General features: G+C 45.2%; 1 protein-coding gene across 1 annotated transcript; it reads left to right on the top strand.

The window, feature by feature from the left end:
• Positions 1-36,456: 36,456 nt before the first annotated feature.
• Positions 36,457-141,493, top strand: CTDP1 (CTD phosphatase subunit 1). Its single transcript, XM_066579458.1, has 13 exons — positions 36,457-37,066; positions 56,306-56,389; positions 57,521-57,614; positions 61,841-61,969; positions 63,486-63,636; positions 68,719-68,809; positions 69,196-69,362; positions 70,636-71,694; positions 75,337-75,478; positions 76,658-76,888; positions 81,958-82,126; positions 104,375-104,544; positions 140,426-141,493. Exons 1-13 carry the CDS (start codon positions 36,780-36,782, stop codon positions 140,562-140,564), a joined length of 2,913 nt encoding a protein of 970 aa, XP_066435555.1. The 5' UTR covers positions 36,457-36,779; the 3' UTR covers positions 140,565-141,493.
• Positions 141,494-144,179: the final 2,686 nt, after the last annotated feature.

Here is a 144,179-nt window from a genome sequence, read left to right as displayed (position 1 = left end):
CTTACCTCCGTTCCTCCCCGCTCTCCCCTGCAGCTCCCCGCTCCGTGCCGGCACCCGAATCTTTAGACCCGAGCACAGCGATACTCGGATAAAGCCAATTACTCGAGCGAGTAGTGCTTATCCGAGTAGGCTCGCTCATCTCTACTAATTAACACTACAGAAATCCACAGTAAAATCCACAGCATTTCTGCACCAAAATCTGCAAGATTTGGTGTGGATTTTCCAGTGTGGATTCTCTATATATTTTGCGTAGTCTGATCAATTTTAACTATTGAGTTTCAGCTGCGTTTCATGTACCATAAGTACACTCAGTTTTATGTAACTCACAGTAGTCCCCTCCACTGCAGCTGTAGCTTCATAGTTAACATTGGAAAGCTGCATTACAAAAACAGTTGCCTGTTTTCTTCAAATTTTATGACGTTATATTTTGTTACTGTAGGCGTAGTATTTGGGGAAATAAGTATCATACATCAAAATATGACAAAGAAGTATCTCCAAGAAGTATCCAGCTGCTTAGAAAAGTCTTCCATTTCAAGCAAGGAACATTGTGATCTACCGCTATTAAAGGGGTCTCACTCCTGGTACAAACTACCGTCCATAAATTACAAGAATTTCCCTGTAATCTTTATAGAATCGGAAGCCTGGACTGGTATGGTCGGTTTCGTTTTCCTAGAATTTTCTCTTCACCTCCAAAATACAATCTGAAATCTGACAGCCCAAGATAAAAAATAAGGCAACAAAACCACCATATACCTAAAATCACTAAAATGTGTTCGGAACCAAACATTCTGGTCCCGAAAGGGGTTGTCTGAGTTAAAAGAAAAAAATTAAACAGCTGACCATGCATCAAAGTAACAAAAGAAACTGTACTCACCTCTCTTCTCCCCAGGGGAAATGTAGACCCTCTACCATGATGATCCTGGTCTCTACCGACAACAAAAATCAGGTGACCACTGCAGCCAATCAGAGGCCACAACATCACTGTTCCAGACCCCTGGTGCCCAAGTTGTAAGGTCTGATGCCAGGAGAATAGGCGGTGACACTGAAGCCTCTGATTGGCTACAGCTGTCAACTGTCTTCCACTGTGACTGGGATCGCCATAAGAGCTGGTACACTCTTTATATTGTAGTTACATTGTATCAGAACATAGTGCTGTTCATAATGACAAGAGTAAGGATGAGAAAAATAACCATAATGAGTGGTTCCTTGGATGAACAAATCTTTTATAACTTGTATGAACATTTCTAAATAGTTATTCGTAAAGTAAGTTAGAATATGGGCCTGGCCAGGGCCAAACATTTAATAAACAGAGGGAGGGGGCAAGGTGAAGGGAAGGGGGGAGGTACCTGAGATAGGGGAGCTTCCACCGCACGGTTGGTGTCAGAAAAGAAAGTCCAGGGTTGTATCACAGGGTTTAGAGAGGCATTAGAGGGAGGGTAGAGGCCCATTATCTTGTGAGGGTAGAACATAATTTAACCATGGTTTCCAGAACCTCAAAAATCTCATGTCTATTCGCTAGTATCAACGTCAATTTTTCATTTATTAGGTACCAATTTAGTTGCCATTTGAACTCAGAGAAGTCTAGTGAGTCTTTGCGCCATGACTTGGCAATAGTCTGTTTTGTAGCTAGACATAGGAAGGGGATTAGTTTCCTGGCATCAGAAGGAATATTATCAAGACATTTATTTAATAGCGCCTCCCAGGGGTTTTTGCGTACATTGCAGTTAGTTACTGAATATATTAAAGGCTATACTTGAGTCCATAGTCGCTTTACCAGGGAGCATGACCACCATATGTGGAACATGTTGCCTGGGATCGAACAACCCTGGAAACAGTTGGGGGAGTAACCTGGTACTGCATGAGCTACTCGAGTAGAGGTTAGGTACCAATGCAATAAGATTTTATTTGATGTTTCGAGCATTAGTATATTACGGGCACTACTGTTGGTAGATTCCCAGATCTGGCACCAGTCCTCCTCCGATAAGGCTTCAGCTATAAATTTCTGCCATCATTTAACATGGGTTAACTCTGTTCGGTAGGGGGAATGGACCAGTCTAGAGTAATTAAATTTTGTTCTAACTTGGACAACCCCTTTAAATGCTCCCCAGTCCAGTGTAGGAGCCCCGATCACTGCCGCTGGAAGAAGCTGGTAGTAGTCACGTGCCATTCACTGTGCATGTCACTACTCACAAGCCTCAATAGTCACGTGAAGTATATACCAACCTGCTGAAACCTGTGGCATTGACTAGAGCTTACATACTGGACCGCTGCATTTAGGGAGGTGATTATGACTCGTTTTGGTATTTTAAAATATTCCATTCCAAAACTGTGTGAAAGAAAGTTAGGGGATTTGAAGATTTCTATCAGAAAAAGGAGGCTCTGGCTCTTATGAAGGTATAATATAGAATTAATCATATAAGAAAAGATTTTGGACGTGTTAAATTGAAATTACCCTTTAAGTCTAGGGCAGATCACAATCTAACTTACAATAACCCTTTCCAATCCAGTCTGACGTCTAAAGACATTCTGATTGAAGGCTGTATAGCTTCGATATTGGAAGACGTATTCTTACTGTATGGTACTGACTGCTCTGTTGTCAGGGGGCCTCTCCAGCATGTCCCATACCGCAGTACTGGCTCTAGCCAGCAGATGGCACCATTGTATAATGGGAGAAAGAGAAAGCCCCCTAGGAAACCCTGAATCCAAAATTGGATTGCAAAGGGTTAATTTAATTTCTTAGAATGATGGGTGAAGGCCCTGACTATCTTACTGTATTATAGACACCCATGTCATTCAGGTCCGTCTCTATGTACCATATTCACTTTATGGACAAGCTACATGTGAACAGCATATTGTATACTGGAATCAGTGTACACGACTCATTCATAGAAACAGGTGTGTTGGGTAAGCATGTTTTGGGGGGAGAATGTGTGCTACCTGTTAGCTGCAGGTCCTTGAAAACACCCATTTTTAAATAAAGACCATGAAGTGTGTGCACCATGACTTTTAATTTTAAGACCTTCCCTACGTGCATGGTGTAAATGAGCTATGCACTTTGTAAAAAGTACTGTAGTATTTCCAGGGTTATGGTAATGTTTCTGTTAAGCAATGCTCTTTAAAAAAATATATAGAATTTTAATAAAAATACATTTAGATCAAGATTATGAATATTAAACACGCTTTTTGTGAAAAATATTTTAGCAGAATGTGAGTCTGGGTTGGTGCATTCGATGCAGATCAGGAGAGATCAAATTGCTAATGTGAAATACTGAATTTCTGGACAGGCGTTTCTGCTATTAATGAAAGTGTGCATATGGTTTGGTTTCATGCCAGTCTTCTTTGGATCACCCTACTGTAATTTAATCAAGTATGATATTCAACTTGTATCCAAATAATGCTGTGAAAGTGAGGAAATCAGCAAGTTTGCTATTTAAACAAAAAAAGAATTGGAGCCATATGAGCCCCTTATTCCACATGAACATTTTTTCTGAAAATAGTGTTTAATGACACCTTACGAATCACCCAATCCAGATTTTGATATTTCGCTATTTTAACCCGACTTCCTGAATAATAATTATGTCGTTTTTGTACAGAAAATATTTAGCTATCACTTACTGCAATACTTAGTAAAGATCATGAAGTTATCAGACCACTAAATCTAACATACTGCTTGATTTATAATCATAAGCTCTTAACCCTTACCAAGCCAATTTTGGATTCAGGGTTTCCTAAAAGGCTTTTCTCTTTTTGCTGTTATACAACAGTGCCATCTGCTGGCTAAAGCCAGTGTGTGTGCGCCAGAGAGGCTCCGACAGCGGAGTGGCTGGCAATAGACGGTAAGAATACCCTGTTGGACGTCTTCTGACATTGCAGCTGTACAGGCATCAGAATGTAGGAAGACATCAGACAGTGGATTAGAAAGGGCTAATACAAACATAAATGACCATTACTCAGCAGCTCTGAATTGAAGCTGTGGGAGTCGAATTTGCCACGTTTTTTGCCACATTTTTTTTATTGCAAAAAACACTGTTATTATTTGGTATGGACTTTGGTGTGGAGCCAATGTGTAAACTTACCATCATAGGGGTTTCTTCTGCGGAATCGTATGTTTGGAATAAAAGTATTTAACCCCTTAAGAACCAGGCTGTTTTGGTGCACAAGGACCAGACACTGTTTTGGGATTTTACCCGTGTTGTGGATTTACTGCTCTATTTTTTTTCTTCAGCTTCATAAATTATTTTTGTAGTGTTTATTTTTTCTATGATACATAGGACTACCTTTTTAAATAGATTTTTTCGCACTTTTTTATTAGCAGTAAATATGGCTGTCGACAGAAAAATTTAAAAGTTATGGCTCCTGGAATGCGACAATGAAAAAATTGATTGGTGTTGCAGCAGTGCTGAGATCGCTGCCGGATTAACGAAGTCCGGTGCGGGTTTTAGATTTGGTTCTGCACCTTCTAGCTCAGTAGGTGTGACGTAATTTAGTCATATCTGTGGGTAATTAGCTGAGTATTTACCTAGGCTGATACTGAGCTAAAGTGCTGTGTATTGTCATTTGCTCCCTGTCTGAGCTGGCAGTCAGTAGCTCCTGTGGTCAGCGTGGTGATCATTGCTCCTTACTCCGGACAGCTCAGTGTGCTGCGGCTTATTCTACTAAAGCTAAGCGCTGTGTTTTATTTTGTTTTGTTCCTTATTAGTTTGGCCAAGTAGGGTTTCTTAGGTCCCAGGAACGAGTGCAGGCCTGCATCTAATCGGCGTGATCAGTCTGCCATGGTAAGCAGGTCCCTCTCCATCGTTTGTTACATATTTAGGGAAAGACTTCCCGTTTATTATTTGTCTGTTTGTTTTGGCCACTACACTGTGAGCAATTATTGTGTTTGTCTGCAAGTGCTTGTCCAGCACGTTCTGTGCAGACGTAACAGTTGGTCATTAAGGTGCAAACAGGCTTCGTCACTAAAGGGTTAAGGGGCCGAAACTACAACAAATTTTGTAGAGAAAAACTGACCAGCCTTGAGGCAAGAATTCATGTATTCAGAAATCCAATGCCAGTGGTTACAACAGTGATTACTGCATTAGATCTGGCCACATGCAGCATAGAAGCACAGTACAGATAAATTCTGGATCTGTGTTGGCACATAAGTAAGCACAATCAATTAATAAAGATGTTCCAAGAAGTTAGACTGCATTACTCCACTCCACAGGATCTTTTAAACTTCTATTGCACACATCAAACACAAGGCCTGAGGATGAAATCTGGCCCACCACCTCATTTTATGTGGCCCACCGGCACTGCAGCAACATCACAGGCATTCCTCTCACCCAGCCTGCAGGTTCGGTCCAGTGGCGGCAATGCAATCTGACCACTGTCCTCTCTCCCTCCGGTGTCTGCATGCACTGTCCTGTACGCAGCACAGACGCTGAGGGGAGAGGTCAGTTGTCACAGATTCAGCAGTGGCTGCTGCCAGACAGAGCTGCTGCTTGGGTGAGTGGAATGCCTGTAGGAATGCTGCCCGGCCAGAGGCCAATGAGAGGTGGGGGGGGGGGGGGGGTAACTATTACTACTAGGATTAGTATGAGGGTCACTTATTTTTGTTGGGTCTAATATAGGGGGCACTTACTACTGGGGCCACTATTACTATTGGAGGTCACTATTACTACTGGAGCCACAATAGGCATCACTCACTACTGAGGTCACTATTATTACTGGTGTCACTACTACTACTGGGGCCATTATGGGAGATCACTAATACTCCTGAGGCCACTGTGGGAGCATTGTTACTACTGTGGACACTATAGGGCTTACTGCTACTACTGGGGCCATTATGGGATCCTATTACTACTGCACCCACTGTTACTACCGGGGTCATTATGGGGGACCCTATTACTATATGATCTTACAATTACAATCGGCCCTTTGAAGGCAACCACAAGGCTCAAGTGGCCCTCAGTACAATGAGTTTGACACCCCTGTTTTACTGCATGAGAAAATTACTTTTGTGTTTGAATGATAAGACAGTGTGATTGTTCTCAGTAGGAGAAACCAAGTAGTCTTGTAGATATGATACCTTTTAATGGCTAACAAAACTACATGATCTTACAGCAAGTTTTTGGGTTCTATCGACCCTTCGTCAGGCTAATGAATGAAACTAGTTTGGATGGCACACAACTATAACATACAGATGCAGAGGAGAGGGGGGACAACCCTCTTGATCTAAATAAGGGTGGCTTCACATGAGCATGTTTTTGTGCATACATAGGTGCGCACCCATGTATGTGTAAAAACTCGCGTGAATGCAGGTCTGTGCATTGTTCTCAATAGAGCCGCGGCTGCCGCCGCCGGCTCCATTAAAAACAATGGTCTGCCGACACCACTGCATTCTTTTTCAGGGAAGGGCTTTACATATAAGCCCTTCCCTGAAAAAGAAAAATTTTAGTGTAAAAAAAAATTTACTTACCTGTCTGCCGCTGCCGTGACCGCATGCGGCAGATGTTTCCTTTATCCCCACTAGTTAAAAGAATTCCCTGCTGCTCCATCTGCCACATCTGTGACAGATGCAGCAGAAGAATTCTTCTATCCTCTACCACAGCTGTCACACATGTCAGCTGCGGTAGAGGATTCTGCTGCTGGCAATTGATTTCAGGGAAGGGCTTTAAATATAAGATCTCTCTCACTTTCTCCCCCCGCCACTCACCCCCACGGCTTACCACCGCCCCTGCCGCCCCCTCCCCCCGAGCACGCTCGGACCAGTAAGCAGTTACTTGAGAAGAGCGATGCTCGCTTGAGTAACTGCTGTATTCAAGCGTGCATGCTCATCTCTAGTAAGTATATATATATTTTTTTTTTTTACACTAAAATTTTTCTTTTTCAGGGAAGGGCTTATATGTAAAGCCCTTATATGCAGCTGTCATGTCCACAGCCTACGTGGCTTTAATCTTTAGGGGATGCATGTTTTTATGTCCCTGAGGATTAAAGCCCACTTAGGCGGGATGTAAAAAGGCAATAGGGCCGTCAATAAGGGTTTAAACTCTTTAATTGAATTTGCCATCACCACATCCTTAGGCAGAGAGTTCCATTGTCTCACTTCTCTTACAGTAAAGAACCCCCTTCTATGTTGGTGTAGAAACCTTCTTTCCTCTAGACGTAGAGGACGTCCCCTTGTTACAATCACAGTCCTGGGTTTAAATAGATCGTGGGAAAGATCTCTGTATTGTCCCCTGATATACACTATATGGACAAAACTATTTGGACACTGCAGAAAATCAGCAAATATGCAAATACTGAGTTTGCTGACCGGCATGCTGGGAAGGTTGTGGGTAAAATAAAAGACTGCTCATTTTGTAGTAACTGCAGCAATACACAAGGCACAGGAATTATAAACTGAGAAAAGTGCAGGCAATAGATAAACTAGAGTACCTCCACATTTCAGGCCCAGACTTATGGACACCGGTGTGTGATTAATTAAAGATGCGTACCTCTACTCAGCCGGACCCAGACTTCAGGACAGTGGAGTGAGAACTTTGAGATTAGAGTACCTCTACCCAGCAGTCCCAGACTTCAGGATGCTCGGGTGTGAAAGACAATGAGAATAGAGGAGTACCTCTGCACTAGGCCTTGGAATGAAAACGCTCACTTGTTGCTCACTCACTCTCTTTTGGGGCTCACTCTGTCTTCATAAATGCAGCAACAAAGGAAATCTCTCCTCCTCTTCCATCTTCAACACATAAGGGCTGAAGGTGGCCTCATATGTCTCTGTGCTTTATCCTCTGTGATGAAACTCAACTCCACTCGTTTCCCACTCTCAAGCACTCACATTTATAGCCTCACTCATACCACGTGACAGGACATATATTGATACATTTACCAGACAGTCAGCTCTCACTTTGCAGACATTAACCTCTCATTTTCTGCAGTTGTGTAATACACATACCAGAATGACAAGACAGTTTTGCACAGAGCATCTACATAAGACATACATGTATGAGATTATGGAGGGGGCCAGGAAAGCATGTACTGGGCCACCACAGAGTGCAGACACATCACTAAATAGAACAATAAAGTACGTTTTCTGAAAAACATGCAGTGTCCAAATACTTTTGTCCATATAGTGCATTTACACATAGTTGTTAGATCCCCCGCAGCAGTCTTTTTTTCAAACTAGATAATCCCAATTTTATAACCTCTCTGGGTATTGTAGTCTGCCCATTCCATTTATTACTTCAGTTGCCCACCTTTGTACCCACTCAAGCTCTGGTATGTCATTCTTGAGTACCAGCGCCCAAAGCTGTCCACAATATTCCATGTGTGATCTGACCAGTGATCTGTAGCGAGGAAGAATAATGTTCTCATCATCTGCCTCTAGACCTCTTTTGATGCACCCCATGATCCTGTTTGCCTTAGCAGCAGCTGCCTGACACTGGTTGCTCCAGTTAAGTTTACAGTTAATTAAAACCCCAAGTTTTTTTTTCACGTCAGTGTTTCCCAGTAGTTTCCCATTGAGGCCTTAGGGCGCCCACCCACTGGCGTTTTTTTTCCCTGCGAAATTCGCAGCATTTTTTTCTCTGCAGGGGTCTATGGGACTTGTAATGTTAAAATCGCGATCGCGCAAAATTGGAATTTACCGCGAAATCGCGATTTTGCGCGATCGCGATTTTAACATTACAAGTCCCATAGACCCCTGCAGAGAAAAAAATGCTGCGAATTTCGCAGGGAAAAAAAACGCCAGTGGGTGGGCGCCCTTAGTCAGACGGGCGTTTTTTTGCGCGATTTGCGCATGCGTCCGGCGATTTTTTAAAACCATTGCTTTGCAATGGTATCGGACACATGAGCGCTTTTTATGCGCTCGTCTGATAAATTATAGAACAGAAATCACAGATCGCACCTATCTGCGATCTGCGATTCCTGTTCTCTTCTCTATATGCGCTCAATGGGGCCGGCGGCAGCAGCGCCGACCCAATTGAGAACATATAGAAGACAAATCATTCTTCTCTGCAACAGCTGTAACAGCTGTGGCAGAGAAGAACGATGTTTGCCCATTGAATTCAATGGAGCCGGCAATACAGCCGGCTCCATTGAAAGTAATGGGCTGCCGGACAGCGCTGGATGAATTGTCGGGAAGGGCTTAAATATATAAGCCCTTCCCTGCAATTCATCCAGAAAAGTGTTGAACTCCGGCTGCCGGGAGCAGGTAAGTATATATATATATTTTTATTTTAACACTTTTCTGGATGAATTGTAGGGAAGGGCTTATATATTTAAGCCCTTCCCGACAATTCATCCCACACTCGCCCGCAGCGCATTGCTTTCAATGGAGCCACTGTATTGCCGGCTCCATTGAATGCAATGCGCTGGACAGCTCCGGCCTGTTTCTAATTAAACGCGGCTAGGAGCAGTTTTTTCGGGCGATTTTCGGGCACCAGTCACGCGATTTGCGGATGCGCATCAGTCATGCGATCCGCAAATCGAGCGAAAAAACACCCGTCTGACTAAGGCCTTAGTGTGTAATGGTGACATGTATTTTCTCTACCCATGTACAGAACCTTACATTTATTAGTGTTACTGTTAACCTCTTAATGCTACAGTACGTACAGTTACATCCTGCAGCTGCAGGGCAAGTATGAAGAGAGATCGCAGGGCGATTTTATAAATGTAAAAATAAGTTTTAAAAAGTTTTACTAATTATTATTAAAAATAAAAAGTAATTAAAGTTTAAAAAAAAAACCTTTTGCCATGTTTATAATAAAATAATCTATATAATAAAACAAAAATACATATTTCGTACAGCTGCCTCCATAAAAGTCTGATCTATAAAAGCAATGCATTATTTACCCTGCACGGGGAATGTCATCAGAAAAAAAAAAAGAACGACAGAATTATGCTTTTCTTCTTCATCCTGTTTCCAAGAAAAAATGTAATAAAAATCAATCAAAAACTTGTATATATTAAAAAACAGAAAATAGAGGATTTCCTGCATAAAACGAGCCCTTACACAACTATGTCAACGGAAAAAAAGTTATTGCGGTCAGAAGATGTCAACAGAAAATAATTTTTAAAATTAAATATCTTTGAAAACTAGAATAAAAGTACTACAGCAAAAAAAAAAACTATTTATGTTTGGTATCATAGGAATCTTACTGACCCATATAATAAAGTTATTAGGTCATTTTTGTTGCAATATGTATGCTGGAGAAACAAGATGAAATCAAAGGCCGGCTTCACACGGCCATGACGGGCTCCGCCGCGGAATTCCCGCGGCGGAGCCCGTCATGGCGCCCCCCCCAGAGACCCCATACTTATGTGCGGATCCGGCGTCCTCGCTCCCGCATGACGCTTCCCCGCCCACCTCTGCCGCATCATGTGACACGCCCACCGCGTCACATGACGCGGCAGGCCGTGTCATATGACACGGCCGGCCGTGTCATATGACGCGGCGATGGTGGGCAGGGAAGCGTTTTCACGCTATCTTCCGCTGTGCTACAGCAGGAGATAGCGTGAACGGAAGGCTTTCATTGACTGCACGTACACCCGCGGCAAATAGAGCATGCTGCGGGTAAGGATGGGAGATTTAACGGTGCGGAATTCCGCGGTGGAATTCCGCACCGTGAGCCCTGAGCTATTTGGTTCAATAGAACCTAATAGCTGCGGGCAACGCAGTGGATTTCCGCCGCGAATTACGCAGCGGAAATCCGTTCGTGGGAAGGAGGCCAAAGATGGTGTTATTTAGCTTTTTTCCACTTAGAATTTATTCAAGGTTTTTCAGTACATAATACGGTACATTAAATAATAGCATTAAAAATACAATTTGTCCTGCAAAAAACAAGCCCTCAGCCAGCAACAGATAAATAAGAGTTATGATTTTTTTAAAGTAGGAAGAAAAACCGAAAATGTGGAAAAAAAGGGGGCAATGTCCTTAAAGGATTAAATCTCATTTGCCCCTTTATGCCCTAGCCCCCAACTTATCCAGACCCTCTTGCAATCTCCTTGTGTCCTCTCTTGTGTTTACTTCCTTACATAGTTTTGTATCATATGCAAATATTGATATATTTACTGTGAAATTCTTCTACCAGGTCATTAAAAAATATATTTAAAAGAATAGGGACCAATACCGCCTCTGTGGTACCCCTGATTGTTTAGTGTTAGGCGTGTGCATTTTCTACAATTTTTTTTGCCAGAAACCGCCATAAATTATATATGAATCCTGCATTAGCAAGTAGGTTTTAGTCTAGTGTACAGAGGTGCCACAAAATGTGACAAATGTATTAAAAGGCTACCTCCTCGGGGGTGGAACCAATGATGTGTCATGTGTATGGAACAGCAGACTTAAACTATGGGCAGATCTCAATTATTTAGATATAACAAACAGCTGGTGGGCTGGAGTTGAAGTCCGTTGCTATTATAACATAATACTATTTGGGAATAATGCACTAAAGAACCTTTTATATGTGCAATCAGGCTAACAGCAATGCCCTCAGAGGGAAGGGGAGCCGACCCTAATCAATCGTATAAACACCCATAAAGCTTTAATGTTTTAACTTGTTCTCTTGAGGTTTCATTACTCATAGAAAGCTACAGATATTACAAAGAAGGAGTATTCATGTGTTTGCTATGCTTGTTTTTACCTTACGCCTGCTTGATAAAAGCCCTGCATGGCTTTGTATTTTTAACCCCCGAGTGAGCAAGCTTTTTTTTATTTTTCCATTTTCACTTTTTCCTACCCCCTTTTAAAAAATTGGAACTCCTTTATTCATCCATTGACGTCGCTGTATGAGGGCTTGTTTTTTTGCGGGATTAGTTGCTATTTTCAATGGTACTATTTAATGTACCATATAATGTACTGAAAAACTTTTAAAAAATTCTAAGTAGAAAGAAATAGAAAAAAATGCAATTCAGCCATCTTTTGGTGCATCTTGTTTCTACGGCACAAAAACTGCAACAAAAATGACCCGATAACTTTATTCTATGGGTCAATACGATTACTACGATACCAAACGTATGTAGTTTTTTTGCTGTATTACTTGTATTTTTTTTTTCAAAGATATTTATTTTTTTAAATTATTTTTTGTTGCTATCTTCTGCGCACAATTGCTTTTTTCTTTTCCTTCGACATTGTTGTGCGTGGGCTCATTTTTTGCACATATCTGGTGTGCTTTATTTTTTTTTCCTGATGACATTCATCGTGCGGGGTAAATAATGCCTTATTTTGATAGGTCAGACTTTTACAGATGCAGGGATACCAAATATGTATTTTTGTTTTATGTGGATTTTATTATAAACATAACAAAAGTTTAAACTTTTATTACTGTTTTTCAATGATTAGTAAAACTTTATTGATCTTATTTTTATTTATTTTTTTTTTGAGATGCTTTGATAACTCCTGCAGTATGATGTAATGTCATAGCATTACATCATACTGCTATATGGGCAGTCGGTCTATCAAGCCACCCCACGGGCATGGCTTGATAGGCATTCTGCAATGACACCTGTAAGGCTCCCTGAGATCTCATCGCGGGGGCCTACGGGACCCCTGAACGATGTTCGAGGGATTTAAATTCTGCTGTTAGAATTGACAGCGGCATTTAAAGGGTTAACAGGTCTGATGAGCCACGTAGAACAGTCGCCCCGTGATCCCAATCCATACATACCCCGACGCTGCAGGCCGTCAAAAGGCGTATCGGCGGTCGTTAAGGAGTTAAAGGATGAGATAAATAAAGATTGGAGACCTCAAGTTTTCTCCATATATAATTACAGGTGATGGCTTTGCAAAAAGAGCATGCCAAGTAGCACGGAGGATCAGGTGGTGCGTGGGGAACAACTCTGCTTTTTATTAGATACACTCATCTAGTAGCATTGTGTACCTTCTTTAGCTTAGATTCTGCTTAGTGTTGAAATTGTTCTGCAGGAATTTTGGCCCAAGCGGACAGAAGAGCTTCTTGCAGTTGCTGCAAATTATTTGGAGGTGCTGACATGCTCCAAACAGCTGAGTGGAATGGTTCATCAATTCATGTGCCAAATTCCGACCCTCCCACCCATCCGTGTGACCCATCAGAAATCTAGATTCATCTGTCCAGGTGATGCTTTTCCACTGCTTAGTGATCCAGTTTTTGTGCTCTTTTGCCTACTGCAGTCTTGCCTTTCTGTCTTATTTAGATAGCAATGGCATTCTTATAGGCCATCCATGGTCAGGAAAGTCAGGTTCTGTATTCGGCTGCAATTTGTTTGAATGCACCTATTTGTCAGAACATTCTTGACGCAGCCTACTTTGACCCTTTCCATTAACAGTTGTTCACATTCACAGGATCACCTTTCACTGGATGTTTTTCCTCGATCACACCATTCTCAGTATATTGATGACAACACTGCCCAAGAAAACCACGTGCAACAAAAAAAGATCTTGTTTGAAACACGAATAAATATGTATGGCCATTCTCCAAAGAATATATCTCTTAGTAATAAAAAATCAAAAGGTGGACTCACCTGGTTTGGGGGGGGGGCACCGGCGACCAGAACTGTATGCAGTATTCCATGTGGGGCCTAACAAGTGCCTTATATAGTGGAAGAATAATGTTCTCATCCCTCACCCCTATACCTCTTTTAATGCACCCCAAGACTTTATTTGCTTTTGCAGCAGCTGACTGGCATTGGTTACTCCAGTTTAATCTACAAACCACTAGTACCCCCATTTCTTTTTCCATATCACTTTTTCCTAGCAGTGCTTCAGTGTTGTTGTGAGTTTGTTCTCCGACACCCTGCTTAGCTCCTGCTTCGGCATTTATTCTATTAGCCAGTGTCCTTAGGCTTGTTGTTCTTCCACCTTTGCACTCTTCCTGTCAGTAGTCTCATCACCTGTTCCCCTGTCATGTCCTTGTATGCCTGTCTATCCCTCTGTTTCTTTACCACTCCCAATCCTGCTCTGTCTTTTGGTTCATAGATGTTTTTGTCCTGTAAGGGTCAGTTACCACCTAGAGGAAGACTGTGGATTTGTCCTTAGCGGGACGCCAGCCCTGCTTCTAGGCAGGGCTATCTCTTCTCCCCTGTACTATCTTAGGGCAAGGTATCTTCCCTAGTCCTCCTCCTCGGACTGGATTACTGTCATCTGGTATCTTTACATCCGTTCGCCAGAGGGTCAGCTGTGATCCTTGCTGGATTGGGCCTTCGCCTATGCGGTAGGTTGATCCAGTGGTTTCACATCCACAGTCCTAACAAGTAGTCAGGGTTTTCCTCATGGCGCAATTGGGGGAAAAGGCCTCAGGAAGCCCAGCTGCTGATGCACCTTGTGATGAAAAGGAAAGGACTGCGCTCACAACATGAAAGGAATTTGCCTTTAGGGTCACTGAGGGTCGTGAACAATTAAACGACTAACAACAACAAACCTCTGAAACACGTTGTACAATATATACATTTTTTAAATTGATGTTGTATAAACTGTAGAAATAAAACTTTGAAAATGCATTGTCCAGCAATCCAGATGGTTTATTTTCATATGTGAGGAGACCCATGGGGCCACACATTACTTTACACTTTCTTATTTCATGCCTTGTTTGAAGCCACCAAATAAGGAAGATGGAACAATAGCTCTGCGGTGCAACCTATTGGGTGGCAGCATTCCTGTAAATCAATGTCAGACCTTTTATACAGGTCTTTATAACAATGATTTGTAATTGTTTGAAGTCAATGATGGCTTGATTTTCCCTTTCTTAGGGCTCCTTCACATTGGCGATCATAGCTTTGTTCATGTGATTTTTTTAGCAGCAGTGATGCTTTTTCTTGTGAAAAATTGTGCATCGCATTGCTGCTGCCTGCGATTTTTGAGCAAAAGTCAATAGGAGTTTCAAATGTTAAACCGCATTGCACGAAAATCACAAGTTCGTGCGTTGCAATAAAAAGGAGGCTCCATAGGGAAACGTGGGCTAGAAAAAAAATTGCAAATTGCTGCAATTTTTTAAATGTAACAACAATGCATGAGTGAAAACATTGCGAATGGGAATTAAACCATTGGTTTTATAATTCTGTGTTTTCGCTCACTCTTGCCTCATGCGATTTTATTGCCAGTGTGAGGGAGCCCTTATGTGGATTCACACTGAAAGTGATCCATGGAAACATACTCAATTTAATGCTGCACTTCAGGGTGACATGTCATTTCCATACAGGGAGGCTCCAAATGAGAATAAGCAGGTGTCTCTAATATTTAGTGTATATCATTAAAGAATGCATGTAAATGCATACACTATGCTAGCACATTGAATTAAAGTTCAGGTGTGCTTTAGATGGTCTTCCAAGAAGTAATTCACAGAAAAAGAAGCCAAACATGCATCACCTTATACACTGCAGGGTGAGCTCAATCACCATATCCCAATCTGGGTTGTGGCGAGTGGCTACATATTAGTCGGCACTGAAAATTTAGCTCACTCATATCGCAATGGTGATTGAGCCTGCCCTGCAGTGTATCAGCTGATGCGTGTTTGGCTTCTTTGTCTGTTAGTTATGTCTTTGTATATGTCAGGACTTGACCTGGGAATCTATTGTACTACAAGCACTGACCCTTATTGTTCAGCTATCCAGCTTCTGAACACTTTCCTTGCATAGATCTCAGCCTTGTTCTCTGATTCCACTCATCTAGCCCCGGCCTCCTGTTCCTGATTCTGCCTCTTTTTCTGTGAGTTATGTCTTTGTACATTTTTTTTCTCTCGCCTCTGTGATTTTGTCTTACAAGAAGTAAGAGCCTAGAGAAGGCCATTTTAAAAAACGAAAATTGAAAAAGAAAAGGAAGTGGTGGGCACAAAGGTCAATTGAGGGCGGTAATAATCCACCCTTTTTAGAAAAAGTAAATTCCTACTGTGCTAAGGAGGAAGTATGTAGTTATATATGGGGTCCAGATATTCACGAATTATAAGGATTTTTCCCGTTTTAAATTATTGATGGGCTATCCTCAGGAGAGGACATCAACAGCAGATTAGTGGAGTCTGTCCCCAGGGAATCCTGCCGATCAGCTGTTATCTTTGTAGTTGCACTTATATACACCAAGCTGATTTCTAGAGGAAACAAACAGCTTTGTTCCCACTGCAGTAGCTAGACTTGGTAGGTACTATTGTACCTTGTCACCACCGGAAGTTAGGGGTGGTGACAAGGTACCAGCTGTCAAAAAAATTGAGTAATACCCCCAGCTTCTGATTGGCTGGGGGCATGTGTAATTCCCCAAGTGCAATTCTGACATGGTAGAAGGACAGTGGTGAGGCTGGGAGCGGCAGCACAGGCAGAGGCGCCGGAGGACACCAGCCAGTCCCGTTCTGAGACGGCAGGAAAACAGCGGTGAGCCTGGGAGTGGCGGCAGAGGCGCCGAAGGACACAGGCGAGGCTGGGAGCGCCGGCCTGTTGAATGCCCAAAGTGACATTCTGACATGGCAGGAGGACCGCGCAGCAAGAGTGAGAGCGGTGGCGGCTGAGGCAGAGGGACCCCAATAGTAAGTGACCAGGGCAATTGGCGGCCAGGACGGAGCTGACAAGGTGCCTGGAATGGAGCTGACTGCCGGCACAGCGGCTGCAAAAAGTGGCTACACGGCCAACTGAGGGAGCGCAGGGACAGCTGTAGCGTGTGTATTGATTTTTTGCCCATGCTAGAGGGTTAGTTTTCCTATTAGGCTTACATTTATAGCTGTAAAGGCTTCAGCATTTACAGCTAATAATGTAAGCCTAACAGGAAAACTAACCCTCTAGCATGAGCACAAAATCAATACACACGCTGCAGCCGTCCCTAACCCTAACCCTCCAGCACAGGCACAAAATCTATACTGATGCTGCTGCTAGGACCTTACTGAATTCAGCCAATCGTGAGCTAGGTGTGCGACAGGGGCGTTCCTCCATGCAGCCCTGTCAAACCCCTAGCTTTTGGTGGTGACAAGATACAATAATACCAACTTGGTATTGTAGGCCAAGTCCTTATTGAATTGAAAGGAAACTTTACAAGTCGAACCATTACAGTGGGAACAGAGCTCTCTGCTTCTGCAGAAATTAGTTCAGTGCATATGAGCATCAGCCCAGAAAATAGTGAATTGGCAGGGGTCCCAGGAGACAGTACCTCACCAATCTAGTATTGATGACCGATCTTGAGGATAGCCCATCAGTAGTTTACAACTGAAAAAAAACCTTTAACATTCAAAGTTTTTCACTTATAGTAAGCAATTATATTTAACCCTTTTCTTGCTAAGGATGTATATGATACATGCTGGCTCCTATCACAGAAAAGAGACATTACAGCAAATAAGGTACAAAATGTAAAAGTCTTTATTCCTCCAAGGATATTATAGCAATGTTTCGACCCCAAGGTCTTTGTCAAGCATACATATACATAAAAGGGTCTCTAACATATAGTTACCTAAAAGAGGGTTAGTCATGAAAGTCCCTCCCAATAACAAATTAAATAAACTTACAGCATCTTTGATCAGCCTTCACTGCAGCATGCATACCCAACATGGCGCCATCCATACCATTTGGCATCAGGGCACTTTAACTGCGCAGCTGTGGGAATACAGTCCAGTCAAGTCAATGAGACCTGGGATTCCCAGCTGATCACCCATACTGATACTTGCCAGGCCTCACGCTGGTGACCACGATCTGACGAGAGCAGGCGCGTTCAGCTTAGAATCCTGATGACATTCATGCTTTTTATGTCTCTAGCATAGAATTCCCTTGGCCACTTGCTTTTTACCGCTAGCCACCAATGCATGCTTTAGGCACTGGACCATGAGGAGATGATGTGCTATCACATGTTCTATCTAGCCATCTCATGAAGAGGTCTACATGCCTCGAGAAGATGATACCTGCTGGTTCCAAATAAAGCGTTCCTCCTTTGATCCACATCATTGGCTTCACTCATTTTTAAAACATCCACCTGGCAACAGGTAGCACCAGAGCCTTTCTTATTACAACCTTTCACCTCAATGTTTCATGCTAACGTGACCTCTGGTTTACCAGCGGCACCTATTTGCTCTGTCTTCATAAGGTCTACTTCAGACCCTTGCATGGCCGTGCTTTACTTCTGGTCCACACTTTTCCCTAATTGGTGCTAGGACCTGGCTTTCCGTACTATTCAAGCAATCACAAGTATCACAGATCCGGACTGTCTGACGTATTATGTGTTGAGTGTGGTTTCAAGTTAACAATGGCCCAGGAAAGTTCAATTTATATTGAAAATACTGTATCTTGAGGGATCACTTGCATCACCACTTCTATCGTGCTGTAATTTAAAGTGCCTGGATAAAAATCAGAAAGATGCAAGTGTTACTTTCAGCCACTAGATGGAGACAGAGTGTCACGGTGTGTTCTATTGAATTGCTCTAAGCATTTCCGTTTTTACATCTCGCTGTTAGTTTCACTTTCGTTTAAATGTCGTTGGCAAAAATCAACCTCATGGAATACAAACACATTTACAGACTAGATATAACTTCAATGTTGTACAGGAATAACCTAACTCTACAGTTTAATACCTGCCAAAATGAAACAACCGTAGCAAAGCCCCAGCAACCAAAACACAGCACCAACATCGTATATTAGGCTTAACCCCTTGAGTGGCGGGTTTCCTACCACCCTGTCGTGCCCACCAGGGCAGGTTTTTTAAAATGGTCTAATCATTGAATTTCAACTAGTTTTCCAGTTGCGTCTTAAGAGCCATAACTTTTTCATTTTTCCATTGACATGGCCATATGAGGGCTTGTTTTTTGCGGGACAAGTTGTGATTTTTTAAACAGGGGGGAGGAAAAAAAGAAATGGGGAAAAAAGAAAAAAAGGGGCCATGTCATTAAGGGGTTAAATAATGTATTAACTTCCTTCTCTGGGTCATTACGACGCACACGGATACCACATGTGTGATTGTATTTTTTATTTTTTACAAAGTAAAGGGAGACAAGTGTTTTTTTTATTTTTTTAATAATTTTTTTACTTTTTTTTTTTTAATTTTTTTCTTTTTTGTCCCTTTAGGGGACTTCCACAGGGACCCATCAGGACCCCTGATCACATTCCGGGGGTCCGATGGTGACAGCCCTTTACATGCTGCAGTGGCAACCCTTTACATGCTGCAGTCACATAGACTGCAGCATGTAAAGGGTTAACACAGCAGAGATCGGAGGTTTTCTCTGATCTCTGCTGTAAGAGCAGGTACCTAGCTGTCCTCTGACAGCTAACAACCAGCTCTCCCTGCCACAGAGACCATCGGCTTGCTTCTGACAAGCCGATGGTCTCTATGGCAACTTGTAAACAAAGCAGGACATTGCCGACATGTCGGCAATATCTTCTGCTGGTTTTTCAAAGCCCTTGCACTGCTCTGTGTGGGTCTGTGCAGGCAGAGCACACTGTCACAGCTTGTGGCATTGTGCTCTGCAGCTCCCATTGTGATACATAGCCCGGAAATCTTCCGGGCTATGTTGCTATGAGCAGTGGAGCTCGTCCCGGAAATTTTCCGGGCGTGCCACTCAAGGGGTTAAAGGGGTTGTCCCGCGAAACAAAGTTGGGGTATACACTTCTGTATGGCCATATTAATGCACTTTGTAATGTACATTGTGCATTAATTATGAGCCATACAGAAGTTATTCACTTACCTGTTCCGTTGCTAGCGTCCTCGTCTCCATGGAGCCGTCTAATTTTCAGTGTCTAATCGCCCGATTAGACGCGCTTGCGCAGTCCGGTCTTCTCCCTTCTGAATGGGGCCGCTCGTGCCAGAGAGCTGCTCCTCGTAGCTCCGCCCCGTCACGTGTGCCGATTCCAACCAATCAGGAGGCTGGAATCGGCAATGGACCGCACAGAAGACCTGCGGTCCACCGAGGGTGAAGATCCCGGCGGCCATCTTCGCAAGGTAAGTAAGAAGTCACCGGAGCGCGGGGATTCGGGTAAGTACTATCCGTTTTTTTCTTTAAACCCCTGCATCGGGTTTGTCTCGTGCCGAACGGGGGGGCTATTGAAAAAAAAAAAACCGTTTCGGCGCGGGACAACCCCTTTAAGAGAGACAATGTCCATCTAGTTCCACCTGCTTCCTCTTTGCAAGCGGGGGAATATAAGTTTGGAATTTCATACACAGATTTTTTACATAACCCCACTGAAGTGAGAAGCACCTAATGTAGTAAGAGGCACCTCTTAGGTACATCTTACTTAGGGCTCCTGCACACTGGCAATCGCGATATTGCTGCGTTTTGTCAATGAAAATGTCAATAGGACTTTCTAATGTTAAAAGCGCATCACACAAAAATCGCAAGTTTGTGATTTCAGATTTTTGTGTGATGCGTTGGCATTAGAAAGTCCTATTGACATTTCCGTTAAAAAAAAAAAACGCATCGCCAGTGTGCAGGAGCCATTAGTCTGTGCCCACGTCATAGGCCTCTCACAAGCAAAGCCAGAAACCTACTGCACACTGATGAGGGGGCAAACACTCCGAAACAGCTGTGTATGGATTATGGCTTGGTTCCCCATTCCCAAGCATTAAGATTTGTTGGATAGTCACATTGATTTGAAGGAATGCTGCCATCCAATAGGTGGCGCTGCAGAGGTATTTTTCCAGCTTCCTTATTTGCATTGATTATCCAGAGGAGCCAGCATGGCCGTAAAGGTCTCCTCACTCACTTTCTAGGTGTCCCCACACCCCTTTTGGGTGCTCTACTTGGGGAGAGTCTATACCATCCCTCGACCCACTCATCCCCTAGGTGGCTCCACACACTTTTTGGGTGCTCTCCTTAAGGAGACACGACACCCATCCTGATCAAAAAGTGTTTTCTAATATCTAATCTGTGTCTCCTCCCTTTCAGTTTTATCCCATTGCTTCTAGCCTTTCCTTGTACAAATGAGAATAGGGCTGATCCCTCTGGACTGTGACAGCCTTTCAGATATTTGTAGACAGCTATTAAAGGGGTTGTCTTGCGAAATCAAGTGGGGTTATACACTTCTGTATGGCCATATTAATGCACTTTGTAATATACATCGTGCATTAAATATGAGCCATACAGAAGTTATTCACTTACCTGCTCCGTTGCTAGCGTCCTCGTCTCCATGGCTCCGTCTAAATTCGCTGGCGGCTTGCTTTTTTAGACGCGCTTGCGCAGTCCGGTCTTCTGCTCTGAGCACGAGCCGCTTCAGTGTGCTCGCCGCTACAGCTCTTCTGCGCATGCGCAGACGAGCTGTATCTTCTCGGGAGCGCGCTGGAGCGGCCATTCTGCTACCATCCTCTCTTAGAGGAAGGTGCAGAGCCGCCCAGCCGTGCTGAGAAGCCGCCAGCCGCCCAGCCCAGCCACCCAGTTAAAGTGATGGGTGACGGACTGACGGGGGTGACGCGCGACTGACTGCCGCTGTGGCCCCGGAGCCTACCGCTGGGGCCCCGGGGCCTACCGCTGGGGAGTCGGGGCCTAGCGCTGGGGAGCCGGGGCCTACCGCTGGGGAGCCGGGGCCTACCGCTGGGGAGCCGGGGCCTACCGCTGGGGAGCCGGGGCCTAGCGCCGGTTACCTGCTGCCTGGCGGTGGGTGACTGGTCGGCCGTGTTCAATCCCGGGGTCCGGTCGGCGGCTGCGGGGCGTCTGGTTGTTAGGGAGACACAGCTGGTAGCGTCTCGGGAGCGTGCACGTCGGGCTACAGCAAGCGACGGGAAAAGAACTGGCGGCCATCTTGGGGAAACTTTTTATAAGTTGCTGAAACGCTGGAACTGTAAGTACAAACCAGCTAGAAAAGTCATTTACAGGGGGGCTTAGTAATGTATGCTTAATTAGGGGGATTGGGCAAAAAAAACAATTTCACTGCTTCCTCGAGACAACCCCTTTAAGTCTCCTTTCAGCCTTATTTTTTGCAAGCTAAATATTCCCAGATCCTTCAACCATTCCTTACAGGACATTACTTGCCAATTGCTCACCATCTTGGTAACGCTTCTCTGAACTTTCTCCAGTTTGTATGTCTTTTTTAAAGTGGGGTGCCCAGAACTGGACACAGTATTCTAGATGAGGTCTGACTAAGGAAGAGTAGAGGGGGATAATGACCTCATGTGATCTCGACTCTATGCTTCTCTTAATACATCCCAGAAGTGTGTTTGCCTTTTTGGCTGCTGCATCACATTGTTGACTCATGTTCAGTCTGTGATCTATTAGTAAACCCAAGTCTTTTTTACATGTGCAGCTGCTTAGCCCAATCATTCACATTCTGTATGTGCTTTTTCATTTTTCTTGCCCAGATGTAGGACTTTGCATTTCTCCTTGTTAAATACCATTCTGTTAGTCGCTGCCCACTGTGCAAACTTTTCTAGATCATTTTGAATACTCTTTCTCTCTTCCCTAGTGTTAGCTATCCCTACTAGCTTTGTGTCATTAGCAAATTTGGTCAGTTTCCCATCAATTCCCTCCTCCAGATCATTTATAAAAATGACCTAGGACAGAGCCTTGTGGTACCCCACTTGATACATTCTTCCACTTGGATGTGCAGCCATTTATGACCAATCTTTGAGTGCGATCACTCAGCCAGTTTTAAATCCACCTAACAGTTGCCTTGTCAATCCCATATTTGGTCATTTTTTTCAATAAGTATGGTGTGAGATACTTTGTCAAATGCTTTAGGCTGCCTGTCCACGGGCGAGTTTTCATTGCGTTCCCCGCGGCGATAATTCGGCCGCGGGAAATGCAGTGAAAGCTCTTCATAGCGTTGCTTTGGTAAGCGCTTCTCCCCCTGTCCACGAGCGGAGAATCATTGCAATTCTCCGCTCGCGGCTGGCAAATCGCAGCATGCTGCGATTTGCCGTGATTCTCCGCAGTCAGCCTGTCAGATAGGCTGACCTGCAGAGATCCGTCTGTCGGCTCCTGCTCCTGGGTGGTGGAGATCCGCCACAGGATACTGCAACGCCTGTGGACAGGCAGCCTTAGGCTAGGGTCATACAGGGCGGATTTGTTGCGGTTTTGCTGCGTTTTTTGCATTGCGGTTTTGACGCAGAAGAACTGCTTCTGCGGCAAAACCGCTTCAAAGGTTAATTTGGGCTTGCGGATTTTCGTGCGGAAAAATCCGCAAGCGTTTTTTTCCGCAGCGCCTTTTTACTTTTGTCGCGTATTTGGTGCGGTTTTGGCTGCGTCCATAGAGGTCTATGGACAAAAAAGCGCTGCGGAAACGACCAAAGAATGAACATGCTGCATCTTTTAAAACCGCAACGCAGTTACATTTCCGCACTGCGGCTGTGCGGAAAAAATCCGTCCTCTGAGAACAGCTTTTTGGCAAATCTCATTTGTGCTGCATTGCACTGCAAACGCAGCGGTTTTGCCGCAGTGTGGATATGCAACGGCAATCCGCGGCAAATCCGCCCTGTGTGACCCCAGCCTTACTGGGGTGATAAGGAAAATCTACTGCATCTTTCTTATCACCAGAGTCAGTGATTCTGACAAAGAAGGAAATTAGTTTCATCTGACATGACTTTTTTGTTACAAACCCATTCTGGCTCTGGTTAATTACTCCATTTTTATCCAAGTACTTGCATACATGCTGTTTAATAATTTGTTCAAAGATCTTACCTGATATAGAGGCTAATGAGCCTGTAGTTGTCTGGATCCACCTTCTTCCCTTTTTTGAAGATAGGGACAACACTTTCCCTTCTCTAATCTTCTTCAGCTTCTCCTGTTCTCCAGGAATTTTCAAAGATTATGGCGAGTGGTTCAGCAATTTCCTCCACTGCTTCCTTTAGTACCTAGGATGTAATTCATCTGGACCCGGAGACTTGAATTCATTTAAGTTAGCTAAGTGTTCCCTCGTTATCTCTCTGCTTATAGATAACCTGCATTCTTTTATTCCCCCCAATATCACAGGGAAGATCAGTTGATGTTACATCTACTTTTTTGAGAGAAAACCGATACAAAACAGGAAAGTAAGAGTTTGGTGTTCTCAATGTCATTTTAACCAAGTCACCATTTTCATCCTGTAAACATCCTATAGCATATTTGACTTTTTTTTTGCTTTTGACATACCCTGGAAAGCCTTTTTAAATGGTTTTAGCCTCTGTTGCAGCTTCAATTCATTATTTTAACTTTTCTGACACTGGCTTCTTGTCAAGCTCCTACACCAATCCCTCCACTCTGTGCTAATCACTGCACTGATGCCTCCATCCTATGCCAGTCACTGCACTGGCTGCTCATCAAATATAGAATACAATATAAACACCTCAATCACATTCATAAAGCTCTCCAAAGTGCTGCGCCACCTTATATATCCACCCTCATCTGTCTACTGCCCTACCCGTGCTCTCCACCCTGCTAGTGACTTTAGACTAAATTCCTCTCTAATCCGAAACCTCCACTCCCGACTCCAAGATTTTTCCCGAGCCACACCAGTTCTCTGGAACATGCTACCCCAGACAATTAGGTTAATTCCCCCGGCCCACGGCTTTAAGTGAGCCCTGAAAATACATCTTTTGGGAGAGGCCTACCATATTCCCTATTCTACACACCTGGGAAACCTGAACAAACACACACACCATCAAATCTCTTAGCTGTTTAACCCCTTAGTGACGAAGCCTGTTTGCGCCTTAGTGACGGAGCCAAATTTTGGAAATCTGACATGCGTCGTTCAACGTGGCATAACTCCGTAAAGGCTTTACATATCCCAGTGATTCTGACATTGTTTTTTCGCCACATGTTGTACTTCATTTAGATTGTAAAAAGAGACCAATATAATTTGTGTATATTTATTAAAAGTACCAATATTGGAAAAATTTTGAAAAAATTGTCATTTTTTCACATTTTCAACCGTAATATCTCAAATATGTCCAAACATACTGTACAAATTTTTGATAAAATATGTATTTCCATCTGTTTACTTTATTCTGAATGCACACTTGAAAAACTTTTGTGTTTTTTTTTTAACCATTTAGAGGACGTACAAATTTAACATTACTTTTCAGCATTTTGAGGAGCACTTTGTTTTCCTGCACCAAGGCAAGTTTGCAAAGGCTCATAAGTGTCAGAATAATAGATACACCCACAAATGGCCCCATTTTAAAAACTACACTCCTTAGTGTATTCACTGAGGAGGGTCATGAGTATTTTGACCCCACCAGTTTTTTTCAGGAATTAGTTCAATTTAGGGGAGAAAAAATAAAATTTCATATTTTTGCAAATATGTCATTTTAAAGACATATTTATTTTTTCCTATAGAGCCCATGAAAATGAGGATTTACACACCAAAATGGATACCCCCGTTTCTCCAGTGTTCAGAGACATACCCATTGTGGCCCTAATCTCATGTCTGGATGCATAACGGGAGCCAAAATGAAAGGAGTAGTCGGTGTCTTTCAGAACATAAATTTTGCTTGAAGGCGTTTTAGGCCCCATAGCACTTTTGTAGAGCTCTTGAGCGGCCAAAACCAAAGAGAACCCCCACAAGTGACCCCATTTTGAAAACTAGACCCCTTAGCGAATTTATCTAGGGGTGTACTGACCATTTTGTTCCCACAGTTTTTGAATGAATTGAAGCAAAGCAAAAGGAAAAAATTGTGATTTTCGTTTTTTTGTCAATTCTGTCATTTTAAAAACAGCTTTTTTTGTACAGCACACGCATGAATGAAGCTTTTCACCCCAAAATGGATACCCCTGTTTCTCCCGTGTTCAGAGACATACCCATTGTGGCCCTAATCTCATGTCTGGATGCACAATGGGGCCCAAAACGAAAGGAGTAGTCGGTGGCTTTCAGAACATAGATTTTCCTTGAAGGCGTTTTAGGCCCCATAGCACATTTGTAGAGCTCTTGAGCGGCCAAAATCAAAGAGAACCCCCACAAGTGACCCCATTTTGAAAACTAGACCCCTTAACGAATTTATCTAGGGGTGTACTGACCATTTTGTTCCCACAGTTTTTGAATGAATTGAAGCAAAGCAAAAGGAAAAAATTGTGATTTTCGTTTTTTGGCAATTCTGTCGTTTTAAAAACTGCTTTTTTGGTACAGCGCACACATGAATGAAGACTTGCACCCCAAAGTGGATACCCCTGTTTCTCCCGTGTTCAGAGACATACCTATTGTGGCCCTAATCTTTTGTCTGGATGCACAACGGGGCCCAAAATGAAAGGAGTAGTCGGTGGCTTTCAGAACAGAAATTTAGCATGAAGGTGATTTAGGCCCCATTGCCCACTTGTAGAGCCCTTGAGCGGCCAAAACGACAGAGAACCCCCACAAATGATCCCATTTTGAAAACTAGATCCCCTAACGAATTTATCTAGGGGTGTACTGTGTATTTTTACCCTACAATTTTTGAATAAATCTAAGCAAAGCAGTAGGAAAAAAATTACAATTTTCATTTTTTTGGCAGTTGCATCAATTTAAAAACTGTTTTTTTTGTACAGCACACATAGGAATGAAGACTTTCACCCCAAAATTGATACCCCTGTTTGTCCCGTGTTCAGAACCATACCCCTTGTGGCCCTAATCTACTTAAAGGACGCATGGCTAGGCCTATAATGGAAGGAGCACCCGTTGGATTTTAGGGTACAACGGAATAAATTCCAGGCCCCATTGCCCACTTATAGAGCCATTGAGCGTCCAAAACGATAAAGAACCCCCACAAATGACCCCATTTTAAAAACTAGACCCCTTAACGAATTCATCTAGGAGTGTACTGCGTATTTTGACCCCACAGTATTTGAATAAATTTCAGCAAAGCAGAAGGAAAAAATTACGATTTTCATTTTTTTGGCAATTTTGTCAATTTAAAAACAGGTTTTTTTGTACAGTGTACATAGGAATGAAGACGTTCACCCCCAAATGGATCCCCCCGTATGCCCCGTGTTCAGATACATACCCATTGTGGCCCTAATCTACTTACAGGAAACATGGCAAGGCCTGTAATGGAGGGAACACCCGTTGGATTGCAGGGCACAACTGAATACATTCCAGGCCCCATTGCTCATTTGTACGGAATAAAAATTGACTCCCTAAAAATCCCCCCCCCTCCACGCCCTTTTCGGCGTTCCCAAATCTTAGATAAAAGTAATAATGTGAACTGTGTGGTATTTCCAAAGACGGGTAATTATGGAGGCTGGTTGGGATGGGCACATAGGGCAATAAAATCGGGTATCCCCCCTCCTCTCATGCTTTTTGGGGGTCATTTTTTGACCTCAGTGGTGGGTATGGGGTGTAAAAAGTGGCGTTCCGTGAGTCTCCGTAAGCTTGACGAGGTGCGGCGGTCTCACACAGAAGGCGCTCAACAAGGTGCTCCTGGAACTGCAGGAAGGCGAGCGTTCCCGGGGCTTCTTGTAAATTGCGTATTACAGGTAGCGGTCTGAATAACGCCGGGCTCACGCAGACGTAGGTGGATCCCGGCTATGACCCTGCGTACAGCTGCATAATGTACTGCGCATAACTGCGTACTTACACGGGCGGTCATGCGCAGTACTTTTTTTTTGTTTTTGTTGTTTGTATTTCCCGCACCGTCGCTTAGCGATGACGCGGGTACCCGCAGCCCGTATACAACGTAGTTGCGTATGGGCTGCGGGTATATCCGCGACCATGGAGCACAATGGGCTCTATGTTGCTGATATCCGCGGTAAAATAGAACCTGCTGCGTTCTCTTTTCTGCGAATGGATTACACAATTCCAACCCGCTAATGTGAGCGGAATTGTGTAATCCAATGCGATTGATCTGCGTATTACCGCTAATCAAACGCATGCGGAATCTGTAATTCCTATCCGGTCATGTGAGACCGGCCTAAGGTAGATCGCTACCTTTTTATCACGTGACCGGGGACCGCTCAACGAGGCCACCCGCCACTGCTCCAGGCTCTCGGCGACCGTTGGTCGCCGAGAGCAAGGAGATATTGAGTTTCCTGGGCTACCCGACTCCTGCGCATGTGTGCGGTGTTTTGCCGGCGGTCGCATGTGCAGAATACGGGAAAGTTCATGGAAGAAGATTGCGTTGGGGTGCAAATATGGAGGCCTCCGGTAAAAAGTTTTATCTCCTCTCACCGATCGCATCGGTGAGGGGAGATGAACCTTCCCCTTTTTTTAACTTTTACGTGATCGCCATTATTCTTTGGATAACGGCGAACACGTGACCAGGAACCGCTCACCGCGGCTCTCCGTGAAATCTCCAGGCTCTCGGCTAAGTTTTGTAGCCAGGAGCAGGGAGATTTTAAAAAACCACGGCTTTTGCGCATGCGCCTGCCACATTGGCGAAGGGCGCGTGCGCAGAAGCTGGGGTGAGGTCCGCGGATAAATCCGCAGGCCTTAGGTATGTCATTTCATCCTTCCTCACGGATATGATCCGTGGGGGGAGATGAAACGCAAGGTTTTTTTAACTTTTTAAAACTTTTTAAAACTTTTTGCACTTTTTTTTTTTTTTAACTTTTTGCACTTTTTTTTTACTTTACATGATCACTGTCATCCATTGGATGACAGTGATCATGTCCCTGGTGACATCCCTCTGCTCTTGGCTACACATGGCAGCCAGGAGCAGAACAATTTTGAATTTCCCGGGGCTCGAGCCCCTCTGTGCACGCGCCCGATGTCAATCATCGGGCGCGCATGCGCAGACGGGGATTTCGGGTCCCGGGACATCGCAGAGGACCGGGGGTGAGTATCTTCACCTCCCCTCATGGATCCGATCCATGAGGGGAGGTGAAACTTTACTTTTGTTTTACTTTTTCAACTTTTTCGCGATCACTGCTATCGCAATGGATAGCGGTGATCGCGGGCCCGGGGACCGCTCACAGCGGTCCCCGGTAACACCTCCTGGTTCCCGGCTACCTTCAGGAGCCGGGAGCCAGGAGATTTTAAATTTGCCGGGGACACCCGGGCTTCTGCGCGTGCGCGTGACGTCATCGTCTGGCGCGCATGCGCAGAAGGCCGCCGGCGGGTCCGGGAGGACCATATCTCCGGGGAACACCGCCGACAAGCCGTGTGAGTATTTTCAGCTGCCGTGATGGATCCGATCCATCATAGCAGCTGAATTACTACTTTTTTACACTGTTTTATTTACTTTTTTGCGATCGGCGCTATTCATTTTATAGCGCTGATCGCAATACCGGGGGGGACTGCCCGCATCCTGGGATGACAGCTCCATGCTGTCGGCTACCTGCGGGCACCGACAGCATGGAGCTGTCACGTCCTCAGGCCAGTGGGCATCAATCCAAAGAGGATGCATAAAACTACGTCCTCTAGGATTAAGGCCCACTTTCTGAGGACGTAGTTTCCCGATGGGGCGGTCGTTAAGGGGTTAAACCCCTAGTGTTTAAGCTTCTCATTCATTTAATATTGCATATTACAACTTATCTTGTGTATTTTTCCCCTCTACAGGTGTATCTGTGATTCTCCGTTCTCCCTAAACTAGTGGGAGGAGCCTGACTGCTGTGTTCTATACACTGGGGCACACAGAACTACAGATCCTGCTCTCTAATACCCAGAGGCATATTACCATCACGTAGAGTGCACAGCATTATTGAGCAATGTACATGCAAATAAGAAGCAGAAAAGTCACCAATAGCTCCTGCATCAGCTATGTGCAAGTCTCTCTCCCTCCCCATATAGCTCAATAAGCACCACAAGGACTCCTCAGCCTCTTCTAACTATGTCCATCTGATGTTAATCATTTGACAGCAGGCAGTGGACAGCAAGTTAGGAAGGACACCCTCAGGGGGCAGCACTTTAGAGGGATTTTTCAGCACAAAAACATAATTTTAGGTAAATAAATAGCAGTTTTGCGAGTTATCCCATTGGCTATCATATACGTTTTTTATTGTATTCATTTAAGGGGTTAAATACACAATTCTAGAAGAAGAAAGCTGAGGCAATGTAGTTCTAAAACGCTGCACTGACTGCCATGTAACTCTTATTGCCTCATTTACACAAAAAAAATCCAATGCAGATTTCAATGAAAATATTTCTGACGAGGATTTTCATATGACGCCGAGGATCTACATACATCGGGGCTAATCCATGTACGGACTTTCCAACACATTTGTGTCAAGAACTAGTATGCCAATATGTTTTTGGTTTTCTGGTGGGAATTCTCATAGAACGCAATGGGATAGTAAAAAGACGTTGATTTGGGTATGGAATTTGCATTAAAAAACCCTTTGGCTGTACGAGGTCTTAAAGGGATATTCTGGTGAGATTTTTTATTCCAGTTTTCATCCATCCACGGAGTGAAAAAAAAAAAAAAATATATAACACACACACAACGTTGCCAGATTAGCCCTTCAAGGCCCAGAAAGACGGATATCAGATGCAAATGTTCATCTGGGGTTTCTAACTTGAATTCTTCTTTTTTCTGGACAACTTATCCAAAAATTACAGCCAGCCAACATCTCTATGGGCGCCCCATAAAACCATAATGAGTTATAAAGATTACAAGCAATTCACCTCTATAAACCAGATACAGTAATTGCTGGTAATGAGAGCATATCAGTGACATGACGATAATTACAGTCATAGTAACCTCCTCAAGTACCAACAGCCTCAAAAGGAAAAAAAATAAATCAGACGTACATTGTTTCCTTTCACGGACACGAGAAAAAAAATGCTCTGTTTTTACAGACTGTCCAGGAATTTCTGAACAACTGGCAACCCTGCGTTCGCCCAATCAGCGGGTCATGTAAATATGCCCCAATCAGCTAATGAATGACTGCTTGGTTCATTTATGGAACCAAAAAAAATTGCTGTTGGCAGCACATCGCTTGGGTAAGGACAATCGTTCGTCAGCTGACCAGCCGACACTGGACTTTGTAAAGGCCATTTACAAGTGCATCGATGATCTAAGTGGCTGCTGTTCAAAGGGTTCTTATTTCTCTGGTGACATACCATGTTAGGCCAAAAAAAATACATATATCCATCCAATTCCGCCTACTACCCCACTCCACAAGATGGGGAAGGTGAAGATCTGGTAAGTAGACTGACAGGGAGGAATAAAGTAGAGAATACTTGGTTACATAGTTATTAGGTCGCCCCTCAGATGTCTTTTTTTTAACTAAATAACCCCAATTTTGATAACCTCTCTGGGTATTGTAGTCCAACCATTCCATTTATTACTTTAGTCCCCCACCTTTGTACCCGCTCAAGCTCTGATACGTCCTTCTTGAGTACTGATGCCCAAAACTGTGCATAATATTCCATGTGTGATCAGCCAAGTGACTTGTATAGAGGAAGAACAATGTTCTCGTCATGTGTCCCCAGACCTCTTCTGATGCACCCCATGATTTACCTTGGCAGCAGATGCCTGACACTGGTTGCTCCAGTTAAAGGAGATGTCTCGAGGAAGCAGTGAATTTTTTTTTTTGCCCAGTCCCCCTAATTAAGCATACATTATTAAGCCCCCCTGTAAATGACTTTTCTAGCTGGTTCGTACTTACCGTTCCAGCGTTTCAGCAACTTATAAAAGTTTCCCCAAGATGGCCGCCGGCTCTTTTCCCGTCGCTTGCTGCAGCCCGACGTGCGCGCTCCCGAGACGCTACCAGCTGTGTCTCCATGGCAACCAGACGCCCCGCAGCCGCCGACCAGTCACCCACCGCCAGGCAGCAGGTAACCGGCGCTAGCCCACGGCTCCCCAGCGCTACGCTCCCGGCTCCCCAGCGCTACGCTCCCGGCTCCCCAGCGCTACGCTCCCGGCTCCCCAGCGCTAGACCCTGACAACAGACGAAGGCCCCGGAGCCCAGCGCTAGGTTCCGGAGCCCAGGTGAAGGCCCCGGAGCCCAGCGCTAGGTTCCGGAGCCCAGCGCTAGGTTCCGGAGCCCAGGTGAAGGCCCCGGAGCCCAGCGCTAGGTTCCGGGGCCTTCACCTGGGCTCCGGGGCCTTCACCTGGGCTCCGGAACCTAGCGCTGTGGCCCGGGACCTTCACCTGTTAGAGAAGATCACCCCCCGACCCATCACTTACCTGAGCGGCTTCTCGGGGCTGCTGGGCTGGGCTGGGCTTCTCCACTGGGCAGCTCCAGTTTCTGCACCTTCCTCTAACGGAGGATGGTACAGAATGGCCGCTCCAGCGCGCTCCCGAGCAGTGACAGCTCGTCTGCGCATGCGCAGAAGAGCTGTAGCGGGGAGCACACTGAAGCGGCTCGTGCTGAAAGGAGAAGACCGGACTGCGCAAGCGCGTCTAAAAAAGCAAGCTGCCAGCGAATTTAGACGGAACCATGGAGACGAGGACGCTAGCAACGGAGCAGGTAAGTGGAATAACTTCTGTATGGCTCATATTTAATGCACGATGTATATTACAAAGTGCATTAATATGGCCATACGGAAGTGTATAACCCCACTTGGTTTCGCGAGACCACCCCTTTAAGCTTACAGTTAACTAAAATCCCCAGGTCCTTTTCCATGTCAGAGTTTCCCATTTAGTGTGTAATGGTGACATGTATTTCCTCTGCCCACGTGCAGAACCTTACATTTATCAGTGTTAAACCTCATTGTATCTTGTCACCACCGGAAGTGTGGGTGGTCACGAAGATACTTGGTGCTTGACAGGGGGTGACACCCCCTGTTCCTGATAGGCTGCTCTTTGTCAGCCTCACAGTAGGTCCAGGCACTCAGCACAGCGGTCTCCTCATGTGAGTATACCGCGTGTGCTGCACGTCGCCAGCAGCGCAGTACTTACAGTGGACTGTCGTTCCCCAAGGCACTGTCACTCTCCCCCACGGTGGACTCCTGTTGCCCAAGCCGCTATTACCTTGCCACCGCACGACTCCTCTTATCCAAGGCACTGTCAGAGTCCCCGGTGGCAGCGTTCCATGGCCCCGCTGTGAGTGTATGCCGCGCCCCCCCCCCCCCCCCAGCAGCGCTGCAATGACTAGCCTATCCTTACCGAGGCCACTCTCAGTCCCCGATGTCACTGTCCCCGGAAGCTGTAGTGTGACAGCTGCGCTGGCCGTGGATGAAGATCACCTCCGCTCCCTTGGAGGTGGCCCGCTGTGACTGACTGTGGGGCTGGTGTTCTCCCAGCTCCCCTCCCATGAGCTTGTGCAGCAAGGACGAAGCGGAGAGCCATTGATCCACACATGAGCGCCGGGTGGGGCCGAGAGTGATCAGCGGAGTAGTTTGCCGCCAACACGGCAAGTCCCCCACACATAAAGAAGCAGGCTGCTCCCCGGCAAAACAGTGCAGTCATTTCTCCCTTGCCACGAGGGTTAGGGTTAGGGATGTTTTGGTGTTAGGCTTAAATAACCTGTTGGGTTACATGCAAGGCTAACATGAAAACGAATCCCTCACCGCCCTGCCAAGGCTACACTCACTACACTCTGTACTGCTAAGACCTTTAAGTAGTCACCAATCAGGAGCTAGGGGTGTGACAGGGACGTTCCTGCATCTAAGGCCTGTCAAACCTCTAGCTACCTGGTGGTAAGAAGATACAATAATACCAATCTCATTCGTCACTTTTCTGCCCCCAACTTATCCAGATCCATTTGCAACCGTCTAGACATGTATATGTAACCGCATTCTGTCCTCTCGTGGTAATTACTGTACATAGCTTTATGTCATCGGCAAATATTGATATTTTACTGCACAATCCTACCAGGTCATTATTAAATATATTAAAAAGAAGAGGGCCCAGTACTGCCCGCTGTTGTACCACACTAGTAACCCCTCCAATACTGCCCCCTGTGGTAGCGCACTAGTAACCCCTCCGATACTGCCCCCTGTGGTACCGCACTAGTAACCCCTCCAATACTGCCCCTGTGGTACCGCACTAGTAACCCCTCCGATACTGCCCCCTGTGGTACCGCACTAGTAACCCCTCCGATACTGCCCCCTGTGGTACCGCACTAGTAACCCCTCCAATACTGCCCCCTGTGGTACCGCACTAGTAACCCCTCCGATACTGCCCCCTGTGGTACCGCACTAGTAACCCCTCCGATACTGCCCCGTGGTTCCGCACTAGTAACCCCTCCAATACTGCCCCCTGTGGTTCCGCACTAGTAACCGCTCCATTACTGCCCCCTGTGGTACCGCACTAGTAACCCCTAAAAATGCTGCCCCTTGTTGTACCGCACTAGTAACCCCTCCAATACTGCCCCTTGTTGTACCGCCCTAGTAACCCCTCCAATACTGCCCCGTGTTGTACCGCCTAAGTAACCCCTCCAATACTGCCCCGTGTTGTACCGCCTAAGTAACCCCTCCAATACTGCCCCTTGTTGTACCGCACTAGTAACCCCTCCAATACTGCCCCCTGTGGTATCGCACTAGTAACCCCTCCAATACTGCCCCCTGTTGTACCACACTAGTAACCCCTCCAATACTGCCCCCTGTGGTACCGCACTAGTATCCCCTCCAATACTGCCCCGTGGTTCCGCACTAGTAACCCCTCCAATACTGCCCCCTGTTGTACCGCACTAGTAACCCTTCCAATACTGCCCCCTGTTGTACCGCACTAGTAACCCCTCCAATACTGCCCCGTGGTTCCGCACTAGTAACCCCTCCAATACTGCCCCCTGTGGTTCCGCACTAGTAACCCTTCCAATACTGCCCCCTGTGGTACCGCACTAGTAACCCCTAAAAATACTGCCCCTTGTTGTACCGCACTAGTAACCCCTCCAATACTGCCCCTTGTTGTACCGCCCTAGTCACCCCTCCAATACTGCCCCTTGTTGTACTGCACTAGTAACCCCTCCAATACTGCCCCCTGTTGTACCGCACTAGTAACCCTTCCAATACTGCCCCGTGGTTCCACACTAGTAACCCCTCCAATACTGCCCCCTGTGGTTCCACACTAGTAACCCCTCCAATACTGCCCCGTGGTTCCGCATTAGTAACCTCTCCAATACTGCCCCCCTGTTGTACCGCACTAGTAACCCCTCTAATACTGTCCCCTGTTGTACCACACTAGTAACCCTTCCAATACTGCCCCGTGGTTCCGCACTAGTAACCCCTCCAATACTGCCCCCTGTGTTTCCACACTAGTAACCCCTCCAATACTGCCCCCTGTGGTACCGCACTAGTAACCCCTTCAATACTGCCCCCTGTGGTTCCGCGCTAGTAACCCCTCCAATACTGCCCCCTGTGGTTCCGCGCTAGTAACCCCTCCAATACTGCCCCCTGTGGTTCCGCGCTAGTAACCCCTCCAATACGGCCCCCTGTGGTTCCGCGCTAGTAACCCCTCCAATACGGCCCCCTGTGGTTCCACGCTAGTAACCCCTCCAATACTGCCCCCTGTGGTTCCACGCTGGTAACCCCTCCAATACTGCCCCCTGTGGTTCCACGCTAGTAACCCCTCCAATACTGCCCCCTGTGGTTCCGCACTAGTAACCCCTCCAATACTGCCCCCTGTGGTTCCACACTACTAACCCCTCCAATACTGCCCCCTGTGGTACCGCACTAGTAACCCCTCCAATACTGCCCCCTGTGGTTCCGCACTAGTAACCGCTCCATTACTGCCCCCTGTGGTACCGCACTAGTAACCGATCCAATACTGCCCCTTGTTGTACCGCACTAGTAACCCCTCCAATACTGCCCCTTGTTGTACCGCACTAGTAACCCTTCCAATACTGCCCCCTGTGGTTCCACACTAGTAACCCTTCCAATACTGCCCCCTGTGGTACCGCACTAGTAACCCCTCCAATACTGCCCCCTGTGGTACCGCACTAGTAACCCCTCCAATACCGCCCCTTGTTGTACCGCACTAGTAACCCTTCCAATACTGCCCCGTGGTTCCGCACTAGTAACCCCTCCAATACTGCCCCCTCCAATACTGCCCCCTCCAATACTGCCCCCTCCAATACTGCCCCGTGGTTCCGCACTAGTAACCCCTCCAATACTGCCCCCTGTTGTACCGCACTAGTAACCCCTCCAATACTGCCCCCTGTGGTTCCACACTAGTAACCCCTCCAATACCGCCCCCTGTGGTAGCCCAGTAGTATTGGTGACCAAGTCAGAGTATGTACCATTAATAACCCCCCTCTGCTTTCTCTCGCTGACCACTTACCCACATTCTCACAGAGAACAGTCATTCTCATTTTTTATCAATGCACATTATACGGTAAAGGAAGTGTTAACAGACTTGTTCGGTCCTACAGAACTACCACACAACTCTACACAATTACATTATTATTCCCAATGAGTCCCTTTACCAATATGGAATTATCAGTACTAATACAAGTAAGAGGCGCAGCAGCCAATCAGACACAAGATCTCATTTGTCAAATGCATCTTACTAAATGAAAGGAGTGATGTGATTGGTCTCTCTCTCGGACACCACTCCGCCATCACCTGTGCATTAAATAAGCCTCTCAGCTAACAGCAGAGTGACTACAAGCGCTCAGTGAGCTCCGCCCATTCCATATACTAGCCGGCAGCTCTACCAGCGACTCCTGCTCATTGGCACCTAATGTACTTCTGCCACCACTTCCGCATCTAGAACGGCCATAGACACCTCCACCAACATGGCGCCCTGAGGCGGTCACGCGCCATCTTTACGTTCTACGCGTTGGTGACGTCACGACGTCTTCTTTCCCTCTAAACGCAATGCTAATTTCACCAAAGCGGGAAGACGGCGGAGTGCGTACTGACGAGAGCGGCCCCCGCCCCCATCACTAGAGAGTGCCTGCGACGACCGCGAGCTAGAGGGCGGGGCCTGAGCGCTGCCGCCGCACGACTCCTCCCCCTCCTCCCTGACACGGCCTGGCTGTTTACATGGGAGCCGCTCCCCCTCCGCTCTAGAGTCCGCTGCGCTTGTCCTGTCACATCCCGAATATTGGCCGCGCGGGGCGCCTTAGCGGCTCCTCCTCGCCCGACGTCACTGCCGCTCCGCGCCTGGCCGCTTCTGTTGCCATAGAGACCGTGGCCTGCGAGCGAGCGGCCCAGCCTGGCTACGTTCGGGCCGGGACATGCTGAGCATGCAGCGGAGAGCGCCGGAGGACGGGGAAGTCAGACCGACGCAGTCCACCGATGTCCGCCTCCCGGGGCCCCGACCCATGCGGCTGCTGGAGTGGAAGGTGTCCGCGGGGACGGCCGTGCAGATCGGCTCCGTCCTAGCGCTGGGAGTTACCATTCCGGAGCCCCGCGGGCCACAGGACGAGAGGCCGCACCGGGCGCCCGAGAGGAAAGTCAAGTCGGACCGGGCCGGAGTGGTGCTGGAGCTGTGTGCCAGGCCGGGGCAGGTGCTCTCCGCAGGGTAAGCGGCTCCCTCCTCGTGGCCGAGTGTTTACATGCCGGACCGCCGCGTGGAACTGCTTCCTGGCCGCCGCGGTGCCTGCAAGACTGGGGATGGGGGCTGCCTGCTGGTGGTGCCCGTACTTGTGCTAGCTGGCGAATGCGTGCAATTTGCTGGGGATTGGGGCTGCCCTGCCAGTGGTGCCAGTGGGGGATGTGGGCAATCTGCTGGGGATGGGGGCTGCCCTGCCAGTGGTGCCCGAGAGGGGATGCAGGCAATCTGCTGGAGATGGGGGCTGCCCTGCCAGTGGTGCCTGTGCCAGCGGGGGGATGCTGGCAAACCTTTGGGGATGGGGGCTACGATGCTGGTGGTGCCCGTACTTGTGCCAGTGGGGAGATGTGGGCAATCCTTTGGGGTGGGGGCTACCCTGCTGGTAGTGCCTGTACTTGTGCCAGCGGGGGGATGCGGGCAATCTTCTGGGGATGGAGGCTGCCCTACCGGTGTTGCCTATACTTGTGCCAGCGGGGGGATGCGGGCAATCTGCTGGGGATAGAGGCTGCCCTACTGGTGTTGTTTGTACTTGTGCCAGCGGGGGGATGCGAGCAATCTGCTGGGGATAGAGGCTGCCCTACTGGTGTTGCCTGTACTTGTGCCAGCGGGGGGATGCGGGCAATCTTCTGGGGATGGAGGCTGCCCTACCGGTGTTGCCTGTACTTGTGCCAGCGGGGGGGATGCGGGCAATCTGCTGGGGATGGAGGCTGCCCTACCGGTGTTGCCTGTACTTGTGCCAGCGGGGGGATGCGGGCAATCTTCTGGGGATGGAGGCTGCCCTACCGGTGTTGCCTATACTTGTGCCAGCGGGGGGGATGCGGGCAATCTGCTGGGGATGGAGGCTGCCCTACCGGTGTTGCCTGTACTTGTGCCAGCGGGGGGATGCGGGCAATCTGCTGGGGATAGAGGCTGCCCTACTGGTGTTGTTTGTACTTGTGCCAGCGTGGGGGATGCGGGCAATCTGCTGGGGATAGAGGCTGCCCTACTGGTGTTGTTTGTACTTGTGCCAGCGGGAGGATGCGAGCAATCTGCTGGGGATAGAGGCTGCCCTACTGGTGTTGCCTGTACTTGTGCCAGCGGGGGGATGCGGGCAATCTGCTGGGGATGGAGGCTGCCCTACTTGGTGTTGCCTGTACCTGTGGCAGCGGGGGGATGCGGGCAATCTGCTGGGGATGGAGGCTGCCCTGCTGGTGTTGCCTGTACTTGTGCCAGCGGGGGGATGCGGGCAATCTGCTGGGGATGGAGGCTGCCCTGCTGGTGTTGCCTGTACTTGTGCCAGCGGGGGGATGCGGGCAATCTGCTGGGGATGGAGGCTGCCCTACTTGGTGTTGCCTGTACCTGTGGGGGGATGCGGGCAATCTGCTGGGGATAGAGGCTGCCCTACTGGTGTTGTTTGTACTTGTGCCAGCGGGGGGATGCGAGCAATCTGCTGGGGATAGAGGCTGCCCTACTGGTGTTGCCTGTACTTGTGCCAGCGGGGGGATGCGGGCAATCTTCTGGGGATGGAGGCTGCCCTACCGGTGTTGCCTGTACTTGTGCCAGCGGGGGGGATGCGGGCAATCTGCTGGGGATGGAGGCTGCCCTACCGGTGTTGCCTGTACTTGTGCCAGCGGGGGGATGCGGGCAATCTTCTGGGGATGGAGGCTGCCCTACCGGTGTTGCCTATACTTGTGCCAGCGGGGGGGATGCGGGCAATCTGCTGGGGATGGAGGCTGCCCTACCGGTGTTGCCTGTACTTGTGCCAGCGGGGGGATGCGGGCAATCTGCTGGGGATAGAGGCTGCCCTACTGGTGTTGCCTGTACTTGTGCCAGCGGGGGGATGCGGGCAATCTGCTGGGGATGGAGGCTGCCCTACTTGGTGTTGCCTGTACCTGTGGCAGCGGGGGGATGCGGGCAATCTGCTGGGGATGGAGGCTGCCCTGCTGGTGTTACCTGTACTTGTGGCAGCGGGGGGATGCGGGCAATCTGCTGGGGATGGAGGCTGCCCTGCTGGTGTTACCTGTACTTGTGCCAGCGGGGGGATGCGGGCAATCTGCTGGGGATGGAGGCTGCCCTGCTGGTGTTGCCTGTACTTGTGCCAGCGGGGGGATGCGGGCAATCTGCTGGGGATAGAGGCTGCCCTACTGGTGTTGTTTGTACTTGTGCCAGCGGGGGGATGCGAGCAATCTGCTGGGGATGGAGGCTGCCCTACTTGGTGTTGCCTGTACCTGTGGCAGCGGGGGGATGCGGGCAATCTGCTGGGGATGGAGGCTGCCCTGCTGGTGTTGCCTGTACTTGTGCCAGCGGGGGGATGCGGGCAATCTGCTGGGGATGGAGGCTGCCCTACTTGGTGTTGCCTGTACCTGTGGCAGCGGGGGGATGCGGGCAATCTGCTGGGGATGGAGGCTGCCCTGCTGGTGTTGCCTGTACTTGTGCCAGCGGGGGGATGCGGGCAATCTGCTGGGGATGGAGGCTGCCCTGCTGGTGTTGCCTGTACTTGTGCCAGCGGGGGGATGCGGGCAATCTGCTGGGGATGGAGGCTGCCCTGCTGGTGTTGCCTGTACTTGTGCCAGCGGGGGGATGCGGGCAATCTGCTGGGGATGGAGGCTGCCCTGCTGGTGTTGCCTGTACCTGTGCCAGCGGTGGGATGCGAGCAATCTGCTGGGGATAGAGGCTGCCCTACTGGTGTTGCCTGTACTTGTGCCAGCGGGAGGATGCGGGCAATCTTCTGGGGATGGAGGCTGCCCTACTTGGTGTTGCCTGTACCTGTGCCAGCGGGGGGGATGCGGGCAATCTGCTGGGGATGGAGGCTGCCCTGCTGGTGTTGCCTGTACCTGTGCCAGCAGGGGGACGCGGGCAATCTGCTGGGGATGGGGGCTGCCCTACTGGTGTTGCCTGTACTTGTGCCAGCGGGGGGGATGCGGGGAATCTGCTGCTGTTTGTTTTGCAGTGGCACATTCAGAAATTGGTGCAGATTTTTTATATCTGTTGAATGTGAACGAGGTATAAGATGGATGAAGGCCGCGCTGGATATGGATTGTGAGCGGCATTCGTAAGGATGAAGGCCACGCTCACACAGCCTTACGCCTCCATTCATTTCAAAGGACCTTTGCAGACTGTGCCGAATGTGGCGTTACTAATGCTGCCGCTTCTGAGCGCCATCTGCTCTATTTTTGCATGTTTTGGCGCACCTCATCACAACGAGCGGGTGCGTTTAGAAAAACTGTAACATGCGGTCAAAAACTCTTCGCAAAATAGCGGTAAACCGTTTGAGTGAGAGCGGCCGACGGGCGGCCGACATACTTATTATTTTTTCTTATAAACTTGTTTTCCCCGTGTCGTAAAACAATCTAATAGGCGGCTCCACAGGAGCGCCATCCGCATGCAGCGAGTACAGAAAGATATTGCATAGATGCCGCGCACCACCGCCCATCGCCAGGCACTAGCTTGGCGTGTGTGCATTTCAATACGTGCCAAGATATAGCATGCTGCAATATGTGTGAGCTTGGGAGTCTGGCGGACTGGTACAGCGTGTTACGCAGGTAAAACCCGTGAGCGGAATACGCCCTCGACGCACGGTTGTGTGAGAGAGCCCATGTACTCGCTTCTCCCGGCTCCCCGCATCTCCTACAGCGCAACTCCATCCTCCGGTCTTTGTGTGCCGCCTGCAGGCAGCTTGTGCTTGGTCTGTGATTGGCTGCAGGAGCACTGAGGTCTGTGATTGGCTGCAGGAGCACTGAGGTCTGTGATTGGCTGCAGGAGCACTGAGGTCTGTGATTGGCTGCAGGAGCACTGAGGTCTGTGATTGGCTGCAGGAGCACTGAGGTCTGTGATTGGCTGCAGCAGCGCTGAGGCCTGTGATTGGCTGCAGCAGCCTCTGACCTCCCGAACACAGGCTGGCCTGTAAACAGGGACCGGACACGGAGGACGGCACTGCACCGCAGGAGATGCAGGGCGCCGGGGGAGTATAGGACTGCGTATTGTTTTATGACATGGGCAGAATCCTCAGAGTCCTTTTAGGCCGTATTTTACTGGGTCTGTGCACTTTTGCGCCATGTATTTGCACATCACGCAAACCATGCACGAAAAACACACCACCACAGCCCTAACGCTGAAATGGCCAATTTGTATATTTGCTTTCATATCTTCTATTTCCCTGCGCAAAACACTGCGTATTTTTTGTGCAGTGCCATTGCACACGCAGAGTACCCGCTTGTGAGCGCCCCCAATGAAGGCAGCTGGTTCTATTCACTGAAGATTGCAAGTACGGTCGTGTGGAGTCTGCGCGGCACTGGATGTGTGAGCGGGGCCTACGGGAATGCGTTGCGGCGTGGTGAAGTTGTTGCTCATTCGGCCAGTTTCTTATGCGCCAAAAATGTTTGGTTTCTATTGTGGCTTGTAAATGGGCACTTCAAGGGGGTCTTCCATCAAACTTGTGTGGTACATCCACCAGAAGTCACAGATCTGGTCGCCAGCGCCCGGCCCCACAGTAATGGCCAGCTGTAGGAGGCGAACGGGATTCGAGAAGTAGTCCTGCGGGCCGCGCTGCACCGTCTGTAACTCCCACAGAAGTCAGCTGGAGTTGTGCTGTACGGCTCCCATAACCTGATCATTGTGCAGATACCGTAACTCACCGCACCATTTGTGTGACTCCCATTGACGTCCGTGGGAGTTACTGACACATCATATCTCAGCAGCGCTCGGCTATTTCCTGGCCTCCTTGTACAGAGCGGTGGTTCCTATTGCCACCATGTCTGGCTGAGGACGCCTAGCGGCTGTGTATTATGTCTCCCCGCAGTGTCTTACCGATGTTTGTAAAGCCCAGCACTGCTGGCAGAGACCGCGTATGGCGGCAAGCACATTGTATGTTCAGGGTAATATCTTACTAAGATCAGCTGTCAGTAATGGAACAATAGGGGAAAACCTGCCGAATGAGGGGCCAACTTCAGCGTTTATCTGTTACGGTACCAGAATGTGACATGTCCGTCTGACACCGGTGCATGGCGCGTTACAGGGGTGGTTCAACCTCTCAGAAAACTGCCTTGCAGGGCTAGTTCACCCTAGCGCTATGGGCTCCATTATGAGAACAGGAATAGAGAACCAATTGGCAGAATGGCATCAGTTTGCCAGCCCCTCTTTTGGTGCTCCTTACTAGAGATGTGTGAGTATACTCGCTAAGGCACATTACTCGAGCGAGTAGTCCCTTAGCCGAGTATCTCCCCGCTCGTCTTTAAAGATTCGGGGGCCGGCGGGGGAGAGCGAGGAGGAACGGAGGGGAGATCTTGCTCTCCCCGCTCCCCGCCGCAACTCGCCGGCGCCGGCCCTCGAATCTTTAGAGACGAGCGGGGAGATACTCGGCTAAGGCACTACTCGCTCGAGTACTGTGCCTTAGCGAGTATACTCGCTCATCTCTACGGTCCTTACATTTTGCAGTGGCCTTCGTTGTGTTATAAGCACAGCTCTCATTGAAGTGCATGGGAGTTGTGCCTGCAATACCATGCTGGGCCACTGCCTAGTGAACGGAGCTTTATGTTATATACACTGAGGTAGCAGCCCAGTAAATAGCTGGCACCCCGGGTGGCAGACCCCTGCTGATTGGCTGTTGATGATTCAGTTAGAGCTGCACAACCCCGTTTTCTGAATTCCCACAATGCCGTGCTGGTTCTTGTGTGCTCTGGCAGCTGGATGCTGTGTGGTAGGTATCGTACGTGGGGCTATCAGCATGGCCTGGAGCTTCTGCAGACGTCTGACTGTAATACTGTTGGTTTTTACATATATTGAGGTATGTGGACATTTTTTTTAGAAGACCCCTTTAAAACGTCCCTCCGATCCCAGGATCAATTTTCTGTAGGCCAGTTTTGCATGTGTGTAATAAGAGTGTTCTTACAGCCTTCCATCCTTGCCTGATGGTGGGTTTAATCCCCTGGACTGATGACATCATATGTATGACGTAACTCAGGCGATGAGATCTGTGATGGGCTGAGATTTACGGTCATTTTGCTTGCTAGCTTTAATATTTTCAGTTTATTTTTTAAACCTTCTCTCCCTTCAGGCCTCCTTCCCACAAACGGATTTACGCCGCGTAATTCGCGGTGGAAATCCGCTGCGTTGCCCGCTGCTATTAGGTTCTATTGAAGCTAATAGCACAATGCTCACGATGCGGAATTCCGCACCGTGAAATCTCCCGTCCTCACCCGCAGCATGCTCTATTTGCCGCGGGTGTGCACGTGGACGGCTTCCATTGCAGTCAATGGAAGCCGGCCGTTCACGCTATCTTCCGCTGTAGCACAGCAGAAGATAGCGTGAAAACGCTTCCTCGTCCACCGCCGCCGCATCATGTGACGCGCCGGCGGTGGGCGGGGAAGAGTCATGCGGGAGCGAGGACGCCGGATCCGTAAGTATGGGGTCTCTGGGGGGCGCCGTGACGGGCTTCGCTGTGGAATATTCCGCAGCGGAGCCCGTCACGGCCGTGTGCAGCCGGCCTAAGGGCCCCCACAGACTTGCGTCTTTTTAGCACTGCTGGGTTGATCAGGGTAATGCGGCGGATATAGTTTATCTTCACTTTAGTATCTCATATTATACTTATTGAAAAAATGACCAAATATGGGATTGACAAGACAACTGTTAGGTGGATTCACAACTGGCTGAGGGATCGTACTCAGAGTGGTCATAAATGGCTGCACATCCAAGTGGAAGAATGTATCAAGGCTCTGGAGGAGGAAATGGAGGGGAAACTGATCAAATTTGCAAATGACACAAAGCTAGGAGGGATGGCTAACAGGGAAGGGAGGGAGAGTTCAAAGATGTAGAAAAGCTTGCACAGTGGGGGGGGGGCAACTAACAGAATGGTATTTAACAAGGAGCAATGCAAAGTCCTACATCTGGGCAAGAAAAATGAAGAAGGCACATACAGAATCGGAGAAATTGGGCTAAGCAGCAGCTTGTCTTAAAAAGACTTGGGTATACTAATAGATCATAGACTGAACATGAGTCAACAATGTGTTGCAGCAGCAAAAAAGGCAAACCCAATTCTGGGATGTATTAAAGGGGTTCTGACATGAATAATTTTTTTATACTTTAGCAGCCATTGTTCCCTGGTCTGCCTAATGGACCCTGGGAACCCATGGGTTAATGGCTGCTAAAGCATAAAAATCTTATACTTACCTTGTCTCCTGTTGTTGTTGACATCGGGGGGTCATCTCCCGGCAGCATATTAGCACTTTCTGCTTAGGTTAAGCAGCCTGACTAGAGCCACCTGATTGGTGCACGCTGTGCAGTCACGTGGTGCTGAAGAGCCAATCAGGTGGCTCTAATCAGCAGCGCTGCTTAACCTAAGCAGAAAGTGCTAGTATGCCTCCCGGCAGGCAGTCTTCTTCCTCCAGCAGCCGCGCCGCTCCAGGATCGCGCGCATGCGCAGTGGAGAGGTGCCCTCTGACAGGAGTCAGGACGGGCTGCGTCTCCACTGCGCATGCGCAGCACTCCGGAGTTCAGCCGGACAGACGGGCCGCCCACAGCTTGTGACGTGCTTGCTGTGGCGGTCCGTCCGTTGACCTCGGAAGTGCCTGACGGACGGACCAGAGCAGGAAGCGGTCTTTTTGACCGATCCTGCTCTGCTTTAAAGGCACAGAAGAAGATGCCGGCTGGAGGGGACATGCCTGGCGATCGGGCCAGGCAAGGTGAGTACAATTTTTTTTTTTTCATGTCAGAACCCCTTTAAGAGAAGCTTAGTCTAGATCACGTGAGGTCATTATCCCCTTCTACTCTTCCTTAGTCAGACAGACTGGAATACTGTGTTCAGTTCTGGGCACCCCACTTTACGGTCTCCTGCACATGGTGGATTTGCATTGCAAAATCCGGAGCGGCATTCCGCCTCCGGACTCCGCAGCAAATCCATGCTATAGGACTACGCAATTTCTTGCCCACGAGTAGAAATCAGTACTGCGAATATGTGCCGGCGGCACATTTGCAGCTGAGGAGGAAGACTGCGAAGCGGTAAGCTGGGGTCACCAGCCAGGCACCAGGGCGAACTCCGCTGCGGGGTCTGACCCGCCCGTGTGCAGGAGGCCTGAAAAAGGCATAGACAAACTAAAGCAAGTTCAGAGAAGAGTTACCAAGATGGGGAGCGGTCTGCAAATCATGTCCTATGAGGAAAGGTTAATGGATTTGTGAATATTTAACTTGCAAAAAAGAAGACTAAGAGGAGACTTAAAGGGGTTGTCCCGCGGCGAAATCCCAATTTTTTTTTTTAACTTGCCCCCCGCATTCTGCCCCGTTAAAATCAATTCCGTTAGTTATTTAAGAAAAAAAAAAATCACTTACCTGCATCCCCGTTCGCGCAGCATATTTTCTTCTTTTAAAGATGGCCGCCGGTCCTTTCCCAATGATGCACCGCGGTTTTCTCCCATGGTGCACCATGGATTGTCTTCTCCTTTTTTGCGTTCCACTGCCGATACAGCCACCTAATTGGCTGATCGGCACCACGTGACGGGGCGGAGCTACGATGACGACACGCAGACCAGCTCTCCGGCGCGAGCACACAGAAGAAGATTGGACTGCGCAAGCGCGTCTAAAGAAGCAAGAAGACACCGAAATTAGATGGATCCATGGAGACGGGGACGCCAGCAACGGAGCAGGTACGTGAATAACTTCTGTATGGCTCATATTTAATGCACGATGTATATTACAAAGTGCATTAATATGGCCATACAGAAGTGTATAACCCCATTTGCTTTCGCGGGACAACCCCTTTAATAGCTGTCTACAAATATCTGTAGGGCTGTCACAGTGCCGGGGGATCAGCCATATTCACATTTGTACAAGGAAAGACTAGAAGTAATTGGGATGAAACTGAAAGGGAAGAGACACAAAATAGATAAAGCTTTCTGGCAGTGGGGGTGATCAATGAGTGGAACAGGTTACCACTGGAGGTGGTGAGTTCTCCTTCAATGGAAGTCTTCAAACAAAGGCTGGACAGACATCTGTCCAGTGAATCCTACACTGAGCAGGGGGTTGGACCCAATGACCCTGGAGGTTCCTTCCAGTGCTGGTGCATCTTGTCTCCACCGGAACTATGCGTGGAGACAAGGGTTTGTGTTGGGTTGGGAAATGGGTTTGTTCTGGTGGACTTAGAGAATGCCCCAAGCTCCTGACTGAATGACGCTGGTCCCTTAACTTTCCATACCGCTCTTTCATTATGTCCCCTCCAGGCTGATGTCCGTGTGCGTGATGCTTCCTGCTCCACTGGCTGCTCCGCCGCTCTGTGTCCCTGGTGGGACAAGCATTTTCTCTCACATATAGTGTCATGGGCAGCTGCTCCCATGCGAGGGTGTCAGTGCCGACTCTGCTGCCAACAACGATGCTCAGAGCTGCGGTCTCTTTCCCCAACGCTGCTGGCACCGTGCCCTCCAATGCTGCCGGTCTGATCCGCATCCGCAGCATCCGGCTGTAGGTGCTGCTACTGCAGCATCCAGGTCACTCTGTCCTGCTGTGCCCGCTGATGCTACTGCTCGGCAAGCTAGTGAAGCCGCCCTCATAAGGAGCGCAACAGGTACTCCTTTAACCCTAACCCTCCGGCCAGAGCAAATCTCAGCCACAGCTATTCCTGTAACAGTAACCCTCCTGGTACGGCAAACCTCGCGCCCCCCACCCCCTGCTAATGCTGTCACCATAACCCTAACCCCCCAGCCAGCCAATCAGGAGCTTGGGGGCGTAGACAGGGCGGATACAGTCCATCACTATGTCTCCACCCATACTTCTGGTGGAGACAAGAAACACCAGTACCGTCCCTTCCAGCTCTACCATTGGCCGCCTGCAGACGAGTGGGTCGGATCTGGCAGCGAGAATTCTCGCTGCGGGACTTGACCCGAGAGCCTGCAGGGACGAGCGCGTACTCACCCGCGCCTGGCGGCCCCGGCTCTTTCATGTGCCGGCAGCCGGCGCATGCGCAGACCGGAGCCGGCGGCCGGGTGAGTGTGTGCCCCGCACAAAAATAGGACATGCCGCGGTTTGTTTGCCGCGCGAGATTTCGCGCGGCCAAACCGCGGCCGTCTGCATAGGAGTGCGTATTGTAATGCACTCCTATGCAAACTTTCAGTGGCGGGAAACCCCACGGCGGGATTTCCGCCCGTGTGCAGGCGGCCATTCTGGGATTAAACACTGAGGATAGGTCATCAATTTCAGAATTTTATTTACACAGAAAAATGAAGTATACAATGTGTAACAAATGTTGTTTGCGCCCATCTCAAGTTTTGGAAGAAAATGTATCTCGGTGCGGTCATCACTTTGATAAATTTGGCCCAGTTTGCGTTGATCAGTAAATTCACGCTTCCTGTAACATTATCGATAAATCTCGTGTTGTAGATTAAAAGGGGGTTTCATTGACTACTGAAAGTGAATGCAGAAGTGTATCTTCAGTGTATCTCTTTAATGTGTAATGAGCGCTGCGTATGAAGCTGCGGATGTGGCGGAGGCTCTTCCTGTCTTTCACATGATCCCTGTATTGTGCCAGAATTGCTGGTTTTAGACTCGATCAGCTCTGATGGTGACGGATATCACAAACCCTGCAGACCTAGCTTGTGTTTTGGGTTGCTTTAATGTGTAGAAAAAGTAGAAAAAACTTAAAGGGGTGTTCCTGTTAAATAAATGTTAATCAAAGTTTGCAACTTGGTTCTGCTTTGGACTTTGTGTCTGAAGCTCTATAAACCATCACCTTCTCCCGGCTCTTCAGAAGTGTTTACTCACCGGTTGCCCTGGATACGACCTGTAGGCATTCCAGCGCTGTGCTATGGTCAGGCCTGCTCAGTAGAAACTACCGGGGACATATTATTTTTTTCTATTTAGCGCTCAGGACTGGATTGCTAACCAATGGCACGGCAGCGCTTAGTGGGCTTATACATAGGAAGGAGGTACCGAGCGGGGAATGGTGATAAATGTAGTTCCATGCTGCATGTCGGCAACGCGGATACCCATTTCACCCTTAAAGGCCTATTTTGGGGTTATGTATTGTAAAAACTTTTTTTCTTTTTGGAGGGAAGAGAAATCACACCAATTCTGCCTTCTTTTTTCTGTTTACAGTGTCAATCATGCAGCATAAATGACATATTTTTTTTTTCTGCATATTAGTACGATGATACTAAAATTATTTTTTAGGTTTTTCCACTTTTGCAAAATCTTCATTATTTATTTTTTTAATTTTACGTAATTGCAAAGTTCCATCATTTTTTTTTATTTTTGCATGGGCGGGCTTGTTTTTTGCGCGACAACTGTAGTTTTTATTGATACAATTTCGGAACACACAACTTTTTTGCTCCCCTCTATTGTGTTTTTTTTGGGAGGCAAAAGAAGCAAAGCTAGCATTTTGCCTCCGTTTTTTTCTAAACCATCTTTGTCATGCAGGATAAATAGTGTTCAATTTGCTGTACAGATGGTTATGGATACAATGAGACTATTGAACAAATTGAACACACTTTTTTTTTTCTTTCATTTTGCCTCTCAAAAAAAAAGCAATAAAAGTGATCAAAAAAGTCCTATATACGCCAAAATGGTAAATATTGTAAAAACTACTGCTCGTTATGCAAAAAGCAAACCCTTAGGCCTCATGTCCACGGGGAAAATCAGGCCCGCTACGGATTCTCCATGGAGAATCCATAGCGGGTCCCTCCTGCCCCGCAGACATGAGGGCTGAAAATAAGATTAAACTTATCCACAGCGGACCGGGCAGGTCTTCTCTTCTTCACGGCCGGATCTTCTTTCCTCGGCCGGCGGATATACTCGGCACGCCTGCAGCGTGCCCCGCGCATGGTCCGGGCACATTCGCCGGGCCGAAGAAAGAAGATCCGGCCGTGAAGAAAAGACCTGCCCAGTCCACTGTGATTGTTATTCTTATTCTAGGTCTCCCGCGGATCCAGACGGCTTCCATAGAAGCCTGCGGGAGCTGTCCCCACGGGAGACCCGCACCTAAATGGAGCATGTCACGTTTTTTTTTTGTTTTTTTTTTTCATGCTCTATTTTTTTTTTAAATTCAATTTTATTGACCATCTGCCGGTATTTATCTACCCGCGGGTGGTCAATGCATCCCTATGGGATGCGGATCCGCATGCGGGTGGTCCACTGCGGATTTAAAATCCTATTTTGCCTGTGGACATGAGGCCTTAGGGCTTCTTCCCACGTTCCGCCGTGTAAATTTAACCTAATAGCTCAATGCTCACGGTGCGGAATTCCATTGCGGAATTCCACACCATGAAATCACCCGACCTCACCCGCCGCATGCTCTATTTGCCGCGGGTGTACGCGCGGACGGCTTCCATTGCAGTCAATGCAGAAGATAGCGTGAAACCGCTTCCCCGCCCATCGCCAGCCGCGTCATGTGAAGTAAGTATTGGGGTCTCTGGGGGGCGCAGTGATGGGCTCAGCCGCGGAATTCTGCGGCGGAGCCCGTCACGGCCGTGTGCAGCCGGCCTTAAAGAGCTCTGCCAATGGAAAAATAAAAAACGTATTGGACTTTGAATGTAGCAATTTACAAAAACAAATAACTTCCAAAAAAATGTTTTTTTATTGCAAAAAAGTGGAAAAACAAAAAAAAAAATGGCATCATAATCGTACTGACTCACGGAAATAATGTATTGTGTGATTTGTGCTGCATGATTAACGCTGTTTTTGTTTTTTTTAAACCCATTTAAATCAGTGGGGAAAATGGAAATGTTTGTTTTCCGCTTTGATTTAGTTTCTCTGCTCCAGAGCCGAACGGACGTGGAATTATAACTGAAAGCCCTCATGCAGGCGGGACTGTAGCCTTCCTTCATGTCTCTGTTGGTGGAGCAGTGCGAGGCCTTGATTTTACAGGGTGCGATGTGAGGGGAAAATAATGTTATGTGGCGGTGAGGTGATCAAAACCAGCGATCTTCGATTTTGCTGTTCGCACGGTGCGAGAGAACTGTTCCTCTATTTAGAATGGGGTGTTTTGAATTATCAACATATTGGGGCTTATTTACTATTCAAAATACAACAGTTTTTTGGTGCACATTATCTCTTACCTGCTTGCACCACGTTGATTGTGTGTGTGGTGTTGTGTTTTTTGGGGGTTATTTTGTTCTTTTTTTTTTTTTTAGATCTTTTTGAACAGTTTTTCTGACTTGTCTGTAAAAGGGACGGATTTGTGCTAAATTACCCAGAACTTTAGAACCGTTTTTTGGGGGGTAAATTAAGCCAACTAATAAATGCTCTAAACTTAAACTAGACAGTCTTAATATTGAATTGATCAGTGATCAATCTAACACTTTCTAAGACTTATCTATTCTAATGCCGCTCTACGCAGGCGGTTTTTACAGAGTTTGAAACGCCTCCATTGCTTTCAATTGGGCTTCTCAGACAAGCGCCTGAGCGTTAGACACGCCGCAATTGTCAAGCACTGCCTGCTCTATTTTAGTGTTTGAGTTGTTTTTAACACAATGATGGGGTGAATTTAAGGCTGGGTTCACACGGGGCGGATTTGCAGCGGAAATTCCGTGTGTAATTTCACTGCGGCAAGTCCGCCTGCGGCCTCTAATCCCGGGGGTTAGCCAGCCATGTGGTGGCGAATCCATTGCAGCAAAGCTGGCGCTGCGGTGTGGATTCCTGGACGCAGCATGTCAGTTCTTTTATTTATTTTTTTCTTCAGCTTCGACCGCACTTTCCTCTATCGGAGAGCTGGTCACAACAGAAAAGTATGCGGCGAATCCGCTGTAAAACTGCGCTTTTCAGGCGGAAATCCCGCCATGCGAGCACTGGCACAATAGCTTGTGTGGAGTGTCTGTGCACGTGGCCAGGGGGTTAATGAGCAGGATGATGGTGTCTGCCACACCGTTACATGTGCAGTGCAGCATCTTTACCATCTGTGATGCACAAGTAATAATCATCTTTATTTATATAGCGCCAGCATATTCCGCAGTGTATTGGCGCACCTGGCCACACAGGATACAGTTAGGCTTACTCCTCCACAGCGAGCTGGTTCAGCACCCGTCCCATCAGAGTTGGGTATAAAGTTGTTCTGCCTTCACATTGGGGGTGCAGTGATCTCTCTGGTGGAGTGCAGCATGTGTGCCGCCTCACATGCTGGAAGCCCTGAACAAAGCATCCATAATAACATTGGCCTGCAGAGCATTCGTGTGGCTACAGAATAGGGGAGGACAACTGTTTGCTAGCAGCTCGCTATACTCATCTGCTTGTGTTCCCATCTGTGTGGCTGCGGTCTCTGGAGAGATGCAGAAAGGGCCATTTTTGTTTTCCATGACTGCCTTTGAGAATAGGTAGTAAACAATTGCTTCTGCTGGCAGCTGAGCGCTGCCATGTGCCACTCCAGGGAGGAGGTTGTCTGGCACACGCCGCCTTGTACCGACCCAGGGTGCCAGACACAAGCCACATCCACTTAGGATTTGGGATTTGCTGAGTGATAAGTTTATTTAGTAGTATTTCAACATATTGGCTCACAGTGATTCTGAAATTGTAAGATTACTTATAGGAGCAAGAGTCTCTGAATCTTTAGAGGGGAAAAAAAAGACTGAGGCAGGGCTTCGGACTAAAAAAATAGTGTGCCTAGGAGCCGTCGGAGGTTAATCTGAAAAACTTGGTCACCAAATTTAAAAACGCATATAATTTAAGGGGTTGTAAAAGTAATAAATGATCCTGTACTCGCCTCTCCTGGCTCCCCACATGCCCAGTGCTCGCACCTCTGTACACCGCTCTGGGGCTGCTTACAGGCAAGACCTCACAGACTGCTCGCAGCCAATCGGATATCTGTGCTTGAAGAGTAAAGCCCCTTGTATACGGCCCGATTATCATGCTCATTGGATCGAGCAGTTTCCACTAGGATGGTTATAATACATGGAAGCAGTGAAAGTACGATCAGGGATAAAAAAAAAAATCCTCATTTGTCTGCGGCTGCATCGTTCTGTGTGAACAGGAAGCTTTTCATCTATGAACGACTGCCTGTTTATTGTGGAGGAGGGTGGCCGGAGTGATGTCCGCTCCGTTCACTGACCGATGATCCCCTCTGTAAGCACCGAGTGATTTTCGCTGTCGGGATGCTTTAGCGCCTGACAGTTGTCTCTTGTAGAAGGATCTTGAAGGGGGCTGTGTGGTTTTTACAAATGTATTTCAAGGCTGGCCAGGTGAGAAAATAAGAAAGACCGTATATTTACCCGTCTTCGGTCCCCAAGGAAACAGCAAAGCCGTCCGTGGACAGCTAATAGCAGTCGGGTGACAGCTGCAGCGCCACCATCCAAACTTTTGGCATCATCACTTACATCCTGCGCACCATAATGCCAGGGGTTCGCTGCAGCCCTCTGATTGGCCACAGCAGTCACTTGACTTCGTCCATCCATAGATTGGGACGAGACAGTAGAAGTAGCTGAGCTGAAGGCAGGTGAATATACTGTCTTTTTTTTTTTTTTCTTACCTGCCTAATCTTTAATTTTTTTTTTGTTTGCTTTGTTAAAATCAAACAACTCCTTTTGAGGTCTGTAATTGGCTGGAGCAGCCTGTAAACATGACCCCATAGGGGAGACCGGAGTACAGTGCTAGATATGTGGGGACCTGGCAGAGGCGAGTGTGGGGTCATTTATAACAATCCCATCCCCCAGTGTCCCCACCCCCAAAGAGATAATCAATTACCTGCAAGAGGTTCCCTTTCCTCCCATTGACTGGAGCCGGGCACCCATCCCCTGCTCACCTCACCGCTAGAAATAAAGCAAACGAGCCTAACTGCAGCTTACACCGCACTACAATCTTGTATCCTGGCAGGGGCGAGCTGACAGCGCTGCTGCACACTGGAGGAGCCGGCACAAGTGTCAGGTGCTCTGTCTCACGTGGAGGCTGCATGTGCGTTTTGCGAGGGGCAATAAGCAGGGCTGCTAGTGGATTCTTCCTCTATGGCACCCTACAGAGAGCTGCGGCGGTAGGGCCGGTTGTAGATGGTGATGGGATTGAAAAATTCTGCTGCTGTCTGTAAATTCTCGGTTGCATTGGTGACCATTTTGGTCCCATTAGAAGCTCTTTAAGGGAACATAATATGTGCATTGGTGAAATGGTTAAAGGGCCACTCCACTCCAGCAGAGACACTTTTTTTTAGTCCCTCCCTCACCTGATTGCCTTTCGCAGTCTGGAGGTTTTCTTTCTGTATTCCAGACACTTTAATGCAGTGTAGCGCCTGTCTGATGCTCATCGGGCACCACCTCGATGGTTAGATTTTAAGATTTTACTTTCACATTAATCCCAATGATGCATCAGCATAGCATTGGCTAGACGCTTTACCATTTCTGCCTGCTGAGGGCACAGTTTAATTATTGGTACTTTTTATATTCACCTAAATAAGCTAAAGACCATAATTATCCAGTCAGGATGATAAGCTGTGATCTCCTCCATTATAATTGTGTGACTGGAGCTGCTGTGAGATCATCATCAGTGTTTGTGATACGAGTGCTTGTATCACCCTCCAGGCCGTTTCTGTAGAAAGACTGAGAAATTGACTAGTATCATACAGCATAACCCCAAGTAAGGCCTCATGCTGACGGCTGGGTCGGATTCTGCAGAGGAATCAGACCCGGCGCCCCCCCAAAGACCCTGTACTCAACTGTCTAGATCTGCCGCGAATGTCCTGTCCGGCGTGCATGCGCAGTGCCACGCTGGGCTGTGACACAGATTTCTGCGATACTTCCGCAGTGCTCACTGCTTCCATTGACTGCATTGTAAGGACGACTTCCATTGACTGCATTGTAAGGACGACTTCCATTGACTGCATTGGAAGCCGTCCGTGAGTTTTTACGCACAGGATAGAACATGCTGTAATCCCCCCCCCCCCCCCCCCCCCCCGCGAGCGGAAAAATCACAGTTGATTTCCGCTCGTGGGCAGGGGAGAATCATTTAACACAGCATGTCTATGGACAGACATTGCTGCGGAATTCGTGGCGGGCATCTGACCGTGAATTTTGGTGTGTGATATTGCTGTTACTTCTAGGCAGCAAGCCTGCTGTCTTAAGGTAATATTTGATTCATATCTTTCCTTTACTCCCCATCAGTTGCTTGCAAATTGTGTCCCATCTGCACCCTAACCTCTCCAGAATCCGCTCTTCTCTTATTGTGGAAACTGCAAAAACTCTTATTGTTTCCCTGATCCGTTCTGGTCTTGACTACTGTAGCACACAGCTCATCAATCTTCCCTTCACTGAACTCTCCAGTCCTGAAAGCAGTAGCCAGGCTTGTCTTTCTGTCCATCTGATGCTTCCACCCAGTTACTGCACTGGTTCTCCATCCACTAGAGAATATGGTTTAGCCTTATCCCTCTCCTCCATAAAGCTCTCCCCAGTGCTGCATTGCCTCTTCTTTCCTCCTCCATGTCTGTCTACCACTTTACCTGTGCGAGAGCACTCTACTGATCTCTGACTCACATTCTCACATCCAAACCTCTAACTCCCGCCTTTTATTGTCTGTTTTCTCAAACTGCACTGGTTCTCTGGATTGCGCTAACCCAGACAGATTAGTTGCTAATAGTGTCCTAAAAAGCCAACATTCTGGAGGTTTATCATATTCTCTAATCTACATTCTTTTCCTTTTCTACATGCTTCCTTCAGTAAACTCACACCCAATATACTCAGAGGCACTTTTTTAAAGCGCTTCATAACTGTGCAAATGAAGTAAAAATTGCTGGACCATTGTACCTCTTGTTTCTTTTGGCCTCCTTCACACGAGCGAGAAAGTCGCGCGATTTTTGTTGCATTGCTACAAATCGCATGTATGAGAAGCCCTTGCTTTCTTATGGGTTAATTCACATTGACAATGTTTTGTAGCACTGGACAACCCGACACAAAAACCTCGTGGGTCTGGCAAAATGCCCGCGACTCGTGAGGTTTTGTAGCCCATGTTTCCCTATAGAACCTTTCTCTCTGTTGCATCGCATTGCACGAAAAAGCGGTTTTTGTGCAATGCAACTTTGACAGTAGCAAATGCTACTGTCAAAGCTATAATCTAAACCCTAACTGCTGGGGGGAAAAAAGTACACATACATCACCTTAGACGGGCTGTCAGCATGGCCGCATCTTCTCCCTGGTCCCTGGCATTGATCATCATTTTCTCTTCTGGCGAGGGGATTCTAAAAACCCCGCCTCCCTAAAGCCCTGGCTGTGATTGGCTGATGCTTAGCCAATCACAGCCAGTGCTCAAAGAATGGCTGTGATTGAACCAATCACAGCTATTCATCGAGCGCTGGCTGTGATTTGGCTAAGCGTCAGACAGTCACAGCCAGCGCTTCCAGGAGGCGGGGATTTTTCAATCCCCAGCCAGAAGATGGGGAAAAGAAAAGGTGCCGGGACCCGGGGAGAAGCTGTGGCGGCGTCCCCCCCCCCCCCCGAAAATTTTCGCATGTAATGCTACAAAGTTGTGGTATTGCTGCGAGAAGACGTGGCGATTTCACACGGACCAGAGATGCGATATCGCTGAGATTTCCTCGCGGTGATGCTGTGTTGCCCGTGTCAAGGAGGCCTTATAGAGTGTAAGCTCGCTCACCCCTTTTCAATGTGTGTATTAGTTAGCTGCTGTGTTTGTCCACTAACCTCCGCTTTGTGAAGTGCTGCAGAGTACGTTGGTGCTATGCATAGATTACTACTATTTAAATGGAGCCAAAAAGTGGTTCCTTGCAATGTTTCTAGGGAGTATATCTGCATAATATGGTGGCGCATGGGGGTGCCTAAGATTGTTGCCTGTAGCCACAGGGACACCGTGCCTCCGTACAGGCGGCGTACACATGGCTCTGGTGTATGTAGGAGGCGTTAGTCTCAGTGGTTTCTCATATCTACAATGTACGTCACCGGCACAACCACCTGCAACTACAAGAAGAAGTCATCTCCTAGGGACGGGGCCTTTTTGAAGAAGAGGAGAAAAAGTGCTTTGGAATACATAAAACAGACGCCATTTATGTGAACAGCCTAAAGGGGAATCCCCGCGGCCAAATGTGTATTTGCTGCGTATGTTGTCCCCATAGCCTATATTGGCGTGTACGCGCCAAAATAGGATGCGCTGCATTTACTTTTTAATGCGCAGAATAAAATGAAAGTTAGCGTCCCATCAGAAACCAATGGGCTATTCGCATCGAGTAATACGTGGGACACGTACGCCTGTGTGAGTGAGCCTGAAGTCTACATTGTGGTGTTTACATTTTCAGTGTGACTTGCTACAAATGTCATTTTTTTCTGCTCTTACACACAGGGGTGTTCTGGTGAGGCTATCCAGTTGTAACCATCCAGTGGTTATGAAGGGCTTGTGCGCAGAATGCGGCCAAGACTTGACACAGTAAGTCAAACTTTATGCAGCAGAACTAAACGAAAATGTACAAATACAGCCGAATGCTGATTATTAAAAGGATCCTGCGGGCAGCGTGTCGCAGAGCGAGACCAATGGTTTCATACATAGTTTTATGGCAAAAAGATTCAGTATATGGCAGGCTGCACACAAGCGGAATTTGCTGCGTGCCGCCCGCGTGTGACAGTCGCACGGCACGCAGCAAACGCTATGAAGTGCTTGCTGTGGGCCACCGATTGACATGCAGTATCTTGGCGTGTATGTGTGTGTAATTCGCGCAGAGATAGAACATGATGCGGTCTTTATTGCATGCATATCTTGCCCCATAAGCGTGATCGGCAGCATGGGAGCCTATGGCGGATCGGTACAGCGTATTCCGCACATGGAATAGTAACAATACGGTTGTTTGAAGGAGCCCTAACTGGTCATTTATTTTTATTTGTGGCGTTATGGGAGGTTTTCCTTAGTGATAGCTGACACTTGTACAGGGAAAGCTGTCAGCCATTCTGTAGCCTAAGCCCAGAGTAAGCTGAAGGGCTGGGGAACTAGTAGGGCAGCCTCGCCTGGCAGCTCTGTGGTGCGCACTGTCCAGGGTGCTTACCATAGGCTCCTGTAGAAGCCCGCACCACGGATGTATGACTGGGTTGCTCCACTTGACTAGCTAGAGACAGCCGGGTTACGTGATCTTTTTCAGGATGACAGCAGCGTGGTTTACACGTTGCTTGTCTGACCTCGGCCTTAGGTGGCATGCCCTTTTTAATAAGGTATGAACTAGAAATGCCATTATTAATATGGGCTGTTATGTTTACCAATAATGATCGTTAAAAATGTAAAACCGAGAAGGTGTTCCCAACTGGTATGATAGGTCAGAAGCCATTGTTAATCTATGGAACTAAAAACCTAAAATTGTAAGTTGACAGTATTTGTCTTTGGTCAGGGTTCATATTTCTCGTGTCTCCTACCAGGTTCTTAGCTTCTTTTAGGAGTTCTCTTCCCGAGACTTCTGAATGCAGAACCTGCCCAGCGCACCGATGTAGTTGATAAGTCTCTGATGAATAATGGGATGTGCAGAATGTCATTGTGATGTTTCTTTAATTGAATCGGTATCCTGCCTTTCTTCAGGCTACAAAGCAAGAATGGAAAGCAACAGGTGCCATTATCAACAGCCACTGTTTCTATGGTTCACAGTGTTCCAGAACTTATGGTCAGCTCAGAGGTAAGTAGTTCTGTCAATTCCGTATTCTGTTAACCCCTTCCAAACATCTGCCATATGTATACACTCGGGGAATTGCTCTCCAAGCTCCACTGAGCATTTACAGCACAAGCTCAGGTGCTGAGCTAGTATTCCAGCTGCATAATTCAGTTGACACCGCTGAAACAGCCAGATCGGAGATGGCTCCAATCTCAACCGTTTAACCCCTTAGATGCTGCAGTCATTAGTGACCACCACATCTAAGTGCCTGGATAGATAGAGGGGGTTCCTTTTATCATCCTAACAACCCCATCTTTCTCACAATGCGGGTTGCTAATGGGTTGTTCACTCACTGGAAAAAGTTCTGAATTCTGACTAACAGCTCATTGATAAGTCAGATTACATACTGCCCATAGAAATCATTGGAGAGTAGGGGGTAGGAGCTGAGCCAGAGAGAAGCAGAGATGCACACGCACAGACAAGCTGCTGCAGCTAATAGTGAGTGTTTTAGTGTGGGTCTCACACTACTGGATTCACTTCTACACTGCTCAGTACTTCTCTAGAATGTCTTCCATGCTGCTGCTTTTCTTTATATGACCGATGCAGATAGTGGAGCAGGATCTCCCTATCTTTTATGTGTGTTCAGTGTCCTATAATGGGCAGAACTCGTTTTTATGATTATGCTTTATTATGTCGAAAAATCTAAAAAGAATAGTCATGTAATTGATATCGAAGCGTCCATAATAAGCTGAACTATAAAACTCTAACTTTTATTTATTCTGCACAGGCGGGATATTCATGTAACTAAGCATGTGGATCTTTCTCCACTTTGTGGGGTTAGTGAAATGCTGTAAGGAAACTGATGCTGAAACTGATCCCATAGTTTTCTGTATTCATGGATCCAGCACAGCAGTTATGATGCCCAATGTGTTCCTGCGCCGGATAGAAGTAGTGTTGCATGCAGAGTTTTTCTTTCCAGCTAGGAACATGGGACTGCAGCAGAAAGTACACCACATCCAATGTATATGAACCCAGCTTAAAGGTTAATTTATACATGTCGGGCAAACGATGCCCAACATTCGTCTGTGTTTCCGCGCTCCCGTGCTCCTGCATCGGAGCTAGCAGAGCAGGCTGGTTCACAGAGTGGCCAGCAGGGCGGTGGGGCAGTGCAGGAGATTTCTCTCCTCTCTCTCCCCCGTCCCCCTCCATTGAGATAGCATAGCGGTTGTTCGCTACTGAATTGCGGCTGTTTTAACTACACGATGAGCGATCAGCTTCATCGCTGATCTTTTATGCTGCATAAACAATTAGCTTCATCGCTCATCGTTCAGTTTAAACAGCGGCCGATCAGTAGTGAACGGCCACTGTGTTATCTCAATGCAGAGGGGCGGGGGAGTGAGAGGAGAGAAATCTGCCTCGATTGTCCACTCTCGTATAAAAATCAGGGCATGCTGCGATTTTCCACTATGAACCTATCCATAATGATGGGTTATTCACCGAAAATCGCGGTGACTTTAGTATTCTCTCATGTTGGAAAAACGTAACGCCCATGGACAGGTAGCCTAAGAAATGAAAGCTGTGCTGTCATTGGCAGCTGTGTGCAACAAAGACAGTTGTTTTTTTTTTTTTTTTTTTTTCTTAATGTAGTATCCTAAATCTACCCCATATAGTCTTAGGATGGGTGAAGGTCCCAATAGTCAGACCCTCACTGAGGCGCATCACATTCATGTGTCATGCACTTGGCAGAATATAATGCATCCAAGCATCTGCACATACTATGTACACAGTGTACGTTGCAGGTATACGCTGGGGGGGGGGGGGGGGGTCCTAACGAATGCTACTACATACCGGTACGTTAATGTTTATAGTTTATTTATTTTTGATTTTCTTCCTACATTCTAAGCGCAATAAAGGCTCATGCCCACAAGCGTTGTGGGATACGCCCACAGATTTAGGCCGCGGAAGTACTGCGTTTAAAAACTCGATAGTGCCTGCAGATGATCGTGGATTTCCGGGGTCTCCATTAACATTGTTTTTTGGCAGCACGATTTGTATATTGTAATGGCACCATTTAATGTATCCAAAAACTAGGTGGAGTGAAATGTGGGGGGAAAAAAGTAATTGCGCCATTTGTAGAAAAGTTTTTGTTTTTACAGTGTTTACGCTGCAGTTAAAATGACATGATTAGGACCAATTTTTAGTTTGTATAAAAAAACAAACATATTAAATAAATTATATATATTTCATAATTTGTTTTTGTTGCCAAAATAATTTTCACACCCATAACGAATGCGGTTTCCTCTGAAATCGGTGGCAGATATGCAGCTGATTTTGACTGTTTTGGATGCAGAAATGCTGCTACAGGAGTTTATTCAGGGTTACAAAAAAAGGGTGAGGCTAGAAACTGCCTCACTGTCTGTACTGTGGGCTTGGTCCTGTGCTTCAGCTCTATTCATTTGAATGGGGATGAGATGCAACACCTGCCACAGCTCACGGATGGGCACGGTTTTTGGAAGCGCAACTTTTTTTTTTTTTCAAATAATCCTGAACAAAGTTTTTCGGCTAATCTATTTTTGAAATGTGCAGGGATCATGTATGTTGGGCACTACTAGCATGCAAATGTGTGTATGTTGCTCATTTGCCAATGGTCTAAAGCCATATACGACAATATAGGTCAATGTTGGCTTCTGTTGTATAAAATGAGTTATCCAGTTTTTGAACTATAAAAAAAATATGAAAAAAAATAAAAATGGATATAAAGGTTGTAAAACATTGAGAAGCACTACTTATCTGTTCCTTCCTCCAGTGCTTCAGCTCCTGTTCTTTTTTTAGAAATGGCTACCACCTGACCGCTGCAGCTAATCAGTGGGCGCAGCAGTCACATACTGTGCTTCTGGCGGCATGGTCCCCAACATCTGAGCAGTGATGCTGGCAGTACAGTATGTGATTGCTGTGGCCACTGACTGCAGCAGTCAGATAGGAGCACTATGGGAGCTGCAGCAGCGGTCGCCGAAGAGCAGGTGAGTAGTGCTGCCTATTTAAAAAAATGGCCGTAGATGTTGTAAGAGTTGGCTGATGCCTTTAAATGTGGAAACAAGGCTGGTTTCACACAAATGACAAAATCGCACGTTTTTAACACAGTGCAACAGTGCTACAAATCGCATGCATGCTTTCCAATGGGTGGTTTCACATTAACAATGTTTTTTGTACGCTGCTACATTGCGAGAAAAAACAATCGCAGCATGCTCTATTACAGCCGCGATTTGCAATGTTTTTTTTACCCATGTTTCCCTATGGAGCCTTTTTTTTGTGTTGCATCACACAAAAATACGTTTTCCATGTGGTGCAATGTAACTTTTACAGTAGGAAGTCCTTCTGTTTGAGCCCTAAAATAAGCCTTATCTTCATAAAAAACAAACCAAAAAACCACAATATATCATCTAGCAGGCGCTTTCTACTCCACTACACTACTCCTCTGCAGCTCCAGCACACTTTCTTGTAGTTTTCAGACAGCGCTTCCTAGTTTGGAGTTTCAAAAACTCTACCTCCAGGAAGCGCTGGGTCTGACTGGCTGAGCCGCAGCTCTCGAGAACCAATAACCGCAGCGCCCAATGAACCAATCACTGCGATTCAATGCGATGGCTGTGATTGGTTCGAGCATCATGGATGAGCCAATTACGCAGCGCTCGATGATTCAATCAGAGCCAGCGCTTCTAGGAGGCGGGGTTTTTGAAACTCCAAACCAGGAAGTGCTGTCTGAAAACTACAAGCAGTGTGCTGGAGCTGCAGAGGAGTGTATTGTTTTTGGTTTTTTTTCATGCAGATGGGGCTTACATTTCAAACCACCCCCCACCCCGAAAATCCCAGCAAGAGAGTGCTACAAAGTTGCGATATCGTTGCGAGAAAAAGCAGAGAAATCGAACAGAACACAGATGTGATATCGCTGCGATTTTTCTCGCGGTGATATCCCTGTCGCCTGCGTGAAAGAAGCCCTGTGGCCCTGTAAAATAGGAAACTTGTAGCCAGGCAATTTAGTTTCGCTCATCTGTTTGTAAGCAGTTTGAGTACTTGCATGAACTCTGTAAAGTTACACACTTGTCTCCTACTTGTCACCAATATTCTAGTTTTGCACACTACAGTTTGTCTCTTGAGGTCTGTGTATTGTAGTTTTGGCGCTTTGTTTTTTTGTTTTTTTTTTATTCTGTGACATAAATGGTGTTTTATAAAACGTGTTCTCCATTTTCTTCTAGCATGCCGAACAGCTGGGACGTGAGGACCAACATAGATTGCATCGAAACAAGAAGCTTGTGCTCATGGTTGACTTAGATCAGACGTTAATCCATACTACAGAACAGCACTGCCAGCATATGTCTAGAAAGGTATGCTTGTTGTTTGCAGCTCATACTTGGGGGCCGGGGGGGGGGGAGGAGAGGGAATCTCCTTGAAAGGTTTCTGGTTTTCTTACTTAAATTGCCATTCACTTAAGTTTTGAGATTGCTGGCCTTCCCATGGGGATGAGATTTTTCACAAATCTCATCCACACGGCTGGCTAATCCCGTGATTAACGGCCGCATGCGGATTTGCCGCAGCGAAATTCCGGACGGAGTTTCTGCGGCAAATTCATCCTGCGTGAACCCACCCTTAGAGGGGGCAACTTATATACAGGTGTACAGGATGGGATGTAAAGTCAGATCAGCCAGTCTCCCAGGTCCCACACACGTGATGCCTAAAGGAGTGCAGCGGATCCAAGAAAAGATTTCACACCCAGAAAACCGATATCCCCTTAAGGGTGTGCATCTCCAGGAGTATTGGGTGCGCTAGAAATGAGACAGAAAGGTCCACTAAGAAGCATGCACAGCCAGATGTCTAGAGTTCTCCATTAGTAAGGTTAAGTACATTTATAGAGGGAGCTCCGTTATGGATTTAGAGCGCAATCAGAAGTACGATTTATCAACGAAAACGTCAGGTTGGGTACAAAGATCGACTGAAAAGTCAGTTTGATAATAAATATGATCAGGTTCAGTTTGGTTCGGTTCAAAGCACGACTGAAAAGTCAGAGCTTAAAAAGCAAATGCGCAATAAAAAATAGGTTTTGGTTAAGTTCAACGTGTTTCATCAGGAGGGCCCCGATTTATCAGGAACCCAATGGATATAGAAGGAAATCGTACAACCTGTATACAAAAAAATTAAAAAATTTGTATACAGTGTTTGTGGCAAATGCATGGAACGATGTAGGCAATATGCTGTTTGGCTAAATAGTTTGCATATAAACCCTGAATTTATCCTACCGCGTTTACCTGAAAAGAAAGACTGTCTTTGTATTATTTTTTGCCCCAAAAGAGGCACAGTGTCTTATTTTTGAGGGGTGTCTTAATACTAACCTCGCAGGCGGCGTCCCAGTCCCTCTCTGTGCTCCCCAGGTGTCTGCATTCTTCCTTGTCATTCTCAGCGCTGAAAGAGCATTCTCTTCCTGATAACGTGGGTTGAATACCTCCAGCTGATGCTTGATGAGCCAATCACAGCCATTCAATGTCATTCATTGAATGGCTGTGATTGGCTCATCAAGTGTTGGCTGCAATTGGCCGCCGTCCTGAGCCAAATCGTAACATTCTCTTGCTGGAGGCGGGGTATTCAACCCACATTACCAGGAAGAGAATGCTCTTTCAGTGCTAAGGGCGACAAGGAAGAATGCCGACATGCCTGGAGAGCACAGAGAGGGACTGGGATGCCGCCGTAGCTGGGGCTTATTTTCAGGGAAGGGGAGGCTTCTATTTCAAGCCCCCTCTCCCTAAAATCAGTGTAGATCTAATTATCAGGGAAACATGGTAGCAGTCTAGATAAGTTGCTTCATATTTATTGGATTGTGGGTATCTTCATTTTTTTTTTTTTTTGCAGGGCATTTTCCACTTCCAGTTAGGCAGAGGGGAGCCGATGTTGCACACTCGTTTGCGCCCACATTGTAAAGAATTCTTAGAAAAAATTGCCAAACTTTATGAACTGCATGTTTTCACCTTTGGAAGCAGACTTTACGCACATACTATTGCCGGTCAGTATAATTTTGATGAAAGTTTGATTGTTGGATGTGCAGTTTTGCATTCAATCATCCCTTGTGTCTAATAAACTGCAAGAAATGAAATACATGGCACATTATAGGGCAGTGTGTAATGAGGAAGATGAAAGTCTATGATGAAAAGCCAAATGAATGCTTACCCTTTATAACTTTTGCAAATACAGGTTTGCTCCAGTAACGCAGTTGCGGAATCCATGCGTGAGATCTGCAAATCAAGCCGCCCATGGGGAAGCATTGGGCGTCTGCACTTAATTTAACACCTGTGGATTTGTTTTTATTTGATTCGCGTATGCCATGGCCGGATAATAATTCTCAGTATGCTCCATTTTACCACGGATCACGCACAGATGTCCTCTATTCATCTCTATGGGAGCTTATGATCCGCAGTGCATCTGCAAATACATTTGCAAATTCACTGTGGATTTGAAGGTTAAAATCTATTAGGATTGTGGCGAAAAGGCTGGAAGATGGGGGTTGCGGATTTTTTCCGCATGGATGATCCGCAGTGCCTCCATATGGGAAAAATCGCCATCTCACGCAAGCAATAAAAAGATCAATTTAATGATGGCTCACAGTGCATCATGTCCGCATGAAAAATCCGAGTGTGCCATGAACATTGAGGCCTTAAGTATATTCTGCCGTACTACAAATTCCATTTGTGATTGCCCAAGTGTCCTTCATCCAGACAGCGTGATCAATACCCTTTAATCTTCACTTTCTTATGTGCTTTACCTATTCAGACCATTAGTCGACTCTGTGTTCACTTGCATCTGGATCAGAGAGTTTTTTGACTCTTCAATTTCAATGATTTCTAGAAATGAACTTTTAGTAAAAGAAACCAAATAATCTTGTAGATATACCTTTTATTTGCTAACAAAAAATATTACAGCAAGCTTTCAAGACTACTTGGGCCTTTTCAACAGGGATGATATAACAAAGTAGTTGATTGCATGGGTGATTAATTGACATTCCAAAACAACTAACTCTGAGCTTGGAGAGTAAATTCTTAAAGTGGTTTTATCATTCAAAAAAAAAAATTCTATTCTCGCCTATTCCTTCACAGGCGGACTCCTTACCGCATCTTCTCACTGATCTTAACCAGTCCTTTATGTCAGCTCACCATAAGCCATTTAGATTCTCTTCTCCTTGTTATGAAGCCGGCATTCCTTGCATTCTTCTTTTGACAGGTCAGTGAAGGTCACGTCCTTGTGACGTAGCGTTCACTGCCTAGGAAGAATTGCTGATCTGTTGCAGACACAGCGGGCATGAGCAGTCTCTGCAATGACTCAGTACTCCCTGCCAGATTGATTTAGTGACTGGGCGTACATTGCTGGGCCGGAAGAAGAATGCCTGTGAATGTACAGAACCTCGCAAGAAGCAGAGGAATCGGCCGGCTGGAGGTGAGGTGACCCCTGGGCTGCAAGAGACAGGAGAAGATGGGTGAGGTGAAGATCTGGTAAGTAGACTGACAGGGGAGAAATAGGTGAGTTTAGATTTTTTTTTTTTTAATGACAAAACCCTTTTAATTATTCCACAGATAAGAGTGAGATGTTATTTCTGAGACCTGGTTGCTCACACGACCTGCAGACCAGATTGTTTAGACGTAGCAAGCCGTAAATCTTTGAGGTAGATTAAGTCCTGTGGTCTGAGCATCAGAGCTTGTCGTGAATTTATATTCCCACATTTCACTTTCTCTTGACAACTCTCATATGCTCTACAATGTGTCTTTGGCTACGAAAATGTTTGTTTTGCAGCAATATACAGGGCACCTACTCATCTGCTTAGACATAGATAACATGCTCACACTGTCTATGCAGAGGATCCCTATAGAAAAGCAGAGCTCAATCTAAAAGAAAGCTAACCAGTGTTAGAAATAAAATGTAACTTTTAGGTCAAAATTTTTTTCTTAAGGATACTCCAGTGAAAACCCATTTTTTTCACTTGTCTGATGCTTATCAGACACCATTTTGCTTATTTGATTTCTTCCTGCATTTTTTCTGCTATGCTAGAAATCGCATGATGCATCAGCCTAGCATCACATGGGCAACTAGAGCTAGTACCATCTCTGTCTGCTGGGAGGACATTGCTATTACCTTTTTGTTTTCACCTAAATAAGCTAAAGAAGGTATTCTAATATAATCTATATCATCAGAAAGTATGAACAGCCATCATCTACATTATAACTCTGTGACAGGAGCCGCCTCTAATCTTCATAGGTAACTGTGACTGGAGTTTCTGATTTCCCTGTGAAGAGCCTGTCTGGTACAATCCATGCAATTTCTTCATTCAGGAAGTTCTGGCGACTGAAAAAGTGGCTTCTTGAGAGTGCACAAAGCCAAGTAAATCCCAGGTGGTCACAATGAGATCACATGATCCGCCTGAGGAGGACGCCAGGATTTTTTTTTTCTTAGATAGAAATGAGTAACTAAACAAGGTAATACTAGCTGACTTTTATAATGAGAGATTGGTTATATAATGGAAAAAAAATCTCTCTAGAGTGGCCCTTTAAACTTTGGGTTTAGCGTTAAGGAGGTTGACTCACCAGAGACGACCCATAGTGAAATGCAACAGGCAGGGCAATCTGCTGATTGCACCAGCTATAACTGCTGACTGCCAGTCAAACAGCTGATCTTGTCAGTGAAAGCTGCTAGCGAAATATATTATATAGCAGCCATTCAGATGAATGACTGTCCATATAATAACAGAACGGCTCATGTCTACCAGAGGGGGAGCCGCTCCTATAGAACAGCTTTACATTTTGTCCCATATAGCGGCCTCTCTATTATGTCTTCGTAAGACAACTTGTTTATTACATTTCCAAAGATCTGCTTCTAGCATATTATACTTATAAAACAATTTGAGTACATGCCTTAAGGGGGTTTTGTCATTACAACAAAACCCCATCCATCTGCTGGGCCTGGCCTAAAATAAAAAAAAATAAAAAAAGGCATACATACCTGGCCTTGAGCCCCAGCGGAAATCAGATGCCCACTGCAGCCAGTCACACTCCTGTTACTCCAGCGGTGGCTCGCAGCTGCATCCTAAGGCTCCAGGACAGGTGAGTATGCCCTCCCTCTTTTATTTCTTGTATTTTAGATTAGGCCTATCGGGAGGTTGGGGTTTTGTTGTAATGACAAAACCACTTTTAACTCTCATGTGGTACCAGTTTCAAAGTGCAGAACTGCAATGAACAAGGCTGGCATCAAATGGACTCCGTGGTTCCTCACGAGGGTCAAATCGAATATTCAATAAACTGTCCAGATCCAAAAAGTTGGTGAAAGTATTGTCACTTGTTTAATAGCCCTATTCAAAAATCACCAGACTCGTTCTTTTAAGGCCCCCTGTCCACGGGCAAGGTGGAATATCGCTAGCGATATTCCGGAGCAGGGGAGAGAGCTAACGGTTCTGACAGCCAATCTGACAGTTAAGCTCGTGGCAGAGACTCACGGCATGCTGCGATTTGAGTCCTGCGAGTGGAGAATCACTATGATTCTCCGCTCGTGGACAGGGAGCTGCGTTAGCTAAGGCCTCTTGTCCACGGGCAATTGTTCATCGAGTTACGCGCGGCAATTATCCGGCCGCGGCTAACGCAGCCGCAGCGTCCACAAGTGGAGAATCCGAGCGATTCTCCGCTTAAAGTATCTAAATTGTAGCATGCTGCAATTCCCTGCGGTGAGCCTATCTGTACTGACAGCGGCCTTTCCTCCTCCCCCGTGGCGGAATAATGCTGGCGATATTCCGCAACGGCCGTGGGCAGGGGGCCTAACGTTCGGTGATAGAGAAAAACCTAGGATTATCATGTATACCGTCAAAAAAAGGCAGATAATTAATGGTAACTGATTGCTAAGACCGATTTCCATCAGCTGGTCAGGTTAGGCACAACAGACTGATCGTTAACGACAGTAGAGTTGTTAAAAAGGTTAATGGTCTTTGCTGTAGAATATCAGCTAACAAATTGTGTAACAATGATTATATAATCCTATGATAATCGCTTTTTAGTGTGTCTGTAGTATACAGACATTGCTCTGCTTCTCACACAAGAGGGCAGTATAGAGCCGCAGAAATGTATAAACTTGTATTAGTGATAAAGTTGTTCCATATGCTGATTCTTCAGAAAAATGTATAAAAGTAAGGCCTAATGTCCACGGGCATCTTCTCACCGCATATTATGCTTTTGCTGCATGCACACGTGATACGCAGTGAATAAAGACAATGAAAGTCAATAGACATCGGCGTGCGGACGCAGCGTTTACACTCGCAAGAGAAAGAGATCGCAGCATGCATTAATTCTCTGCGGATGATACGGAGCCCTACTAGATGCTCTGTATGAAACGCTGTCCCTGCGCAGGCAATGCGAGATGGCAGCGTTTCGATACGCATCCCCGCTCTCAAATGAGCGATCTCTAGTTTGTTTTTTTTTGTTTTTTTTACTCCGCACTTGTCTGATGATCTAGCACTCGTTTTATCCCATTGCGGGGGTCCTCTCGGTGGGTGGTGTCCTTTGTGATTCCCACAGATCACCACAGTGAAGGGGTCTCCCCGCTCCCACGGTTTGGTCAGGCACATGGCTTGTCCGTACAACGGCTTGTCCCATTGCCCTTTTTCAGACCCAAATAACTACCTGCACACATAACTTGGCTCCTCGTACAAATGAAGGACCTAAACAATAGAAGCTAGTGTCTAACAAAGGTGGCCGTGTAAAGGGCCTCTTACATGTAGCGATGATTGCCCAAACATTCATTCTCCTCGTTGGCCAGTGTAAAGATGTCCGCTTGTAAACCGGAGGAATGAGCGATTGTTTCTGCGACAAGCTCATGGCTGTCGAATCATATAAACTAGCGCTAGTCGCAGCTCATTAAGTTCTGCTGCCCGTGTAAAAGGACCCAAAGTCACGAGTGCATCCTAATGTAGGGGGAATATACAGCGTTTATTCTTTCTAAGCGCTGCTTGATTTCACCTTGGAATAACAAATTACACCGTGCAACAGTCCTAAGAGGTCTATACAGAGGCTGATATGAATGTTAATGTCTTCTGTTTTTTCCCCTTTCTTCTTTTTAGGATTTTTAGATCCAGAGAAGAAGCTTTTTTCACATCGAATATTATCCAGAGATGAATGCATAGACCCATTTTCCAAAACTGGAAACCTTAGGTTTGTCTCTTATACATCTTTACTTCAGTTGAATAATGTTTAACGTGTTTTTTAATCATTTTTATACTAGTTTAATCGTGCAGTGCATCATCTGCCATTTATAGTTGTAGCTCTGTTTGGGGGGGGGCTTATGGTGGGTGTACAGAGGGACATGGCTGCCATGGTAGATGAAGGATAGGGTGGCGATTTGAGGATATGTGAGCGGTGGGAGTAGTTACATATGAAAGTCATAAAGGTTACTATCGCTTGTTTGGGTATATAGTTTAGTTTGTGATATATAATCCTTTCTTTGTCTTTTGCGTTATGTATTTTGTGTAATTACTTGTATGTGTGATTCTCTTCTGGTAATTCTCCATTGATTTAAATGTCTGTTTTGTAATTTGAAGGAATCTTTTTCCATGTGGGGACTCTATGGTCTGCATCATTGATGATCGAGAAGATGTTTGGAAGTTTGCGCCTAATTTGATTACAGTTAAAAAGTATGTCTATTTTCAAGGTACGGGTGACATCCATGCACCTCCTGGTTCAAGGGAAGCACTGATGAGAAACAGAGGTTAGTTTTAAGGACTTTTTTTTTTTTTTCTTCAATTATTCTGTTTTGGTCTTGGGAGAAAGGAATTAACACCTTAAAGATGCAGCCATATTTTGCACCTAAAGGGTTGGTCAAGATTTTTACTATTCATGACTATATTCTCAAGATAAGTCATCAACAGTTGATCGGTGGGGGTCTGCCAGTTGGGATCCCCACCGATTAGCTCAGCGTTGGGCCCACGGTCAGTGTGGACAGTGCAGGAAACTGATATCGCTGCCCGTATTGCAGCGGCCCAGTTTGGTACTTCAGGCCCAATTCTCATTGACTTTAATAGGTGGACTCATGTCGATCAACTATTGATGATCTATTCTCAGGATAGGCCATCAATAGTAAAAGCCCTAAAGGTAATCTCATTAAGAAGTTTTTGTTTTTCTTTTCTTGTGGGTAGGTGTCATCTGTACTTTTCAAGAGTTATCTTTACTTTTCTGTTGACATGGCCACTTGAGGGCGGATTCATCGCGTTGCAAGCTGTAGTTTGTGTTGCTATTTTGGAGGACATGCGTTGTACCTTTTTTTTTTTTTCTTTTTTTGCGGAGGAGAGGGGAGACCATGTTAAAAACAAAAAGCATCAATTCTGGCATTGTTTTTAGGGGGTTCACCGTGCTACATAAATGACCAGATAACTTTTTTTTTTTTCTACTCCTGCTTGTCACTGATTTATATGGATACCAAAATGTAAAAATATAAAGCTTTTTTTTCTCCACTTCTGTGCAATTAAAATGCATTTTTTTGAGAATTTACTAGATGTGTGAGGGCTTCTTTCTTAAACAGAAATAGCACAATATGGGCTACACAGTGCTTTTTATTGTATTTGTCGCTGTGGATGCGGCAATACGAAATATCTATTTTTTTATTTATTTAATTTTTTTTAACTAAAAAAGAGAATGTGAAAAAACAGCACCCCACTTTTCTATTTTTAAAGGGAGTTTTCCACAAGAAAACTACTAGTGACCCATTCACAGGATAGGTCACCAATAGCAGATCCCTAGGGTCTACCGGTTGGGATCCCGTCAACTGATTTAAAAGCTGCCGATGTACAGAACTGCCAAAACCGCTGCTGTGGCTCCACAATCACCATGACCTACAGTTGCATAAGAACTTGGTTCCCGTGACATAATAGTACATCATATGGTATTAGAAAGGATTAACTGCATTTGCTAGGTTTAGTGGAGTCTTTACAAACGTGCCTTTATGCACTTTTACAGCCTTCATTGTTTTTTCTTTCCTTTTTCAGTAAGCAGCTCTAAAGTGTCTGCGGCCGCCCAACAGTCTGAGACACTGACGTCACAGGATCCTGAGCAGCCAAAGAGCCTTCCGGTAGAGGAGCAGAGTAATGGACTTGGGAAAAGTACGAAGGAGGTTAATGGCAGCCCTTCAGGCAGTGAACCATCCAAGAAGGATTCTGATGCTAGCGATGGACTAGTGGAGCAGGGCCCTGCCACAAGTCAGCATTCGTGTAGCGACGATGGTAAAAACGTAACGCTATCCGAAGCTGAGCAGTCTATGGAACAAGATGATGGGACAGCGGTTGCCAAATTGCAAGTAAAGACTGGTGCTGCAAAAGACCTAGACTTTGACCTCTCTAGTGATAGTGACAGCGATGCAGATGTTAGGAAATCTTCTTCCCCTTCCTCTTCCGGGAGTGAAAGTGAATGTAAAAGAAGTTGGAGGAAGTCAAAAAAACCAGAGCAGGTATGTCAGGAGTCTTCTGCAGAGGCTGTCTCTGACAAACAGTGGACTGAGAACCACAGTAGTGATAAAAGACTACTAACTGAAACAGAAGATAAGCTATTATTGCAGGATGAGGCCATGGAGGTACAAGAAGTGGAACGGGATACTCTTATTGACTTGGGAAATGGGTGCACGGATAAGAAGGAAGTAGAAACGGAATCGCAGAATAGTGAGCAGTCTGGGATAACGGTAGGAGAATCCTTAGATCAGAGCGTGGAAGAAGACGATGATGACGGCGAGGACCTAGACGAAGATGATCACTTAATATACCTAGAGGAGATCCTTGTCAGGGTACACACAGATTACTATGCAAAGTATGAGCGATACCTCAAGAAGGAGTTAGACGAAGTTCCAGATATTCGTAAAATTGTGCCGGAGCTAAAGAGTAAAGTCTTGGAAAATACAGTTCTTGCTTTCAGTGGCCTTCATCCCACAAACTTTCCTATTGAGAGGACACGGGAATATTACCATGCAAGATCTTTGGGTGCAAATATCGGTAAAAATCTGGTTTTAAATGATGATGACCCCAACAAGGTGACTCATCTCATTGCGGCACGAGCAGGTAAGCAGATGTGTATCCCACGGGATTCATCTACATTGTGTAACACCATAGTAGTTCAAACCCCACAGTAACACATAACCTTGAAGGACCTTACAGACTGCAGCATTCGTGCTTCCACATCTGTTCATACTTTATCAACTCTTGCGTGCAGAAAGTTTCTAGTTTCACACTATTTTTAGGTAGTCTTGTGTACTTGGCATCTTTGAGATCTGTTCTCAGGATGTAAGTAATATTCAAGGTTGTATTTTGTGAAATTGAAGGTGTTTGTCAAGTTTAGAAAACTCCTTTTTGTTCAAGAGCCTCATCTGTTGGGCAGGCGGAGAGCGGTTATAAACCGTACCTCTTGTTCTGGGGGACCCGTCCCGTACGGCATTGCACAGATCAGTTATTGGTAGTGACGCTGTAGGGAAAATGAACATTTATTGCCAGGTTTCCCCACAGATTCTAGCTGCTTGCTGGGGTTCCTAGCAGAGTGACACTTGGTGATCAGTGTATTGACCAAGGACTCTTCTAACGGGCTGGGATAGGACAGTTTTCACGCTTTTGAAACGCAACAATAAAACTTAACTTCTAAAATAAAAATCCCCATATTCATTTACCCATATAGCTTCTGAAAGTAGATAACCAAAAATGGCCTCCAGCACATTTCTGAGTGTTTTTAAAAAATGCATAAAAATTTATGATTTACAGGGGTTTTTTTTTCTCCCCCTCTCTCCTAGGACAGGTGGTCATTAGAAAAAAAAAAAAAGCCCTGGATAACCCTTTTAACCCCTTCCAGCTGCAGCCATTTTTTGTTTTTTCAACCCCACTTAAGGAAGAAAAAAAATAAATAAAAATATTTATATTCATATTCATTCCAAGTATGGGGGCTTTGTGGTCGGTGTACAGAGACCTATTCTTGATCCGCAGGTTCCTTCGCAGTGGGGACATCAGTGTCCGAGTGGGAGACGGTCCTGACAAGGATTGGCTTGACTTGCTTTTTCTCTTGATATGTTTCTGCCTTTCACCCTCCTATTTGTGCCTCTTTGAGATTCACAGCACTATTGGTAACGGCGGACCCCCAAATTGAGTGTTCGGAGGCCAAATAATGGCCTCTGGGTCTGCCATCTATAGTGACCTTATAGGGCTCTGCCAATGTATATTAGGCTTGTAGAATACTACAGCATTGCCGTGTGCACTATGATGAATCCATCCAGGCAAGTGGGATAAAATAAGTGAAAAAAGTTTATTAAAAATGTGACCGAAAAATGAAAAACTCATCCCCACCTTTCATTCTCACCATGTAAAAGTGGGAAAACAAAACACAAAATTGATATTGCCGTGTTCTTAGTGGTCCAAATAAAGCTGGCTCATTTCACCCACACTGAGCATTATGTCAAAAATGTAAAAATACAAAAATAAAACTCACTAAAATTGCTAATTTTGCGTAGCTAACGTCACAATGAAAAATTTCACCTTGTCCTGCAAACGAAAGTCCTCAAAAAAACTTTTGTTGAAAAATAAAAATGTTATTGGTCTTTTTAAATGTGGCAATACGAAAAGTATTTCACTTGAAAAAAGTTTTTATTGTGCAGAAGTAATAAAACTACATAAATTTGGTATCGCAGTAAGCATGATGACCCACAGAATTAAATTGTGCAACGCACAGGGCGCCGGAAAAAAAAATCTGGATGAGAAAAAGTTATGCCTGAATTGCAGGTTTCTGTTACTGTTGCCTCCAAAGAAGTGGAATAAAAAGTGGTAAAAAAATCATTGGTTCCCATAATATTATCAATCAAAACTACAGCTCATCCTGTATATACTAAAAACAAACAGGTGCTCATACTGCTGTCTATAGAAAAATAAAGCTGTGAGTTTTGGGATGCAGTAATGGAGAAAGAAATAGAAAAATTGGTTGTCCAATAAGGCCTAATGGCTAGTTACTGCCCATACGGATCCCGTGGAATCAAAAAGCAGTGATGTGCTTTTGTATGGGGAGGGGACAGGTCACATTTTAGCTATAGATTACTCACCCAAGGGAAAGAGAGGGGAGGGGCTGGATTGTCAGATTTACTCCTCTTTTATAGATCTGCAATCTGTAAGATGGTTTTGGATCTGGTGCAAAAGGGGCCCTCCAAATTAGGATGTCACTACGGAATGGATTCAGGGTCTCTCTTGGTTGAAGGGTGGGTTGGGTAGTCGGGGCATCAGAGTCTCCCCCCTTCATAGGCTTTTTCCTGAGGATTTGGTGCGGTTTTGTGCATCGACACAACCTAATAACTGTCCCGGGGCCTTGGGCGCCATTGGTGGGGAATCCTGATTTCCCATGGGACACATAGGTTGGCCCTTACTGGGCAGGCTGGGGGCTCGGCTTCCTAGGGTCCTGGATGTGGTAGACATGGATGGTCTTCTACCATTAAACACACTCTTGAGAGACTGGGGCCCCCTGACAGGTGCATGGTTCCAGTACCTCCAGATGGACCACTATTTACGAGCTCAGGGCTCAATTTCAGATCTAACATCCCTATGCACAATGCTCTGAATGGGGGCTCCCTGGTACTCGCACTGGAAATTGCTCTGCTATGAATCTTGCCGGGCCCTATTGGGGCTGGTAAGAGGAGCATCTTTACATTTTTTTCTTCCTAACTATGAGAACGATCATCTGTCGACTTTGGAGTCTTGGGTTTCCCCGACCAGATTGAACTGGGTGACTGTCGTGAATGAGATGGACCATATGGAAGAGTTAAGGGCCAGAGATGATGCTAAATATTCGGCATATCATGCTATATGGGAGACTTGGCTGACGTTCCGCAAATCTGCTGAGTTTGAACAGTGACTGGTGAATGGGGTTATGCCTAATTAAAAATAAATCTAGGGGTTAATAGGCTGACATGGGACTGAGGCACTCTTTCTTCTCCATTATTCTTTAATTCCTCCTTTTTCTTCATGTCGCTTGGTTTTGTCTCCTTTCTGCTTATTATCACATTGGGAAATGCCTGCTTTTAGAGTAACCCCCTTTTTGGGCTGCCCAACTAAAATATCCATTTCCAAGTGCTTGTCAGCAAGCAGTTTAGAATGGCAACAGCAGTAAGATTTCTAGACAAGAGGGAAGCAGGGAACGGCTTGAACCCTAGATGAAAAACCTCCAACCAAGAAATTCCTGCAAACTTGCACTGTGGCATTGCCGCTTGTTGTCCAGTGCCTGGTTCACCTTCATTGGGCTTACCTTGGGGGAACTGCAGGTGCATATTCTGTTTTAGAGGCTTTATCAGTCTGTCTGTGTCCTATAAGGATCACCTATAGAACTAATGATTCAGGCTTTGTAGTTTGGTGGGTTATTCTTTTGGGTTCTTTCACAGTTCCCAGCTTGGCCGTTCGTCTCTAGCAGAAAGCTGAACTCCACTGTTCTGCTGAGTAAAGTTTGGGCATAAATTAAATTGATTCCAATATAGCATAAAATAAACACTAATTATTTTTGGGGGGGGGGGGGGATTTATGAAACTATAAAATTGTCTTTGTTGCCCATAGTGACCAATCAAAGCTCGGCTGTCATTTCTTATAGTACCTGCGCTGTGTGTTGTTGCTATGGGCAACAGCTACTTTTTCTTCTAGTTTCCTATAGCTGCCCTTGTACATTTTACATTCTGTTGCGTTACTTTAAAGGTACCGAGAAAGTCAAGCAAGCTCTGGACTGCAAAACCCTTTATGTTGTCAACCCCGATTGGCTTTGGAGTTGTCTGGAAAGGTGGGAAAAGGTAGAAGAACAACTCTTTCCACTAAAGGAAGATTATTTGAAATCTCAGAGGTTTGTGCCTTTACACTTCTTATGACTTTAAATGTGATCTGTTAAACAACATAAGTAACAGGGATAGAAACCATTGGCTCGTTCACTCATCGTTCAGTCGTTCTCGGTCACTTATACAGCAAATGTGAAAGACTGAACGATTTTTAGTTTGAACGAGGCAACAAAGTATCTGCCTGTCTAAACGGGCTGCACGAGCGAATGACCTAGCGGTGACTAGATCAGAGGTAGCAAAATATAGTGAAGTAACCCAATAGGGTAAGGCAGGCTAAATGCTTCGCCACAAAAGGATCTGAGCCTTGATCCAAATAGAATCAGTAAACGGCATATCATTAATGGCAGCATATATGCGGTGTGGATAAAACGATTTCTCTATTCCTCCGTAGTCGATAAAAGGCGACGTTTCAACTTGGTGCGGTTTTATCAAGCTCGAACTTGACCGCACCAAGTTAAAACATCGCCTTTTATTGAATACCAAGGAATGAAGAAATCCTTTTATCCACACCATACGTATGCGGCCATGAATCATATGCCATTTACTGACCTAGCGGTGACGTCACTCGCTCATTCAAACGATTAATTGGCTCATCTAAAAGGTCTCTTAATTAGAGTGCAAATCATCGAAGCAAGAAAGGTTCAGCACTGCATCCTGCAGAATTGTGAATGTAGCTCTGGCCTAGAATGTGGGAAGTCTACAACAAATTGAATACCAATAGAGAAATTTTTAAGGGAAAATTTTATATATCCTATGCCCAGCCATTAAATGTATTTTTTGTAATGACTCAACCCCTTTAACCCTTTGCAATCCAATTTTGGATTCAGAGTTTCCTAGGGGGCTTTCTCTTTCTGCCATTATACAATGGCACCATCTGCTGGCTAGAGCCAGTACTGCGGTATGAGACATGCTGGAGCAGCCCCCAACAACAGAGCGGCCAGTAATATACAGTAAGAATACCCTGCCGGACGTCTTCCGACATTGGAGCTGTACAGCCTTCAATCAGAATGTCTTTAGACGTCAGACAGTGGATTGGAAAGGGTTAATTACCCAGTTCACACATTTTGCCCCTGTATCAGTATTTTTATTTTTTATACCAACTATTGATGCAGCACAAGGTCAACTGCTTTGGAAAACTCCAGGTATGACGCGTATCCCTAATGTATGCCTTTTATTAACTCCAACAGAACCATCAGTCCAACTACCTTTCCAGATATTCATGGTGCTTTTCAAACACCGCTCTTTCATCCAACCCCAATCCATCCGAAGACGCAACCAGGTCCAGAAGTGCGGCAGTATGACCCGGTTACCGGGAAACTCATCCGGAAAGCTTCGCAAAGTTCCAATCAGTCCCCATATATACAGGCACCTTGTCCTTCACTAAATGTAGCTGTGCATGGAGAGCATTCATCTTTCAGGTATATGAAACCGTAAGGCGGGGGTCACAGTTACTCCGTAACGGTGTCCTGTATTTTTTTTTTGTCCTCTTTCGTTCACATTTTTGTAAATTGCAGAAAGTGGAATTTAATAAACATTGTAAAGTAAAAGCTGATATATTCGTTGTGTGCTGTTTTTGTTGAATGTGTGCCATGCGGTTGGGTATTTTGACATACATTATGTTGAGAATAATGCATCAACTAAGCAAGAAAAACCTTTATTTACACATGGCGGAAATAGCTTAGGCCGCGCTCTCACAAGCACTTTTTACAGCGTTTAGCATGCCGTTTGAAGCGCCCACTAAAAATGCTGTGAAACGCCTCCATTGGTTTCAATGTGGCTTCTCAGATGACACGATTTTTCAAACGCTGTAATTTAAGCGATTTTTCTTAACGCACCTCATCACCCATTTGCAATGAAGTGCATTAAAAACTCATTAAAACGCCCCATTTTCACTAACGCCTGTGCAAGTGCAGCCTTAATGGCAGATTTGATTAAATCTCTTTACTATAAATTTACTAGAAGTTTTTTAATTAATTTTTTTTTTGGTATGTGTTTTTCTATTTAAGGCTGCACAGTGAATTAGTGTCACTATTGCTAGTCAGCTATTCCTTATTGTTGGGGAGCCACAGACGACCGCGGCAGAAAAGTCTAACCGTGTCACAGAATGTGCGCTGTGGTAGCAGGTCGCTTGCAAATGGGTTTATCTGAATCCAAGGTTGCGTTAGGATTTCTATTACCATTTTCAGTAACTGTAACCCTAACTTAATAATTTTGTTTCAATTTTGACAGTTCAGAAAAAAACCTGAGATTAATGAGACTTTTAAAAGCCTCCATCTGTCTTGGTTCTGACACGAGGGAAAGGTTTTAGAGTCCTGCTTTTTGTGCTGCACCGCTGCAAAGTAACAGTCATCAGTTCCTATGACAAAGCTGCCACTTGTGTTTATTGTTTCTTTAAAGGGAATATAGGTTTTTACTCATTTAAAACCAGATAGTGAAACATTTTCTAACTGTAGATTTTTTTAGTATTCTCTTGTCTGTACATTATGATGGCGGCTGCCAAGTTGCCCAAGCTGCACTTAGAGATCTGTTTTACAGCAGATTTCATGGGCCATTCACACAATGGGCAGGGTGGGATTGACTTCTATGGGAGATTGTTCTAGGCATGTTTTGTGACGTGCAGAATGGGGGGCTAGATAAGCTGTGATCATCACCTATTCTAAATAGTGGATCCTATTTTGTCTATATAGGGGACCTCTTACATTGTAATCTTGCCTATGATGAGGATTTGACTGCTGAAAAGTTTTCTCTATAGACCAGGAAGTACCAGTGTATTAAAGTCTCGGGTCAGTGTGAAAGAAGCAGCATTTAAGGATTTTATTTTTTTTTTTAAACATCTACATAGTGACCAGAAAAAGATCTTAAATATATTTAACATACAAACTTTATAAAACAGGTTATTTTCTGCCAACACTTTCCCTTTAACAGAAGTACAGAGAAATACCCTGCCTTATTAATTATCTGCTGGAGTCCATTTAGCATGCGGACTGCAGCCTTTTAAAGGGGTTTTATCATAAAAAATACCCCCTTTTTCATTTGAAGAACTGGAGGGGAGGCCACTGCTGGGGACGCATAGATGAATGACCGTCTTTGTAATGCCTCTACTAGTGCTGGGGCCGTTCTTGCCTTCAACTAGGGCGTATGGACAGAGCATTGTCTTCTTGAGAACAAGCGCTTTAACCAGGGTTGATCATCTAATCCTGCCGCCTGACATGCATGGATATGGCACTTATGCAAGTTTGCAAGTGTGGTTATGAGTTTAGTCAGTGATGGTTCACCTTCTGCACCCACTGCAGGTCCTATAAAACCCACTGCAGGTCCTATAAAGTATTGAGTTCTATGTTGGACACATTAATCAGTGTCATAACTTTTTGATTCTGCCAACTCTGCTGCAGGAGTTCTGAAGGTATAATGAATTTGTTAGGTTTGCTGATTAGAACAGTTTTTTTTTTTTTTTTTTTTTTTAGAAATCCTAGAACCATGTCGTATAAGATCAAGAGAGGACTGTCAAGTATTGCAGTGCTGGGGCTGTTAAAAGGGTTGTCACACAAAATATATTGTTAAGATGTAAAGCCAGCCCATAATACCCAACATTTATTTTTGTATTTATGCTTATTAAGAATTAATAATTTTCATTCTCAGATATTTCAGGATTAATGCTGGAATAGCGCCACCTGCTGTTTCTAATGAAGAGCCTTTCAACATCCATTTAAGTTAGGGCTCAATCACATGAGCGCATGCATATTTGGCCCCAAAATATGCAGCGTTACTACTATGTGGGGATCTGCGTATTTAAAGGTATGTGGGGTTTTTGCGCATGTATTGCCTGCAGATGTTCTGCGTATTTTACGTGAGTACAAAAAAAAAAATGCAAGCAGACCCAAATGATGCCAGAGCTGCCCCTCTCGGGTCTCCCAGAAACCTGTGTAAAGTACACAGTGCATGTAACATGAGCATTCACTGCATATTTTATGCGCCCTTAGGGATCACTCATTGAAGCGTATGTGTGTTTGTTGTGCAAAATATGCAACATTTTTACAGCATATTTAACGCGTTTTTCTTTTTTTTGCGCATGTATTGCCTGCGTATTTTTCTCACGCAAAAAAAATATGCAAGCAGGCCCAAAAGATATCAGAACTGTCCCACCAGAGGCAATACGCATGCAAACAAAAAGCCTACATATGTGCTAATAATGCTGCAAATCCGAATGTCCATACGCAGTAAACAACGCAGCTGATGTTGTGCAACAAATACGCATATGAGAGTGAGCCCTACATTTTCCACGGTAGCTCCACATGCTCTGTTTGCTTCTTTCTCCGCTCCTCTGGGCATGCGGAGAGATCTCTGATAGGGTGAGGCGGCTGCTTCTGAAGCTGCAGTGTCCTCTGCTTGTCAGACGAGATCCTGAGCAGTTGTAGTAATGCTCTCTCACTCCTATCACTTGCACAGTATCTCTTCTGACAAGCGGAGAAGACATTGAGACTTCAGAAGCGGCCGCTCAGCACACTCGGAATCCCTCCGCATACCCAGCGGAGCAGAGAAAGAAGCAAGACTGGGCATGTGTGGCTACTTAAGAGAAATGACCACGGAGGACACAGATTAGGAACAGCAGGTGGGGTTTTCCTAATATTGCTTTTGGAATATAATATATGAATATTTTTAATGCGAAAATACGAAAATGTTTAACTTATATGGGCTGAATTTAACCCTTTCCAATCCACTGTCTGACGTCTAAAGACATGATTTAAGGCTGTACAGCTCTGATGTTGGAAGACATCCGTTGGGGTTCTCTTACTGTATACTGCCAGCCTCTCTGCTGCCGGAGCCTATCCAACGTGTCCCCTACCCTCGTGCAGTACTGGCTTTATCCAGCAGATTGCGCCGTTGTATAATGGCAGAAAGAGTAAGTCCCCCTAGGAAAACCAGGATACAAATTGGATTGGAAAGGGTTAACTATTAAAGAAAACTTTTGTGGGACAACCAATTTAAGATCCATATACAAAGTTAAATATTACCTGCATTCGCTTGGTTACTGGCAGATATTAAAGCTGTTCAAATTCCAATCACAGGTGCCTTTTTATTGTGGACTCGCTGAAGTAGTATAAAAGGTTTGTCTTGGGACTTTTTTGTTTGTCAGAATGGTGTAAAGAATTATTTCAAGGTTTGTATATTTTTTCTATGTTTTTTTGTTTTTTTTTGAAAAAAAAAATGTAGAAAAAAACGGTACAAGTGGGAATGTAGAGAAAAAAATTTTAGCAATGAAAAGCAAGAACTCAAAAAGTACAAAATTAAAGCCGGCCGTAAACCTGATGCAAAGGTGGACGCTCTCATGTTGGATCTTTTCAGCAGCTCGTTAACTGAAACGGTGCACCCGGCCTGATTTGACCACTTTTTAACCACATTTTTTTTACTGTGTTTTTGTTTACGAATGTGTCTGCCATGTTGCTGTTGAAATGCAATGATTGGTCATCTGGTTTTTGATAATGTTATGTGTGTAGTCACTTTAAAGAGGTTGTTCAGTTTTAAACTGTTGATGGCCTATACTTAAGATAGTCCATCAATAGTAGATCCACAATGGTCTGCCGCCTGGGACTCCTGCTGAACAGCAGTTCGCTGGTCTGGTGCCTCATTCACTGAGCTGATTTCTGCAAGAAACAAATGCTCTGTACTGACTGCAGTGGCCAGGCTTGGTATTGCAGGCAACGTTCTCATTGCCTTGGTGTTACAGGTGTTATTCCCATTGAAGTGAACAAGAACTTTGTCTGCAATACCAAGCCTGGCCACTGCAGTCAGTACAGAGGGGTTTGTTTCCTGCTGAAATCGACTCGGTGCACAAGGACCATGGCCCAGCAAGCAGCTGATCAGTTGGAACACCACTGTCTATTTACTATGGATGGCCTATTCTAAGGATCATACCATTAAAAGTTTACAACTATTTAACCCCTTTAAAGAAAGTTTGTCACCATGTCAATGCTGCCTGAATGGGCATCATGAACCTGGCATAGATATGCCCATGTATGATTTATTCTGAAACTCTACGATGTTTCAGAATAAACATTTTGAGAAGAGGCAGTCGGAACGGCACTCCCGTATCCCAGGAGCGGCGCAGCGCCGGCATCTCCTTGCCCATATTATTTGGAATGACAGCACACTCCCCTTTTGTTTTTGGCAGAGAGCTGTCACTCTACATGATGTGGGCAGGGGGAGACAGGCGTGCCACCCCCCCATTACTCAGAGCGCTGGTCAGACTGCATCATCTTAGTATGTTCTGAAATGCCACAGAGTTTCTTAAAACCAACATACATGTGCACGATGGGCATACCTGTCTTGGGTTCATGCTCGCCCATGGTCCAAGCTGCATAAACCTGGTGACAGGTTCCCTTTAAGTGATGTCGCCACTCTTTAATGCAAAGTATAAAATGTGATTCCTAAATGAAGTCTCTGGCATGCAGCATCTTATCTAAGTATGGGAATATGTTTCTGTTGACAGAGTAGTTCAGCCTCATGAAGAGCAAATATTTGATGACGAAGAGCTGCCGACAGAAAATACAGAGGAGATGCAGTCGGGCCCAGCTCGGAGAAAACGCCAACCAAGCATGTCTGAAACGATGCCTTTATATACACTTTGTAAGGAGGACCTGGAGAGCATGGACAAAGAAGTAAGCTTCACACCTTACATAATGCCCATCTAAGAGAATTCTAGACGTGGTCTTGGTGGCTCGGCGCTAAGAATCCATTTGTACTCTGTCCGATCCGCATCTCGGCAAGCATGTGTAGTTTGCACCCATTTCTCATGCCAGTCTATTGCCAGTACAGCGCGTAGATATACCTTTTCCATTCATTTTTACACTTAAAATGTGTTTTACCAAATCATAAGGTTTCCAGCGTAAAAAAAGGCTTTAGTCAGAGTACTTGATAGATTTAGCATATAATGCTAGTCACCCATTTAATTTACCCGCTCAAGCTCTGGTATGTCTTCTTGAGTGCCGCTGCCCAAAACTGTCCACAATATTCCATGTGTGGTCTGACTAGTGACTTGTAAAGAGGAAGAACAATGTCCTCGTCATGTGCCCCCTGACCTCGTTTAACCCCTTAACGCCACAGGGCATAACTGTACGTCCTGGCTGCGGGGTACTTAATGTAACAGGATGTACACTTCCACCCTGTGGATAGCGCGAGATGAGAAGAGATCCCGCGCCAGATACGGGCGTCCTGCTCTGCCATTGCCTACGATCACTAATACAAGCAATAAGGCATTGCAGGACAGCAATGCTTTATCATAGCTTTTATGGTACAAGTACCCTACAGGGACATAAATAGTGTAAAAAAAAAAAAGAAGAGTTAACAAAAACCCTTTTTATGCTTTTTCCTGTATTAGTATAAAAAAATTTTTTCATTAAAAATACCACTTATTTTTGCTATTGTCGGATCTGTAACAACTCGTACAACAAATTGAACACACTTTTTATCCTGCACGGCAAAAAGCGTAAAAAAAACCCTTAAAGGGGTTGTCCCGCGGCGAAAGTGAACATTTTTTTTTTTCACTTACCCCCGCATTCTGCCCTGTTAAAAAGAAAGCATGGGTTAGTTTTTAAAAAGCACATTGCGCTTACCTGCATCAGCGTTCTGCAGCTTCTTCTTTTCTTCTTGTGAAGATGGCGCCGCTGGTCTTCTCCCACGGTGGAACGCAGGTCTTCTCCCATGGTGCACCATGGATTTTCTTCTCCTTCCTTGCGTTCCATTGCCGATTCCAACCTCCTGATTGGCTGGAATCGGCACATGTGACGGGGCGGAGCTACGATGACGCGGTGACCAGCTCTCCGGCACGAGCGGCCCCATTCACCAGCCAGAAGACCGGACTGCGCAAGCGCGTCTAAAAAAGCAAGAAGCCAGCGAAATTAGACGGAGCCATGGAGACGGGTACACCAGCACCGGAGCAGGTAAGTGAATAACTTCTGTATGGCTCATAATTAATGCACGATGTACATTACAAAGTGCATTAATATGGCCATACAGAAGTGTATACCCCCACTTGCTTTCGCGGGACAACCCCTTTAAGGCCTCGTGTCCACGTGCCCGAACGGTTTCCCCACGCAGAATCCTGCAGCGATTTCCACCCGGCCTGCAGACATGAGACCAGAAAATAAATTATACTCACCTGTTCGGACGCTGCGGGGCTCTCCTCCGTGGCGACCAGATCTTCTTACTTCTGCACGGCGGATGTGCTCAGGGGGCCGGCGCCATGACGTCTTTTGGTTTTGTTTTGTTTTTTTTGTGTGTGTGTTTTTTTTTAACTCCTGCTTTCCTACGGCACAGAAACAGTGATGGCTGCATCTGTACCGTGGATTCCATTGGCTTCAATGGGAGCCATCCGTGCGGGAAAGCCGCACAAAAATAAAGCATGCTGTGGTTGTTTTCCCGCACTTGCGATCCGTGTCCCGGAAAAAACGGCATCCGCAGGTATTTAATTACATGCAGGTGCCCAATGATTCCCTATGGGCGTGGATCACACATGCGCGAAACGCACGCATTTTTTAAAATTACATTTTTGCTGTGGACATGAGGCCTTGAAGGCAAAATGCCTTTTTTTCCCACTTTGCCTCCCGGAAAAACACAATAAAAGTGATCCAAATAGCCATATGTACCCCAAAACTACAGCTCGTCACGCAAAAAACAAACCCTCACAGAGCCCCATCGATGGAAAAATAAAATTATAGGACTTTGAATGCAGCGATTTTAGAAAAAAAAGTAATTTCCAAAAAAAGGTTTTTGTGGAAAAAACAATTTTGGTATTGTTGCAATCGTCCCGACCCACGAAAAAAAATTGTGTCATTTATGCTGCATGATTAACGCTATAAAAAAAAAATCACAAAAAACAATGGCAGAATTGATGTGGTTTCTCTCCCTGTTATCTTTAAAAAAGAAAAATAATAATAAAAGTTTTGCAATATAGTCTTATGTACCCAAAAATGGCCCCAATGAAAACTACAGTTCGCCACACAAAATGCAAGCCCTCACACAGCCGCGTGGATGGAAAAATAGGTTATGGCTTTTGAAAAGTGGAGATGAAAATCCCCCCCAAAAAATCGTCGTCTGCTTATGCCCAAAATAGGCCATGTCCTTAAGGGGTTAATGCACCCCATGATCCTATTTGCCTTCACAGCAGCTGCCTGACATTGGTTACTCCAGCTAAGTTTACAGTTAACTAAAGTCCCCAGGGGTTATGAGCTCTTTTACGTCCTGAAGCATGCAGGCATACCGCCGCTGGCTGCTCACAAGGGCCGGACGGCGCCTCGCTCTTCTGACCAATTTACTGCTGTGCCATTACTTTATTTGGGCCCTGATGAATTGGTCATTTACCAGACTAGGGGAATGCTTTAAGCTTTAGTTAGCGACTTAGCCGGTTTTGAATCTGGCAAGTGACTTTATGAATTTAAAGCGGCTTTAATGCTCGGTGCATTAGGGTCAGTTCATTTATCATCTCCCCAGGGCTCTTAGGTATGGTACATTTATCTATTCAGGAAATACAGCATTTTTGATGCATCGAATTCGGCTGATTTCATAATACCATCCCTGTGGGTTTCATAGGGGATTTGTATAAAGTTGGATATGCTGTATAGTAAGCCATCACTGGCATTTATTTGATATTATGCAGTATATCCTACTTTTGATTGGGGATATTCACCCTTGCCTGCCCTTCACAGTGAGGAGGATTTTATGTATTTCCTCAGTTCTTCTAATTTTGATGCTACTTTGGTGTTTTCCCATGTAGGACTCAACACATTGTCTGTGACCGCAATGTCCCAATCACTGGCAGTCTATTTTTCTGTGTAACTTTGATCTACGTTTTTAGATTCTACTTGGTAAGTAGGCTATTAAAAAGAATAGAGCCCAATACCGACCCATTAAGCATCCCACTAGTATTGGTGACCCAATCAGAGTATGTACAATTAATAACCCCCCTCTGCTTTCTATCACTGAGCCAGTTACTTACCCACTTACACACATTCTCAACCAGATCGAGCATTCTCATTTTACACTCCTTGTCAAAAAAAAATCAAGCGCCTAGGAGTTGTCAGAATCGAAGGAAACTTATGTGTCTGTAATGTTGATGTAAGTGATTACAATATCAGAGCAAAAGAAGAATTCATTGCAGAAAAGCTTTTAGTACCCTGTTGAGCCACCTCTAGTTTGGATACAAGATGCAATATGGGTGGGCACGGAGGCATACAGGTTCTGTATGGTATCCTACGACATATCTGTCTACATTTGCTGTAACTGAGCCTCGAGACCATTAAGATTTCAGTTTTCCAGTTTATATCCGGATATTTGAAGTTCCCCATAATTATCTCATTGTGATGTGCTGCTGCATCTATTTGCCTCAGTAATAGATTTTCATTGGCTTCTGTTATATTTGGTGCCTATAGCAAACCCCTATGAGGATTTTATTATTGTTTTTCCTTCTCTAAATTTCTACCCATAAAGACTCCACTTGTTCATCTCATATCCTCACATATATCGTCCTGTAGTTTGGGCTTTAAACAGGACTTTACATAAAGACAAACCCCCTTCCATTTTTTACCATCCCTTCTGAACAAACTGTAACCTTGTAATTTAACCAGCCAGTCACAGCTTTCATCCAACCAGGTCTCAGTTATTCCTGCTATGTTGACGTTTTCCTGAGACATTATTACTTCCAGTTTGTCAACCTTATTAGTCAGACTTCTAGCATTAGTCACCATACAGTTTGTTTTTTTTTAGAATTTTTTGGTTTATATATATTTTTTTAAGTGTATCCTTATTAACTGTTCTGCCAGGTCTAACTATACTAACTTTGTGTAAATCAAACTTATTTTCTTCAAAAGTGGAATATTTTCTCTAACAAAGTAATATGTGAGAAAGAGGTAATCCATAAGATAATTAGCAATTCACAGGAATGAGTCTTATTTGATCACACAACACTTGGATGAAAACGTGCATGTTTCCTGTTTGATTGCTTCCCTTTGAAAATGCAGCTAATAGCAGCTTGTCCATTTCAAGGCAAGTCTTGTATATCTAGATTTTCCTCCGGCAGAGGTGCGTACACGCGAGTACTAACTAGGATAGCTGACATTTTCATGTGTTGAATGCTTACTTTTTGGGAAGTTAAGTATTGATGCGTGTCTCCTGAGACTTTGGGAACCTTTCTGATTAATTTGTATGAGTAATTCTGCCTGTCTTGTATTGATTCACATCGGTGCACTCAATCTTTACTTAACTGCCAGCAATGGAATGGAACATGACCTGAGCAATCTGTGGTAGGTGAAACAGCCCAGACTAATTAGAAGTCTCTGCTACTCCAAAGTGTGGGGTTATTTTAGATGAAGTGTTAATTCAACTGTACTGTCCAGTGCACCGAACACTAATTCCCATCTTAAATCTCGTGTGCCATGGTTTCTCCTCAGTGGTACTGAAGAAAAACAACTTTTGTTGGTGGTGGGGTTTTTTTTATTTCTTCCTTTATAATATATAAATAATTTTTTTATTTTTCCTTCTATGGGGTGTGGGTGTGTGGTACAGTACCATGGAAGACATTTAAAGTGTTTATCCCACAAGACATTTTTGTCAAAAGCCCAATACCTTCCTAACATTATTTAAATAGAATGCCTCTTGCCATGCCCAAATGAGCTTACTACTATGTGCCCCCTTCGGTGTACTTAGACTGCTACTTCTGTTGCTGAAGGTTTCTTCACTGAGCAAACAGGGTGGTCCTTCTGCTCAGCCACATGACCAGTGTTTCAGTGTTCCAAGAAGCGCCTACATCACCCCATCTGCTAACACCTCTCCCTCTATGCATTTACCAGTATTACTACTCTGCCTATGTACTGAAAGGGTTAATTGGAGTAAATTAACTCTTTGTTATTCCCCTGAGTTTTATTTATATGGTGTAAAGAGGGGAGAGGGGTTGGAGCTCTGCAAAACGTCTCTCACAGCCCTGTTAAGACCAACTGGACTGTACCTGTGCATATGAGATTGTTACTCTGGTCAGAGGAGGGTAGCTGAGCTTACTGAACACAGAGGGGAGAGAGCAGAGACAGCCCACTCTGCACATGCTTACCTATGTAAAGCAGTTACAATTATGATATATATTTAGGTACTTTTATTTTTCAAGAATCTTAAAGGGGTGGTCTCGCGAAACCAAGTGGGGTTATACACTTCCGTATGGCCATATTAATGCACTTTGTAATATACATCGTGCATTAAATATGAGCCATACAGAAGTTATTCCACTTACCTGCTCCGTTGCTAGCGTCCTCGTCTCCATGGTTCCGTCTAAATTCGCTGGCAGCTTGCTTTTTTAGACGCGCTTGCGCAGTCCGGTCTTCTCCTTTCAGCACGAGCCGCTTCAGTGTGCTCCCCGCTACAGCTCTTCTGCGCATGCGCAGACGAGCTGTCACTGCTCGGGAGCGCGCTGGAGCGGCCATTCTGTACCTTCCTCTGTTAGAGGAAGGTGCAGAGCTGCCGAGCTGTCCGGAGAAGCCGCCCAGCTGTCCCGCCGTCCAGCTGTCCTGGTAAGTGATGGGCCGGGGGGGCTGCCGCTGCGCCGGGCTGCGCCGGGGGGGGGGGCTGTCGCTGGGCCGGGGGGGGCTGTCGCTAGGCCGGGGGAACTAGCGCTGGGCCGGGGGGGGGGGGGGGGGCTGTCGCTGCGCCGGGGGAACTAGCGCTGCGCCGGGGAGGGGGGGGGGGGCTGTCGCTGCGCCGGGGGAACTAGCGCTGGGGGGGGGGCTGTCGCTGCGCCGGGGGAACTAGCGCTGGGGGGGGGGGGGCTGTCGCTGCGCCGGGGGAACTAGCGCTGGGCCGGGGGGGGGGGGGGGGCTGTCGCTGGGCCGGGGGAACTAGCGCTGGGCCGGGGGGGGGGGCTGTCGCTGCGCCGGGGGAACTAGCGCTGGGCGGGGGGGGGGGGGCTGTCGCTGCGCCGGGGGAACTAGCGCTGGGGGGGGGGGGGCTGTCGCTGCGCCGGGGGAACTAGCGCTGGGCCGGGGGGGGGGGGGCTGTCGCTGCGCCGGGGGAACTAGCGCTGGGCCGGGGGGGGGGCTGTCGCTGCGCCGGGGGAACTAGCGCTGGGCCGGGGGGGGGGGGGGGGCTGTCGCTGCGCCGGGGGAACTAGCGCTGGGCCGGGGGGGGGGCTGTCGCTGGGCCGGGGGAACTAGCGCTGGGCCGGGGGGGGGGGCTGTCGCTGGGCCGGGGGAACTAGCGCTGGGCCGGGGGGGGGGGGCTGTCGCTGGGCCGGGGGAACTAGCGCTGGGTCGGGGGGGGCTGTCGCTGGGCCGGGGGGGCTGCGCCGGTTACCTGCTGCCTGGCGGTGGGTGACTGGTCGGCCGTGTTCACTCCAGGGGTCCGGTCGGCGGCTGCGGGGTGTCTGGTTGCCATGGAGACACAGCTGGTAGCGTCTCGGGAGCGCGCACATCGGGCTACAGCAAGCGATGCGAAAAGAGCTGGCGGCCATCTTGGGAAAAAGTTTTATAAGTTGCTGAAACGCTGGAACGGTAAGTAGAAACCAGCTAGGAAAGTCATTTACAGGGGTAATTAGTAATGTATGTTTAATTAGGGGGACTGGGCAAAAAAAAAAATTCACTGCTTCCTCGAGACATCTCCTTTAAGGCTCTTTTACATAGTAACATAGTATGTAAGGCCGAATGCAGACAATGTCCATCTAGTCCAGCCTGTTTATCCTTCTGTGTTGTTGATCCAGAGGAAGGCAAAAAACCCCATGAGGCAGAAGCCAATTAGCCCATTTGGAGGAAAAATTCCTTCCCGACTTCCTAATGGCAATCAGACTAATCCCTGGATCAACCTCTAATAGTTCCTACCTGCCTGTATACCCGGATTAACAATTGACCTAAGATTTATAACCTATAATATCCTTCCTATCCAGAAAGACATCTAGTCCCCTTTTAAACTCCCCTATGGATTTTGCCATCACAACATCCTCAGGCAGAGGGTTCCACAGCCTCACTGCTCTTACAGTAAAGAACCCCTTTCTATGTTGGTGATGAAACCTGCTTTCTTTTAGACGTAGAAGATGACCCCTTGTTACCGTCGCAGTCCTGGGTATAAACAGATCATTGAAGAGATCCTTGTATTGTCCCCTCATGTACTTATACATGGTTATTTGATCACCCATTAGCCATTTTTTTTCTTGGGTAAATAGTCCTAATTTGGATAGCCTCTCTGGGTATTCCAGTCCCTTCATTCCATGTATTAGTTTAGTTGTCCTTCTTTGAACCCCCTCCAGTACTGTAACATCTTTCCTGAACACCGGTGACCAGAATTGTACGCAGTATTCCATGTGAGGCCTGACAAGTGCCTTATATAGTGGGAGGATAATGTTCTCATCCCTCGCCCGTATACCTCTTTTAATGCACCCCAAGACTTTATTAGCTTTTGCAGCAGCTGACTGGCATTGGTTACTCCAGTTTAGTCTACAATCCACTAGTACCCCCAGGTCTTTTTCCAGATCACTTTTCCCTAGCAGTACCCCATTTGGTGTATATTGGGGACATCCGTTTCTCCTGCCCACGTGCATAACCTTACATGGTCCGATCACTGTTCAGATTCTCCCGTAGTGATTGATTGCTGAACGATAATTTGTCATTCAGTTTCTGCAGGCCTAAAAATCAAATGACGATTAGCCAGTGTAAACAGGCCTTCATTCATCTGTGAGCGATCTCCTGTTTACTGTGAGTGGAGGTGGTTTGGCCGAAGATTGTTCCATCCCTCTCGCCTCCATTGAGGTGAATAATCGTTGCTCCTGTGTGAAAGCACAGTGATTGTCACTGAAGCGGCTGGCAGGAGCTGAAGCACCCAATATTCATCCCGTGTAAAAGGGCCCATAGCCAATTCATTGGTGTGTGTTAAGTGTTAAACCTTTAACCTGTATGCCATGCTCCCAAGTTGATACTATTTAGGATCTCTTGATTCTTGGGGCCCCTTCACACAAGTCTACGCACAAAAGGAAAAAAAGGAGCTTTTGCAAATGTATTTGCGCATATTACTGTACGTCCTTTTTTTGTGCTCGCATGGTCAATTCACATGGGCCCGGGACTCTGGCTCTAAAGACTGAGCCCAACAACAGAAATCCTACTGAGACCTAGAGCCTCTTGGTAGTCTTGCGTATGGGCAATAAAAAGTGATTTCAAGGGTATACATAATCTGGAACAACTATGAACACACAATGCCCTTTTTCTTGCATTTATTTTTCATACAAGCTCTCGTAAAGTTTACAAATAATTACAAGTGTTTGACTATAAATGTAGCATTTTGAAATAGTTTTGTCTGACAGGCTGGCAGTTTTTAATTTGGTTTGATTCAAATTATTAAAGGGGTTGTCCCGCGAAACAAAGTGGGGGTATACACTTCTGTATGGCCATATTAATGCACTTTGTAATGTACATTGTGCATTAATTATGAGCCATACAGAAGTTATTCACTTACCTGTTCCGTTGCTAGCGTCCTCGTCTCCATGGTGCCGTCTAATTTTCAGCGTCTAATCGCCGGATTAAACGCGCTTGCGCAGTCCGGTCTTCTTCTTTTCTGAATGGGGCCGCTTGTGCCGGAGAGCGGCTCCTCGTAGCTCCGTCACGTGCCGATTCCAGCCAATCAGGAGGCTGGAATCGGCAATGGACCGCACAGAAGACCTGCAGTCCACCGAGGGTGTACATCCCGGCGGCCATCTTCACAAGGTAAGTAAGAAGTCACCGGAGCGCGGGGATTCAGGTAAGCACTATCCGGTTTTCTTTTTTAACCCCTGCATCGGGTTTGTCTCGCGCCGAACGGGGGGGCTATTGGGAAAAAAAAAAACCCGTTTCGGCGCGGGACAACCCCTTTAAATATGAATTTTGGCTGTTTATGCACAGCCAAACAACTGGTCCAATTTGCACTAAATTTGCCACATAGGTAAAACGTACTTCTCTAGGACCTATTGTTCTTGACTTATCCGCAAACAATTGGGTGCTGAAACTTCCCAGCAGACTGAGGTATCACTACAGTCACACACAGACAGGTACATGGGTTCATTACTTCTCTCTGATTGGCTGGGACTCCTGTTGTATGTCAGGAGTTGCATACAGCCTCTGATGGGTTATGTACTGTAGTAATAAACCAGTTTGGTAAGAACAGTTATGGTTGCTCTGTAACTGCTCAGACCATGCTGACCTTCTAACCATGATGTATACTGCAGAAGTAGATGCCCATCATAGAAACAATCCCTCACTAAGCCACACATTGTCCACATGTTGTGAAACATGTTACAATGGCACAATGTATACATACAACTGTTCAAGGCTGCCATTGAGAGAATGCAGTCGGCCTTGTGGAGCTATGTCGGCTTGAATGACCAATTTGTACGCAGGTAACATCCTGGAACATTCAATGCACCAACCATCGATGAAGTTACTATAATCATGGTCAGAGATAATTCTGTTTGCCACAACCTTGTCCTGCACAAGAGACAATATGGTGCAAGGGATAAGCAAATTTCACAGGTTCTAGAATACTCTTCAGTATCCATTGTTTTCTGGGATGGTTGTCACTTTTACAAATATTCCTCACATAGTAAATGGGGTGCCATCACATGACAAAACTGTATAGTGCATTGACTTCTATGCTCCATAATGATGGTTTAGAGCTGTGAGCCTGGCACAACAGCTTGACTTTCCAAGTGTTAGTTGACGTTTATGCCAAGGAGCAATCTGAATGTCTAACTTATATCCCGAGACCTCAACCTGCTGAATGCAGTTTGTAGAACAGGACACCCAATATTCTTGGTTAACGGGTCATTCTGCCTTTCTCCTTTACCTGGTAACCAGAGTCATGTACATGAATATGTCCAAGATTGCATGACCTATGTATGCAAATATGCAATCCAGATTAGCCAGAAATTAAGATCATGCAATTCTCCAGCCAGGGCAACATTGTGTGATATGAGTTAGTTGCATGAGTCTTTCAGCTTAAACTGATCAAGTTATTGGACTTCCTCACCAAGGGTTATGTTTTTGGGGAATCCCAGAGGATTGCCACACTTGCACATTTTATTGCTGTTCAAGTAAAATATTTAGCTACACAAGATTGTTTCAATCATTAGTGCTGAAATACCCAACAAAGTGGTGGATCCTGCACACTTTCAGGCGATTACCAATCACATTATGGACCAGGTTACCCAAATCCAGGCTAAATGGACCAGGGAAAATGCCCAAAGAGATGCCTAAGACCGCCAATAGCACCAAACCCAGACCGATGGTGATGGCTACCCATTGTACTAGCATAGAAAGCCAGCCATAAGTGGTTTATCATTGATCAAAAGGGTCCAAGTGTTCACCATCAAAAATGATCAGCAGGTTGTGCATAGCCAATGTTGAAACTGACAACAGATTTGTCCCATATTTGACGCTTCATATTCAGCGTTTCTAAACAATGTATTTGATGCCCACATCAATGTGGAGTCCTGCAGCTCAGTCCTGGCAATGAAGTACATCTGCAAATATGTTTGTTTACAAAGGTTCCAATCAGTCAATTTTGCTATCAGAAATTATGAAACTGTTGCAGATGAAGTTCAATAGTATCAACATGGCTGCTACATAAGCAGCAACGAAGCTGTCTAGCAAATTCTTCGATTTTCCCATTCACAAGCAACATCCAGTGGTTCAGCATTTCTGTGTTCACTTGGAAAATGGCCAGAGAGTGTATTTTACTACTGACAATGCAGCACAAAGAGCTCATAATCCGCCTAGAACAACTCTGATGGCAGTTGTGGAAATGCAAGAATGATGCTCTGTCGAGGTTCCAACTTACTGTACTTTGACTACTACAAAGAAATCGCAAACTTAACGCACTCATTCAAGGTCAAGATGCTATTGCTACTAATCCACTCCGCAGAGTCTACACTATTCACCCCTCCCTTTGAAGAGTGCTTTTATCTTCGAATGCTGATTTGTTGTTCGAGGTCCAACATCTTTGAACCACTCATGACGGTTAATGGTTTGTTGCTCATAGAAAGAAGCATGCTTGAGACTTGGCTTGCTCAAAAATGACCCAATAGCATGATTGCCTTCAGGAAGCAGATTGCCTGTCAAAATCAGAGAGCTGTTTGCAATCGCTCTCACATGCTGCCACTCTTCCGAACCTTAAGAGATCAAGGAACAATATTAGCAACAAATGAGTGAAGATGTTCCGCACCTTGCCCAGTAGTAGGCAAATGATAACTCGCTGCCGTTGACTCCTTAAGTTTGAAAGACAAAGTCCTGCAAATAACCGGTTTATGTTTGTCAAACTTTGATTTGCAATCACCACAACAACATGGTCATCAACTAGTGAGCCTTGAATTTATCAGAGAGACAACTTACAAACTGAACCAATTGAGACAACATGTTGCTGCAAGTAAGCCAGAGCTTGACAATGTGCCAGAACAGAAGAGTTTATGAAACACTTCTTCAGGATATTGAGAGCAACTCCGGAGGCATCTGCTTCTTGGATGCTCCTGGAGGAACGAGAAAACTGGTTCTGCTCAATCTGCTCTTGCCAAGGTGGGAAGTGCTGGTGAACTTACTCTTGCAACTGCTTCATCTGGCATAGCTGTGACTCTACTGAATGGTGGCAGAACTGCTCACTTGACTTTCAAGTTGCCGTTTTATCTAACCAGGGGGGAAGCACATGGTGGTGATCTCAGATGGTGTAAATTTGTCTGGGATGAATTGGGAGGAGTGTTGCTCTTACTGACTGGGGACTTTAGGCAGACTTTGCTGATCGTGCAAAGAGGCAGGGTGGCTGATGAGCTCAATGCTTGTCTGAAAGCTTCATCACTTTGGCGTTAAGAGGCTTACACTCACTACAAACATCCATGCAGTGACACTGCGAGGGAATTTTTGCAGATGTTGCTACAGCTTGGAAGCAGCCAAGTCAATTATGCCAGTGGAAATGTCTTTCTGCCAAATTCTCCAATGTTATTCCATCAAGTACTGACTTAAACAATGTATTTCTTGGCCTTTCTAAAATATTTGTACGAAGGAGGACCATTTTACTATCCTTGGCTCTGTGAATGACCAATTTTGGCTCTCGGGAATGTGATCAATGCAAAATTTTTGAGAAGGATAACGGGACAAATTTTCACATATACTTACGTTGACGCCACTATTAATGCTGAAGATAGTGTAGAATGCCTTGTTGAGTTTTGGAATTCCACCACATCACTTAGAACTGAAAGTTAGAGCTACGATAATACTGTTTGAGAAATTTAGATGCACCACAACTTTGCAGTGGAACCCAACTCTGTGTCAAACCATGCATGCCTCATGTGATTGAGACCACTAAACTGACTGGTTGTTTTCAGAATGAGGAAGTCTTTATTCCTCGGGTCCTGCTAATCCACAGTGACGAGCATTCACCATTGCACTTTAATAGACTACAGTTTCCTGTCCAAGCTTGTTTTGCGTTGACTATAAGGCACAAAGCCAGTCCCTGAAAATTGCTGGTGTCAACTTGGAACAACCAAGCTTTTCTCATGGAAAACTATGTTGCTTGCTCTACAGTTGCCTCAGGTAGAAACCTTTACATACTTGCATTGGCGAACAAGACAGCTAATGTAGTCTAATCTAGAATATGGTCTTTCTAAAAAAAAAAAAAAAAACAAAGTTAAAAAAAATTAACGTTTTGTGCCTTTTTTTTTTTATAAATACCAATGTTACATAATTTTCAAAATTGCTGAACTGTTTAATAATTGTGTTTTTCTGTATAATTAAATAAAAAATGACTTTTAAAAATTGTATTTTGTAGTATTTAATGGGACATGTTGGCTTCATATCAGTAGCAAGCAAAATTTATTTACCACACACAGACAAACAACGAACAGTTACACGAAATAGACCTTTGCGAAGCCAGGTAGTTCTAGTTATCCATATATCACAATTAAACAGATCAGATAGCTGTTACGTTCGTGTGGGCAGTGAGCATCGGACCCACACGAATGTTACAATGGATGCTACAACACCGGGTTAAATATTCCCAATTAATACCTCTCCTTATCTTTTACAAAGGAAGATGGCCAAGACCTACCTGAGCGGGGACATCGCCTCAATAGGGGGTGGTCTTTAGATCTGTGGCCTTACTGCCCCTAGCACTCAGGCTAGGAAGCATACACATGCCACCACTGACAGGAAGAACTAGACCGAGTAAGAAAATGCACGGAGCCATAATCACACCATACAGCAGCCAATACGCAAACACTAGTAACAGATGTTAATGCTATAAATGCCAGGTATTTGTTGACATTTTGGCCAAAATATGGAAGCTAGCGGGCCATGTCACTGCCCCTGGCTATACCGCTAGTCCCTACACTAACCAGGATTCCAGACAACCAAACAAAACCACATGACACAAACCTTTCTTACAGCCACGATACATAGAACCTGCTTACACCACACAGAGCGAGAATGAGAACAGAGAAAGCTGAGCACACCCACACCTGGGAAGACACCTTTAGGCCTCCTCCACACGGGCGACAAAGTCGCATTGCTATGATGCTACAAATCGCATGTATGAGAAGCCCATGGTTTCCTATGGGCTTCTTCACACGAGATGTTTTGGAGCATGCTACAAAACGACACACAAACCTCACAGGTCCGGCGATATGCCCACGACACACGAGGTTTTGTAGCCCATGTTTCTCTATGGAGCCTTCCTCTCTGTAGCCTTCCTCACTGTTGCATCACATCGCAAAAAAACGCGGTTTGCATGCGATGCGATGCAACTTTGACAGGAGCAGATGCTACAAAGTCGCGGAATTTTGTAGCGTCGAATGCGACTTTGTAGCGCTACAAAATCGCGGTAGTGCTGCGAGAAAATCGCAATGATATCATACGGTGCAGCGATGCGATATCGCTGCGATTTCCTCACAGCGATGCGGTGTCGCCCGTGTGAAGGAGGCCTTATGTATACTGACCTAGAGTGATTGGCTGACTGGAGACACACACACATGCTCAGCCAGCTCAATCCCCCACACCCAAGCAGGAGAACTCCAGAGCACCTGTAGAACCACAGGTCTCAGGAGACAGACATGACAATAGCAATATATTTTGGGTTCTTTGCCTAAGGTCCTAAGAAAGCAACATTTTATTATAAATAATTCATGTCGTTCCCCGCGGGAAGTGGCAGAAGTCCGCCGCATTCTCCATTTCTTTTCAATGGGACTAGCGCTGCTGCCGCTGGCCCCATTGAAAAGACTGGCGATATCCCGACGTGATGCTGGTTTTTTTTCTCGCACTGCGAGACTTTTCCTTTACTCTCGCAGCGCAGTGGAGAAAAAAAGTGGGTGTTCACCCTTAAGGATACTTTTCATACACTTTTTGGTTTGTTTTGTTTTTTTAAAGTGCTTCTACAATTTTTTGAGCCAAAGCCGGATTTGGATACAGCAGGAGGATAAGTACAAGTTCTTCTTTTGTATTTCCCATTCTTACGTCCACTTTGCTTTAAAAAAAAATAAAAAATTAAAAATGCTTGAAAAACTTTATATTAAAAAAAAAAAAGCAGTTCTCAGTCTAGAAGACCCAGTGCTTCCATTATTTCTTTAAATTTAGCTTTTCCAGGATTGTTTTATTAAATATTTTGAAATTGACCATATTGGGTACCATAGCCCAAGTACTCCTAGACCGTTGTACATCTGCTATTGGATTTGCTATATTAGAATAGAATCGGATCGAGGGAAAAAAACGTCTCCTCGGATTGGCTCTTCTACCAAGTGAGAGAGAATCATAAAATATTCCTTAATGGGGAACCTTTTTTAAAGCATTTTGTTTCCTGGTGACATTAGTAATGGCTAGATCTGTTGTAATTCTGGAGATTTTTAGAACTATTGATTTATAATTTATAGTTAAATGCCCTAAACATTTCTATTTTGAGGTTGAAGAGCCAGCACACCATCAAATTTTAATTACTCTTCTAATTAGGACTATTGAAGTATTTGCATGTAAATTTGGGGGAGATTCTGGGAACATGAAAGACCTTTTTGTTTTAATCTTCATTATAAGTTGTACATGTGAAGCGTTTCAAAAAGTTTTCTTGCCGTCGTTATTCCATCTGTTCTGTCAAAATCAGCAGAGGCAAAGTGTGGAGTGACAGAATTTGCCAGCCTCTGTAATTCTGTAGCGTTCTGTAATGTAAGAGCTACTATACATGCCGGCTACATTCTTAAGAAAGTGATTGTTCATGGGATAAAAGGGAAAAATAATGTGTATATGCCTATGATTGTGAGCAATTAGCCTTCACAATTCCACAGCTCCCTTACCTGTGGCATTTAGAGAGCTGAGCCCTTTGGGCTTAATGTTGTGTATTGTTTTTTCTTCTTCTTGTCATTTCCGGGCACTTTTTATCTGCCTGTCTTGACAGTTTACCTATATGTTCTGCACAAAGAGTACACAGCAGGGGCGCGTTCTGCTCCGGGTGTGCAGTACAGAACAGTTGACCACGCATCGAGTGGGTAATAATGAGAACTACTTCTGTATCCTGTGGCGGCACTTTTGAGCGCCTACATTTGTACTGAGCCTAAAAATAGCTGAATAAGCGAGGAACAGCATGTTTCATTTTAAAATATAACCTTGTTATTGAAATTAGTTTTAATGCTTTCACAAAATAATTATTGGCTTTATGCTACTTTCTCCTCGATGCTGTTCTACACCCACCATCTCATTTGGTAACTTTTATTTATACGTATATATGTATTTCACCCTTCAAGAAAATGTAGAGATCTTTATTTTTTTTGATATATGTTTAAAATAGGCCTGTATTGTACGCTTTGAAAATAAAAATGTGAGAAATAGTCACGTTTTCAATGGATACAAACGATTAAACTTGGATCATCAGAGTTAAATATTTTTATCTTAAAAAACATTTATTTCCTTTGGAAACTTGCCAGTTTTTCAATGCTTTTGGGGGTTCATTTTTGTAAAAATAAGGACTCCTTTAATCTGGTCAGTTAGGACAATAGTTTCTTTTATCTCCAAGCAGTCTTAACTGAGGAGCAGCGTGAATAGCGAGAAGATGAATGATAAAAGTATTGTTTGTCTTTGACCTTTTGACTCTGCCACTGTAAATACTATCACTATTAAAGCCACATCAGCCAATGTAAATGATATTGACATATACGTTTATAATGGGCATTACGGCCTGATGCATCACTGGCGTGAGCGGTCACAGGACAGCAATGATGCGCCTTGAAGGCTAAGAAAGCATGACAGAAATGCCAGTGAGATCCCCACCCACATTTTCTTTCTGTCAAACCACGGATTTGTTTTATGTATAAAGGCACTTCATCTGATGACAACCGGTGACTTGGCATATACGGTGAATAACAAGTTGGCAGTTTGAGAGAACTGTAATTTGACCTACATTGTAGCGGCATATCCAATTATCGCTGCTGCAAAAGGGTCAGCTGTAACTGGACAGAAAAAATGCTGTATAGCTTTTAGGCCTCCTGCACACGGGCGGGTCAGACCCCGCATGCGGGATTCCCACAGCAGAGTTTGACTCTGTGACCCCTGCGTGACCGCCTGCACACAGGTAGGTTGGACACCGCATGTGTGGTTCCTGCAGCAGAGTTCGACCCAGTGCCAGGCCTACTTACCTTCCGGCGTCCTCTCCTATGCTGCCAATGTGCCGAGCGGCATAGTACAGGGGGCGCTGCACCATCGCTATGGCGATGACGTGGCCTCCTGTTCTGTGCCAGCTGACACGTGTGCAGTTGAGAGGTTGCAGTCACCATAGCGATGACAGGGCTCCTGCAGCCATTCCGCAATGATTGCAGAATGGCCGCAGCACGGATGGCTTCCATTGACAGCCAGGCGTGCATATCCTGGGGAAAATCACAGCATGCTGCGATTTCTTTCCCGTGAGCGGAAAATCTCAATCTGTTTCTCCTTGTCGGCAGAAATCGCGTTTTTCCATAGCATGCTATGGGCTGGATTCTTGCTCCGGATCTCGCAATGCAAATCCGCCTGTGGACAGGAGGCCTTAAGTGTAAATCCTCTTTAACCGTTCAAAAAGTATAAGTTGTGCAGACATTTCCAAAATAGCATTTGCATATGAAGCAAGCTACTGCGTTAAATCAAGTAAAAGCATGCTTCTGTAAATAACACTCTGCTGAGTGACTTTCTACAAAGCATTTTAAAACGGCACTTTGAAAAATGTGACATTAGCATTGACGTAAACTTTTCTTTACACCAAATTAATTTTGGTCATGAAATGCCATGGCACCTCGCCGTGCAACTGTTATACATCTTTTTTTTTCTTCATTATTAAATCTGTCAAACACGCAGTTTATATCAAAAAGGGGGTAGAATGAAAAAATACAAAGATGATGGTGAGAAAAAAAACCCCTATACCCAAAAGCTAAAGTGCAGCGCGGTGACTCTGACAGTACGTATCACATAGCTGTTGTCCAAAAGCTCATTTAGCCAACCGGTATCTTTCTCACTCCCACCATGTACATGCGTGCTTGGCCAAGCACACGTGTGATGAGAGGTGCCTGGAAGCCGTTTATCTCCCGAGCACAAAGGGATTGGGCCTCATGTCCACGGGCAAGGTTGAATTGTGGAATCCGCACGGATAATCCGCAGATCAATCTGGCCGTAGACATTCATTGGCTATCCGCAGGTATTTAAATACCTGCGGATGTCATTTTATCCCGGCGTGCGGGATAAAAATTGCAGCATGCTCCATTTTCTGTGGTTTCACGCACTGTGGGCTTCTATTGAACTCAGTGGAAGCCGTCCGATCTGCGGATAACGCTGTGGCTGTGCTGTGGATCCGTGGGAAAGCAGGAGATTAAAAAAAAAAAAGCACGACGCATCCGCGGTGCAGAGGAAAGAAGATCCGGCTGCGACGGAAAAGACGCTGCATTTGGACACGTGAGAAAATGTCTTTTTGGGCTTAATGGCTGCGGGACAGCTGGAAACTGCTGCAGGATCCTGCACTGGGGATCCATGTGTGCCCATGGCCACTGAGGCCTCAGGCGGTTAAAATGAGACTACCCAGTCTTTTTCTCCCTCAACATCTGCCGTTTAGGGCGTGTCCGAAGGCCGCCATACCCATTAGCTGGTACTACTGGAATTGGTGGCTTCGGACAATCTCTATGCCCAGGGTTCATTTAAGAATAGGAGTACTAGTGTGGTATAGACAAGTTTAGGAATGACGACGTCTCACTTTATAGTACTTCCATAGAGATAATGATGTCTCCTGTAGTTTGTGTACTAAGGACAGTAGAATCCAGTGCACCACCTACAGGAAAGAAAAGAATGGGTTGGGGTGACTTACAGCTATAGAATGGCAAAGAAGAACTGCCTAGTGGGATTTCACAGATGGGCAGCTCTACCAAATCTGAGATATGGTAGTGCCCAGTGCTGAACAATGTTGGCTTTCATTGGGGGTGGTGAGCTTCAGTAGCGGTGCCTTACAAGAACCATAAAAAAATCTTGGCTTATTGAGCTTGCAAAAAAATGTACTTTAAGCTCAGAAATCTACACTATGGTGCAATTTCTAACGATTTTGAGAAGTTTCTAAATGGAAAAGACTGTGTGAGGGACATTCACACCACTGCTGGACTTCCATCAGCATTCCCGACTTCCTGATCTGTTATGGGAAGAGGAAAACTGAATCCCTGTCCTAGCAGATCCGTCATATGACTGCATCACATGGTGCTGAACTAATGGGGTCCATCCGGCTTCTATCATGCCTTCTGGCATTTTCCTGGACAAAATAGGGCAGATCGAATATGGCCTTGGCACACGCAAGGGAAGTGGGACAGAAATGTGAGTTGTGTGTATTCCCAGCTGGATGCACCAGTGCTAATCTGGAATGATAGGAGGAAGACGCCATCGTTTTTCTTCCATACGTTTCTCTATTTTTCTGGCACATTTTTCTTTGCTATCCGTTATTTTGATGTCCTGTATCAGGAGCGCATATATTGGGAAGAGTTATGATGCGTGCATATAAATGATTAGGTTATACATACATTTTCATTGTGCTGCCGGGGCTTCAGCTATTATCTGCTATTTTTTATTACATGATTTACATTTTAAGAGAGATATTTTGCAGTGTGAGCTGAAATCTTTAGTGTTGTGATCTACATATTTCACAATACCCTGTTCAGTACCTGTCTGCTTATTATGTAGGGGCGTAGTTTATGATAACTGATATTATGCTGGTTTGATGGGTTCAATTATATATTCATTGCACTTCTTACATCTGAATTGTAGCTCTAATTTGTTTAACGTAAGAATATAGCACATTGTTGCAAAGGTCACCGGCATGTTGAAGAAAATGTAAATACGGTTCTGCATCATAATGCCACGGCCTCCCTCACACAGGCGCTATTGTACAAAGTTTAGCGCTGCTTTTTCAGCACAGCACTAAAAGCTGTACAACGATCCCATTCATTTTAATGGGGCTGCTCACGCAAGCGTCAAAATACAGCGTCTTCAACGCTACATTTTGACAGCATTGCATGTTCTATTTTTGGCCGTTTTCAGCACGGCGTTGCCCATTGAAATGAATGGGCAGCGGTTTCGGCGCTGCCAAAACGTGGCACAACTTGGTACCGCGCTTTTGGCAGCGCTAAACACCCTAGCTACATTGCCGGAGTAAAAAATAAAATAAAAAATCAATACTCACCTTACAGGGGATGTCGCTGTCCCCCGCAACGCTCTCGGGACTTGTCAGCTGGCCAGGGAACTTTCGCTGGTAATGGAGATTCTAAATCCCCGCCTCCAGCGAGAGATTGGCTCAGCCGGGTGTCACTCAGCCTACTCCAGCCAATCAGAGCAATCGCAGCCAGCACTGGATGCGTCCAATCACAGCCATTCATTCAAGTTCCCGCCTCCAGCAAGAGATTGCTGTGACTGGCTGAATGACAGCCAGCTGAGCCAATCACAGCAATCTGCCAGCTTCACAAGGTCCCGACAGCGGCTTCCATCTGCTTGGTAAGTATTGTTTTTTTTTATCGTCAGCCTTGGCTGCGTTTTCAACTGTGCTCAAAACACTGGCATAATGCATGCCAGCGCTGCTGAAACTGGGCGGAATCTGCAGTAAACGCAGCGTTGAAAAACGCTGCGTTTCTGCAAACGCCTGTGTGAGAGAGGCCTTACATCTTGGCCATGCCATAAGTATTACACACCAGAGGTTTGCAATAAAAAAACAAATAAAAAGCTCCTTCTGCGCTCTTTCTTCGGGGTCTTGCGATCCAAAAAAGGGAAACTGGCAAGTCTCCACAGCATGCTTGAAAAAGGCACTGATATTAGTGCCGAAACGCGTTGCAAAAGCCCTATATGTTTTTTATGTACTAAATGTACAATTAAATATACTTTATTACGTACTGTGGAGACTTGCCAGCTTCCCTTTTTTGGATCGCAAGACCCCAAAGAAAGAGCGCAAAAGGAGCTTTTTATTTGTATTTTATTGCTTTCTCCCCCATTGTTTGGTGCAACACCCACTGGGGCTTTCTTCTTCTGCTGCATCTCCTAGTTTAAGGATTTTCGGGGATCCTGCACAAAGGAACATCTTTAGTTCTATAGGCGACCGGGGATCATCGGTGCAAGTGGGTTATTTCCCCAAACCTGGGGATCCCGCTTTGCACCAGGTGAGTAAAAAAAACCCCATCTGTGTTTTTTTCGGATTTCTATGTGGTAGCGTGGATCTACATTTTGTGACACCAGAGTTTTGTTGATTTACAGAACTACCTGGTAACACATTTTGTATGTAGATAGTATCTTGGTTAATTGACACGTGAAAGCAGCCAGCATAACCGAAATGCGAAGCAACTTGAGGCTGTTGAGGAAATAAGTTGTGCCAGTGCCTTATGTCAGCAGTGCATAACCTGCAGCCCGCTATGCCATTCTCTACGGTCCCCGACCATCTGCTTACAGACAGGACTAACTGGTAGCTGCTCGGCTGTATTTCCCATGTCCGAGAAGAGAAGAATGAGAGCAAGGATGAGTAAATAGTAGTGTAAAATAGATTTGTATATAGAACTCCTAAAGATGGTCCGGAAAAGACTCATTTTCATCAACGACCTCACAAACGCCTCCTTCCGTCGTAGGTCTAATGGCGGTACGCTCTCACGTTTTAGAGATCCATTAGTGTGATTGACATGTATGGGTGCTTTTCATGCAGTGATAAGTGGCTGCATCACATCAGGCCATTTAAGTTATTAATCTCTTTACTGTAATCCAGTTCGTGTCCATGGGTAAATGCACAGCTGAGTGATAGTAATAGAACATCATTGTATGAAGCCATTGATGCAAGAATAAAGGGTAATTAAATATGACATTTCTCTGTTAGATAGAGTGAAACATGATGATTTTCCAATTGAAATCATTTATATCCAATACTCCTGTGTTTAGATATTGCTGTTACATAGTTATGGTGCCCTCTGCTGTGCTTTTAAGTCCCCCTCCGAATGCCCACCTAATATTTTCAGTCCTGGTGGACACATACTTACTAGCTTGGTCAGAGGTTAGTTTCTACAGAACTACAGACCGTTTCTACAGAGCTCCCATGCTCTGAGGCTTGAATCTCTGTGGAGATGATGCTTTCCTAACATACAACGCAATACCTCCTCCCCTTTTATTAGGTCTGTTTGTTATAAATAAGTTGTATCCTTTAGGGCTTGTATTCCAATCATGTGTGTCTAACGGAAATCATGTATTTAACGGAAATCTGCAAAGAAGGCTCCGGACAGTACTGATGTGAATAAGCCCCTTACTGACCCTCCCTGGTGACCAGCTATCTAGCCATATATCCAGACTTGGCCCTCTTTTTTTTTTTTTTTACTTCTGTTCTTTGAAATATAAGATTAGTAATCCTCTTTTAAAAAACCTTGTGTCTTTCAGGTTGATGACATTTTGGGGGAAGGCAGTGATGACAGTGATAGTGAGAAAAAGAAGTCTGTAAAAGTTAAAAAACCACCAAATACAACACAAAAGAGCTCAGAGAAAATCGCAGAAGGCAGAACGGAATCGTCTTCATCTAGTGAACAGAGCCTCTCGGACGGCACACCACGGTCAGTGCACTAACCCTTGTATGCTGCTCGTAGCACTTATTGCAGTTTAGATGTTACATGACAAGCTTTGTTGAAGATTCCTGTATACAGTTGTAAGAAAAAAAAAAGTTAGTGACTCTTTTGGAATTACCTGTTTTCTGCATTGAATTCCCATTAAAATGTCTGCTTTGCCTATAATTGGGACTTGAAAATGAACACAACCCAGCTAAACTAATAACACAAAGGTTGTACCCTTAGGCCTCATGTCCACTCAAAAAATACAAACCGCGCAGAATCTGCCGCGGATTTCCACAGCGGATTTGCTTTAAATGGCATTTTTTTTGCATGCAGATATCCGCACACATTGCTACCAAGTGATAGCAATGTTGCCGATCCGCGGCAAAATGGAGCATGCCACATTTTTTCTCCCGCGTGTGAAAAACGCAATTCTTTTACAATGCCATCCGCGGGTGCAAAAATCAATTTAATGGACCGCGGATGGCCAATGATTCCCTATGGGCAAAATCCGCTGCGGAATCCGCAATTCCATTTAGCTAGTGGACATGAGGCCTTCATGTCTTTTATTGGGCACTTTGGGGGAACATCCACAAGGCAGGGAGAAAAACTAAGTGAACCCCTGTGTTAGGCACTTCTCCAAGAGCTAGTTGACAAAAGTTGTTTCAATTGACCCCTTGGCAACTACCCCCGTACCGCGATAGGTGTGCGCAGGGTCTTTATGAAGCAGGCTCAGCAGCTGTTAACTATTTAAATGCTACTGTCAATTCTGTCCACTTAAGGAATTGGAAGCAAAAGTAAAAATAAGGCAAAGTTTCCAATAATTCTTAAAATAAACACACTTGGTATTGCCACATCCGTAAATTCCAATCTATTAACATAACGCATAATTTATCCTGCATGAAGAACGGTGTCAGAAAAAATACACAATGCTAACATTGCCCCTTCTTGGTAACCCTCTCTCCAAAAGAAGGTAAGACGAAGTCATTTAAAACTCATATACCTCAGAATGGTACTAAGGGAATGTGCAGGTCTTCCTGACAAAAGGAAGTCTCCACAAAGCTGCATCAATGCAAACATTAAAGTTATGGTGGTCAGAAGATCTTCCCACAGCTGAGAAATGTCATAAACCTTCCAGTTACTAGGGAAGCTAAATGCCTTGATTTTTGGTGGTAAACAAAAAAAAACTAATGAAAGTAATTGCTGAGACACACAGAGGCTATTAAAGAGCGTAAGTTGTCTGAAAAGTTAGGTACACTTTTTAATGTTTCTGTGATGATGTTCTATGGACAGATTAGACTAAAGTGAAACTTTTTAGCTCAAACGCACAATACTATAATTTTAGGAGAAAGACGACTGTGCATAAATGCCAAAGACTGCATCCCAACTGTGAATGCAGGCGGTTTCATGGTTTGGGGCTGCTTTGCTGCTTTAGTAGGAGGACAGCTTGTGATCATTGAGAGACCAGTGAATTGTAAGGTGTATGAAAACATTTCACAGGAGAATGTGAGGGCAAAATTCCATGATAATGCAACAATACAATGACCCGAAGCTCACTAGGACATCAACTAGATGATGGTTGAAATGGTCATGCGGTGTTATAAAATGTCCTAGTCAGAATTCTGACCATAACCCTATCGGGGTACCACCCGGAAGAGGGCGTAGCATGCAAGGCACCGCAGAAATATTGAAGAACTAAAACACATTTGCATAGAAGAAATTAAAATTTCTCCTCAGTGTTGTGCAAATCTTATTCTTCATAAGAGGCCTCGCTGACTCTTATTTTCAATTTAGTTGCAAAGTTGGACTTCTGTACACTTTTTGGTGAAAGTTCTTGTACATTGTCATGAGTTGGGTACTACGTTTAAATTACTGAGCACCGTTTTTTTACAATGTTCATAGGATGTTTTCTTTGTCTATGCCAAAGGTTGCTTACATTGCAGCAAGTAAAATGTCAAACCTTTATTTGCCGAACTGCAATTTTTCAGCCTTACTCAGTGGGGCATTTCTTTAGAAATCTAGTATTTCCAAACAGCCTTGCAATATGGGATTTGATCCTAGTATCCTGCTGTACACTTAGGGGCAGTAGCCTAGAAACAGCTGTATGTATGTGGATCTTCAGATTTGGTTTACATCCCTAGTCATATAAGAACGTCTGTTCAAAGCTCAGATATTGACTCATAGGGTAGCTGCCATTCCAATGATTGGTGCTATGGAGGATTAGTTGATCACTCATTTCCATGGATTTTTCCTGGGGGCATAGCATGTTCTACATAAGACTCCCTACACCCTTAACCCTTTTCAATCCACTGTCTGACCTCTGAAGACATTATGACTTAAGGCTGTACAGCTCCGATATTGGAAGACGTCCATATGGGTTCTCTTGCTGTATATTGCCAGCCTATCTGCTGTCGGAGCCTATCCAACATGTCACCTCATGCAGTACTGGCTTTTGCCAGTAAATAGCGCCGTTGTGTAAAGGCAGGAAAAGAGTAAGCCCCCAAGGAAAACCAGGATACAAATTGGATCGGAAAGGGTTAATATTTCTCCTTTTGGAGAGCAGCGTTTATTCCCCCTGTTTAATCAAGATACTAATTAGACTGAAATTGTAAAAATATCAAATGGGTAAACTGTATAAGGAAAATCTAATAAACAAACATACAAATACCATTTTTAAAACCCGGAAAGTAATCCTAAGGCCTTATGCACACGGCTGTGACAGGCTCTGCAAGCGGAATCCATCACGGAGCCCCTCTAAAGCCCCCGTACTTACTTAAATGTTTTGAAGCACTTTGAGGCAGATTTGACAGCTGCATTTAAAGGGTTAACAGCCTGATCCGTTGCGCGGCTTGTCGGGACTGTTGCCTGCAGGTTTCGGCTGTAGGAAACAGCTGACACCCGCGATGTATAGAGGGAGATTGCAGCGCGATGTCCCTCCATACACGTCCTGCAACGGCAAGATGTAAAAACTCGATAGGGTGGTCACTAATGGGTTATACTAATTGGCCATTTCGTATGCGCAAAAATGTGGCACCAATGCGCATGCTGTCATGTGACATGGGTCTTCGTTTAATAAAAATGCACTTCCTTATTGTTCTATTGGTGTAGGCGGTTCTATAGTCGCCAAACTGATGATAGGTTCCCTTTAACTGGACTATAATATCTGAAACACGGCTAACGAGGGAGTGTGCCACACGCTGTCCTGCCGGTAGTAATATGCGCCATCATTCAGATCATGCCCCCTTCACGATCTAGGACCCAACTGAATGAGTAAACCGCTACTTACCATATAGGAGGGTTACGTCCAAGGCCAAGCTGTCACTAAAAATGTACCTCATATATGCAACATTTCAAGCAATCCGTACTAAAGGCCAAAAGCCACTGAAGTTGCAAGTGCTGCTGTTCTATATCCAATTTATGGAATTTACTTATTTATGATTTTTTTTCACTTGTTTTTGCTTTAGAACATGGAATAAAGGTTATAAGAAAGAAATCTTGCAAAAAGGGGGTATGTTCTGCCCGTCCATGAATATTCTTGAGTCACACCGCTACTGGAAGAATCCTTCTGTTTTCCTTGGATTGCTTTTTGATTAATACATGTTTTGAGGCATTGCCCGTTTACTGAAGTGATGGTTTAATTAGAAGTACCAGTTGTGCCTCATTACTTGAGGGATAACAGTACGGTGTGCAGCTTGTATCAGTGTCATTTATTTATTTATTTTGTAGAATAAGCGATGTTTTGGAACAGTTGCACAAATCAGACAAACAGTTTTAAGACCATTTTTGGCTGTTTTTAGTTTTTCTTTTCTTTCTCTCAGCTACAAACCACTTTTATTTTCTTCCAGCAGTAGATTAGGATTCACGAATCACCCGTTCCATACGTACCCTTGGACAGTATAGGTTTCCTCCACATCGCCTATGTAATATGACCATATATAGAGCTATGAATCATCGTTGTAATCTAACCTGCTGAGTGATGTCCCCCTCCAGTGTTCTCGTTACAGCCTTCCATTAGTGATGTGGATGTCTTTGATTGTGGTATATCTATTGATGCTGGATAGTCTATTATTGCCAGAAATGCAAGAATGGGCTTTTTGAGTACATCAATCGCAAAAGTATATTAAGGTTACAAAGAATCAGGAGTAATTTCTCTGGCCAGAGGAAAGGCTTCATAGACTAGTAAATTGCACTCCTATTTAAGTGTATTACGGATGAAAAAACACAAACTCTGAACCTCCGCCTCCTGAATTTGGGTCACCGTAGGGTTTTTGGGTGGGTTCGGTTATTATGGCTGTAGTAATGGCTCCATAATAAGGCCTTATGTTAGAAATTTAGCTTGAGATCCTAGTGTTCAAGTCGCATCAGTATTCTAGGCACAATATTTGGGGCGCAGTGCTCCTTTGAAGTCGGAGATTAGTATGGAATGTTTTACTTCCTGACATTGTTGGGGACAGGAGAAGCTACAAGTGAGATCAGGAAGAACGATTGTTATGGTCATCACTCCTGCAAAGCCTCCAGTGATCCTGGTGGGGATACAGGAGGACTTGTTCTTCATGCCAACAACCCTTACTAATCTGAGACTATATGTGCCCTGTATTTGTGCAAAGTTTTTACATTTAGGAATTGTTGTATGTGCAAGGCTGTGCTTGAGTTAGGGCCCATTTACACGCAAAGATAATCGCTCAAAAGATGGCTTTTGAGTGATCATTTTGCATGAACCACTAATCGGTACTAATGCCAATTAGTAGCTTATTAATGCATGTGAGCCGTTGGGAGCAGGTGGTCTGTTCTCTGAATACATTCCCTTTGTTTTGTCGGGGGTCTGACAGCTGAGAAAATGTTTTTAGCGCTTCCCGCGGAGAACACAGCATGAAGTGCCTGCTATCAGTTCTTCTGCCAAATGATGGATTTTATGATGAACACTAAACCATCATTCGGCAGAAAAGTGAAAGATGGGCACATTTGCACGGGACGATTATCGCTGAAAAGATGGCTTTTGAGTGAATCGTTGTGTGTAAAAGGGCCCTTCATCTACGGATAGGAATTATTGTCTACTTAGACAACTTTACACTTGGGTGCAAAGTTACGTGAGGGTGCCAATGATTATGTGTTAGGTGTTATTTTCACAATGTGTCCTCTCAGAAAATGTATTGGTAGTATTCACTTTTTAGGTTTTCTAAGTACTTGATCTAATGGGGAAAAAAAAGGAAAATAAAAATTGTGCTGGCAGCAAAAGTGGTAAAAGGCTCCTATCTCAAACAGATTTTGCATGGGAAACCAATGGGACCCCAGCCTGTAATTATAAGCACAGCTCCCATTCATTTTAATGATAGAGCTGAACTTGCAGTTACGAGTGTTGGCCAATATACAGGAGTCGGAGCAGGACTTCCGCCCCAACCTTGTATCCCAGCGGCTACTGCCTAATAACCACCTTTAGGCTTGGTCCACATGGGGACCATCTGCACAGAAATTCCGCAGCTTTTACAGTAGTAGCAAAATGGATGAGATTTTGAAAATCTTGTCTACGAGCTGCAAAAATAATCCGCACAAAACGGAAGTTTTGGAAGTTGATTTGCGGTACGGAATTTAATTTTGCAGCATGCCAATTTTATCGCAGTTTCTGTTGTTGAATTCACCTCGTCTCAATGAGGGGGTGAATTCTGCACAAAAATACCTGATAAAACCCACATCAAAACTTGAACCAAATGGCGCAGTCTTTGAGCCAGACTTTGCGTTGCTGATCCACAGTGGACATTCCTCAGCAAATCAGCCCATGTGGACCTAGCCTTTAGAGTATGTTTACATCTAGCAGAAATGCTGTGGATTATCCACAGCTGAAACTTCTGCAGCAAAATCCGCAGCATTTTGGCAAATGACAGAGTCAAAATCTGCACCATCAGCAGCTGATTTCAGTAGATACTGCACTCCCACTCACCACTCTCGGCGCTTCTAGTGAGCTCAGCGTCACTGGTCAGGTGATGCGGAAAAGGCTAGCTGTGCTGCGTTAAATATAGGTTGTTGGGTGCTCGGAATATCGAAGGTGAAATAATGTCATAATAAGCCATGACTCATGAACACGCGCCCTTTTTGGTATTGGTGCCCCTTGAGGGGTGCCTCAAGCCTGAAAAGGGTGGGAAACTCTGCATTACAGTATTTTCAATGGCAGCCATTGAGATGTACGGCCTCCCATGCAGTACATGGAGGGCTCAAGTCAACCAGCATAGAGGAGGTCTTCCCTAATTGTCTTCCATATGCCGTAGTGGGCCATATGTTGGTCCTTTTATAATTGTAGATCGTGTTAACTGAAAATTAAGCTGACAGTTTCAATATGTTGCGTGGGGCTAAAATACTGACATAGTAAGATTTTGCCGGCTTCAAAGTATACAATGTGCCGAAAGCATTTATTTTTTCGGAAGTAAATTCATTTTCAAAGCTGAAAACAGCAGATAAGTAATATCTGAATATTACAAAGCAGAATTAGCTGGGAGTTGTATGGAAACCAATGTATTCGTGGATGAAGCTTTACAATACTTATCCTTGTTGCCACAAATTTTAAGGATAAGGAAGTTGAGGCTTTAGAACAGTTCTTTGCAACATTAAGAGTACGTCGACACAGGAGATATGATCTGCGATGGCAAACCTGCTATAGATCTCCCCCCCCCCCCCCTACTGCTCGATTCACTTCACACACACACACACACCCCTCCCGCTCCGCAGTGAAGATCCGCGGCACAAGTTGATATTTGACCACAGGTTATTAACGCTTGGGATTTTCCATAATGTGGATGAGATGTCTTTAAGTCTAATCCACCTTGCTTGTACGGTAATATACTGTGCCATTGTAGCAGACAATGTGCAGCGTACACACGAGATGGGAGCGCATACTCTAATGGAACTCATTATTCTTCTCTCTGGACCTAACTTTCTAAAGTCAAAATGTTCTTATAACTTTATAACAGTCAAAACCTTTCCTCTGTCTCATTCCACTAAAGCAGTAGACCTTAAACTCCTCATTTGTCAGCTTTATGCTTTTAATGCAAAGCAAAAGCAGCATAATTGGAGGGATCAAAAAGATGTCATTATGTAAAATAGATGTTAATAATCCCTTTTATTCATACAAACTAGCAGAAGTCATTTCATGCCGGGGATTAATCTTTTGTGGCTCCAATTTTAAAATGGATTGAAAGCAATGTACTGTCTGTGCATTGAGAGAATCTAGTTACATTCTAAAAACCCTCATGGAAGTATAGAAGTGGTTGCAAGAGTTGAACAGACATGCGCCCTCCTGCGGCTAGAACGAACATAATAGTGTAAAAAAAAAAAAAAAATCTCTCTTGCGGCCGCAACTGAAAAAAAAAACTAACATGCTGCTACCGGGGAATTTGCAGCAGTGGCTTCTGTCGACCTCGTCGCAACGGATTGGCCGTCCCATGAGGACGAGATGTTTCACAGATCTCATCCACATGGCTGGCTAATCCCGGGATTAGCGGCCGCATGCGGATTTGCGGCAGCAAAATTCCGGACGGAATTTCCGTGACAAATCCGCCCTGTGTGAACCCAGCCTGGGTGAATTTAAGCCTGCCTGAGATAGGCATATCTATGATGAGCGATAACTGAAGTAATGTAAGGACAGACCAGTTGGAGGGCTCTCGGAAAGAATGATCGAAGTCCGCCTTTACTGAAAATTAAAGTTCCACAACTCAATCCTAAAGCATACGATAATATGGCAACTTTGAACAGTGCGATTCATGCAAGGAACATTTATAAAGCTGAAAGTGATATATTATAAAGAAAGTGTCTTTACCTTTTACCTTCGTCATCATCTGGAACATTGCTTGATTGTGGCAGATTGCCATAGTAATCGTGTTGTTTAGTTGGCACAAGCTGTTTTTCAGAGCCTGTAATCGTATTTGTCCGCATGTACTGGGGAGAGAGTAGAGGGCAGATTATTCAGCTCCAGCGTCTTTGGAATTACATTTTGTGAGTTTTGACAAAGTTCAGGGCCCGCTGTATGCATTCTGCTGCCGCACAGGACGGAGCGCTACAGACACTTTCCATTCCATTGCTTTTAGAATGCGAAAAGGGCAGCAGGCACAAACATATCATAATTTTTGAAAATGTCCTGTTTGCATAGTGGTTCCAGCGCCTGTGTTTTCTTTACACAACTCTAATGGACTACGATCATTGCTTTATTTATCTGCTTTCACCGATGCATTCTACAATATTAATCTATTCATTCTACTTAAAACTTGAGCCGTTCAGATGAACCATTTGGCCTTTAACTGCTTTTATGTTTCTAAATCCATTCTAAAATTTGGTAACCATATACTGTACAATGCAAATAAATGGGGTATTGGCAACCCTCATTGACATACAGCGGAAAAAATGATCTAAAAAGCCCTTTACATGGGATAAGCATCACTCAAACCTCGTTTAAATGAACGGAATTGAGTGATAATCGTCCCGTGTTAATGCAAAAAAAACCTTGCTATTCGTTCACTTCTCGCATAAAAAAACGTCACTAGGTCGCGGGATTCTCGCTGCGTGTAAAAGCTTGCAATCTAGCAGTGACATCGGCGCTCATGCGGTCATTAGACACTGTCGTCCCGTCTAAACTGGACATAAGCAGTTTGTACATTATCTGGTCTAACAAGTTTCCTGGACTGTTTGCAAACTTGTAGATCTGATTAAAAAGCCAGAATGAGCATGAGGTTGTTAGTTTGTGCTTAGTCTTGTGTCGCACTTCAAGAGCAATTTAAATGTTGATTGATGATCTGTAAAATAATGCAATTTGTGGGAATGTTTGCTAGAAACGCCATTCAATATTCATAATGTTAAGTGCAGTGATTAATATTTAACTTATACTATCATAAATTTTCCATTTGTCAGTGTTATTTCAGGTTTAATGTTAATTTCAGCGGTTAGAATCTACTGCGATTTAACTTGGTATTCTTAGTTAACTATGCTATAGAGCTGAGCATCCGACTGGTGGTGTGCAGTCAGTCAGCTGCAGTTACAAGCCCCTTAACGTCTGTCATTAAAAAACGTCTGCGGGCGGTGAAGGGGTTAATGGAAATGTTTTACTGACTGTAGTCTTTTGATCCGTTTCGTAGTTTAGGTTGCTAAATATATTAAGGCAGGGTTAACTCTTTCCAATCCAATTTGTATCCTGGTTTTCCTGGGGGGCTCACTCTTTTTCTGCTGTTATACAACAGCGCTATATGCTGGCTAATGCCAGTACTGCATAAAATGACACGTTGGATAGGCTCCGACAGAAGAGAGGCTGGCAATATACAGTAAGAGAACCCTGATGGATGTCTTCCAACATCGGAGCTGTACAGCCTTAAATCATAATGTCTTCAGAGGTCAGGCAGTGGATTGGAAAGGGTTAAACTGGTTGTCTGGTTACTGGACAGCCCCCTTTTCAATAAGACCTCCAGGGGTAAAATAACAAGCGGAGATGTATCTAGCCTTCTGCGGACTCCGGATTTTAGTGCAGCAGTACCGGAGATTCCTGTGACTGCTGCAGCCAATGCGAGGGTCACCACCCGTTCTACTGAATTCACAGCAGCACAACCTGGAGCAAAACCAATAATATAGAAGTTTTATTTATAAAAGTTAAAATAGATATCCAAAATACAAAGCTAAAAACATCAAACCAACCAAATGGGAAGGAGCCAAGATCAAAGCTAGATAGAAATCACAAACAAAGATGAATAGAGATCACAAGCAATGTACATAAAGTATCTCCCAAAAAATATAACATATTAAACCTCCAGGGCATACCAGGCAGCAGTAAAATCCATAGGTGTGTTATATATTACGATTCTGAAAAATCATCTAGTGACAGGCCAGGGTTCATTATGGGGAAATATGTTCTATCACTATCCCTAACTGCAGACTGGCAGTCACGGCCTGAAAGCAGAGTAACTGTCTCGAAAGGAACAACCCCACTTATCAATGGCTAAACCCGGCAAAGTTCCTGGTAATGCCATTCATGCTACTATGGTACCAACGCGTTGCCCCATACGATAAGTTGTTGATAGCCGTTTAGTCATTCGCAACCCTAAAGGCTCCTTCCCTATATGTTTTTTGGTTTTGTACTGCTTTTTTCAGTTGTGTGATATCCATACCAGTATCAGCTTTGACAGTATCGGCCATCGTGTCCTTTGGCAGCCGGGTCATCTTTTGCCACTGATCTGTCCAAGTATTATAGATTTTCCTGATGACTCTGCTCGCATTACATGGCCAAAATCCGTGAGTCTGAGTCCGGCCACCTTCCCCTCCAGTGGTATATCGGGTCTTATATGATTCAGGACTTCTCTGTTTGTTACTCTCGCCATCCAGTGTATACGCAGCAGCTTTCGCCAGCACCACAGATCAAACGTATTAATCCTCCTTCTATCAGCTTTTTTCACAGTCCAGCTTTCACATCCATACATGCTATGGGGAATACGATGGTTTGAACTATTCTGCGTTTAGTTGCTATGCCGATATCCATACTTTTACAGATTTTGTCCATGTTTAGCATCGTGCTCCGCCCCAATGCTATCCTACGTTTTATCTCTGGCATAGATTCTCCAGCCTGGTCCATTTTTGAGCCAAGGAAGATGAAGTCTCGCACACATTCTTTGACCTTATTGTCGATTTTTATTTAAATTTGGCCATTTTTTTTTTGCAGTTGTCATAATTTGTCTTTTTAAATTCAGGTAGAGGCCCATTTTTTCACTTTCAGTTTTAATCTTCCATATCAGCTGCTTCAGACGGCTTCTGTTTCTGCAAGCAGAGTTGTGTCATCTGCATAATAGAGATTGTTGATGTTTCTGCCACCTATTTTAACCCTGATTTCCAATTCGTCTAGGTTCATTTTCCACACGATCTCTTCCGCATATAGTTTAAACAAGAAGGGTGAGAGGATGCAGCCCTGTCGGATGCCTTTGCCGATCTTAAACCAATCTGTGTCCCCATACTGTGTTCTCACAGTGGCTTCATGATTAATATAAAGTGACTAGCAATTATTAGGAAATTATAGTACCAGTGTTTCTGGTGGCACAATCAGCCACACAGCTCTGCTACATGCACGTCACACACATAGCACTACTACATACATTGTTCATTCCATACAACAAGGATCAGAAGCAGCACAGCACTGGAGATGAAGGACCTGTGATGACTAGAGATGAGCGAACACCAAAATGTTCGGGTGTTCGTTATTCGTAACGAACTTCCCGTGATGCTCGAGGGTTCGTTTCGAACAACGAACCCCATTGAAGTCAATGGGCGACCAGAACATTTTTGTATTTCGCCGATGCTCGCTAAGGTTTTCATGTGTGAAAATCTGGGCAATTCAGGAAAGTGATGGGAATGACACAGTGACGGATAGGGCAGGCGAGGGGCTACATGTTGGGCTGCATCTCAAGTTCACAGGTCCCACTATTAAGCCACAATACCGGCAAGAGTGGGCCCCCCCCCCTCCCAACAACTTTTACTTCTGAAAAGCCCTCATTAGCATGGCATACCTTTGCTAAGCACCACACTACCTCCAACAAAGCACAATCACTGCCTGCATGACACTCCACTGACACTTCTCCTGGGTTACATGCTGCCCAACCGCCCCCCCTCCCCCCCACAGCGCACACCAAAGTGTCCCTGCGCAGCCTTCAGCTGCCCTCATGCCACACCACGCTCATGTCTATTTAGAATTGCGTCTGCCATGACGAGGGACCGCAGGCACACACTGCAGAGGTTGGCACGGCTAGGCAGCGACCCTCTTTAAAAAGTGGCGGAGCGATAGCCCACAATGCTGTACAGAAGCAATGATAAATAGAATCCTGTGCCACCGCCATCAGGAGCTGCACACGTGGGCATAGCAATGGGGAACCTATGTGCCACACACTATTCATTCTGTCAAGGTGTCTGCATGCCCCAGTCAGACCGGGCTTTTTAATTCATAGACACAGGCAGGTACAACTCCCTATTGTGAAGTCCCTGTCGACCCACAGCATGGGTGGCTCCCTGGAACCCACCGGCGGTACACAGAAATATCCCATTGCATTGCCCAACACAGCTGAGGTAGTAATGTCGTGCTTAATGCAGGTGGGCTTCGGCCCACACTGCATGCCCCAGTCTGACTGGGGTTCTTTATAAGTGTACAGATGTAGTAAAAACTCCGTGTGCACCTACAGCATGGGTGGGTGCCAGGAAGCCACCGGCGGTACATAGAAATATCCCATTGCATTGCCCAACACAGCTGAGGTAGTAATGTTGTGCTTAACCCTTTCCAATCCAATTTGTATATGGTTTTCCTAGGGGGCTTACTCTTTTTCTGCTGTTATACAACGGCGCTATATGCTGGCTAAAGCCAGTACTGCATGAGCTGACACGTAGGATAGGCTCCGACAGCAGAGAGGCTGGCAATATACAGTAAGAGAACCCCGACGGACGTCTACCAACAACGGAGCTGTACAGCCTTAAACCCTAATGTCTTCACAGGTCAGACAGTGGACTGGAAAGGGTTAATGCAGGTGGGTTTCGGCCCACACTGCATGCCCCAGTCAGACTGGGGTTCTTTACAAGTGGACACATGTAGGTTTAACTCCCTGTGGACCCACTGCCTGGGTGGGTGCCAGGAAGCCACCGGCGGTACATAGAAATATCCCATTGCATTGCCCAACACAGCTGAGGTAGTAATGTCGTGCGTAATACAGGTGGGCTTCGGCCCACACTGCATGCCCCAGTCAGACGGGTTCTTTAGAAGTGTACAGAAGTATTAAAAACTCAGTGTGCACCTACAGCATGGGTGGCTCCCTGGAACCCACCGGCGGTACACAAAAATATCCCATTGCATTGCCCAACACAGCTGAGGTAGTAATGTCGTGCGTAATGCAGGTGGGCTTCGGCCCACACTGCATGCCCCAGTCAGACTGGGGTTCTTTACAAGTGGACACATGTAGGTTTAACTCCCTGTGGACCCACTGCCTGGGTGGGTGCCAGGAAGCCACCGGCGGTACATAGAAATATCCCATTGCATTGCCCAACACAGCTGAGGTAGTAATGTCGTGCGTAATACAGGTGGGCTTCAGCCCACACTGCATGCCCCAGTCAGACGGGTTCTTTAGAAGTGTACAGAAGTATTAAAAACTCAGTGTGCACCTACAGCATGGGTGGCTCCCTGGAACCCACCGGCGGTACACAAAAATATCCCATTGCATTGCCCAACACAGCTGAGGTAGTAATGTCGTGCGTAATGCAGGTGGGCTTCGGCCCACACTGCATGCCCCAGTCAGACTGGGGTTCTTTACAAGTGGACACATGTAGGTTTAACTCCCTGTGGACCCACTGCCTGGGTGGGTGCCAGGAAGCCACCGGCGGTACATAGAAATATCCCATTGCATTGCCCAACACAGCTGAGGTAGTAATGTCGTGCGTAATACAGGTGGGCTTCGGCCCACACTGCATGCCCCAGTCAGACGGGTTCTTTAGAAGTGTACAGATGTAGTAAAAACTCAGTGTGCACCTACAGCATGGGTGGCTCCCTGGAACCCACCGGCGGTACACAAAAATATCCCATTGCATTGCCCAACACAGCTGAGGTAACGTCAGCTGTAATGCAGGTGGGCTAAAAATTAATTTGATTACACTGTAGGCGAGGGCCCACAAAAATTGCTGTATCAACAGTACTAATGTACATCCCAAAAATTGGCCATGGCCAGCCAAGAGGGCAGGTGAAACCCATTAATCGCTTTGGTTAATGTGGCTTAAGTGGTAACTAGGCCTGGAGGCAGCCCAGTGTAACGAAAAATTGGTTCAAGTTAAAGTTCCAATGCTTTTAAGCGCATTGAAACTTATAAAAATTGTTCAGAAAAATTATTTGAGTGAGCCTTGTGGCCCTAAGAAAAATTGCCCGTTCAGCGTGATTACGTGAGGTTTCACGAGGAGGAGCAGGAGGAGGAGGAGGAATATTAGACACAGATTGATGAAGCACAAATGTCCCCGTTTTGGATGGTGAGAGAGAACGTAGCTTCCATCCGCGGGTGCAGCCTACGTATTGCTTACGTATCGCTGCTGTCCGCTGGTGGAGAACAGAAGTCTGGCGAAATCCAGCCTTTGTTCATCTTGATGAGTGTTAGCCTGTCGGCACTGTCGGTTGACAAGCGGCTACGCTTATCGGTGATGATTCCCCCAGCCGCACTAAACACCCTCTCCGACAACACGCTAGCCGCAGGACAAGCAAGCACCTCAAGGGCATACAGGGCTAGTTCAGGCCACGTGTCCAGCTTCGACACCCAGTAGTTGTAGGGGGCAGAGGCGTCACCAAGGATGGTCGTGCGATCCGCTACGTACTCCCTCACCATCCTTTTGCAGTGCTCCCGCCGACTCAGCCGTGACTGGGGAGCGGTGACACAGTCTTGGTGGGGAGCCATAAAGCTGGCCAGGCCCTTAAAGACTGTTGCACTGCCTGGGATGTACATGCTGCTCGATCTACGCACATCCCCTGCAACATGGCCCTCGGAACTGCGCCTTCTGCCACTAGCGCTGTCGGCTGGGAATTTTACCATCAGCTTGTCCGCAAGGGTCCTGTGGTATAGCAACACTCTCGAACCCCTTTCCTCTTCGGGAATCAGAGTGGGCAGGTTCTCCTTATACCGTGGATCGAGCAGTGTGTACACCCAGTAATCCGTAGTGGCCAGAATGCGTGCAACGCGAGGGTCACGAGAAAGGCATCCTAACATGAAGTCAGCCATGTGTGCCAGGGTACCTGTACGCAACACATGGCTGTCTTCACTAGGAAGATCACTTTCAGGATCCTCCTCCTCCTCCTCCTCCTCAGGCCATACACGCTGAAAGGATGACAGGCAATCAGCCGGTGTACCGTCAGCAGCGGGCCAAGCTGTCTCTTCCCCCTCCTCCTCATCCTCCTCATGCTCCTCCTCCTCCTCCTGTACGCGCTGAGAAATAGACAGGAGGGTGCCCTGACTATCCAGCGGCATACTGTCTTCCCCCGCCCCCGTTTCCGAGCGCAAAGCAGCTGCCTTTATGGTTTGCAGGGAATTTCTCAAGATGCATAGCAGAGGAATGGTGACGCTAATGATTGTAGCATCGCCGCTCACCACCTGGGTAGACTCCTCAAAATTACCAAGGACATGGCAGATGTCTGCCAACCAGGCCCACTCTTCTGAAAGGAATTGAGGAGGCTGACTCCCACTGCGCCGCCCATGTTGGAGTTGGTATTCGACTATAGCTCTACGCTGTTCATAGAGCCTGGCCAACATGTGGAGCGTAGAGTTCCACCGTGTGGGCACGTCGCACAGCAGTCGGTGCACTGGCAGCTTAAAGTGATGTTGCAGGGTGCGCAGGGTGGCAGCGTCCGTGTGGGACTTGCGGAAATGTGCGCAGAGCCGGCGCGCCTTTACGAGCAGGTCTGACAAGCGTGGGTAGCTTTTCAGAAACCGCTGAACCACCAAATTAAAGACGTGGGCCAGGCATGGCACGTGCGTGAGGCTGCCGAGCTGCAGAGCCGCCACCAGGTTACGGCCGTTGTCACACACGACCATGCCCGGTTGGAGGCTCAGCGGCGCAAGCCAGCGGTCGGTCTGCTGTGTCAGACCCTGCAGCAGTTCGTGGGCCGTGTGCCTCTTATCGCCTAAGCTGAGTAGTTTCAGCACGGCCTGCTGACGCTTGCCCACCGCTGTGCTGCCACACCGCGCGACACCGACTGCTGGCGACATGCTGCTGCTAACACATCTTGATTGTGAGACAGAGGAGGAGGAGGAGGAGGAGGGTGCTTTAGTGGAGGAAGCATACACCTCCGCAGATACCACCACCGAGCTGGGGCCCGCAATTCTGGGGGTGGGTAGGACGTGAGCGGTCCCAGGCTCTGACTCTGTCCCAGCCTCCACTAAATTCACCCAATGTGCCGTCAGGGAGATGTAGTGGCCCTGCCCGCCTGTGCTTGTCCACGTGTCCGTAGTTAAGTGGACCGTGGCAGTAACCGCGTTGGTGAGGGCGCGCACAATGTTGCGGGAGACGTGGTCGTGCAGGGCTGGGACGGCACATCGGGAAAAGTAGTGGCGACTGGGAACTGAGTAGCGCGGGGCCGCCGCCTCCATGATACTTTTGAAGGACTCCGTTTCCACAACCCTATACGGCAGCATCTCAAGGCTGATGAATTTTGCGATGCGGACGGTTAACGTTTGAGCGTGCGGGTGCGTGGCGGCGTACTTGCGCTTGCGCTCCAACACTTGCGCAAGCGACGGCTGAACGGTGCGCTGAACTACACTGCTGGATGGGGCCGAGGACAGCGGAGATGAGGGTGTGGGTGCAGGCCATGAGGCGGTAGTGCCTGTGTCCTGAGAGGGGGGTTGCATCTCAGTGGCAGGTTGGGGCACAGGGGGAGAGGCAGGGGTGCAAACCGGAGGCGGTGAACGGCCTTTGTCCCACCTTGCGGGGTGCTTGGCCATCATATGTCTGCGCATGGTGGTGGTGGTGAGGCTGTTGGTGTTGGCTCCCCGGCTGAGCTTTGCGCGACAAAGGTTGCACACCACTGTTCGTCGGTCGTCAGGCGTCTCTGTGAAAAACTGCCAGACCTTAGAGCACCTCGGCCTCCGCAGGGTGGCATGGCGCGAGGGGGCGCTTTGGGAAACACTTGGTGGATTATTCGGTCTGGCCCTGCCTCTACCCCTGGCCACTGCACTGCCTCTTGCAACCTGCCCTGCTGATGCCCTTGACTCCCCCTCTGAAGACCTGTCCTCCTGAGTAAGCGTTGCACACCAGGTGGGGTCAGTCACCTCATCGTCCTGCTGCTCTTCCTCCGAATCCTCTGTGCGCTGCTCCCTGGGACTTACTGCCCTTACTACTACCTCACTGCAAGACAACTGTGTCTGATCGTCATCGTCCTCCTCACCCACAGAAAGTTGTTGAGACAGTTGGCGGAAGTCCCCAGCCTCTTCCCCCGGACCCCGGGAACTTTCGAATGGTTGGGCATCAGTGACGATAAACTCCTCTGGTGGGAGAGGAACCGCTGCTGCCCAATCTAAGCAGGGGCCCGAGAACAGTTCCTGGGAGTGTTCCCGCTCCTGAGCAGGTGTCATTGTAGTGGAGTGAGGAGGCTGGGAGGAAGGAGGAGCAGCAGACAGAGGATTCGGATTGGCAGCAGTGGACGGCGCAGAACTGCGGGTAGACGATAGGTTGCTCGAAGCACTTTCTGCCATCCAGGACAGGACCTGCTCACACTGCTCATTTTCTAATAACCGTCTCCCGCGTGGACCCATTAATTGGGCGATGAATGTGGGGACGCCAGAAACGTGCCTCTCTCCTAATCGCGCAGCAGACAGCTGCGACACACCTGGATCAGGAGCTTGGCCTGTGCCCACACCCTCACTTGGCCCTCCGCGTCCTCGGCCACGTCCACGTCCACGTCCTCTAGGCTTACCCCTACCCCTCAGCATGCTGTATTACCAGTGATTAGATTTCCCAGGCAGGAAATAAATTGGCGCAAGACTGCAGGCCAAATATAATTTTTGCCCTTTTTGGAAAACGAAAGGCCCCACTGCCTCTAGTGAATGAATTATCTAAGTTTAATAACTGTGCTGTGTCCCTGCTTATGTGTCACAGAACGTGAGGGTAGCAGAGTTATTATAACTCTTGGAGAGCAGGTATTTTTTTTCCCAATTAAGGAAAGCAAATGGCGAAGCCAGCAGTAAAGCGTAGCTGGCTGCGTATGATTTAGCAATGTTTTTCACGCAGCTCACACGTGTCCACCGCCCGTAAGGACGGACAGAGGCTGGACAAATAGATTTGTTTTCAGTTTTTTCCCACCAACAGGCAGCACTGCGTATATTCAATGAACCTGAGAAGTTTAATAACTGTGCTGTGTCCCTGCTTATGTGTCACAGAACGTGAGGGTAGCAGAGTTATTATAACTCTTGGAGAGCAGGTATTTTTTTTCCCAATTAAGGAAAGCAAATGGCGAACCCAGCAGTAAAGCGTAGCTGGCTGCGTATGATTTAGCAATGTTTTTCACGCAGCTCACACGTGTCCACCGCCCGTAAGGACGGACAGAGGCTGGACAAATAGATTTGTTTTCAGTTTTTTCCCACCAACAGGCAGCACTGCGTATATTCAATGAACCTGAGAAGTTTAATAACTGTGCTGTGTCCCTGCTTATGTGTCACAGAACGTGAGGGTAGCAGAGTTATTATAACTCTTGGAGAGCAGGTATTTTTTTTCCCAATTAAGGAAAGCAAATGGCGAAGCCAGCAGTAAAGCGTAGCTGGCTGCGTATGATTTAGCAATGTTTTTCACGCAGCTCACACGTGTCCACCGCCCGTAAGGACGGACAGAGGCTGGACAAATAGATTTGTTTTCAGTTTTTTCCCACCAACAGGCAGCACTGCGTATATTCTATGAACCTGAGAAGTTTAATAACTGTGCTGTGTCCCTGCTTATGTGTCACAGAACGTGAGGGTAGCAGAGTTATTATAACTCTTGGAGAGCAGGTATTTTTTTTCCCAATTAAGGAAAGCAAATGGCGAACCCAGCAGTAAAGCGTAGCTGGCTGCGTATGATTTAGCAATGTTTTTCACGCAGCTCACACGTCTCCACAGGCGTAAGGACGGACACAGGCTGGACAAATAGATTTCTTTTCAGTTTTTTCCCACCAACAGGCAGCACTGCGTATATTCAATGAACCTGAGAAGTTTAATAACTGTGCTGTGTCCCTGCTTATGTGTCACAGAACGTGAGGGTAGCAGAGTTATTATAACTCTTGGAGAGCAGGTATTTTTTTTTCCCAATTAAGGAAAGCAAATGGCGAAGCCAGCAGTAAAGCGTAGCTGGCTGCGTATGATTTAGCAATGTTTTTCACGCAGCTCACACGTGTCCACCGCCCGTAAGGACGGACAGAGGCTGGACAAATAGATTTGTTTTCAGTTTTTTCCCACCAACAGGCAGCACTGCGTATATTCTATGAACCTGAGAAGTTTAATAACTGTGCTGTGTCCCTGCTTATGTGTCACAGAACGTGAGGGTAGCAGAGTTATTATAACTCTTGGAGAGCAGGTATTTTTTTTCCCAATTAAGGAAAGCAAATGGCGAACCCAGCAGTAAAGCGTAGCTGGCTGCGTATGATTTAGCAATGTTTTTCACGCAGCTCACACGTCTCCACAGGCGTAAGGACGGACACAGGCTGGACAAATAGATTTCTTTTCAGTTTTTTCCCACCAACAGGCAGCACTGCGTATATTCAATGAACCTGAGAAGTTTAATAACTGTGCTGTGTCCCTGCTTATGTTTCACATAAGGTGAGGGTAGCAGAGTTATTATAACTCTTGGAGAGCAGGTATTTTTTTTCCCAATTAAGGAAAGCAAATGGCGAACCCAGCAGTAAAGCGTAGCTGGCTGCGTATGATTTAGCAATGTTTTTCACGCAGCTCACACGTGTCCACCGCCCGTAAGGACGGACAGAGGCTGGACAAATAGATTTGTTTTCAGTTTTTTCCCACCAACAGGCAGCACTGCGTATATTCTATGAACCTGAGAAGTTTAATAACTGTGCTGTGTCCCTGCTTATGTGTCACAGAACGTGAGGGTAGCAGAGTTATTATAACTCTTGGAGAGCAGGTATTTTTTTTCCCAATTAAGGAAAGCAAATGGCGAACCCAGCAGTAAAGCGTAGCTGGCTGCGTATGATTTAGCAATGTTTTTCACGCAGCTCACACGTGTCCACCGCCCGTAAGGACGGACAGAGGCTGGACAAATAGATTTGTTTTCAGTTTTTTCCCACCAACAGGCAGCACTGCGTATATTCTATGAACCTGAGAAGTTTAATAACTGTGCTGTGTCCCTGCTTATGTGTCACAGAACGTGAGGGTAGCAGAGTTATTATAACTCTTGGAGAGCAGGTATTTTTTTTCCCAATTAAGGAAAGCAAATGGCGAACCCAGCAGTAAAGCGTAGCTGGCTGCGTATGATTTAGCAATGTTTTTCACGCAGCTCACACGTGTCCACCGCCCGTAAGGACGGACAGAGGCTGGACAAATAGATTTGTTTTCAGTTTTTTCCCACCAACAGGCAGCACTGCGTATATTCTATGAATAATAACTGTGTTGTGGCCCTGCCTATACAATTCTTTCCCTGCAGTATCAATGGAGGGTGGAATGCTCTGCAGAGGCGATTTTGAGAAGCCCAAAAAAAATGCAGCACAGCCAACAGCAGCCTGGACAGTACTGCACACGGATAAATATGGCCCTAGAAAGGACCGTTGAGGTTCTTGAAGGCTACACTCACTCCTAACACTCTCCCTGCCTATGCAGCACTTCTGTCCCTAATGCCAGGTGCAACGGTCTGCAGAGGCGATTTTGAGAAAAAAAAAATGCCACTGCTAACAGCAGCCAACACACAGCTATCAGTGGCCCTAATAAGGACCTTTGGGGGGTCTTGAAGCCTACACTAACTACCAATTCTTTCCCTACAGCAGCTCCGGTATAAACAGCACTGTCCCTCATCTAACTCACACCGCATCTGAGGCGAGCCGCGGGAGGGGCCGACTTTTATATTAGGCGAACACCTGATCTCGCCAGCCACTCACAGCAGGGGGGTGGTATAGGGCTTAAACGTTGCAGGGGGAAGTTGTAATGCCTTCCCTGTCTTTCAATTGGCCAGAAAAGCGCGCTAACGTCTCAGGGAAGGAAGTGAAAGTAACCAGAACACCGCATGGTGTTCGTCACGAATAACGAACATCCCGAACACCCTAATATTCGCACGAATATCAAGCTCGGACGAACGCGTTCGCTCATCTCTAGTGATGACGTCACCGCCATGCTCCACCCCTGATCACATGATGGTGACACTCATCCCGAGTGAATGACTTACATGATCCGCCCCTGATCAAATGACAGTGACGTCATCAAAGGTCCTGCATCCTTGTGAAGATTACAGGCGGACTACAAAACCACTACAGCCTCAGTTGCTATGGAATATTAATGAACACCTAGCCGGATGGACAAAGTTGTCTTTAGTAGTTTGATTTTATCAGCTTGACTAGATGTGCCGATACGCCCAGCTTTTGTAGGGCCTGCCATCGCTTGTCAAGGTTAACGCAGTCAAAGGCCTTGATGTAGTCGATGAAGCACATGTAGATGTTCTTTTAGTATTCTTGAGCTTTCTCCATGGTCCATCACAGGTTTGCAATATGGTCGCGGTGCTGCATCCTTGCCGGAATCCTGCCTGCACATCAGGGAGTGCAGCTTCAACTACTGATCTCTCTATAATTTGGAGAAGGATCGTGCTCGCATGCAGAATGAGGGCTATTGTCCGGTAGTTGGAGCAATTCTGGGAGTCGCCTTTCTTTGGTAGAGGGCTGAAGACAGATCTTTTCCAGTCCTGTGCCCATTGTGTTGATGCCTATATTGCTATGTAAAGCCCTGTAAAACATACTCTTTGAGAGGTCATTGGGGGTTAGAAGAGTTCTGCTCTTGTTCATGGACTGTGTCTGCCATTAAAGCTCAGCGTCATTGTATCCAAGGTGAAATGTTGTCCAGAAATAAGGGCATTACGACTGAATTACTTTATAATCACATGGATGATGAAAATCCTGCATAAAAGGTAATTTAACCCCCAAAACGGCCAATAATGATGAATCCTATCAGTTCAAAGCAGAAATTGGTTACCATGGACAAAGCTGTTGTCACTTGTCATAGTTCTCCTACTCCGTCCCGCTTTGTATTTGTCTTTGATGCCCATGCAGAGAATAGATTTACACAATCGTTCATTTCTTTTAACTTTCTTGGTAGATTCTTCATTTAACCCTTTCCAATTCACTGTCTGACGTCTAAAGACATTATGATTTAAGGCTCTACAGCTCCGATGTTGGAAGACGTCCGTCGGGGTTCTCTTACTGTATATTGCCAGCCTCTCTGCTGTCGGAGCCTATCCAACGTGTCACCTCATACAGTACTGGCTTTAGCCAGCATATAGGGCCGTTGTATAACGGCAGAAAGAGTAAGCCCCCTAGGAAAACCAGGATACAAATTGGATTAGAAAGGGTTAAGTTATTGTTTCCATTTATCTTCTAACATTCTTTTATACATTACATCATATAACTTGTGTTGGCAACCAATGAGCTCACGTTATTGAAGAATTACAAGGCATATGCTGCACAGCCCAGCCTCTGGATGTATAAATGGAGTAACATGTTTGTGCTCACACTGCAAGACAAATGTCTAGTTGACTTCCCTAGAATAGCTCTTGACTGTGAAGTGCACTTAACAAAGTGTTTCTCCTCCTACCATTTTAGCGTTATCAGCTTGGCCTTTGCTAACAAAACACAGAACTAGTGGAAGTAATGATATATTAGAGATCGCTACTTTCACTGGAGGAAAAAAAAAAGTTTTCATACACAGCAGACAGAATTTTCATGCAATTATATTTAATTATATCCTCCCGCTTGAAGAGCTTTGTCTTTTTGACTTCGCTGTGTTGCAATTACCAGTGTAAGAGTCTTAATTTATTGACTTAATGAGAATCCCAGGCAATGCTTTGGATAGGTAGCATTGTGAAAAGCTGTAGTTATGAGCATTTATCGCCATAGTTCTATTTAAATAATGTGGCAAAGGTCGGCACATCCAACCAATCAGGCAGACCGCTTCTGCATCGGTGTCTACATAATACTCGCAGCAGTAAGCATCTATTTGCATGATCCGCATAATGGATTAGTTAGACATCTGTAAATGTGTGTTTGCCTCGCTGATGGGAAGCCCTGACAAGTGCCTCGGAGTTGTTGGCATTATTAGATGTCTGAACAGCTCGCTGTCAGTGCCGCCTTGCAGTTTGCAGGGTAACAATTAGAAGTAACTGGAAATGGTGTAAATAGGGAACCCTTTTCTGTCTATCACTATAAAAGCTATTAAATGTATTGTCTTAATTTTTCTATAGGCTTTTTTTTTTCTACGGTACACTAAATCTATGGGATTTTCTGTCCTTTCCTGTAGTGAACACTTCAGTAAACCCATAAGATTTGGTTTTCTGCTAATATATTACAATTAACATGTGCATATAAATGTTCCTTTGCAGTTCTAGCAAGTGAAATCCAGTCTTTACAAACCAGTTTAGGCTCTGGATCTGCGGTTGTCTCTGTAGCCGGGGCCAAGAAATTGCAGTCTTTGCTACTTTGGAGAATATAGAAGAGTGCAGACATGCAAAGTATAAATAAAAGTCCTGGGGTAAATGTCCCTAGACTGGAGTTTATACTCCAATCTAAAGGTGCCTTCCTATGGGGTGTAGAATAGAGATGAGCAAGCATACTCGGTAAGGCGATATACTCGAGAGAGCATCGCCTTTTTCGAGTACCTGCTGGCTCGTCCCTGAAGATTCGGGGAGGGGGCGGTGAGGAGGAGTGGGGAGGAGAGAGAGAGATCCCTCTCCCTCCTGATCCCCTCTGCAACCCCCTGCTCATCTCAGCCACATGGAGTAGAAGAATGCTGTGCAGAACCCGTAACGTATATGAAATACATTGCGTAGTTATAGATATAGACCTACATAGGTATAATCTATATATTGAAGATTTCTCTCTTGATAGATGGATGGGTGAAAGAATTGGGCTTGTCATTTTATTTTATTTTTTTTCCGCAGACATGAAAAATACATGGCAAATAGATCGAGTACAGAGGTCACCCAGCTGCATGTGTATATAAAAAGGCAGTTTCTTGTGAATGTAACACAATTTTGTTGTTTTTGTTTGTTTGTTTTTAAATGCAATTGTGCACCTAGCCTTATGGCCCTTATATTTATGGGACGACAGTCAGCTAAACGACTGCATGAGCGCGGGCGTTACTGCCATGGTTGTGGGCGCTTGTGCAGAGTTTTAGACTGACTGTCTTCTGGGCTTCTCACTCAGCGTTCCACTTTCTATCTGAAGTGGGGAGCATTTACAAGCAGCGAGAAGCCCGCAATCCAGCAATGTTTTTTTTATGCTGACTGAAAGTCAGTGATAACGAAAAGTGAATGAATTGTAAATGGGTTTTTTTTGCATTTACCCGGAACAATTACACCGTGCAAAACAAATTTTGTAACAGATAAGCAGATGGGCGGCGTTTTTGTCTGCCTAGTAAGGTTTTTTCAATTTTGGGGAATAATGTAATCCAATTGCCGCTGTATTGTATTTTTTGGAACTATGCTGATACAGTTAACCCCTTGAGTGGCGGGTTTCTTACCCCCCTGTTAGACCCACCAGGGCAGGTTTTTTTAAATGGTCTAATTTAATTTCAGCTAATTTTCCAGTTGCGTTCCAAGAGCCATAACTTTTTCATTTTTCCATTGACACGGCCATATGAGGGCTTGTTTTTTGCGGGACAAGTTGTACTTTTTGATGGCATCATTTTGGGGTATATATAATGTATTGCATAACTTTTGTAAAAAAAATTGTAGGGAGATTGGGTGAAAAAAGAGAAATTCTGCCATTTGTTTTTTCGATTTCATTTTTACGGCGCTCAGCGTGCAGAAACACGATTCCGGCGATACCAAGTTTATACAGTTTTTTATGTTTTGTTATTTTTTGCACATTTAAAACATTTTTTTTTCTTAAAGGTTTGCTTTTGTGTCACCACATTCCAAGAGCCGTATTCATTTTATTTTCCCATTGCCAGAGCTCTAGAAGGCCTTGTTTATTGTGGGAGGAACTCCAGTCTTCATTTATCTAATTTTTTGGAACATGTAAAATTTTGATCGCTTTTTATTCCATTTTTTTTTAGAGGCAAGATGAACAAGATCTGTAATTCTGGCATGCTTTTTATTTTTATTTTTCACTGCATTCTCTGAGCAGTATAAATAATGTATTAAAGTAATTCTACAGGCCAGTACGATTATGCCAATACCAAATTGTATTAGTTTTTTTTTTTTTTTTTTCACGATTTTTTCACTTAAAAAAAAAAAAGTAATAAAAGTTTAAATCACCCTCCTTTTGCCATATCTATAATAAAAAATCTAAATCATAAAAGAAAAATACATATTTGGTATCACCGCGTCCGTAAATGTCCAATCTATTAAAGTAGTGCATTATTTACCCCGCACAGTGAATGTAGTCCGAAAAAAAAATAAAGAATGCCACAAATGCCCTTTTCAGTCACCCTGTCTCCCAGAAAAAATGCAATAAAAAGCAATCAAAAAGCCATATGTATTCTGAATTAGCACTAATGTAAACTACAGGACATCTCACATAGTCACATAGACTGCAGCATTTAAAGTGTTAACACAGTAGAGATCAGAGGTTTTCTCTGATCTCTGCTGTAAGAGCTGGTGCCTGGCTGTCCTCTGACAGCCAAGCACCAGCTCTCCCTGCCACAGAGGCCATCGGCTGGCTTCTGACAAGTCTCTATCGCAACCTGTAAACAAAGCAGTGCAGGACTTTGAATTCAGAAGCGGGAGATTGCCGGCAGATCGGCAATATCTTCCTGCTTCTGTTTTTCAAAGTCCTGCACGGGTTCTCTGTGGGACTGTGCAGGCAGAGCACAATACCACAGCTTGTGGCATTGTGCTCTGCAGCTCCCATGGAGGGGGCGGGTTGTTTCAACAAGTTGTTCAGTTTTTCGCCTGTGTTGTGATGGCGGATTCATAATCATCACTTGGCAGCTGGGAAATTTTGTTTCCTTTTCCACTTCTCAAGGCACTCATAAAAAAAACAGGTGACTAGTTTTTCCATCATGGCGAGGCACCTGATTACACGGTGCTGAGTGTTTAGTAATTTTTAGCCAAAAGCGACATGACATCCTTGCCTTATCCTCTGTATTTGGTAAATCTCGTTCCATGTAACTTTTTTTTACAAGTGCTTTGAGCAGCGGAAAAGTAGGCAAACTTGTACAGCTGCGCGCTGTAGAGGCCTTCTTCTATCTTCCCATTACAATGACCTGGAGACCTAAAGAATACAGACTTGTCAGAATGCAACGTAATATGGTCCTAGTACTGGACCTATCTGTGGTGCAGCGGGCAGTCTAAGGTATCATTTTATACTTCCTGTACTATACAAATCACATTCATTTAGTCACAGGTGAAGCCGTGACACAGAATGACTAGGAAATCGCTCAAATGAGCGAAACTGAACGATAATCGTTCAGCTTAAACGTGAGTGAGCAACAAACATGAAAGATACGCTTTTCGTTCCTCCAGTTTCGGCTAGTAATTGATTTACCTGCTAGTTACCGCTTATCACATGGGTGTATAGAGCCAGTGTAATACGCGGTAAACATACGCCCGTATGAGCCCAGCCTTAGGGTGCCAGTTACATGCATTGTACCACGTAGGATTACAGCCGACTAGTTATGTCCATATTATTAGATCAAGCGACTTCCCTGCACTTTCCAAGTGCCCTTGTATAAGTAATTGTGGGCTGCGTCTGTGATTTCTTCTAATATACAGTAATTGTACAATAATGACGCATGAGTTAAAAGAACATTTAGCTAAATTAAACCCCTCCTGTGCCAAGGCATTTACTGGATGGAAAGGAAATCTTCATTGATATATTTGTATATGCACAGACAGTAAGAGTGCTTTCTGTGGCCTCGGGTAACGCTCACGTTTTACCAGTAGTCTACAGGCTACAGCTGGACTTGCCATTGTTTCAAGTTGCAAGTCCAATCAGTGATAAATCGCAAGCATTTGTGGCTCCTGTTTATGCTTGTGTAATAGCAGTCTAATATGTTTAGTAGATGTTCATGGTCTGATCACATGCGATTCACATACGACCAGGTGAACATGCATTTACTACTAATATACACTTAATAGTCGCTTTACTACAGATATCCTTCTAGTTGCATGTCAGGCCTTCCTTGGCCTTGAGAATCACAACAGATCATCCCCCTTCACAGTTTAGACATAAATAAAATCAATTTCTTTTATTAGATAACTTTAAAAACACAGTAGACAAAAATAGGGCACTACACATAACCCTCTAGATTGTCAGAGGTATATAAATCTAAATCAAAGACAAGCGACTAGGGCTACTTAAAGGGGTTGTCCCGCGAAAGCAAGTGGGGTTATACACTTCTGTATGGCCATATTAATGCACTTTGTAATATACATCGTGCATTAATTATGAGCCATACAGAAGTTATTCACTTACCTGTTCCGTTGCTAGCGTCCTCGTCTCCATGGTGCCGTCTAATTTTCAGCGTCTAATCGCCGGATTAGACGTGCTTGCGCAGTCTGGGTCTTCTTCTTTTCTCAATGGGGCTCCGTGTAGCTCCGCCCCGTCACGTGCCGATTCCAGCCAATCAGGAGGCTGAAATCGGCAATGGACCGCACAGAAGCCCTGCGGTCCACCGAGGGAGAAGATCCCGGCGGCCATCTTCAGCCGGTAAGTAAGAAGTCACCGGAGCGCGGGGATTCAGGTAAGCGCTGTGCGGATTTTTTTTTAGGTCCCTGCATCGGGTTTGTCTCGCGCCGAACGGGGGGGCTGTTGAAAAAAAAAAAAACCCGTTTCGGCGCGGGACAACCCCTTTAATTGGTTATCACGTGCCCTTCCTTTTTGCATAAGAGGCACCGTATGAGAGACATTTCTAAAGTGAGCCGATGTAGTGGCTGTCGCTATGTCATAGAGCTCGGGTCAAGGTGAAATCAAATTTGTATCTTACGCATCTCTTCCCGTATTTTGCTATAACATGGAAGGTTTGTAGATACACAGAATATGAGCCCTTTATCTTGGCAAAGTATAACTCTTAGTCCAAGTGGAGTTCAGGTGTGTTGGGGCTCATAGTCTCTTTCTATCATATAATGTAGTGTCAGACAGTCTCATTGGTAATAGTAAGGACCCAATTCCTTTCCAATGACTGTTAGGTGGCTGCATGGACACACTAATTTGTATTTGTTATTCTTTTTGTAATCTCGATTAGAGCATTCATAGGCTCAGATTGTAATACTTTTCAATCTCTTTCAATCTCGACGCGTTTCTCCACTAGTTTAGGCGGGTCATCAGGAGATTAATTGAATATGCTGTAGTTGTAGTTATAATTTGATATCCTTTTCCAGAGTAATATTTGCTCGATTAGAACTGATACGTTACTCTGTCAGAGGTAAAATAGGCAGTAAGGGTAATTCTCATTCCTGGTATAGGATTTTTGTATTTTCAGTAGAGAACAACCTTTATAAGGCAGATCTATAGTCTATATAATTTTCAGAGACTGTAGTCTATATTAAACATACAGACTATATAGTATAGATCTACTAATTTTTGAGGGAGATAACAGTCTGTAATGAACAGATAGCTTCTCTTTGTGTTTTAGATCTAGTAGATATAGCAATATGCAATCAGCCACAAGTTTCTGTACGAATAGCAGACATAGACTGGAATTCCCAGAGTCAGATATAAGTCTGGATTGCAAAGGTTAAGTACAGGGCTGATTGTAATTGCTTTCTTGCTAACACTGCCTATTGCTGTAAAGCATTTTTCTGATCTAGAGTAGGAGCAGTAGCGCCTCTGGCCTGGATGGTAGGTCAGGGCTATCCCTATATAGGGCCTGGATAGCTGTGATTATATCACAACAGATCATCGTGGCAGAGATCTCACTAGGTGTTTAAATTGTTCTGCAGTAATATTGCCCCATGTGGTCAGGATGGCTTCTTGCAGTTGACATAAGTTAGATGAAGCTACTGATCTGCTTTGAACAGCTGCCAGGAAGGGTTCATCGATTCATGCTGCCTGCACCAAATCCTGACCCTCAGCACAAAAATCTAGAATGAGTGATGTTTTTCCACTGCAATGTGATTTAGTTTTTGTGCTGTCTTGCCTTTCTGTTTTTCTTCTGATATGTTCACATGTAGCAGATTTTGGTGCAGTTCTCTACCAAAATCCACATCACATTTTCTGCTGCGAAGTTATTGCAGACGCGCAGCAGCTTTGACCCTTTCAATTGAAGAAGTGAAGTCTTCGGTGGATCTTAGTCCACTGCGGGACAAAAACAGCAAATCTGCCACGTATTACCGCACCCTTAAACAGCAGTGTCACACAATCTGATCATGTGCTGTTATAGTCCATCCATACCACTGACGAGTCAGAGCCCCAAAGTTGTATGTGGCTGCAAGTTGTTTGACCATTCGTCAGAATAATTCTTGACATCCTCCACTGATCCCCTTTTGTCAAAGATTCAGGGGGCGCTGTGGGTGAGCGGGGGGTTACAGGGGAGTTTGGGGGGGAGAAGAGAGCGAGAGCTCCCCCCTGCTCCACCCCGCCGCCCCCCGAATCTTTTCACCTGAGTAGGCAGTTACTCGAAAAAAAGCGATGCTCGATCGAGTAATTGTCCTAAACGAGCACATTCACTCAGCTCTATTCTTTAACCATTCTTTCGAAGAACGACTTGAAGGCTTTGGGTCGTTGTCTGGCTGCATGATCCATGTACTCTTGACTTTCAGCTCATGGACCGATGTCCTGACACGTTCCTTTAGAATTTGCTGGTAGACTTCAGAATTCATTGTTCTATCAATGATGGCAACCAAATCCTTGCCCAGATGCAGCAAAGCAGGCCCAAACTGTGATACCATAACCATGTTTCATAGATGGTTTGGGGTTCTTATGGTGTAATGCGGTGTTTTTCTTTCTCCAAATCTAACACTTTAAGCAAAAAGCTCTATTTTGCCCTCATTTTTCCACAAAACATTGTTCCATTAGCCTCCTGGCTTGTGCAGGTGATCTTTACTGAACTGCAGATGGGCAGCAATGTTCTTTTTGGAGAGCATCGGCTTTCTCCTTGCATTCTTGCCATGCACACCATTGTTGTTCAGTGTCCTCTTGTTGGTGGACTCATGAACATTAACCTTCGTGTGGTACTTGATTGTCATCCCATTGATTTAAAACACCTCACTCTAATTTTACTTTCAAATGATCTGCTAATCATAAAGGTTCACATACTTTTGCCACTATCAGATGTGATATTGGATCATTTTCCTTAATAAGTAAATGACCAAGTCTAATATTACTCATTTGTTTGATTCGGTTCTCGATCTACTTTTAGGACTTGTATGAAAATAAGATGTAACTTTAGGTCAAACATAAGTAGAAATACGTAAAATTCTGAAGGGTTCACAAATTTTGAAGCTCCACTGTATATTCACTGAATGGCTAAAAGCACAAATAGTTTGCAGTGAGAAGGAAAAGGCAGACTGACTCAGTGTTGACTAATTGGATTCCTGCTGCAAATGTTAATTGGAATGGTAATTAAAGTGTTCACAGTGCACCTTGCTTTTGATTTGAGCAAGCAGCATCCTCCTGCTGTAGATTGTCCACACGGTTTTACCTGGAAGACCATCAAACATTAACATTAATTGGATTTAATAACGGCAGTCACCCTTCATTTCCTTTGTACCACTTGCTTAATTTCAGTATCTGCAGTGAAGAAGAATCTCTTTCCATTAACCTCATACGTGTTTTTTTGTTTTGGTCACAAGTATGAGCCTCCAGGGCATCGCCATCGCAGTGGTGTGATAAAGCACTTGTCCCTTTTATGACATATTTGTCACATTGAGTGATTTGTGATAAAATGTATTAACGCAAAGGGAAAAATGCACACAACCACAATAATTGAGCAGAAACTGTTAGGAACACGGCTATCAAACACTCAGTAAACTTTGAAGGGGTTGTCTCGCCAAAAAAAGATAATTTGTGGGAGTAGAACCACTGCGACCTCCCCCCACCCCCATCCCATCCCCACACACAGTCACAAGAAGAGGAGTCCTGAATGGATTGCAGGTCAAACATGTATTCTGCCACTGATGGACTGATGGAGATCAACAGCTCTGCTACCTCTGTCAGTCCCATTGATATGAATAGAGTAGTGGTGCACATGCTCAACTGACGCGTTCTTCAGCTGCAACAACGGTAAATTCCGACGACTGCATCTAAATAGCCCGATCTGAGGTCCAGAATGGCTTACCGCAGTGAGATCTCGAGGTATTGTCATGGCAGCCAAGGGCCTTCTGAAGGATCCCAGGGCTGCCACATGTTTCTGCCTAATAAAACATGTCTGTGGCACATCCTAATACAATGCCTACAGAAATACCATACACTGCAATAGCAGAAGCATTGCAATATATGGTATAAGCGGTCAAGCAATCACTAATTCAAGTAAAAAGTAAATCTACATGAAAAAAACTTATTGCAGTAAAACATAAAGGTTACTAAAAGTAAAAAAAAAAATCTAATAAAAAACAAAACATGGTTGCTATTGCTGCATCCACAAGAGTTCAATCTATCCAAAAATATGCATTATCTCACAAGGTGAATGTTGTAAGAATTACACTTTTTTTGTCATCCTGTTTTCAAGAAAAATGTAATAAAACGCAATCAAAAAGTTCTATTCACTCCAGAATTGTATCAATAGAAACCACAAGTCAGGGTGCATTCGCACGAATGTGTGCCGTACATAGGTGCGCACAAAAGTGCGCACCCACATATGTGCACAAACACGCGTGAATGCAGGTCCATGTCCATTGCCTTCAATAGGGCCGCTGCTGCTGCCGACACCCTATTGCAAGCAATGGGCTGCCAGCAACCCCTATAGTGATTTTTCGGGGAAGAGCTTTAAATATAAGCCCTTCCCTGAAAATCATCCCTGTTTGTGTAACAAAATTTAAAAAAAAAATAAATATATATATATATATATATATATATATATATATATATATATATATATATAAAATATACACTCACCTCTCCACTACTGTCGTGTAAATATTCCCCACGGGAAGTCCCTTTGTCACTGAACACTGTGACAGCACTGTCACAGTGATCAGTACCAAGGGGACTCCCAGCGGGGAGTAAAGAATCCCCTGCCACAGCTGTCACAGTGATGTTCTCCCATTGCTTTCAATGGGACCGGTACTTCTACAGTCTCATTAAAAGCAATGGGCTGCTGCAAGCCCTGCAGGAATTTTCGGGGAAGGACTTTAAAAATAAGCCCATCCCTGAAAATCATCCCTAGAATGTGTTAAAAATAAAATTAAAAAAATTATACTCACCTCGCCGCAGCTGCCGGGGCTCAGACGCGTCCTTCCTGTCTTCTCCCTGGACTGCTTTGAAGCTTTCAGCAGCTGGGGATTTAAAATCCCTGCCTGCTGAAAGGGCTGTATCTGATTGGCTGAGCGCTCAGCCACTCACAGGCAGCTTTCAGCCATTTATTGAATGACAGCTGAGTGCTGCCTGTGATTGGTCACCGCACTCAGCCAATCACAGGCAGCGTTTAGCCATTCAAAAAAATTCAATTAATGGCCAGTGTTCAGTGACAAGGGGACTCCCTGCTGGGGAATATTGATGTGCACCACGGACCTATGGTGCACGCATGTCCTATGTTTTGCAGGTGCGTGTTTGCACGCCTGTAAAACACGGACATGTGAACAACCATAGGGAACCCATGTTTCTATTTGGAGCATGTTTTTGTACGCACAACTGTACGCACATAAACACGCTCGTGTGAATACACCCTCCACCCACATAAAATTCAATGAATTGGCAAGCACTGCCTGTGATTGGCTGAGTGCTGTGACCAATCACAGGCAGCACTCAGCTGTCATTCCATGAATGGCTAAGAGCTGCCTTTGATTGGCTGAGGGCTCAGCCTTTCAGATACAGCCCTTTCCCGCCACTGCGGGAATCTTGCATGCGGGTCCGACCCGCTACGCGTGCAGGGGGCCTTATAGTACAAAAATGTAAACAGCAGGGATGACATTGTTTCTGTTTTCGCACTCTCTTTATGTACTGCACCTATTATATTTACTTCTCTTTTGAAGTAGATATTAAGAACTAGATGATTACAGAAAAGTATCGCTGACTTTTGAAGTTCACAACATAATTGTGCTGACTCCATATGTTTTTTTTACTGAATTAGCAGGCTTGGGTTGATTTGTGTTAAATTACCCAAAAGGGGACATTTCTGTTTGGCAGGATATCCTCTTGATTTGCTTTCGCTTTGGTTGATTGACTTTTAATAAACCATTTACCATTTGAAGATTCCAGGCAACGGCTACCTTGAGTGAAAGCGTTTTAATACCAATTTGCTACTGCTGACGGATGTAAAATAGTTTACTGTTCTATTTAGATAATTATCAGTATGGTTAAACTTTCAGAAATGATGGGAAAGATAGTATTCTTTTACATAGATGCTATTTAATTGGAAGTTGGTTGCTTGTGGTATGTATAAAGTGTTTTTGCCATTTTTATCATATTACTGCAAATATGGATAACATGGAGAATTTCCTTTAACCATGTGGCATTCTTGACACTGACATACATTCCATTGAACCATTTGGATGTTATGTGGATAGCCACTTAAATCGAAATATTTCAGTTTTCTTAGTGGCAATTAGACTACTGACCGTAGTCTGACACATCACTGCAGTCACTTGTCAACTTCGCTGTTTAGACTGGGACACAGTTAGCAGAGAGAGATTTAATGAAGTTCTATTATGCTGCAGGAGTTCTCCAGTCTGACTCCTAGGTCTGGGGGAAGGTGGCTGGAGTCTTTAATAGTCTATGAAATCAATTACCGTATATACTCGAGTATTAGCCGACCCGAATATAAGCCGAGACTATAAGTTTCACCACAAAAAACTGGGGAAACGTATTGACTCGAGTATAAGCCGAGCTATACTCGAGTATATAATGGGTAATAAAAAAAACCCTCCATACTCACCTCCCAGCCGGTGTCTGTCTGTGCAACAAGCTGCTTGAATTCTCCCCGCTGTCATCCTCCGCCGTCCTCTCTGCTCGGCTCTGTCAGCGCTGTGATTGGATTGAGCACCAGCCAATCACAGCCGGCGCTCTATCCAATCACAGGACTTACTTACACAGCGCTGATGGCAGGGGATTTGAAAGCTGAGCAGGGAGATGACCGGGCGGAGAATTCTAAAGCAGCCTGATTGGCTGTGAATGATCGAGTGCCCACTGTGATTGGCTGGCGCTCGATCCAATCACAGCTCTTACTTACACAGCGCTGACTGCAGGGGATAACAGAGCAGAGAGATCGGCGGGGGATGACAGCGGAGAGAATTCAAGCAGCCTGCTGCACCACCACCGGAGACGCAAATGCCGGCTTGGAGGTGAGTATCTAGGTTTTTTTTTTTATAACCCTTCACTGGCTCGAGTATAAGCCGAGGGGGGCTTTTTCAGCACAAAAAAATGTGCTGAGAAACTAGGCTTATACTCAAGTATATACAGTAACTCCCATCTACTGCAGTTGCCATAAAGCACACTCTCTGCTGAAAAGCCTTAACCCTGTGGTAGCAATGCCATTTTTGGTTTTTTTCCCCACACTTTCAAAAAAATCATAGCCTAAGTATTCCATAGTTTTTTTGCAGCGCCAGTTGTTTTTCTAAATCGTACCACTTAATATAGCACATAATGTTTTGAAAAACTTTCAAAAATTTCTGAGTGTCATTTCACCATTTTTGGGGGCTTTTTTGTTGTTACTGCTTACAAAACAAGGTAAAAATGGCAGGCTAACTTTATTCTGTGAATGAGTACTGTTACAACCACGCCAATTTTTATACTGCTTTAAAAAAATAGCTTTCCATCACCTCATTCTGACACCCATAACTTAATTTCTCCATCAATAGAGATACGTGAGGGCTTGTTTTTTGTGGGACGAACTGTAGTTTCTAATGAAACATACAATCTTTAATCACTTTTTATTAAAATGGGCTCATGTGTTTAGCACCTGTATACACAATAACTGTGCTACCAATGGGAAGTTATTAAATAAAGTGTTCTAGCAACAAGAGTACACATAAGAATACTGTGCCCTAGTACAGGTACCAATTCCTGTACCATATCAACATCTAAGTACAAATAATCCTTAGACGTGGATATCACTCTTTCACCTTCTGGAGTTCTATCCTCTCTCATTTGTATGAGCGGCAGCTATCTCTAAAAATCTATCCGAGAGATACGTTGTCTTACATATATCCATAAGGGCCTATTCTTTGCTTATATGTTACCTGTCCTTTTTACGTATTGTCTATAAGTGTTATATGTGAGCCCACAATTTTAGAAATTTTCAATAAATGTCATTATATTTTAATCTATATCTGTGAAGGGTTTCAGTTAAATTTATATAGATCTCTATACCACTGTGATTTGCCTGTGATAAGTGTTCTGCACCGAACTAGAAGTGTAAGCCTATTTATTAGACTTAGTGATTTGTGTGAAAAGCGCAGGATTTTAATAATGTGTAGGTTGTGGCATTAAAAATGTAAGAAAAATATCTAAAATTCTTGAAATGTGTTTTAACATTAAAAAATAGGAACTAAGTCAGAATCTGAAGTTTGCACCTTTGAACGCCATTTGCTTCATTCATATGACTGGTTCTTTTCAAATACAGTTTTTGGGTATTCAAACAGAACTCCCTTCTGTAAAGTTAATAAAGGTGCATTTAGATACAAAGATGATCGCTCGAAAGATGGCTTTTGAATGATCATTTTGCATAATCTACTAATTGGTACTAATGCCAATTAGTAGCTTGTGAGACCCTGGGAGCTGAATTGATTCAGAGAACCACCCGCTGTTCTCTGAATAAATTCTCCTTGTTCTACCAGCGGGGCTGACAGCTGAGAACAGCTGAGACAATGCAATCAGCTGTTATCAGCGGTCTCCGGGGCAGAGCACAGCATGCTGTCCGTCTTATCAGTTGCTCTGCTGAATGACGGATTTCAAGCTGAACTGACATCCATTGTTCGTCAGAAAACTGGAAGACTGGCACATTTACATTCAACGATTATTGCTCAAAAGATGGCTTTTGAGTGATAATCGTTGTGTCTAAATTGGCCTTAAGCCTGGCTTGCTTTCCATATGCCTCCTTTGTAATCAAAATACTTGATAAACAATTATTAATGCCATCATTTTATCTGTTTTCTATAGAGGCCAGAAGAGAAAATTGGATGCGGATGACGATGAAGATGATGCTGATGAAGAGGAGTCGAGTAACGAAGAGGGAAGTAGCTCTGAGGCAGATGAAATGGCAGCCGCAATTGAAGCGGAGCTCAATGACTTCATATAACACATCTGCCAATAGGGAAACCTTAGGAACGTTTGTAATTGCACACGTAACCGAACTGAATTGTTGTGTTGCTACTTCAGTTTCAATGTCTGTATGTTTTGTTTTGTTCTCTTCAGTTTCTCTTGACAATAGCATATTTGTATATTTTGCTGGGGACACAACTTGTTTTACACATTTTGAGATAGTTATTTTAAGGGTGTTTTACATAAGGAACTGTTTCATTTTCTCAAAGGCAAAGGAAAACGAGTATTAACGCGGGAAATTTGTGCTATGCCAAAGACATAAAATGCTTTTGTCAAAGCTTTATAGATTTTTGAAAGTTTTTTGGTTATTTGTTTTTTAGTTTTGTTTTGTTTTGTTTTTCTTTTGTTTCTTTTTTTTTTTTTTACTCTTTTGTGTGTCAGTCTCCTGCTTTTCTGATGGTAGTTTGAAAAATAGAGCAAGAACAGTCCACTTGCTGCAGAAGATCCATCACAAGGAAGGAAAACAGTTCTTTCCTTATATACCGAAATAAAACATTTTTTTAAACATATACAATATATATATATATTTGTATAGATGTAGAAAATGTGATATGAGAAAATTGTAAAACTTGACTTGTCACTTGCCTCTTAACTATTCACACTGACTAAATCTCCTGTTTTTACACGTTCCTCTGTGCATTCATTTGGATTTGCTATAAAGGCGGTGTTTAGATTTTTTTAACCTTGGCTCTGTTCTGGTGCTGCGGTTCAGGGCTGCTGTGAACTGCGACAGGGAAATTATTCATTGGACGTTCTTTAGGCAGAGCAAATTGTTGCTATAGCTTAACATGCAATAGGATTTTATTCAATTGAGAGGACTAATGTAAAGTTTTTGTATATTCTATTTCATATTTGACCCACAAAACAGATTTTCTTTCATTTAATAAAACAGATCAATTTTGTAGATGTTTGTGTCTGTAACATTTTGTTTTACGTCAGACCACACAATTCTTTCTTATTGGCAATAAAGAATGCGGTAAGTGGTTGTAAAGTGAGAAAGATGCTTTTTGTGCCTGCGTAGGCTCTTAAATCTGGTACAGCTTGCTCCTAATAATTTTTTTTTTTTTTTTTTTTACGTCTTCATGTCAGTAGGCATTGTCATTTCAAACCTTTCATAAATCAATAGTCCAAGCAAACATATGAAACTGTGGTCAGAGACATAAATGCTTCTTTCTCTACCCTTTCTGCTTCTTTCCTCCTCCCTTTCCTAAGAGGTTCACTCACCGAATTCACTGGTAGGTCTGTCTTGAGAGATAAGACAGACGATCAGCTCACTGAGGAGCCAGATTACGTGCTGCCCATGGTTGCCTGCACATGGGCGGATTTGAATTGCGGAATCCAGAGTGGGCGTCCTTTTCCGGATTCCGCAGCGAATACCGCCCATAGCATGCTATGGCAATACGTGATTTCATGTCTACGAGCAGAAATCGATTGTAATTTTCCGCTCACGGAGGAGAAATCGCAGCATGCTGCGATTATGTGCGGGCCCTGCATGTATGTCTTCCATCGAAGCCAATGGAAGCAGTCCGTGCCGTGGCCCTTCCGCTATCATCATTGCAGAAAGGTCACGGGATCCATGTCATTGCCTAGTGACAGCGTGGCTGGCACATCCGCAGAACAGAATAGAAGACGCTGGACAGGTTCGCAGGGCTGACCGGCTGGGCACAGGGTTTCGATTCCGCATGCGGAAACCGACCTGTCCGTGTGCAGGCGGCCTATGGAGGGGAGGGAGAAGCAGCAGACAGGAACAGACTGTGAGATGCTGGGTATTTAAAGGGAACCTGTTACATAATAACAGCACCATAAACTCTGTTAGGGGAGGTGATGGGGAGCCGGGTGATGTGTTTTTATACTCATTTTCCCAATACCGTGCTGTCACCTATTGAAGATCGCGCACCACATGAAAATTGGACTCTTCTCAGATTGCTTTGTATGCGTTTTCCTACACAGAGGAGATCTGACCTGAAAACCTTCATCCATGAGATTGGGAAGCCTTCCACATACTATTTGGCCAATTTGAAATTTTTTTTATGTTTTACTTTGAGCAATGGCTTTTTTCCTGGTTATTTTTTTATAAAGTCCCACCCAGTGAACTCTTATGACTTATAGTGGTCCTATGAACAGATGTTTCTATCTCCACTTTGGACCTTTAGAGCTGTTTCAGAGTTATTGTTTGTGCCTTTGTTGAATCTCTGATTAGTGGCCTCCTTGACCGGTCTGCTCTTTCTTTCCATTCTGTTATAATGGACTTAATCGTACTCTGCGGGATCTTCAAGGTTTTGGATATTTCCTTTTTTTTTATAACCCAACCTTTATATAATCTTCTCCAGAGCTTTATCTCTGACCTGTTTGGAGGGCTCCTTGATCTTCATGTTTGTATAGTGATGGTGCAGTCTCTGGGGACCTTTCAGAACAGATAGTATTTATACTAACATCATGTGATGCTCTGCACAGGGAGGCTTTCAACTAGTTATGAGTTATGAAGTTAATTGGTTGGATCAGACCTTATTTGGGGCTTCATAGCAAAGGATGTAAATATATATTCACTCAGAACTTTTTCGTTTTCATTCTTTTCTGTCCACTGTAACAATATGGATTATTGTCAGGTCCTTAAGACAAAATCTAAATTTAAAATCCATTTAATTCCATTTCATAATGCAAGGTAAAATACCAAGGGGGTGAATATTTTCGCAAGGCACTGTAGGTAAAAGTGACAGACACCAGAAGTATCAGAAATCTTCTGTGGTTACAAAAATGGGAGCAAGTGAAGTTCAATAAATTGGAATTGGGAGAGAGAACAGTAGTTAGGAAAGAGTTTAATCCATATCAAAGTAGTCAATAATTAAATTAAGACTGCTATTCGGGTATAAAGACAAGGTGTGGAGGATCTACTGAACTCAAAAGGAGTAGCAATTATTTTGTGCCACCCGTGTATATAAAGTATGAGAAAAATGACAGGAGTAAATATCCCGTTGCTATTCATAAGAAAGTTTCACAGATTAGTGAAAGTGTTTTATGAAGGTTTTCAAGTCATGTTTCAGCGTGTTGATACATAGAGGGAGTAAGCAGAAATAAGTTTCCAATCCTTACTAACAAATAGAAAAGATCTTCCCAAATATAGCGGAAATCGGTTTTGAAACGCAACCTACTCAATTTCATGCATATTACCCAGTTTTCCAAAGTGCACATTTTTTTTGGTTTATCGCAAATTTACTACACTATCTCACTGGGGCCTCTTTCCCCACACGCGTAGATCGGCCCGCCGTTTTCATGGTCGGATTCCAATGCATCAGATCACATGACTGTATTCCCGAGACGTAAAAACGCCCTGCCGGCCAATATAGCGCCAGGCGGTTTTACGTTGGGCCCAAAAGATAGTCCTGGAGCTATAGAAGACGATGACCGTGGCCAGAGAGGGGAGGTGGGAGGGAGTTTTTGCGCGCCCCTTTACTATTTTTAACTCTCACATCGTAGCGTATGCCGGCTGTGAAACCGGCGGCTGATATACGCTAGTGGGAACAAAGCCTGGGTTTTAGGTCTCTTTCATACGGGCTACAAAACCCATGTATGTGAAGCCTATGGTTTCCAATGG

Source organism: Eleutherodactylus coqui, chromosome 9 (genome assembly GCF_035609145.1).
Source record: "Eleutherodactylus coqui strain aEleCoq1 chromosome 9, aEleCoq1.hap1, whole genome shotgun sequence".
Lineage (NCBI taxonomy): Eukaryota > Metazoa > Chordata > Amphibia > Anura > Eleutherodactylidae > Eleutherodactylus > Eleutherodactylus coqui.
The sequence above is the reverse complement of the archived record's forward strand: the minus strand, read 5'-3'. Positions and strand labels throughout refer to the sequence as shown.

Excerpts from the sequence above, each read along its gene's own strand:
- CTDP1 (XM_066579458.1), top strand. The coding sequence starts at position 36,780 with ATGCTGAGCATGCAGCGGAGAGCGCCGGAGGACGGGGAAGTCAGACCG. Across the intron at positions 56,390-57,520 it reads TGCGGCCAAGACTTGACACA|GCTACAAAGCAAGAATGGAA; the intron begins GTAAGTCAAACT and ends GCCTTTCTTCAG. Across the intron at positions 69,363-70,635 it reads AGCACTGATGAGAAACAGAG|TAAGCAGCTCTAAAGTGTCT; the intron begins GTTAGTTTTAAG and ends TTCCTTTTTCAG.